Source organism: Callospermophilus lateralis, unplaced genomic scaffold, assembly GCF_048772815.1.
Source record: "Callospermophilus lateralis isolate mCalLat2 unplaced genomic scaffold, mCalLat2.hap1 Scaffold_66, whole genome shotgun sequence".
Classification (NCBI taxonomy): domain Eukaryota; kingdom Metazoa; phylum Chordata; class Mammalia; order Rodentia; family Sciuridae; genus Callospermophilus; species Callospermophilus lateralis.
In genome coordinates this window covers 876,014-1,020,192 of record NW_027514882.1, presented here as the reverse complement: position 1 = coordinate 1,020,192, position 144,179 = coordinate 876,014, and the positions used below count along the sequence as shown (strand labels likewise).

Below are 144,179 nucleotides of genomic sequence, written 5' to 3'. Positions count from 1 at the left end.
ACAGTGGAATGCATTACAATTCTTATTACACATATCTTTTTGTCTTTTCTATCTGTATGAAGACTGCATGGTCCACTGGTCACCCAACCCAGAAACTTAGGAGTCATTCTAAGCCTTATATCATATTTATTGTTGATTTTACCCACATGAAACTCAGGATGTTCACCCTTTTTCCTTCAGAACCACTGCACTGACTTAGTTTACACCTTGATCTTCTCCTAACTGGAATCTCTCCTAACTTGTTTCCTGACTCAGATCTTGTCCCCATTTCTTTGTTTTCCACACCACTACTTTAGTGGGTATTCTAAAATGAAAATCTAAGTGTGTTACTTCCCACTTTAAAACCATACAAGGACTATCCATTATCTGCTGGGTAAAATCTGAACTCTTTTATCCATTCTCCCTGGTAACTTGTATGCCCAGCTTTAAACCCTCACCCGCTGTGAGCCAATCATCAGCGGAGATGTTGAGAGCCACAGCTGAAGGGGCCCCAGCAAACTTCCAGACTGCCGGCTGATGATTGGCTCACAGCGCTCACCCATCCTACCATGAACCACATGTACCAAACTTATTATAGCTTGTCATTTCCAAGGCACTCTGGAATGCCCTTTCCCACCCTGACAATCCAGGCAGCTTCTATGTAACTTTCAAGGTTCAACTTAAATTGCCACTTTGAAAGAAGATTTTAAGTCATGCAAAGTTGAGCACTCCCTTCTTTGGATTCTCATGTACCCTATGGTCTTTAGTCATAGCATATAACTGTGATTCCAGGTGATAAGCTCCTTGAGAGCAGGAAATATTTATATCCCAGAGTTTAGAACAATGGTAAATACACTGTAGAAACTTACAAATTTTATCAAAAAAATTAACAAATTCCTACAAATATATAAATATAGGTACTCAAGTGACTATCAACCTATATTTTCCCTCTATGATGTAAAAAAAAATCGAAGTAATTATCTGACTGTGTTCTCCCTGGACCAGTATCAGCAGCATCACCTGGGAACTTGTTAGGGGGGAAAAAAAGCAGATTCTGGGGCTGGGGTTGTAAAGCTCAGTGGTAGAGCACTTGCCTGGCATGTGTGAGGCACTGGGTTTGATTATCAGCGCCATGTAAAAAAATAAATAAAATAAAACTATTGTGTCCCTCTACAGCTATATCTATATCTATATCTATATCTATATATATAAAATTAATAATCATATATATATAATTAATAATCATATATATATAAAATTAATAATCATATATATATATATATATATATATATATATATATATATATATATATATATATATTAAAGCAGATTCTTCAGCCTCATACACCCAGATGATGTTGATGTATGCTAAAATTTAAGAACCATTGCCCTATGTTACTGTGGTCCCCTGTATTAGAATCACTTGGGCTGGTTGTTTTAAACATACCAGATCCCATCCCAACATCTATGAGTGCATGAAATAACTGTGGTTTTAAATAACTGTGTTGCATATTAGCAGGACTTAAAAACACTAACTTGTGCTCTGACTTTATTCCAAAATATTCAAATTGTTTGGGTTTGATGTGGGGCCTGGAATGAGTAGTTTTTAAAGCTCACAGCCCAGGTAGAGAGAATCACTGCACTTATGAACATGGGCACTGGGGTCGATTGACCTCTATCTAATCTTGATACCACCACTTCCTAGCAGTGTGACTTTGGGCAAATTAACTCTAAGTTTCAGTGTCTCATCTACAATAAATGTTAAATGAGGTGATGTATATGTCAAGAGCGGCTCAAGACATGGCTCTTGCCACAGTTCTTAATGAATGTTACCAGGACGTTTATGATTCTTTATGCACACTAACACTTAGGAGCCATGGAGCTGAATAGATTGAGTCCTACTGGAATTACTTTAAGTTTCATATCAGAAACCATGTAAATCTCTCAACTTTTAGGTATGCTATTTCATCTGGATGATCAGTCTTCTCTAATTCTGATGGTAGTGACAAAGTTCTAGAGCACCTGCAGAAACATACAAGATTGGAAGAGTTTTATAAATGAATATCTTGCCCTCTTGCTCAAAGGGCTTAATAAGAGTATTCTTTTCTTTCCAATTAGATTTCAATTCTTGTGTGGAGGGGTCGTTTTCTTATATTTTGTAGAGTGCTGGATATATAAGAGCACCTAAGCTTGACTGAAACTTGATTGGCTCCTAATGCCAATCTCAGTCTTGCTTGTGTGATCTGCTGGGTTTTCTGAATTCCCTGTTTCTTGGTTTTCTCATCTGGGAAAGGGAGAAAAATTGTTTGGATATTTCAATTTACTTCCCAAGGCTACTGTGAGAAACAACAAATACAAATATCCATATAGCATCTTAGCATTTCTAGTGTGCTTTCAATTTGCAAATATTCAAAGAAAACAGACAAAGTTTCCCCACAGCTGGTGTTGGAAAGCTGAGTATTTATTTTAGATAGACATTGCTCATATTGCCAGGTAACCCTATTACATCTCTCCTTCCTTGTGACAGTTCACATGAAAGAACATTTTAACGTGAATTGTATAAATTCCCGATTACAAAAATAATTAAATATTCAGAGAAATATTTTTTTTAAGTATTAATGTTACCTTTTTATTGTCTTCCTCCTGAAGAGCCAAAGGTTCTTTAAGGTTTATCTGGCACCTTTAAAAAGAAAAATAAATAGGGCTGGGGATGTGGCTCAGAGGTAGAGCACTCGCCTATCATGCTTGAAGCACTGGGTTCAATCCTCAGCACCACATAAAAATAAAATAAAGATATTGCATACACCTATAACTAAAAAATAAATATTAAAAAGAAAAAATAATTAATTTTAAAAGCACATCAGGTCACCATATATATTTTAAATACTTATGTACTTTATCTGTTTAACATATTTAATCCAAGTTTATATGAGTTTATATGAGTGTCAGGACTTGGATTGCTTATTTAACATACTTAATCCAAGTATGTTAAACAGATAAAACCTGTTTTTCATCCATGATGTAATACACAAACCTTATTTCTAGGACTTTGATGAAGTTGTTTCAGTAATTAGGGTTTTGTAATGATGCCTTCTACATAATTTTATCATTGAGTCCCACTAGGAATTATTGTTACCTTTGAAGGTTTGGGGTCAGAAATCAGTACATCAGAGAGACTTCCCTATGAACTGATATTAAAGTAGAATTTTGAGAGTAGGAAGCAGGTTTGGCTTATTAAATTCACCTCTTACTACTATTCTGTTCTGTGTCTTGTTCTATCCCCCTTTAATCCGAAAGCATTTTTCTTAAATTTTTATTATAGTGCTTCAGACAGCTGGTTTTTATTTTAGTTAGAATTAGTCACACAGTTCTCTGGCCTTGGAATTTGTAACATTTTGAATGGAGAGACTGTTCTTGGAAGCTGAGGCCTGTATAATTTTGTTAAAGACTTTTTGGCTTGCTGAATTCACTGCTGTGGTTCTTGACAGATGAAGGGCGTGCATGAATTGGCTGTAATTTCTTCATTGTAACAAGCAAAGTTCTACATCGAGTGGCTTTTAATAAATCAATTTTGTTTACTTTATAAATGTTAGAACATTACATAGAACTCCTAGAAAAAAGTTGGGTTGTTATGGGTGATCCTAGATTGTTTTGTCACTGTAAGATTCCCTAAATGATCTCTAAATGTGCACTGATATATGAGATGTAACTTAATTTTATGAACATTTGTAGAATAATTCTGGTGAGTTTACATGAGTGTCAGGACTTGGATTGCTTTTTTAATAAATTCTCACTTATATCAGATAAGTCAATTGGGAAAACTTAGTTTTCCATTGAAATTTCCAGCCACTTCAATGTACTTTAACATTTTGAAGTTGGTTTCATTTGTTGGATTTGATCAAATTCTAAAGGTTATTTTTTTATACTTAGCTTGGATTTATTTTTACTTTATTATGTATTTTTATGTGGTGCTGAGGATGGACCCAGGGCCTCACACGTGCTAGGCAGGTGCTCTACCACTGAGCCACAACCCCACCCCCTAAAGGTTAGTTTTTAACCTGCAGAGCTAGTTAGCATTTGCTATTGATGTAGATCTGATTGATTTTGCTGAAGAAAAAAATCCTACTGAGTCCTTTCATTTATCAGGCATTTGTTGAATCTCTATTATTTGCCAGATTATGTGCTAAAGGCTGGGATGCTATGGGCACAAAGTGATGAAGGACAGACTCATCTCTCAAGGAGCTCATCACAGCCAGTGAGTGTCAGGTGCCTTAACTGAGCAAACAGTTACAATACAATGTGCTAAAGACTGTATTAGAGATAGTGCCTTCAGAAACTCTCCACGATGTCTCCTTTCTGTCAGAAGTCAGGGCCTTTCTTTTCTAAAACCTGATGAATATTTTGCAATTCAGAGTGCAGAGAGATGTAGGCTGATAATTGTTCTTGGGGAAACAAAGCAGACCGCTTTTGTACACGAGGTGGTGCTCCTGCTCTGTGGCAAGAACTGGCGGCCCCTCACAGGGACGAAAGCCTCCAGTCCACCTTTGGGCTTGTGATGAAAAGCTGAATTCTTAGACCTTTTCCTCCTTGACCTTATAGAGCTTTTAAATCCTAGGTACATTTTCTTCTAAATGAAAAGGCCTACTTTATCTCTGAAGCACTATTCATCTTCCTTCTTACCAGGGAAGGCTTTTGCTTTTACTAAAAGTTACTGAGGTTTTACTGGGAGTGTTCTTGAGAAATGCAGTATTTACTACCTAAATGCGCTGGGTTTTTGTTTTGTTTGTGATTTTAGTTGATCTAACAATTTTTTGGAATGGCCTGAGCCGTTGTAAGGGCTCTCTGGGAAGAATGGAATGGAGGCAGGAGGGGGAGGCCCCCACGCACTGAATTATGTTAGACCTATTTTTTTAATAAGCAATTGCTGCAGTATTTCTGGAAAGAAAAGTTATTATGTGTTTATTGATATTTCAAAAGACCAAGAGAAAAAAATGCAGATTCCATGTTAAAATAGACACCTGGGGACCCTTAACACTCAAAACAGAACCTAAATTGGGAATACAAAGGAGTGTGATCAGTGTAAAACAGCAGTGGTTTCCAGCAAGGGGTGTTAGCTGGATGTAGTCCATGAGCCAAGGGGTTGCCAAAAGCATTCCCAGGGGTATGGGTGATGGGTGTTGGCTTGGCCCAGTAGATCATGAATATTGGTTTTCCTCCTACTAACCACAACCTGCTTCTTCCTATACAGAGAAAACTCAGCACCGTCAGTGGAGGCTCCCTCCTGACCTGCCTGTCCAGGAAGCTTGGCAGGAAGCAGTTATGGAATGAGGAAAAAAGTTAGAGTTCCAGAGGGGCACAAAGAGGAAATATTTTAGGCTAACAATTTTGGGTTGCTGTTTTAGAATATGATGATTTTTTTTCCTCCTTTGGAGATGAGGTTGCTTTGAATTGTTTTTTGCAGGGCAGGGGAGGGATTCTCCAAGAATCCAGAGAAGTACACTCTCTTATCAGTTGCAGTTGGGACTCTACAGGCCACATTATTGCCCAGAATCTAGCATCTGAGGGCCGAGGTGTGGTAGAGCCCTTGCTTAGTGTGTGTGAGATACCAAAATAATAATGATAATGATAATAACAACATAGACTTGGTAATGGGTCTTTTTAGCATTCAAGTTTTGGAATATTTTGGGAGAGCAAAGCTATAAGATATGTTCAAAAGGTTATAAAAGTTATGTCAAGGGCTGGATTATGGCTCAGTGGCAGAGCCCTTGCCTTGCAAGTATGAGGCACTAGGTTCCATCCTTAGAATCACATCAAAATAAGAAAGAAAGAAAGTTATGTCAAATATTCCTTTCAAAGAATAAATATAAATGATTAATTTTAAAAATATTGTTTTGGATAGTGGCATGAATAACAGAACTTAATGCTTACCTCTGCCTAAACTCTTCATTGTCAATGCCATAAAAATAGTGTATTACCACATAGCATCTCATAATGCTATTTGTTCCTAAATTGAATATATGTATGGATTATACTATATCATATAAAATGCATGCAATACATTGTTATTATTTGAGACATAATACATTGTGTATATGTGATATATGCAATGATAATAAAGGCATATAATGTACATTAATGTTCGGAATTGCCTTTCATTGTATATTATGAGACACAGCAAACAATAAAAAGACAACTACTCAGTGAGACTTAGAGCTATATAAATCAGTAATTACATGTTCTAAAGCTTGAATCAAATTAAATCTTAGTTTGACACCCAGCTTCTGTAAGACTCTTTCCTAGTCTTTATGTGGGCACCCATAAGTTTAAGACAAAATTATGAAAAATTTAAAAAATGAGACTGGGGATGTGGCTCAAGTGGTAGCATGCTGGCCTAGCATTTGTGAGGCACTGGGTTTGATTCTCAGCACCACAGAAAAAATTAAAAATAAAAAGATATTGTGCCCACCTAAAACTAAAAAATAAATATTAAAAAAAAGAAAAGAAAAAATTTAAAAAATGAGCCAACCGATCTCTAATTTAAAATGGGTTATTTTCCAAAATATTTCTTTAAAATGTTTGCTTGGACATTATAACACATTCCTATAAAAATGATCATATATGATGGCCAGTTTCACTGGCTAGCCAACAAAAGCTCAATTAAATCATAATGACTTTGATAATAATGTTATCCTGATTTCTGGAATTTGAGGAAGGAATCATGTGGCGTAGACATGAGAAGGAAATAGTCTTTCTGCTTTAGTGAAGCAAAATCAACCCTATGAAAACATATTAAAAGGAGAAAATTTATATTTGGCCAGTGCCATCTTGCTTTTCTTCCAAGATCCAGGAACCCATGGTGTTCTAAAGGCTTCCCTCCTTGTAGCTTCCCACTCAAGTCTAACATACATACTCCTAATGTACTCCATGCTCTGGAATTCCTTACCCATCCCAGCTTATCAGTGATTTTGGAAGCATGGTCTTTGCATCACCTGCATCAGAATTACCCAGGGTGCCTGTTAATTAGAAATTCCTGGATCCTACCCCAGAACTGTTGAATTAGAACATCCAAGGGTGGGGACTGAGAATCTATCTGGATTTATAACAAATTCCTTGAATCATTCATGCTTATTTAGATTGGGCATCTCTGAAATGAAATCTTTCATTTCATCAGAAGAGCCAACATCGTAAATCAGTGTTTCTCAGACTTTAGCACACTTCAGAATCCTTTCGTGGGCTTGTTAAAACACATATGCCTGGGCCCTCATGCACAGGGTTTCTGATTCATTCTAACTGGATGGATCTCAGACAGTGGAGCATGGTAGAAGAAAATGGGGAGTGCATGATTAGTACTGCAGAATAGGGCTAAAATCTGTGTGCACGTGTGTGTGTGTGTGTTGTGGTGAGTAGGCATCTGAGATCTACCTGTGTAGTAGTCTGAAGATTTCCCTCCTAAGACCCTGTTTTTCATGCTTTCTTCTAATTTCTCTCCAATCTAATTCCACATATTCCCAAGTAGTTCCAAGTAGTGATAATAAAAGAATAAGTGAGGAGAGATAGAGGTAGGGTATGAAAATAAAATATTTCAGAAAATCCTCTATTAGGTTCCATTTATTTAAATTTCCTGACGCTAGAATTTTACTTTGACCACCAGGGGGCTCTCCTAACATGGTATAGTGTGGAAGAGAGATCTGGATATTTTTTTTTAATTTCTCTCTCCCTCTTCCTCCCACTTCCTCCCTCCATCCTTCCTTCTCCCTCCCTTTCTCTCTCTCCCCCTTCCCCCTCTCTCCCCTCTCCCTCTCTCTCTCCCTCCCTCCCTCATTTTTTTTAGTCCTAAAGTGATATCTGCATTCCAATGTTTATAGTAGTGGTGTTCCCAATCGCCAAGTTATGAGACCTGAAAGACCAGAGACTGGAGTACTGGAGTGCTTAACAAAATTTACAATTAAAAGTTTCTATACTATTTTGATTATTAGGTTTTCCTGAAGTTATAAAATATTTTAAAATTTCTGATTGGTAAGTAGATAAGAACAATTTGTTAAGTAAGTGGAGGCTTGGAAGTTTAAATCTTTACTATAGTTGTTGGCTGACAAAATTTGTAGTGTGATAATTGCCAAATGAATGGGGTTGGGATGTGAGAGTTAATGAGTTTTAAAATGATTTTAACTGATCCAGATTAATGTTTTCGTTTGTTTTATTTTGTAGACCAAGAAGACTTCAGAATTAATATTTCATAGGTGAAATATTATTTCATAGGTTTTATGGGAAATGTTTCACAGGTTTTCACAAGGTTTGTATTGTGGACAAGTATATGAAGTGAAATTCACAAGTGTCTGTGCACATAGGTTCTATAGTTCAGCCTTTTATTAATCTTGACAAAGTGAGGGAGATTTCAAAGCAAGTCAAGCTGTTTAAAGAGACAATAATAGTGCACAGACGTGATTATTTGTGGGATCTTACAGACATAGAGAATATCACATTGAGAGAAGATGACATATTTCCTAGTTACTCCAAAAAAACTGATTTCTATAAAGTAATATAGTTGGGTTTAATAAAGAATGGAAGCAGAGCTGGTTTCACAGGTGTGTGACCTATGCACTCTCACAGTGCCCTGTGTTCAGCAGTTTGATGTTTTTCTGCTGTCATGTTGAATTCTTTTTTATTAGCATTTTTAAAATTTGTTCTTTTTAGTTATATATGACAATAGAGTATATTTTAACATATTTATACAAACACGTAATATATTTTATTTTGTTGAATTCTTAATAATTTTTAAACAAGATGCAGTATATTGGGGTAGTTTTTGAAACTCTAAATGTCCTGGTTGCCCCCAGACCAATGACATCACATTATCAGGGATGGGTTCTAAGCATTGTTTTTTTAAATAAAACAAAACAAAACAAAAATACAAACAACTTTACTTTTGGTACAGGACTGAACCCACAGGTACTCAACCTTTGAACCTCATCTTCAGTCCCTCCCCCACCTTTTTTTTCTTATTTTTTTATTTTGAGGCAGGATCTTGCTAAGTTGCTTAGGATCTTGCCAAGTTGCTGAGGCTGGCCTTGAACTTGCCACCCACCTGTCTCAGCACAGGGATTCCAGGTGTGCACCACTGCGCCCAGCAAGGCACTGGTGGTTTAAAACTATTTCTCAATGATTCCAATGTGTAGCCTAGGCTGAGAACCACTGTAAATTTGGAACTCAATTTCCAGAACCTGCCTTCCACACCAGTCTTTCCTACCTAGATTGTTCTTGCAGTTTCATTGGCTTTGTATGCTTTTAGATTCTTCACAAAGGTTTTATGTGTTAGAAAAATGAAAGTGTATGAAATTTGATTCCATTATAAGATGTGTTTTCTTTTTATTGCCCTTGCTTTAAAGACTGTGGGGTTACAAAGAATGTCTTCCTTCTTAAATATAGGTCCAGTTACCCTTGTATTCTCTTTAAAGTAGCAACTTAATTGACTCTAGAAGAGAAGTCTTAGGTAGTAAGATTAAAACTGAAGTGGGTGGTGCATATAGTCTTTCCTCTCTTTTGCTTGTGGCTGAATATTCACTAAGCACCTTGCCCTGGCTGGGCCTGCCTCAGGTTTCATTAAATGCCTCTTTTTTATCTGAAGGTTTTGGGGTCACTAATTGTTTTTTCCTTATGAGTCACCTGTGGGCTTTGGCAATAATCTAGATGTGTCTGGTCCCAATCCTTCTGGATTACAGGAATTGATGGCTCCAATTAGAGACTTGGGGTCCTGCAAGGGCAAATCCTTTTAACCGTAATTCACTGGGGGCCTCCTTTGAACAGAAGTTGTTTTTCTGATTTCAATCTCACGAAAGCACACAAGGAACGGCTTTCTTTTTAACATGTCTTCCTAAAGTTATGCCCACATACAGGCAATTTAGGGATTGATTCCAGTGCTAGGTATTTTTTGGTAAGAGTTATATTAAATCTTTCCACTTATTTAGCCCTGGACAGGGCATTGAACAGAGAAAGAGTAACTTAATGGCCAAATAATTAAATGTTTAATGAAAATATTAGTAAGCTGAAACCCGAAGGGAGATCAAAAATAATAATCCTTTGCTCTCAGAGCTTAGAGATTCAGACCTACATGAAGGCAGCATATTCTTACTGATTTTGATCAAATTAGAAAGAAGAGCTTAAGGTGAACCCAAAGTTTGGGATAAGGTATTTTGACATTAAACAATTTCTCTTTAGCAAATAGTCATTGATGAGAATGATATAAATAATGTATGCAATTTCAAATTTTGAAAAGTGAATTTGTTTTTTTACATACATCATTCTCTGAATTGAAATGTGTACTTTTTTTGGTTCATAAAAATGCACTGGGTGAGCACCTACTGTGGGTGCCTTCTACTTTATTTATTTATTTATTTATTTATTTATTTATTTTTGGTATTAGGGATTGATCCCAGGAGCCATGGGCACTAACCATTGAACCACATCTCCAGACCCCCTGCCTTTTTTTTTGTATTTTATTTAGAGACAGCGTCTCACTGAGTTGCTTAGGCCTTTCTAGGTTGCTGAGGCTGGCTTTGAACTCACGATCCTCCTGCCTCAGCCTCCCGAATTATAGGCACGAAACACTGTGCCATGACATTCCATATATTTTTGCTATACACCTCAGAACAACCATGCAACAACCATTCTACTCCTTCTTCAATTTTTTTGAAGAGTTTGAGAAGGATTGCCATTGGTTCTTTTTATTTTTGCAGGGCTGATGATGGAACTCAGGTCTGCTCTACTGCTGAACTACATTCCCAACCTATTTAATTTTTAATTTTGAGACAGGATATTGTTAAATTGCTTAGGGACTCACTAAGTTGCCCAGGCTGATCTTGAACCTGTGATCTTCCTGCCTCAGTCCTCCTAAGTTGCTGGGATTACAGATGTTCATCATGGTGCTTGGCTGGCATTGTTTCTTTAAATGTTTAGTAAGATTCAGCACTGAAGACAGAAGGTCCTGGACTTTTCTTTGATGGAAGACTTTTTATTACTGATTCAATTTCCTTGCTAGTTATTGGTCTGTTCAGATTTTCTATTTCTTCATGCTTCAGTGGTGCTGGCAGTTTTATGTGCCTCAGGAAGTCTTTCACTTCTTCAAGGTTATTCAATTTCTTGGCATATAATGGTTTTTAGTATTCTTTTATGATCCTTTGTATTTCTGTGGTATCAGTCATAATGTCTCCTGTTTCATTTCTGATTTTAATTGAGTCTTTTCTCATTTTTTCTTGTTTAGTCTAGATAAAGGTTTGTTGACTTTATCATTTCAAAAAACCAACTTGGAGCGGGGCTGGAGTTGTGACTCAGTGGTAGAGTGTTCGCCTCAGCACCACATGAATATAAATGAATAAAATAAAGAAATATTGTGTCCAACCACAACTAAAAAAAAAAACAACTCAGTTTTATTGATCTTTTCTGTTACTTTTCTAGTCTCTTGTTTATTTTGCTTTGATACTTATTACTTTTTTTCTTCTAATAACTTTGGGCTTTTTCTAGTTTCTTGTGGTAAAATGTTAGGTTACTTTTTTTAAAAAATATTTTTTAAGTTGTTGATAGACCTTTATTTATTTATTTATTTATGTGTGATGCTGAGAATCAAATCCAGTGCCTCACACATGCCAGGCATGTGCACTACTGCTGAGCCCCAGCCCCAACAAATGTTAGGTTACTTATTTGAGATCTTTCTGCTTTTTTTGATTTATGCATTTCTTCCTCTGAACTTCTTTTAGAAATGCCTTTGCTGTATGCCTATTGTCCCAATTTAGAGATGAGGAAACTGATTTTCAATAACTGATACAGGCTGTGTCCAAACTAGGACTATCAACTTCCTTTTATCTCTGAACTCTGCTTTCTCCTGCTGTAGTACACAATCTCTAGAAGCTGTAGAAATAGCATATTTTTTGGAAAAAAAAGATAATAAAATATACACAAGTTTTACTATTCTAGTCACTTTAAGTCTACAATTCAGAGTTATTAAATACACTTAGGTTGTTGTGCACCCATCACCATTATCAATCTCAAGAACCCTTTCTTCATCCCAGATTGAAACTCTATACCCATTGGAATAACTCCCCATTTCTTCCTCTCTTTCCTTGTAAACATTATTCCACTTTCTGTTGCCATAAATTTAATTTCTCTGGGTGCCTTATATAAGTGAAATCACACAATATTTGCCCCTTAGTGTTTGGCTTATTTCACTTAGCATAACATAACGTTTCATCTATGTTGAAGCACGTGTCAGAACTTTGTTCCATTGTGTGTGTATGTGTATTTATATATAATGTTTGTATATAAATGTTAATATATACAATATTTACATACATATAATGTTTTATCTGTTCATCTCTCAATGGAAATTTGTGTAGTTTCAACTTTGGAGCTATTGTGAATAATGCTGCAATGAACATTAGTGTTCAAATATCAGTGTCAATTCTTTGGGGTATATACCTAGAAGTAGAATTGTTGTATTGTATAAATGTAATTCTATGCTTATTAATTTTTTTGAGGAACTACTACACTGTCTTGAAGACATACAATTTGATTTTTGAAAAAAAATAAAAGCTGTACATAGAATGTTGAGGTAAAATAAAATTTAACTATAGAATAACAAATGGACCAATAGGACAAGGTCTGTCTCCCAGTTTGTGGGTTTTGACCTGGGCATAGAGTTAAGGGAGTGTGGAAGTCATGGAAGAAAGATCTTCCTTCTCTTATTGTGGGTCCTTTTCCAACAGGTGGCCATTCACATTTGTCTGGCTCTTGCGCTGGGTATTCCAGTAAGAAGAAAGTTATTTGAAATTGCACAAAGGTAGAGTTATCTTTCTTAGTAAAACTAAACTCAAACAGTCTTTTCTGACTCTGGAGGGAGCAAGGCTCTGTCTGATGATTTTATTGTTTGAATTACAGACATGCAGAGCCATCCAGCAACCACACATATTGAATAATTACTTTTTATTTCTTTTTTGGTCCTGAGGATTAATAGCCAGGGCCTTGCACATGCCAAGCAACTGCTATACCACTGAACTACATTCCCACCCCTTTTTATTTTAATCTTGGACAGGCTCTCACTAAATTGCCTAGGCTGGCCTCCAATTTACCTTCCTCCTGCCTTGGCCTCCTGAGCCACTAGGATTACAGGAGGGCACCACTGCACCTGACTGAATCATCCCATTTTTAAACTAGTTGTCATGGTTTCATATTATAATAGTGCTAATAGATGTCGCAGTTGCTGGGCTTTCCTGTGGGGGCCAGGCCAAGTAAAACCACTGGGAGAAGAAATAAAAATAAAAAATGGCATCTGTCAGGATGGATGTTTGGCAACTAATGATGATTCACTAATAGATTTCAGCTGTGCCTCTAATATCTTCTGCACTAATGAACATTTAATGGAATCCTATAAATTTGCTTTTGGCAATGACTATGTGTGCCTGTGTTCAATTCTGCTGTCTTACTGTTAGAAATAAAGAAATAGGACTGAAGAGCACATTAAGATGAGCTTCAGATACTCCCTTCCTTTAGAAACATTCCCTCCACTTGACTTATAATACTATACCTTTCATATTTTTCTCCTTTTTCTATGGCTATTCATTCTTTCCTTTCATTGACCCACCTCCTTGACTTATCTCTTAAACACTGGGATTCTTAGAAGTCTAGGGCAAGCTCATCCATTTCTATCTATAAGTCCTGATCCCTGAGTGTGTTTCTATTGACTTTAGATGTCTATTGAGTTCTAAGCCATATGCCTATTTGTCTCTTTGCCCTCTCTCTCTCTCTCTCCCCCTCCCTCCCCCTCTCTCTTTCTTTTCTTGTTTTCCTTCTTTCTTTCTTTCTTTCTTTCTTTCTTTCTTTCTTTCTTTCTTTCTTTCTTTCTTTCTTATACCTGGGATTGAACTCAGGGGTGATCAACCATTGAGCCACATCACCCTTTTTTGTATTTTATAAATTTACAGACAGGGTTTCACTGAGTTGCTTAGAGCCTCACTAAGTTGCTGAGGCTGGCTTTGAACTCGCAATCCTCCCACCTCACTCTCCTGAGCTGCTAGGATTACAGGCGTGTGCCCCCATACCAAGCTTCTCTTTGACATCTCTGAAGGGAACACACAAGTACTCATTTCAAACTTCCGCATAACAAAACCAAACTCAGGCTCTTCTCTTGCACCAGTTCTTTCTCCAGTATTTGCCTTCTTAGTGAAAGTCACTATGATTCATTGGGTTTTCAAAGTCAGAAACTGAAGGATTTTTTTAATATTTAATTATATTGCCAAGTTCTATTGCTTGTGCTTTCTGGATATCTCTGGTGTCAATGACTTTATTCCTATAGTTATTTTATTGCCACCATCCTCATTCATATCCCCATAATTTCTTGCCTTATCTATCAGTATCTCCTAAGTGACCTCCGGGCTTCCAACCTCACTCCCCTCCAATACATTTTCCACACATACATCTTAAATAGAGAAACATTTCTATTTAAAACTTTCCAGTGGATGGGTGTGGTGGCACATGCCTATAATCCCAGCAGCTTGGGAGACTGAAGCAGGAGGATCTCAGGTTCAAGAACAGCCTCGGCAATTTAGCAAGACCCTGTCTCAAATTAAGAAATAAAATGGGCTGAGGATGTGTCCCAGTGGTAAATCACCCCTGGGTTCAATCCCCACTACCAAAAACAAAACAAACAAAGACAAAACCAAAACAAAATAAAAAACCCAAACCAAAACAAAACAAATTCTCCAATGGTCTTCTGTGCAGTTAAGACAAAACCCAAATTTCTCAACCTACCAGGGTTGAACTTTTAATATCTTAACAACTGTAACTAGAATTTCTCTTTTTAAAAGAAAACTATCTTTGTTAAGAAAAATGCCTGAATAAAATACTAGGGATGGGCTGAGAGGAGCTCTAATGACACAGGATGACACAAGCTACGGTAACAAAATAATCATCAATAAAAATAAACAAAAGTGTGGAATTGATTAAAGTCCTGGTGGTGTGAAGACTTTAGGGAACCAGAATTCTAGTGTTTGATTTAATTTGTACATTGAAATGATATAATGCCCTCTCATATGCTCTATGAAAGCTGCTACTTACACAAATCACCTGGGTATGTTGATGATTGTGTATGCATATGTGATTGTGTGAGTTGTGTGTGTGTGTGTGTGTGTGTGTGTGTGGGTGGGTGGGTGTAAGAAAGACCTATATAAAGAAAAGAAGAACCTTAGAGAAGGAATAAACAAAAGTAAATAAATAATTTTAAAAAATTATTTACTCATCTCACAGATGAAATTTCGTTCAAAATAATAATAAAAATATATTTGCTGATTATAGATTAAGGATAAGAGAACACATAACAGCAATGCCTTAAAAAAAAAAAGAAAGGAAGAATTGGAAATTCTCTGTCATTCTCCCACTATCCCTAAAGTGAAAGAATTATTTGAAAGTGGACACAGATTAGTTTGAATGTATATTTCGACCGCAGGTCACCCACTAAAATTTTCCTAAAAAGAGCATATTCTTCTAGAAGAGCATTTTCTTCTGCCTTAGCATATTCTGCTAAGGCAGAAGAAAAATGAAATTATATAAATTACTCAATGAAAACCAGAAAGGCAATACAAGAATGGAAGACAAAAAAGAAAAAAATAACTAGAGCAATGAATAGAAAACAGTTACAAATATGATAGCTATTAATCCAACTACCTCCAATGATTGCTTTCAATATGAATGATCTAAATACATGTTTACATCTGGCCACTAAAATGTTGTCTACTAGAATACCACTTTACAGACACAGGTAGATTAAAAGTAAAGGATTGGGGCTGGGGATGTGGCTCAAGTGGTAGCGTGCTCACCTGGCATGTGTGGGGCGCTGGGTTCAATCCTCAGCACCACATAAAAATAAAATAAAGATTGTGTCCACCAAAAACTAAAATATAAATATTAAAAAATTCTCTCTCTCTCTCTCTCTCTCTCTCTCTCTCTCTCTCTCTTTTAAAAAAAGTAAAGGGTTGTGAAACAGAGTATAGAGCCTAGAAATAAAGCCACATAAATTTGATCAACTGATTTTTGACAAAGAAGCAATGGCAGTTCTATGGAGAAGGGGTAGGGTGTTCAACACACAATGCCACAACTGGCATCCATATGCAAAATGATAAGTCTAGACACAGACCTTGTATTTTTCACAAAATTTAGCTCAATTTGAGTCATGGATCCACATATAAAATGCAAATCTATAAACTGTAGAGGATAACATAAGAGATAACCTGGGTGACCTAGATAGAGTTTGGTGATGATTTTTAGATACAACACCAAAAGCACAATTCATGAAAGAAAAGATTGGTAAATTAGACTTCATTAGAATTAAAAATGTCTGTATGTGAAAGATACTGTTAAGAGAATGAAGAGATAAGCTACAGAAAGGGATAAAATATTTTTAAAACGCATATCCGATAAAGAACTTATATCCAAAATATACAAAGAATTTTTAAAACTCAACAATAAAAATCAAGCAACCCAATCCAAAAGTGCTCAAAAGATCCAAAAAGGCATCTCACCAAAGCTGATATTTAGATGGCAAATGAGCATATGAAAAGATGTCAAAATAATATCATTGGTGAATTGCAAATTAAAATAACCATGAGATACCAGTACAAATCCATTAAAATGGTAAAAAGTCAAAACAGTGACAATGTCAAATGCTGGTCAAGATATGGAGAAAAATAAATTGCTGCTGGGAATACAAAGTGGTTTAACCATTTTAGAAGGCAGTTTTTTTTTTTTTTTTAAGGCTGAGCATAATCTTTACATACAATCCAACAATGGCATTCCTATATACTTACCAAATAATTAAAAAAAACCTTAGATCCTTACTCTTTGCACATGGAGATTTATAGCAATTTTATTCATAATTACCACATATAGAAGTATCCAAAGTACCCTTTTATAAAAGAATGGATAAATCCACTGTGGTATATTGGCACAATGAAATATTAAAAAGTAATAAAAAGAAATGAAATTTCAAACTATGAAAAGGCATAGAAGAATCTTGAATGTTTATTATTAAATAAAAAAAATGAGTCTGAAAAAGTGACATCCTGTATGATTTCTACTATAACATTCTGAATATGGCAAAACTATTGAGACAATAAAAAGAGCAGTGGTATTAGTCAGTTTTCCATTGCTGCAATAAAACAACTTAGGCTGGGTACTTATGAAGATAAGAGGTTTATTTGGTTCTCTGTTTTAGAGGTTCAGGAGCATGGTACCAGCATCTATTTGGCACTGGTGAGGACCCATTTGTCTGTATCATATAGTGGATGGTATAATGGTGGGAGTACATGTGAGAGGGAGAGATCACTTGGTAAGACCGGAAGCCAGAGAGCAGATAGGCTGTTCTTGCTCTTTTACACACTCTCCTGGGAGCTAATACTCCCTCAGGCTGTGAGATTGGCATTCTCCCAACAACCTACTCACCTACTGCTAGGCTCCACTTCTTAAAGGTTTGCTCGCTTTTAACACTGCCATACTGAGGACCATCATTCCAACACATGAACCCTTGGGAGACAAACCACAATCAAACCTTAGCAGGGATTTGGAGGGGAAAGAGAAATAGTGATGAATTGATGGAAGACAGGAGATTTTTAGGACAGCTAAACTATTCAGAATGATACTGAAATGGTAGATTTATGTCATCACACATTTGTCAAAACACATAGAATGTACAAAACACAGAATGAACCATAAAGTAAAATATGAACTTTAGTTAGCAGCAATGTATCAATATATGTTACTTAACTGTAACAAATTTACCACACCAATGCAGGCAGTTAAAGATAGGGATAACTGAAAGCAGTAATGGGATGCTGGGAGTGGTGGGCATGTTTGTGATCCCAGCGGCTTGGGAGGCTGAGGCAGGAGGATCAAAAGTTCAAAGCCAGCCTCAGCAATTTAGTGAGGCTCTAGGTAGCTTAATGAGACCCTGTCTCAAAATAAAATATAAAAAAGGGTTGGGGACATGGCTCAGTGGATAAGCACCCCTGGATTCAACCCCCAGTACAAAAAAAAAGTAGCATTGGGGGTAGAGATGCAGAGTAAAAGGGAACTCTCTGCATTTCTTTCTTTTTCTTTCTTTCTTTTTCCTTTTTTGAGATTGAACTCAGGAGCACTTAAACATGGAGCCACATTCCCAGCCCTTCTTTTTTAAAATTTTATTTAGATACAGGGCCTCATTAAGTTGCTGAGACTGGCTTTGAACTCATGATCTTCCTGCCTTATCCTCCAGAGCCTGTGGGATTACAGGCGTGCACCATTGTGCCCAGCTTCTTTGTACTTCTTGTTCCATTTTTTTCCTGTAAATCCAAATCGTCTCTAAGAAATAAAATTTATTGATTTTTTAATGGAATAAAAGCCTGTGCAAGATCCAGCAGAGGGGAATAGAAAATTCAATATAGTTGGGAGCTTTCATTTTAAGCTCTTCCCACTTGGAGGTACTGGGGTTGATCATGATTACCTGGAAGATACTGAAAAAAGCAGATAGTGTCAAAGGACACCCCTCTGCCCACTCTGTGAAAAAAAGTAATTTTGTATTTTAAATATTTGGGGGGAAAATTCAGTGTCTAGAGACCCTTTCAGAGTGGAGGGCCAAGGAGTTGGCTAAAATCAGGTGTTTGAGAATTAAATCTGTGAACCTGAATCTGCATCCATGGAAGCATATGAAGGTAATGATAAAAAGTGGGAAAGTCCTCAAGATTTTATTCTATAGTCTGTGATAAGGAGATGATAGAGATCAATTCCTGGAGGTTATGCTACTTTATAGTGATTAGTATGCATCTCCAGAGTCAAAGGGTCCCATAAGGGAACATGAGATTTTGATACTTTTATTGTGGCAATCACAATCTTCTGTTCTCCACTTGGCATTTGTTCTCATTAAAAAATACATCATATATATATATATATATATATATATATATATATATATATTGAGAGAAAGAGAGAGAGAGAGAGAGAATTTTTAATATTTATTTTTTAGTTTTTGGCGGACACAACATTTTTGGGGTTTTTTTTTTTGTATGTGGTGCTGAGGATCGAACCTGGGCCGCACGCATGCCAGGCGAGCACGCTGCTGCTTGAGCCACATCCCCGGCCCCAATATATTTTATTTTAATAATTTATCTTGTAAGTTTGTGTGTGTACATATATAAATATATGTATATATTCAGCACTAAGAAGAATAAACTGTTCTGAACGCTTTATGTATAATAAACCAACTAATGTCTGTGTCTCAAAAATTGCCCCATACCCTGTGATGATGAACCCTGGTAATCCCAGTGACTCTGGAGGCTGACGCAAGAGCATCTCAAGTTTGAGGCCAGTCTCAGCAACTTCGCAAGACCCTGTCTCAAAATAAAAAATAAAAAGGGCTGGAGATGCAACTCAAAGGCACAGCACCTCTAGGTTCAATCCCCAATAATGCAAAGCAAACAAATACACAAATAAAAAACCACAACCCACATATGAATAAAAGGATTCATATTAAATAAATTAAAATACTTACTTATTGGGATAGGGGAATGGGAATAAAAAAGAAAAATTTAAGTGAGAAAGATTAATATGAAAAAATGTATTGCAGAATTAGATTATGAGCAAATTGTGCAGAGATGGTCAATAAGACTGGTTGACTTTCATGATTATATACTATATTTTGAAGTCTTGCATCACAATGAATGGCTGCTTTTTTTCCTCCATGTAGGGCCTGGCTCACCTTAGAGAACATATTCATATTCATTTTCTACATGGCATTGCTTTTTTTGAAATTCGTCTATGACTTGATATACACTGACACAAGCATTGCCTATTAAACTTTCCCATCTTTTGTGCCATGATTCTTTACTGTTGTTGGATATGAGAAAAATTCATCCCTTATACACTCATAAACAGACACCAAATTTAGCAGAAACAACACAATGATGGAACAGCATCACTGTTGTGTGTCTTCTTATTCTACCATGCACATCATTATTTTTGAAACAGTCAGTAACTCTTCTGATTCTTCAGGCAAATGTGGCTTTAATTTATTAAATGCTCCTAGAATTTCATCAGCTGAAAGGAAAGCCAATTCATACATTTTAAAACAAAATTTCATTATTACCATGTCATGTTGGTCCATTTACTCATTTGAATTTCCTGACATATGTATTGGATTGAATGGAAAAACCAAATGTTACTGGTAACACCTTTAAATTCACCTTTAGGAACCTTGATCACACCTACTTCCCAATCTGTTGTAGTTTGGGAATCCAATTGAAATTCATTTTCTTCTGCAACTTCCACAAAATCTTCAAAGAAGCATTTTGAAAGTGCTTCCCTTTTTCCAATCATTAATATTCAAGTGAGAAGATATGTTCTAAAACTTTGGAACCCATCAGGAGCATAAATTGTTATATATTTGATAAAAAGCAGTAGGGACAGTTTTGAAAGTGCCATCCATTAGCCAAAGTGAAGTATGAACTAGTTTTTCTATGTTAGATTTAGTGGTAAGTATAAGAAGTTCATCTTCTTTGACAGTGAAATCCCTGACCAAGAATAGTTCACTGTTTAATACATTTTGTGACACTGGAGAACACTCTATCAATCTCCATATCAAGTGTCTTTAGTTTAGAAGGTCACTGAGCTTGTCAGATTCTTTTAATTTTCTGACCAAGAGCATTTTTGGAAGGCAAGCATGGTGCACTGTGTGGAGGGGCATAAGTAGCACATGACTGAAAAATTTGCCAAATATACTGTGTCCATCTGGAAATTCAGTAATTCCTTCCCTGAAATTCAGATTTCTACCTCTCTTGATTTGATTTCCAATGGCAGTTATAGTTGTTGGCATTTTGATTTTCAGTCTAATTAAGGGTAGCTTTCTTGATCAAAGATTCTAGGTGGTCCTGAGATGACACTTTAAAGTCAATCAGGCCTATGTCACATCTCCTATGGGCTACTTCCAGTCAATGGTATGCACTGGTATAGTTATCAGGCTGTCCAGGCAGATTTAAGATTTTCTTCCTTTTAACCAGTGATGTTGGCTTGAAGACTTCCAAATAAGTCTTATAGAATTGTCTTAGAATTGTGTAGCAGTCTAAGGTCCTTCAATCCAATCTTTTTTCCTTCCTTCTCCTCTTTACAAAGTAAAAACTAATTTGATGACTTTCTCAGACTCATAGACTTTTTTCCTATTTTTTCTTCACCATTGTTTCCCCAAATTCATCTCTTGCGTATTTAATCTCATCTTGACTTCTCCTTCTCAGACAACCCACACTAACATGAGTTGTTATGGAAATATTCATTTAGAGATGTCTAGCTGACAATTACAGATAGAGATTAAGAGCAATTGATAGAGATCTTGCATCAAAACAGAGAGCAAGTAGAAAACTAGCTCAAACTGGCCCAAATGATAAGTAAATTTATAATCTCACTTAACACAAGAATGGTTTCTAGTTATGGTGTGATCAGGGCTCTGGCCCCCATTTCTCTAAGACTTTTGGTTCTTCTCAACTTTGTGTGTAAACTTTGTCCTCAGGAGATCATATTAGTCAAAAAGTCTATTCATTCTTCCAGCCTCAGCTCAAATGTCTGGTACTCTTTGGAAACTCACGGTAGACCCACTTAGAAGCCATTTATCTTTGCCAAACTTTAATAAGCTCAGTACTATTTTATTCTGCTTGTCAAGGTTAATTGTTTATATGGCTGTCTCCTCTCTACACTGGAAGGGACAGTAGAGATTATATTATATTAACTTTTATTCCCATTTAGTGCTTTGTGTATGTTGGTATTCAGCAAGTGTTTATCCAATTAAATTTACCTTTTGATTTTTGGATAGAGAAGAAGAAACAGAATCAGTGCTAGAATTCATTGAACATGTCAAAATTGTCTAGAAAAGAAGGTACAGAGGAAAAAAAATTAAAGTTCATACATAGAATTTAGTTTCACTCAAGAGTACATTACCACACTGATGTTGGTAAACTCAGGAAGATATAATGAAGTTGTGGGCAGATGGATGGAGTATAATACTGGCAATGTACAAATAATGCATATGGCTAATAAGTTCCAAATTATGATTTCCAACATAGGGACAGGATTTAGGAATCCATCTGAATTCTTTCTGATAGGTTTTGACTTAATATGTTTTTTCAGCCAAACAAAACAAAACACAAAGGTAAAAATAGTAATATCTTCATGTTCCTTATATTCAAAACTAGAAACAAAACATGAAATGTATCCTACCTTTGTGCAAATTCCTATTAGAATCTTGAATGTCAAATGTTAAACTAGAAGACTGTAAAGCTGTGAAGTGATAAAGAGAATACAAGAATTGCTGGACGTGGTGGTGCATGCCTGTATCCCAGTGACTCTGGAGGCTGAGGCAGGAGGATCTCGAGTTCAAAGTGAGGAGCTAAGCAACTCAGTGAAACTTTGTCTCTAAATAAAATACAAAATAGGGCTGGAGATACAGCTCAGTGGTTGAGTGCCACCCAGTTCAATCCCTGCTTCCACCTGAGAGAGAGAGAGAGAGAGAGAGAGAGAGAGAGAGAGAGAGAGAGAGAGTAAGAATTGCTGAATGAAGATAGATTGATGATCTTAGGTATAGAAGGACAAGGTCTGAGAGAAAAATATAATACACAAGAGATACTGTTCAAGAGGAAAACAGACTTTGTCTATCAGATTCAAAAATCCAAAAATCTGGAGACACACTTTCAAACAAATAGGAAGAAACAAATTTAATTTAAACAAATTAAATTCAAACTCCAAAAGAGGATATAGACCAAAAACTGTATTAAATTCAAAGCTATACAATTTATACAGTTATTAAAGTGGGACTGGTTTGGAAATACACAGAAAAGTCTGAGATTGATGCCATGAGAAACAATAATGTCTATCTGGATCAATTCACACAGCCCACCAACCGGAGCACCAAGAGGCTGAAGATGACCAGGAAATAATACTCACCTAACTCAATAGAATGCTTATGGCATAAAAGATATTTTGCATAAAAGATATTTGACTCCAGACTATGCTCTTAACCACTGAGTTAACAGTGGAGTACAATAGAAATGTAATGCAGACCATGCATGTAATTAAAGAACTTCTGTCAGTCACAATAAAACATTATGAGAAACAGGTAAAATTTATTTAAAAGTATATTTTATTTAGCTTAATATACCAAAAATGTTATTTCAGTATATGTTCAGTATAAACAATTATTGAAATATTTTGATTCTTTAGTACTAAGTATACAAAACCTATTTTAAACTTAGAGTGCATTTTGAGCAAAATCTGCATTGCATTCCCTGTATTCAAAGCCATACATGACTATCAGCTACTGTGTTGCACAGCACATATATGTAAGGTAGTGTAGCTGAACAAGATGATGCAAAGCTCCTACTTTATGAACACATATTTGCAATTCCTCCAGGTTTTCAGAAGAATGTCTTATTTTCATGGTATGTCACTAGTGTTATCTTTTTTTTTTCGTGGTACCAGGGATTAAACCCAGGGGCACTTAACCACTGAGTCACATCCCAGACCTTTTTGTATTTTATTTCAAGACAGGGTCTCACTGAGTTGCTCAAAGCCTTGCTAAATTGCTGAGGCTGGCTTTGAACTCATGATCATTACAGGTATGCACCACCAAGCCCAGCTCACAGGTGTCATCTTGAGTTGCTGTTTCAAATTATTCCTTTAGGTGTATTAATGAAAATATTTATGGAATCACTGTAATTTTTTCTTGTGAATATATATGTGAATACCATTTTGTTATTATCCAGTTGTATTGTCCCTAGAAAGAGAGAAAGTGTAGATGAAGAGGATTTCCTGGTGTTTTCTCCACTTAAGTAAATTACAGTTAGAAAAAAGAAAAAGAGAGCTGGGGATGTGGCTCAAGCGGTAGAGCGCTCACCTGGCATGTGTGCGGCTCGGGTTTGATCCTCAGCACCACATACAAACAAAGATGTTGTGTCCGCCAAAAACTAAAAAAATAAATATTAAAAAAAAGAAAAAGAAAAAAGAAAAAGAGCTGGGAGGGTGGCAAACACCTGTAATCTCAGAGACTTGGGAGGCTGAGGCAGGAGAATTACAAGTTTGAGGCCAACCACAGCAACTTAGTGAGGCCCTAAGTAACTTAGTAAGATCCTGTCTCACAATAAAAAATAAAAAGGATTGGGTATGTAGGTCAGTGGTAAAGCAGCCCTGGGCTCAATTACCAATACAAAAAAAAAAGATAGAAAAACAAACAACAGGAGACAGGTCACTGGTGTGATCTAGACTAGCATTATTTGTTTGTTTGTTTTAATAACAAGTAAGATAATTTTAAAACATTAACAGAGTTCTAAAACCATGATATATGTGTTGCTAACTGGTTTACATAAATCTATTATGCTGAATGGTCTGCCCTCTCATGACCTTTCTACACAGAATGGTTTGGAAGTGTTTCTGAAGGGGTCCTTTCTCTAACATTAGTCTGACTCCAGTATTATAGAGAAGTGGTTATTTTAAAACAAAGTAGAAAGAGCTTTACCATGTAATAATGGGCCACATCCCTTCAGGATTAAAAAAAAAAAAAAAACTGATGTTAGATTATCTGTTGTCTGTTTCACTATGTACACATTTGTTGTCTCTAAATTTCAAGGATAAGTGGATAAATGTGATGGTTTGCATTTGCCCTGTAACTAGTTAGAATTGGCTCTCTAAAGCAAATGTTTCTACTCCTTTGCTTTAGCTTTACCAAATGATCTGAACTGAAGCAATCTTTTTAAATGGCTGTGGTGCACTCAGTGTTTTTGAAAGCAAAGCATTTTAACCATTTAGATCCTTCATAATTATTAGTGCACAGTGGTTCTTCTTGTAGAATTAATGTGTGAAGCTTCCATTAAGTGTACTCAGAATCCACTCATAAATAGGCCAATCTATTGTCCTCTCAACTTAGTAAGTGTTTGTATATAAGACTTGAAAAATATTAAGAAACATCACCAATCAGTGAGGGGAAAACCCTCCACATACATCAGCTTTAATAAATGACAAACAAACAAACAAAGAAAACAACAACAACAACAACAAAAACACTCTTAGGAGCTTCAGGGGAGTTTCTAAAGGGCAGTGGAATAAACAGACAATTAGAAAACACAGCTAGGGATTTGGAGATCTGATAGTAGCACTATGAAACCCAAGATAGTTGTCAGTTTAGAAGATCCAAGGGAAAAGAAATTAAGAAAAATAGCTAATTAGACTAATAAAAAATAAGAGGAAACACAGCAATCTTCAAATATACGAACTGTGATTTATTCAGGAAACCTGGTTGCATGAAGCCCAATTCAAACTAGCTTAAGAAAGAAAAAAAAGGACAAACACATACTCACACACACACACACACACACACACACACACACACACATACACACGTTTAAAGGAAATTCTGGCCTTGGGCATGCCTGGATCCATGGTCTCAAACAATGCTTTCATAGTTCTCTTTTCACCTGTCTCTTTATCTCTGCTCCTTTCACATTCAGTGTTTTCTAATGCATGCAGCATTGCTGCCTTGAAAGAAATGTGGCCTCCAGCAGCAGAGGCATCACAAACCTTTGACTTCAGCTCCAAATGAAAAGAGAAAGTTATCCCTTAGCCTTTAATTTGAAAAATTTCATGAATTATTAATTGTTCTAGGTTGGATCACTTGCCAAACTTGCCTGTTGAACCAGTCATTGTTTCTAGGTGACTGTCATCCTATAATTATTGGAGCCAGAGCAGAGGGACATTGATTAGCAGCTCTACCAAGTTCATGTATGATGGTGCTCAACCAGTTATTCAGATCCCATGACGAAGGAGTGTCAATCTCAGAGCATGAGAGATCTCATGGGTCTGGCCATGGGGCCCAGGTTTGTAAGGGAGGGTTTGTATGGATAGGAAATCAGGCAATTTATTAACAGTTAGAGAAGGTTCTATGACTTATGTGGATAGCCTTTTATTGAGATTTTACTGAGTTTTGTCATTGTTGATGAATTCATCAACTGAGAAAGAAATGGGTTCTCTTCATCAGAGTGGCAGTGGAGTGGTAATAGGTAAATGATTTGTTACCAATGTTTGTATAATTTTTAGTTTTTACTTCCTTTCATTTGTTTATTAAAAGAATAAAGATCTGGGTGGGGTTGTGACTCAGTGGTAGAAGTGCTTGCCTTGCATGCATGAGGCCCTGGGTTTGATCCTCAGCACCATATAAAAATCAATTTAAAAAAACCCCAAAGATATCATGTCCATCTACAATGGGAAAAAAAAAGAATAAAGAGCTGGGCACAGTAGTGCATACCTGCAATCCCAGCTACTTGGGAGACTGAATCAGGAAGATTGCCAGTTTAAAGCCGGCATGGGGGCAATTTAGCAAGATCTTGTGTCAAAACTGAAAAATGAAAAAGGGCTAAGAATGTAACTCAGTGGTAGATTGTCTGCATGAGGCCCTGGGTTCAATACCCAGTACTGGAAGAAAACAAACAAGATTTAGGGTCAAAAGGAGAAATCTGATTATTTATTCAGAATATAATGTGACTAACTCCAAAAGGATACCTGCTTCTTCTCTAGTTCTACATTCAAAACGTCTGCCATTGCTTTCACTCTGTGCCTCATTCATACCATCTCTCATGAGGCCATGCCAAGTGTAGAAGTGGATTCCCTCTGAAAGCCTTGGAAATTGCCTTCAGATGGGGAGGATCCCCAGAACCTTCCAGATCATCCTCAAATTCAGATTCTACAGAATGGGGTAAGAAAAGAGTGAGGAATACTCTTTGTTGCCATATTTTACTCAAGATATAAAATAGTCCTGGTTCTATGGTTCCCTTGGGATAACTGTGGAGCCCCTCTTGTAGAGCAAAACAATCTATGCAGAAGGTAGTAGTGGTCATGCAAATTTGAAAAGTAATTCAGAGACAACAGTTTTGGGGCTGAGATTTGAGATTAAGAAACAACACATTTTAAAGTTTCTAAAAAACATTGATTAGGGCATACCACATTAACAAGCAGATACAAATTAAAAAACAATATGCCCATGGTGATTCATGGTGACTCAGCTAAGGCAATTTGGTACCTTAGACAGGATGTTCTTTGTTGTCCTCCTCAGTCTTTTTTGGAGGGGAAGTGGAGAAGGAGGGAAAGGGGAAATCAATTTAATGTTTTCCATTAAAGTGAATTAAAATTATGCAGAATTACTTTTCTTGGTTTTTGCAGTTTAACAATGAATAAGCACATGATCAAATGATGGAAACTCTATCACTCCTTCCTGGGAGCACAAACATGTTGGAGCCTTCCTGTTGAGAAGAATATGTTATTTGACTCCAAAAAAAAGGGGGATACCATTTTTTTTCACTTTTTATTTTGTAATAATTTTAGAACATAGAAGAATTTCAAAAATAATACAAACATTTCATGTATATGCTTTGCCCTGCTTGCCTGTGTCAGTTAGCTTTCTGTTGCTGTGACAAAATACTGGATAAAATCACCGTAAAGAAGAAAAAGTTTATTTTGGCTTACAGCTCCAGAGGTTTTAGTCTCTGGTTAGCTGGCTCCATGGCTGTTAGGCCTATGGTGAGGCAGAAACACCATGGCAGAAGGGCATAGTGGAGGAAAATGTTCATCTCATGGCAGTCAGGAAGCAGAAAGAGCTTGAGGGACAAGATGTGGGCTCCAAGGGCATTCCCAAAGGACCCACTTCCTTCAACTAAGTCCACCTTCTGCAGTTTCTCCCGTTTCCCAATAGTCCATTCATCTATGACTCTATCAAGGGATTAATTCACTAGTGAGATCAGAGCCCTCATGATCCAATCACCTTCCCCACCTCTAAACACTGCTGCATTGGGGACCTTTATCACATCAGCCTTTGGGGGATATTTTGGATCTAAACCATTACATCCCCCTAATATTAACTATTTAGATAACCATTACACAGTTAGAAAAACTGGGAAATGAACATCGATGCATTACTATTGTCAAAACTATGAAGATTACTGAAATTTCACCAGTTTTTCCCCATGTCAGTTTTTTTTTTTTTCAGTTTCAGAATCCAATCAAGTATCCTACACTGCATTTAGTTGTGGTATATCACTAGTTCCCTCCAGCTGAGACTTATCTTTTGCTGGTCTTCATAACCTTGTCACTTCTGAAGAATACTGGCTAGTTTGTAGAATGCCTCTTAATTTGAGTTTGCCTAGTGTTTTCTCATGAAGAGGTCATGAATTTTTGACAAGAATATCGTGGAAGTCATGCTGTGTTCTTACTACATCATACCCAAGATACTTAATGTCAATATGTGTTATTCCTTGTGAGGTGAGTTTTTCTTGATTACTTAGAAAGTTGGTTGTGCTGGGGTTTTCATTGTTAAGTTCTATTTTCCCCTTGTAATTGATGACTATCTTGGGATACTTAGAGAATATGTTAATATTCTTTTTTTTCTCAAACTTTGCCCACTAATATTTGCAGCCATAGGATCTAGTCTGTAACAACTAACAAATACTGTAGTATTTGCCTAAAACTGACTTTGTTATTCTTATTCTCTCTACATTTTATAAGTTAGAGTTCTTCTATAAGGAAATGCTTCTCTTTCATCCCCATTTATGTATTTATTCAATTATTTATTTATAATAATATGGACTCATGGATATTTCTTATACTTTATGTATTATAATTCAATATTATCATTATGTAACTTAGTTGCTGAATTTTTCCAAGTCTCTCCATTGTGGAACTCCTTCAGATCAGATCCTCTATCCTTTTTTTTCGCTACTGGGAATTGAACCCCCAGGGGTGCTTTACCACTGAGCACATCTCCAGTTCTTTTTGTTTTTTATTTTGAGACAGGGTTGCTTAGGGCCTCTCTAAGTTGCTGAGGCTGGCCTCAAACTTGCAATCCTTCTGCCCCAGCCTCTAGAGCCACTGGGATTACTGGTATGCATCACTGTGCCTAGTTGCTCCTCTGTTCTTTTAACTTTCTCCCTTGTATTTTTTTAAATGCTAAAAAGAAATGTATTTAAATTTTATCCAATTTTTTTTCTTGGTCCTCATTTATTCTGCAGCCTGACTTAGCAGGAATCTAGATGCACACAAGACTCAATCCACATTTTTATTGGTACATTTTACCCATATTTATTTATAGGTACATTTTATTGGGACATTATTGGTACATATTGATGGAATTTGTTGTTACATACTCATACATGCATACAATATACAATATAACAATATAATTGGCCAGCATTACTCCTCAGCACTTCCCCACTCTCCTCCCTTTTTTGAGAACTTGTTTTTCTAGTGCCACAATTGTATCTAGGCTCATCCTGCTCCAGCCCTGGCAATCACCACTTCTCTAAGAGACCCTGATTCTCTTTATTGTCCTTGCCCTGAGTCCTGCACTTCTCTCTGCTCTGGTGGGCCACCTTTTGGATATGATATCTTCTTATATGCAGTTTATTTCTCTGATTCTGTCCTTGGAAGGACAAACAAACTATCCTGAACAATAGCTAGTGAACCTCTTCTTGTGCCTTCTGTGTGCCTCCAATTCCCTTTAGAACTATCCCCCGCCCCACCCTGGATTTTTGTATCTAGTGACCTTTGCTACTGCCTTATCTGGACTAGGACACTGGCATCCCAATACTAGTGCCTACTTTTTTTTTTTTTTAACTATATTGACTGATGCGAATACCTCTAGGCTCAGTCTCTGTCCAGTCACATTAGTGGCAAAATTTAATCTATGGAGGAAGAAAGTTTCTAGTTAACTATGCTGACCTAGACTCAGCAGTAGGGAATGATAAAAGCAGTTCCTCTCTCTGAGCCTTGGGGAGAGTTTGATTTGAACTCTTGTGGGTAGAGGTGTCAAAGCACTCCCAGTGATTGGATGGTCCCAGGAGGTAGAGTCAGGCCAGGAGCCTTCCAAAGAACCCTAAGGGATGGCCTGTTTGTGAACTCTGATAACAGTCACTTCTATTAACAATTGTATTACCTGTTTAATATTTCCTACCTGTTATCTTTTAACCTTAATTTTTCACAAGTTATAACTTCACATTAGCTATACGTCAAGGATTTTAATGGAGGATCTGTCCCATAGGGATGGAGATGCAAAGGGGAGAACTTTGAGATAGGAGAGAAGTTACAGGGACAGGGATCATAAGTGGGACTGCTGTGCCTGGTGGTGTGGCAGTTTCCTGCAGTAGTAGGAGTGTGGTATTGTGACAAGGAAACATAGCAGAAAAATGTAAACAAAATTCAAAAACAATCTGGGGAAATCTCAGGTAGTTTACTTCAGTCAAGGCACAGGTTCATTGTATTTTTCATATGTAGAAGAAGTATGGTCTGAGACCTTATTTTGTGGTTATAGGCTGTGAAAGCCTGGACATTTGAACCAGACCTATTAAAATTTATCTTGTGTGTTTGGGCCAAACATTCTAGAATAATAACATCATGTTGAATTTTATTTCTGTCAACTATCATAGAAGTTATTTTTTTTAGTTATATTTTTTAACCTTCATACAAATCTAAAATTAAAATGTTGGCTTAGGATGGTGACCTGTGATACTCACTGTGGTCCACCATGCAGATACAGAACTATCTATGGCTTTTTAAAATGTATCCTTATCCCTTTTTTTTTCAGCTGAGGTAATCATTCTCCCATCCCAGGACTCTGGCATTTCTTTCATTGCTCATTGAGTATCTAAGATTTCTAGTAGTGACTTAGAGAGACAACCTCAGCCATTTCCCACTGGATCTTGGAGTGTAACTCATCATTGTTTGAATATTTGGATTTACTTATGAGGGCTAAGTGCTCCTTTCTGATCTCTATCTATTGGACATTCATTTACTGATAATTACTTAAACTGTGAAAAGGTGAAGAAACTTTCAATGTGAGTAGAAACCTGAAAATGCCTGTACATAGTAGGTAAACAATAGATGTTGGATGACGATTTTAGATGATTAAATGAGTGAATGAATTTCTGACCAGTTTGAATGTCTATAATAGTGTTAATGATACCATTGGGGTATTGACAGTAATTGTTTCTTCATTAGAAGAATGAGACTTATGATTTATATAAACTAAGATTTTATAAGTTTACTACTTAAGATGTTGCAATGAAAATACCAAGCTGATCCTTTTACCTAAATGAAATGATATTTTAGTTAATTACAAATTAGACTCTAAATAGATTGTGTCAAAAGACCTGATTTTCAATCTTAATCTAGAAGAATGATATTGTATTCCAAAATACATTGCACTGTCATGTATATCTAAAAAGAACAGATTAAAAAATATGAGATTGCTTTTTCTTCTCCCTTTGGTCTATTAAGCTGCTTACTTTTATTGATTATTAGCATTATCCATCATGGTGAGTTTTAAAATTTCATTTAGATGACAAAATATTTCAAGATATGAGGCCCATGATTGCAAAAAAGAAAAAAAAAGCCCTTGGATGAAAAGACTGGAGATGACTGGATCAAATATCTAAAATACTTTTCAATTTAACATTAACCTTATTTTCTCATTTTCAAAATCACTCATCCAAAAATTTAAATTTCAATAAGTTCTGACAAAAGGACATTTTTTCTTCATTGGAAAGAAAAACTGTGAATTAGTAGATGAAGAATATGAAGAATTCTGAATTCTCTGGTACACTTAATTTTTATGTGAAATAATTTTATTTGAACCCTTTGAATTTAGCTTCAGTATCAGTGTCATTATCATCTCCAGGGCTATTTGTTCCATTTAATACAAACTCTGATAGAATTTACTAGAATAGGTAATAATTCACGTGGTTAAACTAATTTAAATATATCATTTTCATCTTTAAGTTACTTTTTTTCTTTACAATATATATTTTATTATGATTATTAGCACTTATTAATTGTATAAAATGATTGGTTTCATTGTAACATTTTCATACATGCTTATGCATAGCATGCTTTGATCATATACACCTTCCCTATTACCCTCTCTTACCTCCGCTCCTGCTGGTCCCCTTTCCCTCTCTTTCTACTTTCACATCATCTTCTCCCCACTACATTCCATATATGAGAAATAACATGTGATACGTATCTTTCAGAGTTTGACTTATTTCACTAAACAAAATGATTTCCAGTTCCAACCATTTTCCTGAAAATGACATGATTTCAATTTTCTTTACAGCCATAGCATTTTTCAAAACAAGAACACATGTCATCACTTATGCATATTTCATTAGAAGGTAAGTTTCTCCTTTCATCTTGGAGGTGAAGAATGATCTTTACCAAAAACTTCACTTTAGTTATTAGTTTATTCATTTAATTTTATTTTCACTTTTGAATAGGTAATGATTCACATGGTTAAACAAATTTAAAATATACAAAGTTATACATTGAAAAGTGTCCCTCTCATCTTGGGCCTCTATTTGTTTAGCTGCTCTACCAAACTTGAAATCACTATATAGGTTCTTGTGCGTCTTTCCAGAGTTTATTTATTCAGATAGGAGTAAATATAAACATAAGCTTTTATTTCCTCACCTTTTAAAAAAATCTGATTGCTATCTTTCCCTAGCAATCAATGGGCTATTCTTTCTTTTATTTTGGCTTTGGGGAAAAAATACTTTATTTTATTATTATTATTTCCTTTGAAATTCAGCTCATTCAAAATAAAATTTCCTAATATAAAATATTATGATTCTGGCTATCCTTTATGTTATGTTCATTTATTTAATTCATGTATTCAGCAAAGATCTATTGAGTTTTCCACTGTGAGAAAGATCCTGGAGGATCCTCAGTTCTTGGAGGATCAAAAATATTATGAATCTTGTTCTTGAAGAACAGATGGTATAGTGGGAAATATAAGTTTTGAAGCTAAATAGCTATGAGAGATACATGAAATGCCTCAGCAGTTCAAACAAGGGAGCCATTAGTTAAATCCTATGGGTCAGGGAAGCTTCTGGGAGGAAATTGGCCTTTGAGCTGACCCAGGAAAGTTAATTCTATGTACCTATGAAGGAAGAGGAAGAATATTTCTGAGGTGACAGAAACTCAAAAGTAGTTTAAACAACAAAAGAAAAAGGAGGAGGATATCATGTTAGCTACTATAAACAAACCAGAGAGACAAGGCCAGAGCTGGCTTCAGCATAGAGCTGGCTTCAGCATCAATAGCACAAATAAGGTCCTTCCTGTAAGAGGTGACATGGCTGAGGTATGGTGTTCTTACTGATCTCAATCCAAGAGTACAGAGAGAACTGCTTCTCTGCTTCCAATTCAGAATTTTTTCTGAAAGGGATGGCCCTGCTTGGGGGCTAGAACCCATTATGGGTCTGGGGAAGGAAAATTCTATGTGACAGAAACATTGAAGTGGGGAGGGCCAGTTCCCTAAGGGTGCTGCTACCAGAAGAAGGTAGAAAGGGATGCAAGGCAGATGCAAAACATGGAGATCTATTTACAACTGCATCATGAACAAAGGCATGAAGACAGCAAATTGCAGGCCTTGCTCTGAATTTAGTGAGATCCATTATGTTCTAGAAGGCTAGGGTGAGGCATCTATGGAACAGAAGTTAAGAAGGTACTCATTCTTGGATGCCAACCCTAAACTTGTAGGACATTGAGTAAACACTTCCTTAACTTTTATACCTCAGGCAATTTGCTTACCTTAATCTATTCCTAGTCCTGTTAGAAGGAAGGGAGACTCCATAGATGACGATGAACAGGTTGCTAGTTTGAAGACCAGGTAGAGCGACTTTTGAGGTAAACATTTTGATGGAGTGATGTAAGTAAAAGTCATAGTGTGTGAGTTAAGGAGGAGCATATAGAGAAGAAATGGGGGCAAATAATGTAGGCTACTCATAAAGTGTGATGGTAAAGGGAAGAATAGAAAAGGAATTGTGTCTTGAGAGCAAAGCTTGAGAGGCCTGACTAGATGTTCTTATTTATTTATTTTAAATATATTTTTTTAGTTGTCAATGGACCTTTATTTTTATTTATTTATATGCAGTGCTGAGAATCCATCCAAATGCCTCACACATGTTAGGCAAGCACTCTACCACTGAACTACCACCCCAGCCCCTTCATTTTATTTTCAATATTGCTGTTATATGACTTAAAAAACAGTCATCTACTTCATTGGAGTGATTTGAAGGGTTCTTGGCTTCCTTCCAACCCCAAATAATTTTCTACTAGCCTGATGTGATGTCTGAATTGCACCATTAGTGACTTGGGTTATTGAATTAAAGGATTATCTCCTAGCAGTTAGAAAGTACCATCTCAGGTCCCAATCTGTAGCTAATTCATTAAGCTTTTAGCAGCTATTTTTATGTGGATGTGAATTGGTTTATCTGACTTTTTTGGTGACTCCTGAGAATAGATTTTGATAAAGGGAGAGTGAAGAACACTGAACGGCTTTTGACAGTTTGGGTTGGGACACTTGTAAGGAGGCAAAGTGGAGTTGCCTCGGAGTTGCCTTTGACCCACTCGGCTTCCACCTGCCGATGCCCACCCCCTCTTCCCCTTCACCACTTTGTTTATAAAAATCTGAGAGGGAGGAGAGGCTTGGGTGGGGGAGGACTTGCTCTTTGTTTACATTAAACAAATGACAGGCAAAGAGCTCAGGCTAAGTCTTCCTTGACCTCGTTCTCTCTCCCTAATTTTAACAAAAAGGAAAAAAATATTGTATCCAAAGAGAATGTGAATGGGGCGGGAGGAGGAGAGGAGCAGCTTTTCGCTCTATTCAGCAGGACGCAGGAGCGCGGACGATTTCCGCTCCCATTGTGAGGCGGGGCCGGGGGCAGCGGTGAATGGGAGGTCTGCCGGGCTGCCCGCGGGGCTGTCGGGCGGCTCAGCGTAATCAGGGCTAATGACAGCCGCGGGGCGCTCGGCGGGACAATGTTCGGGGCCGCGGATTTTGTCGGCCTGAATGGCTAATAGGTTTGCCTGCGGGCAAAGAAGGGGCAGTGTCAGGAGAAGGAGGCAGAGAGGGGAGAAGGGGTCATTGTCCACGCACTGGCCCGGCGCCGAGGCGCGGCCCTCTGTCCAGCGGCCGCCCCTGGAGCCCGGCGCGAGGGACGGGCGGCAGCGGCCGGGAGGCCTCCTGGAGGCCCCATGGAAAGCGGCCGCGGGAGCGGTGGGCGCGTGGGTCCCCTCGGGGAGGCGGTCCTGTGCAAAATGGTGCCCTGACCCACAGTTGCCGGGAAGGTGCCCCTTCCTCCGGGCTCGGATCGGGACTCTGAGGGGAGGCAACTCCGCGCACCCACCTTTTCCGTCCAGCACCCGAGGAGCTCGCATACTGAAGACCTCGAGCTACTCCTGTTGTGACGGCCACACTCAACTAGCTCCGGGAGAGAAACCTCTCAAAACCTGGGGACGGGGTTAAATAAAAACCAAGGTGAGCAAAATACACACCCAAGTGAGCGCTCCAGGAGCCACGGGAGACACGCGCTCCGCCTTGGGCCTCGCCGAAGTCTGGGCTCTGCTAGAGCCTCAGTTAAGCCACGCAGGGCCGCGGTGCGGGTCTGCGCATGCGCAAGTGTCTGTGCGCGCGTCGGGACTAGGCCTGCGCGAGTCTTGCCGGGACCGCTAGCCCCAGCGCAGTAATAGCCTTTGGCTGTAGGCGGCGCAGAGCTAGATTCCCCGCCAGGGTGAAAAAGCTGAGAAGTTTCAGACCCACGGAGCGGGATATGCAGGCACTGGGACCTCCATGGGGTTTTGCGCAGCCCGCAGAGGCTCAGCTGTCCGGGAGGAGACCAGGAGCAGTGCACTACGAGGAACAAACTGCATATTTAAGCCTGGCAAGCCACCGGGACGCCTCTTCTTTCGGAAACCTTGCGACTCCTGTTTCCCTTTCTAAACTCTTAGACATTTCAGGGTGCATCCTGGCTCGCAGTTCTCTAGATCTTGTCTTGATCCTGTCTCTGCTAGGATTTATATTCCCAAGCATGTTTAGACATACCCAACCGAGAGAGAACAAACTGGTTTCCTTTCCCCTTTCACCGCCTGGTGAGGGCGATCCCAGGGCAGCACAGGCAGTTTCACGCCTCCGTGATTGCTCATGGAGAGCTAGCCCTGGGTAGAACTACCAGATGGGGTTATCCCTTTGAACTGCAGCATTTGGGGAGCAAGGCCATCGGTTTTCTTTCTCTTTCTTTCTTTTCTTTTTTCTTTTTTTGTGGAACTGAAGGATGATTGGAATAGTTACAAGCGGTAAAAGAACCTGAGCGGAGACTCGGGTTAAAATCCTGACGTTGGTCACGTCTCTTGAAATGTAAAAATGCTTCCTTCTACTCTGCCAGCCAGAGTAACTGCTTTTGGGGCAACTGTGATAAAAGAATTTCAGAAGAAAGGAAACTCATCATATGGAGATATCTCCAAATTCAGAACGTTAAGCCTTTCTACATTTTATTGATTAAAAGAACCCTGTCTAGAACAAGATGAAACTGATATTGGGAATAGGGGGCTTAAAAATAAATCTTTTATAATAATGTTCATGGGAAATTTTGGACCTTTAAATAAAAGAAATCTCAAATAAAAGAAATATCTGTGAATATCTGGACTAATTTCCAGTATGTGGTCGCCAAATAATTGATTATTCACAAAGGCAGTTAGGTGTCACCAGATTTCACATAAACTTTGTGTGTGTGTGTGTGTGTGTGTGTGTGTGTGTGTGCTCACGCGCGCTGGGGATTGAACCTAGGGCCTTGTGCATGTGAGGTGAGTACTCTACCAACTGAGCTATATCCCCAGCCCCAGATAAATACTTTTTAAAGGAATCTTTAAAAATGCATTAACTACTTAAGATTCTAAAGTGAAATTAGAGGAACAAATCTCCAGATTATTGAAACATTATAGCCACATTATAATGTAATCCTTAGGGAGCATGTTAATTTAAGTAAATGATAGATGTAGTTTAAAGGCTTTCACTAAAGCAGAACGTTGAAAACAATAACAAACAAACAAAAAACCAACTTCCACCACTGTTTGGCCTTCTTGCTTTCTCCAAACAAGTAAGTGTCATTTAAAAATTCTTTTCAAGAGAAAGCTTAGTTCCTAGAAGTGTTTCTTGTTTCCTTTAAAATGCAGAATGGGCATTTCTTTCTGCTTCTAGACATCATTTGAACTGATAAGTGGGTTGGAATCTTTAGAATATCATTTTTTTTTTACATTATTCCACTCATTAGTTATTTCCTTTTCCTTTTGGACCTGGAATCATCAAGTTAAGAGAAAAAGTTTGCCAAAAAAATTCCTCCAAATGCTGTTTCTGGGCAACTCCATAGCTAGGATGGGATGGAGCTGAGGCACTGGACTGGAAATCACTGGATTTTTCATAGAAGTGCAATACTACTTGGTAGATTCAGGACTATGGTGAGGCAATACAGGCATTTAGAGTGCAAAATTTACAGAAACCTTCAGATTCCTGGCACTTACATGACCTTGAAAATGAGTGGCTCCTTAAAATTTGCATTCTAGGTGCCTCCCTGGCCTCACTATAGCCCTTTCCTGCTCCTGGGCATTTGAGGAACTAGTGGAACTACTATGTGCTCTAGGAAACAAACTTCAGTCTGGAAAGAGCTCTATCATCTTAGCCTTTCAGGACCTACAGGAAGGCATTTGCTTGCTTTTGGGAAGAACACCAATTTGATCACAAAGTGTTTCTCAATGCTTCAGTCTAGGGCTCTTGTGCAAGAAAGAGTTTTGATTTTTTAAAAATTCTCCAAAAAGGGCCACTGTGTGCAATGACAGTCATTTATAAAGTTCAGATGAGCCAGATCTGTTTAAGTAATTTAAAAATCAAAAATCAATCCTTCCTGGGCTTTGAAAGTATATCTCGCCATTTGACTGCTTTTTGTTTTCCATTACTTCAGTTATTTTGGTTGGTTTGCAGTTCAACATATCTGCCTAAATCATCCACTAGTTAGCAGGCTTCTGACCCAAAGAACATCTAAGGACAGAGAGGTAAATTGAAAGGACTCTAAGGGGGTGGGGAGAGAAGTTCAGCTCAAGTGATTTAAAGATGAGTGTCAAATTTTATAATATGCAATCTGTTTCATTAGGTAAAAAGCTTAGGAGACTCTTTGGGTAGCATTTCTTTCTTAGTGTCAGAATAGTAGTACGTGTGTGTGTGTGTGTGTGGGTGTGTGTGTGTGTATGCAGAAGGAAAAATCAATGCTAGGCATCATGTGTATATTAGTTATATGTATTATATATATTATATATGTATATATGAATGTATACACATACACACATGTTTTTTTATATTATTTTGGTAAGTCATGAATCCTTTCCACATACTGTAATGTCAAATAGAGACAGTAACTTTTAATAAATACCTTAAATTATGAATTGACCTAGCTGGTTAGCAGAAAATACTTTTAAAAATTGCATTATAAAAAATACATATTCTTACCCTTTAAAGCGGCAATTCTCAGCTGAGGGCAATTTTGCTCCCCTTTCCACTTCTCAGATATTGGGCAATATCTGAAGACATTTTTGTTTGTAGCAACTGGCATCTAGTGGGTATGGGCATGTTGTTAAACATATTGCAATCAAACAGAACATCTCCCTATGACAAATATCAATAACATTGCTGTTAAGGAACTTTGCCTCACAGGATCTCAAAATAATTAAGGCATATACAAAACCTGTTAAAATTCTGTTTATTCTGGAGTTGAAGTGTTTTCAAAGGAATCAGTGCATTTTTAATTTCACCTTGGATGTAGGCCATACTAATAAAATCTATTCCTAAGAATATACTATTAATTTTTCTTCTTAGAATTTACCATAAGTGGTATTAGTAACCCATAAATATCTGTGGCCAAAGTGGGGGTTTTATTTCTATCATGATGGAATCTATGTGTTTTTTTTCATAATTGGTGAAACAGGCAACAATGGGTTATCAGTCTCTCTCTGTTTTACAAATGAATAAAATATGAAGATCAAAGAGTTTAAATGATTACCTATATTACACAGCTAATGACAGAGGTAGGTGTAAAATACATTCAAACTTCTGTTAGATACCTTATTTCCCTCAGTCAGGAAAGGTGGTTTAATTTCAGTTGAGTTGAGGGCAGAAGATATGAATTACACAAATAATTATTGATGCCTGCCATATGTGAGACTCTGCACTATTTCATGCTGCTGTGATCTTCATAATTTGCAGCAGGAATTTCAGAGATATTTAAACTATCCTCAGTCTAGTCAGGTGGTGTGATCCTCCTTTCAAAATGTGACTCAGAGACATTCTTTGTTTTCTCTGGGGAGTCTGAGGCTGATGAAGAGTCTTCCCTGAGTCAGCACACTGTCCACTAACAGGAAAAATGGAACTGAATGCAGCCTGTAGGGGAGAAGAGATTGGACTTGAGGTGTTTGTTGTAAAGCTGGGTTTAAGTGGAAAAACTCTGAACTCTTTTGTCAGGGCTTTCAAAAGAATAACAGTGATGCTTACAAGCATTTCTATAATTAACAAGCTGTCAACATTTCTATTATGACTACAGAAGTCTATTACAGACCTCAGAATTGTGATAAATGTTTCTTTAGGTCTGAAATGTTAGCCTTCATCTTCTCTTCAGCCTAGGGGCAATTTTTGAAACCAATTTTGTTTCAATCATTTTGGATCAGTTGTGTGGTAATTTTGGAAGTGCAGATGCTCTAGGCCCACCTATTGAAATAAAGATTTTTAAATGGAAACACAGAGAGGAGGCTGCTTAAGCCCCAGTGGGGACCAGCTGCAAAGCTCTGGCAGGGAATTGTATGGGCAGACAGTGGGAATAGATTTAGAAAAACATTAAGGGACAGAGAAATGTGTGCATGTTTCCTTTAAGAACATTTTTTTTCCTTCAGGTTCTTTCAAATTATAAAAATTTAAACCTTCCTGATTTTTTTCTGGAATTTTTTTTTTGTTATTACCTTCTCTGTTGTGCTAGGTTTTGGAGTAATTAATGTAAGAAAATTCATCATTTCAGATATTAAAATTTGGGGCTGAACTGATTTTTTTGAATTTCATATTTATTTTTTACCCTTCCTTTAGATAAATTTTCTTCTGTTCCACGCATCTCCTTTTTGCTTGTTCATCTTTTCATCCTTATTTGTACTTTTGGGAGTTTCTGATGGTTATCTTATTTCCTAATGATTATATTTCAATATCCTAATAAATTATATTTATGTTCTTTCTTTTATTTCTGATTCCACAACTCCTTCCTTGTGCTTTCTAGTCTCCATTGCCCAGTACCTCCTCAATAGACTTTTATTAGTACATTATAGTTATACAAGTAGTTGGGTTCATTTTGACAAAATCATATATGCATGGGATTTGATTTCTCCATTTCAGTCCCTGGTCCCTTAATCTCTCTTCACTTCTCCCTTCCCCTAGTCTTCTTCCTCTACTGTTTTTTCTCACGCTTTTTTAATTGTTTATTTATTTATTTATGATTGGTTTTTTATAGATACATAAGGTGGGATTTGCTGTGGTATATTTATACATGCACATGGTATGATTTTATCAAATTCACTCCGTATTTTTTTCTCTTTTCCATCCTTCCTTTCTTCTTCCCAGCCTCTTTCCACTTCACTGATCTTTCTTATATCATTTTGACAGCTGACCCCCCCACCCCCTTATTTTACTCTAGCTTCCACATATTAGAGAAATCTTTTACCCTGGATTTTATGATCTGGGACTTAAGACTTCTCTTAAAATTGTGAGGTAGACAAAGACAAAAAGCTTATTACTGAAAGAATATCAAGGGGAAGGAGTGCAGTTCTCAGAGAAAGAGGGGTATAGTCACTATAATAATATTTTGGGCACTAATGCTTCTCAAACTAAACTTTATGGAAGTAGATAGATAAACTAGTAGAAACAGCGAGGACTTTAGATATTTTAAAGTTTAAATAATAATTTTGGGTCGCATTTTTCTTATCTGATATACAGTGTTATACTTACGCTATAAGGTAGGTGTGGAGATTAAATGAGATTATGAACAACTATTCTTTGCATGAGACCTAATATAGAGTAAATTCTTGATTATTAGTTCCCCTCTTGTGAGCCATCTTCCACTTAATCTATCAGTTAAGCCTCCTATATTGTCCTAGTGATATCTCACTTTCTATCTTGTCCTTGGGATCATCATCCTTTGGTGTTCTGCTTGGGTCTCTTAAAACTTTGCAAGCAATAGGTTCTTTTGAAATAGGACTTCCTATTCCACGGAGCACTGTTGCAATAAGTTAATCTTAAAAAGTCATCGATAGCTTATGTGAAATTCCTCAAATGCCCACTGTGTTTGTTTCCTGTGGCTGTTGTAACAAATTACCACAAACTGGGTGGTGTAAAGCAACAGAAATTTATTTTTGCCTAGTCCTAGAGGCCACAAATCTGGATCAAAGTGTTGGCAGGGTCATGCTTTTTCCAGAGACTCTAGGGAGCAGTGTGTCTTCTCTCTATCAGCTTCTGAACCTTGCCGGCACTTCTTGGTTTGTGACTGCCTCTCTCCAGTCTCTTCCTCCCTCCTCACATCACATCTATGTGTGTATGTGAAATCTTTGTGTTTTATAAGGATCCAGGAGAATGCATGAGGAACCACCTGGGTTATCTAGGATATGCTTCTCTTCTCAAGATCCCTTACTTAATCACATAATTTGCTACATAAAGTTAAAGTCACAGATCCTGGGGATCAAAAGGGAACACACCTTTGGAGACCTTCTTTCCTCCTGCATACCATACCCAGTTGTATGACAAATATAGTAGTCTCAAATGTTTCTTGGAAGGGAATTGAAATAATAGAACATTGTGAGTGGATGATCTAGAACTTGGAAAATAAATCCTTTTGACTTTTTAAAAACAAATTATAGACTTTTCACCTCAATACTATTCAATGTTAAGATTAGTAAAAGTCTTATCAAAGAAGAATTTTCAATAATTTCTTCATTTTATGTAAAATATTGTGTTTTTAGAGCTTTTAAAGCTTCCCTTGGGATAAAAATAGAAGTGAAAACTAAAGAAGTATATTTATGTCACAGAATAATTTAAGTGAAAGATTTTATTTCTTTCTGCATATTTTATTCTAGTATACAGTGAAGAATTGTTATGGTATTATGTTGAAGTACAGTTCATAGATGTATGAAGAAATTTGCAGCTTATTTTCATTTTTCTTATTTCAGGGAGTTGAAATAGAACCCTTTCCTTTTTTAAGCACTGCTCTCTTATAGATATTGTCTTGTAAAACAAGAGTTAAATGAGTCTTGTGGCAATAAATCACTAAGTGCAAATCACTTTACACAAGTGATTTAATTCTTCAGTATTATTTACTTAATTTAACATATGTCAGTGAGCTTTTTATTTGGATTTAGTAAAAATCCATATCAAATAATATTCCATTTTATTTTATCTAATCTTCCTTTTCCATTCTTAGCAGTTGGGAAGTAGTTATTATTATAGCAACAATTCTTCTATTTAGATTTTGGCACATAGAAAACAACTATTTGTCAAAAATGCATGTTTTTAAAACAATTTGCTTGACTCAAAATAGCTCCTTCCAGGCATAATTCAGACAGTTAACTCTTTTCAAAACACTATACATATAATGTTTTTTTTTTTTCGTTTTCTTATTTTTACCGGCTCTCTTAATTATTCCATATGACAAGATTATTATTTATATGATTTATAACTCAAACACTTAATATTTCCCACCTCAAAATGTGCTGTTTTTCTTTCCATGACACTCCTGCCTTGCCCATTTTTGTCACCCAAATATAATCAAGACTTTTTAGTTTCTCACTTTCCTCCTCTTTATTCCAATTCTAACATTTTTTCTAAAATAGTGTATTAACTGGGGTTTTCCTTCTAATGTGTCCCTTCTGTTCCGAATACTTTTTTTTAAGGTGATATCATATTGACTGAGATTTTTATTTATTTATTTTGGTGGTGGGTACTAGGGATTGAACTCAGTGGTACTCGATCACTGAGCCACATCCCCAGCCCTATTTTGTATTTTATTTAGAGACAGAGTGATCTCACTAACTTGCTTAGCTCCTTACTTTTTGCTGAGGCCAGCTTTGAACTTGCAATCCTCTTGCCTCAGCTTCCCAGGTCGCTGGGATTACAGGCCTGCACCACCACACCTGGCTCCCAAGAATACTTTTTAATAATTATGTCACACATATCTAGACAGTCCACTCTTCGTTTTGTTTTGGTTTTGGTGGTGGGAAATGAACCCAGGGCTTTGCACATGCTAAGCAAGTACTCTCACCACTGAGCTACACACCATACTAGACAGTCTATTCTTGTATGGGACAAAAATAGACTGTCTAGTATACACATACACATGTTCCTCTCTTCATTCTTCACTTTGCTTTGCTTTATTTGTTAAAATTTAGTTTTTTATACATTTTCTTTATCTAGAATATTCATTTTTCCCCTTACTGGAAATATCTTCTTTGTTTTTCTTCTTATAAAATCTCTAATGCTCATTGAAATAAAAATCCAAACACTAAGATTATATGTAGTCAAAAGTGAAAGTTTCTTTTAGTGCTGTTATTCCAGAGATAACCAGAACTTATCAGTATGAGGTGCATATCTTTACAGATACATTTCTCTTTGTATAGAGATCTATACTTTTCGGGGGGAGTACTAGGAATTTAACCCAGTGGTGTTTTACCACTAAGTCACATCCCCAGTTCTTTTTATTTTTTAATTTGAGACATGGTTTTACTAACTTGCTTAGGGCCTCACTAAATTGCTGAGGCTGACCTTGAACTCTCAATCCTCCTGCCTCAACCTCCCTAGTCGCTGGGGTTACCGGTATGGGTCACCACACTGGGATTAGATATACACACTTTTTTTTCCCCTTTGACAGAAACAGCCATATTATTTGCACTGTTTTAGAATCCTTTTTCATGATAAAGTTTCTAAAACATTGTTTTCTGATAATAAATACATGTTACCACTTTGAATGGTTATATTCCTTCATAAATGCTGTAATGTAGTTAACTAGTTTCTACTGATGTTAAAATTGTTTCCAGATTTTCACATTATAAACAATAAAGCAATGAACATCTTTATGTATCATTCAGGCTTTTCCTTCAAATTCTTGGAAGTGAAATGGATGGGCCAAAGGGTATACATATTTTTAAAAATTGGTACATATTTCCAAATTACCATTCAAAAATATTTTTATCAGTTTTTATGTCTACCACACTGCATATGAATTTATTTTCCCCATATCCTGACCATTATTCTTCTCAGAAATATTTGCCAACTTAATAGGTGAAAAATGTTTTTTTTTCATTTTTTAAAATAGGTATTTCTCTTATTATTAATTAGGTTATGCATTTTCATCTAAGTACAGGCCATATATTTTCTTTCTTTTCAGAATTTTCCACTTACATTCCTTGATTGGAATTTTTGTTCTTTTAAAATTATTTGTAAGATCTCTTCTGATATTAAGAATACTGTTCCCATCTTTCCATTGCTGTGATAAATTTCTGAGAAAAACAAAATTAAAAGAGGAAAAATTTATTTTGGCTCATAGTTTCAGAGGTTTCAGTCCATGTTCAGCTATCTCCATTGTTTGTGGGCCTGAGGCCAGATGGAACATCATGGCAGAAGGGTATGGTAGAGAAAAACTGCTCACCTCATGGCAGCCAAAGGCCAAGTATAAGTTATAGACCATAAGGGCACTCCCTCATGGACCCATTCTCTAAAACTAGGCCTCACCTCAAACAGTTTCTACCACCTCCCAGTAGTCTATTCAATTATGGTCCATCAATGGATTAATTCCCTGATGAGGTTAGAGCTCTCATGATACAATCACTCCCCGAAAGTCTTACCTGTGAATATTTACTATGGGGATCAAGCATTCAACATATGAGCTGTTGGGGAACATTCCACATTCAAACCACAACAGATACATTTTCTTCCTGTCATATATAGCAAATACTTCTTTCAAGTTTTTCATTTGCCTTTTAACTTCATGGTGTTGTTTGCCCTATAGGTTTATAGTTTTTACGTAATCAAGTCTGGTTCTGTCTTGTGTATCATATTTAAGTATAGGCCCTCTAGTCAACTATAGAAACAATTTGTATATTCTTACCCTATTCTTCTTAGATTAAAAAAAATTTTAGACTTTTTATTCCATCTGGATTTATTTTGATATCTGATATTTGGAATCAAACAGGGTTTTATTTCCCCTCCTAATATCATTTTCTAATGTTACTGCTATTATTTATTGATTGATCTGTTCTTTCCCCAGGAAAATCGTACCTTTATCACATGATAAATTTCTATGTACACATGGAAATTCTTCAGGACCTCCTATTGTCTTTCATCATTATGTCTACTTATTCTTGTAATTTTAGTATGCTAGTTGAGCTACATTTTAATATCAGGTAGTTCAAAATTTCTAGAAATTTTTTAAAGAAAATTCTTTGTTTTGTGAATATTTTCTTCCATATGAACTTCAAAATCTGTTTGCATTTAGGGTGAACTTTTTGCTACTGTGACCAGAGACCTGACAAGAACCATCTTAGAAGAGGAAGTTTATTTGGTGCTCATGGTTTTACAGGTCTCAGTCCAGAAGTGGCCAACTCCATCGCTCTATGCCTGAGGGAAAGCAGAACATCAAGGCAGAAGAGCAAGACACAGGCAGGCAGCCAGCGGAGGATGTGAGGATCTGGAAGCAGAGAGAATTCTCCCTTACCAGGAACAAAGTATATACCTCAAAGACACATCCCAATGACCACCTTCTCTATCCACACCCTACCTGCCTGTACTTAGCACATAGTTCATCCCTATCAGGGGATTGATTCGCTGATTAAGTTAAAACTCTCATAACCTAATTGTTTCATCCCTAAACTTTTTACATTGTCTCACACATGAGCTTTTGAGGAATACCGCATATCTAAACCATAACAATTTGTCAAATTTCTTTTTTACTACCCTGATGAGTCTACTGAGAATTTTCATGGAATTACATTACATAAATGCCACAGTCTGGCTGCAGCAAAATAAACTAGATACAGCAGTCAACCAATAAGAAATAAACTAGATACAGCAGTCAACCAATAAGATACAAACATAAACTAGATACAGCAGTCAACCAATAAGAAATCTCCACACTTAATGGCTCACTGGCGCCACCTCACAAACCACTCCCCATGACAAAATGCCAGGTGCCATCCTGACTTGTTTACAGACTCTAACACATAAATAGATTGATTTGGGATAAATCTTCACCATGTTGAATGTTCCAATTCAGGTACATGGAATGTTTTTCATTTACTCAAATGTTCTTTTATTCCCTTCAGTTAAATTTTATAGTTTTCTCATGTAGGAAAAACAGACATAAGAATTGAAAAAGTTTCTCAATTTGAGGTTATTAGTGTAAAGGTCTTAAATCCTATAAAACTGCAGAGTTTAATGCCATCATTGTATTACAGCATAGTACAATAACTAACACTTAGTATTGCTTTAAATGAATGAGAAGGTTTTTCCCTTGAGTTCCCTTTAGTTGGTAGATACAGATAATTGGAGGGAAGGATGAATAGAAAATGAGGTTAGAGCTTAAAGAGCTGTTTGGAACAAGGGCTTTGATAACTGGCCTTTCCTATCCCTTCTTAATCTGTGAATGCATCCAAGATATTCCCGAGAAATTGTAACTAATGGAATTGAGTGATTAATCTGGGAAGGTATAGGTCTCCCTAAATGGAGTGTTCATACTTATTCTGGGCCTAGAAATAATGTTAGCTCATTTGACAATGAATTGTATGCCAACTCATTCAATAACTAATAAGAAGCCAAAGGTTTTGATGCTACAATGAGTATGTGGGATTCTGTACATAGAAAAAAAAGAAATGCTATCAGAAACTCTAGGGAAAACAAAATTTATATAAGAAGCCATGGATTAATATGAAAAAACCCCTAAAATATGGCAGTATTATAAATAATTGGTGGAGACTAAACGAAGAAAAATGTAATTGATTTTGATGCTTGGAAATCTGATGCAAGTAAATTTTCAAGTGGCATATGCAGTGATACAGATTTTCACTACCTCTATGTTTTTTGCATTCCACAGGACCCTGTAGGTGCAGGTAGTAGAAATCCAAGTTAGACTACCTTGAACAAAAAGGGAATCTACTGTGTTATAGAACTGGATGTAGCTGATTCTTCTATACCTTACATTTTCTTTCATCTGTGTTGCCTTCATTGTAGAACAGGCTTTTTCCATTTAATGTGATACATAATTATTAGCAGCCACAGGCTTACAAGGTTTTGGAGTTTACTAGTTGAGAGACATCTTTCTTCTATATCATTTAAGAAAATATTGACTCTGGGAATGGAGTGCTATAATGGACCACACCAATTTACATGTCTTTCCAAAAGGGCATACCCCTGTGGGAGCAAGATATGGTTTGGTTCCTGTGGGGGAAAAAGTAGTTTTGTTGTCTGAGGATGAATTTTGAATGTCATGAGTCTTTATTTCTCTATAACTGATTCAATCTTTTAAATCTTCCACCCTTCTACATTTCAGGAACATAGGGATAGATGGGGAAAAACTTTAAATTTCTCAATCAGAGATATCTTAGTTACTGCCAGCATGTAAGTTTCTTTTAGGTAATTTATTATTTTTTTAGTTAAATACTAAATCTTTACAATTTCCTCTGCCTCTCTAAAATGGCATCTTTTTTGTGCGGGATATGGGGCAAATGTGACTTCATGATTCGGTAGATAGTGCCTTGGGTATATTTGATGTTTTTTGCTCCTTTCTGTTCTCTGCTGTAGAACAAATGACTTTATGGTGTGTGTTTTGTTGGAGTGTTTTGCAGGCATTCAGTGCTAGCATCTGGACTTCTAGACATTTACCTTCAGGAGGAAAACACTATTTAATTGTCTTTGCTCATATCTTTATAAGTAGTCTCTTTACTAATGTCTTATCATTTTAAATTTTTGGTGTGAATTTTGTTTTCTGTCCTGAGCTACTGGCTGACTTTGAACTAAAGGTCATTTAGATCATTGATTTTTATCTCAATATCATCCCAATTACATGTATATATTTCATAAGGTTTTCATCACCGTTATCATCTGTCTTTGCTGTTAAATGGTGATGTTTTTGAGAGTGAGGACTTTGTTCATCTTTGTAATCCCAGTGTTTAGTATACTACATAATTACATGCAGTTTTCTATAAAGTGCCATAGACTTCAGTTAAGGGATATGTGTATTAGTTTGGGGTGGGGGTGCAATCCTGAGCTATCTGAATGGCCTCTACTCGGCCTTGGAGCCAAGGAGATTTTGGTCTGGCATTGCAAGTCATTTTGTGGCTTATTATGCAAAGCACATGGTGACCTCAGTCTTCAATGGGCTAGAGAGGCTGCTCTGTAGCTCCAGATTTGGGTGTTACCCATTGGCCTTGGACAGCACCCCCTCCTCACCTAATTTGGCAAAAGAACATTCCGTTGAAATCCTATGAAGCCCCCTTGTATAAATAAAGAAAACGCAGGCTCCTCTCTCTCTCTCCTTCCAGTGTAGAAGCAGGACCCTTAAGGTCACGGAGCCATCCCACCCTCGTTTTTCAAAATTATTTCTGTGTTGTGTGATTTTTCGCCATATTTCTCAGCCAGTACATTTCACGCAAGAGAAACGCTCATTTCATATCCCATGTGAGACGCAGGAGAGAAAAGTAAGAATCAAGATATTAGTATAGGATTTCTGGGGAGGTTGGGACTTCACCATGAAGAATAAGTAGATCTTAATTGGGTCAAGAAGAAGAAACTTTTCAGTTAAGTGGAACAACCTGAACACAAAGCCACAGAGGCTTCAATAAGCACAATATCTTCATTGATTATTGAGGGATCTGTCTTGATTAAAGTAGAAAGATTTTGTTGAGAAATAAAGTTGGGGTCATAATATAGTCTTAAAATACTGAAGAGGCATTCCAATTTGAAACAGAACAAAATGTTTTGATTTTTTTTAATCAGGTAAGTAATATGATGGAATAGATATAAGAAAAATCAGTATTATTATTGCATGGAATAGAAAACTGCAGAGTAGATCAAATAGAAGGTATCCCCAGTCTGTTACAGTAATCCATACTTAAACAGTGTATCCATTTTGGGGCACCCACTTCTCATTCATTCATTTATTCATAAATTAATTTATGTTGAGTTTCTACTATGAGTTAGGCCCTGTGTTAGGTGCTGAAGATACGATAGAGTAAAAAACAGGAGTAAAGTTAAAGAATTGTGTAAGATAAAGAATAGGATAAGAGAGAATGAGTTGAATTGGATTTTAGAAGTAAGAAAACATATTTGAGGAGAAATATCCTCAAAAATACAAAGAACAGAATCAAAGGTACATAAACAGTAAAATAGTGGATGGGTTAGATTAACATTTGGTGGTGTCTACAAGATATATTGTAATGAAAAAGTCTGCTTTTCACATTTGTTTCAAAAAGTTTGCATATCCTCTAGCATTAAGATTATTGTCGGAAAGGCAGAATTATCAAACAATTACCCATATTTTATCAACATGATAATTTAAGGCAGTGATGAAGATGTAAGCCTGATTTAGCCTAGAAAGTCAGCTGCACTGACTCAGACTTAGAAGATCCAATGAGGGGTCAAAGAAAAAGCTTTGGGTATAAATCCAATCATGCTATTTGAAAATCATTGCACATTTTAAACCTGTTTTCTCTATTGATTTGACTGCCATGTATATAAATAAATTAATCTTAGCAAATTCACATTTTTCACTTCCTCTTCTGTAACTCTTTTTCCTATAAAGACTATTTGTAAAGTGAAGTGGCATCCATTCTCTTGGAAGTGCTCATGAGTTGAATTGGGATTGTAGCTATTAAAAAACTACTGCTGTAAGCTATTTGTTGTGGCTACCAAGGGGTAGGGGAGGCAAGACGGGGTTGAGTCTTTTCTAATGGCACTACAATAAGTGGATGATGTAGATATTCATACAATAATTATACAAATAGTGGAGAATTACAACTGTCTTAATGGCTATGTAGGATAAGTGCTTAAACATTACAGAGGCTGTGATACTTGAGTTGAGAGTTGAAGAATAAGTAGGAGGTTATTAAACGAAGAAAGATAGAGCAGTCTAGGCTGAGGAACTGGCAAATAATATGTCCCTGTGATGGAAAGGATTATGTTGAGAACTGAAAGGTTTTTAATAAGGCTGGATTTCAGAGAAGAAGATGGAGTTAGTATAATATGAAGATACAGAGATAGGTAGGGACAGTACTATAAAGGACCCTATTGGTCATGATAACAATTTTGTTCTTTATCCCTAAAGCAGTAGAAATCACTGATGTATTTTAAGGTGTGTGTATATGTATGGGGGGAGATAGAGTATTAAATTTTTATTTAAGAATTGCTCTATTAGGCCAATTGTAGTGGCACATGCCTGTAATCCCAGTGGCTCCGAAGGCAGAAGCCTCAGCAATTTAGTGAGGTGCTAAATAATTCAGTGAGACCCCGTCTCTAACTAAAATACAAAATAGTGCTGGGAATGTGGCTCAGTGGATGAGTATTCCTGAGTTCAATCCCTCCCTCTCCCCCCACCAAAAAAAGAATTGTTCTATCAGGATGATCAGGATGGATAGAGAAAGGACAAGAGGGTCAAAGTAGATATGCAGCAAAATTAGTTTGAAAGCTATTACAAAAATCCAGATACAAGAAAGAAAGATGATAACTTAGAAACTAAGATGCTAGCAGTTGAAAATGAGAGCAATGGATGGATTTGAATTATATTTAAGAGGTGAAATTGGTAAGATTTATGGTTGATTAGGTATGGGGGATGATAGGAGAGGAAGATTATTTCTGGTATGTATAAATGGATACTGATCTCGTACATGAAAAAAGAATTAACATTGAAAGAAGCCTAGCATTATGGGGGGGGGAATGAAATTGAATTTGTGTGTGTGTGTCCCTCCAACATTTATGTTGAAATTTAATCCCCAATGCAACAGTATCAAGAGGTAAGGCCTTTAGGAGTTGGCCTAATCACCTCCCAAAGGCCTTATAGGTGGCATTGCCCTTATAGATGGGATTAGTGTCCAGGGAACAAGTTTATCCCCTCCATCTCTTCTGTCCCTTTTACCATGTGAGGACACAACGTTCATATCCTCTGGAAAACACAGCAACAAAGTGCTGTCTTGGAAGAAGAGACCAAACCCTTACAAGACACCAAATGTGCTAATATCTTGATCTTGGTCTTCATGGATTCTAGATATATGAAAAATAATCTTTTATTATTTAAAAATTGCCTAGTCTATGGTATTTTGTTATAACGGCAGCAATGAACTAAGACAGCTTCTGATGTTGGTGATTAGATACATGGGTCTGGAACTCAGAGGGTAGATAACATAAGAAGTTTCTGTTCTTTTTGACTATTTGTCTATATGTAACTCTTTTATTTGGAGAATGCCTATTTGAGTAGTATGGAAGGAAGGAGAGACTGAGCATATATTCTAGACGTTTTAAAATATATATATTTAAGGAACTTATGAATAGTATGTGGAAAAGTGTTAGAGTCAAACATTCAACTCAACAAAAATAAGAAACATTTTTGATTCCTCTGTTAGGCATAGACTGCTTCTCCTTTTGCTAATGAATGTTTTGTAGCTGTAATATTACTGAGCTGAACAAATAAATCACCTTGAGTACATAAGGAAAAATAAACACATGCTAAATGGATAAACATTACTACTACATCTTTATTAGACCATCTCTACCTCTAACACTTCAGCAGCTTAGATATGTAGAGTATTTTTACATTAACTGCAAGAAAAATTAAAGGAGAAATTCCTTTTCTGACGTCACAACTATAAAGTCATGCGGTTATAAAATTCTGTATTTGTGTGCAAAACATGAGAGTTCCTTAAAGATTCTTCATAATTGTATTGTAGAAGAATTTAGTAAGTCATAAGCACTTAATTTGACATTCAACTGTAGTAGCCATATGTTCTTTGATTTCCTTATGAGCACCATTATGGAAACACTCAAATGAATTTGAGAAAAATTGGAAGAAATTAGATTATTGGGTTCTGTTAAATTGTTAATGTATCTTGCTTAATTTTTTGTTCATTAATTTATATCCATCCAATTATATAAAGCAAATTTGGAGGAAACAGCTGAAGTTGTACAATGTTTTCAGTGATAATTACTTTTTGTTCTTGTGTTTTCTACTTAAAACATGATGTCTATGTTATCCAGTATTATAGTCAGACCTTGTTTTCTAGATTTTCAGAATTGCTAAATGAACTTTTTTAAAAAAACAAATTTCCATGTTGATTTTAGTCTTTCTTTGTTATAAGGCTTCTTTCACAGAAGTTTGGTAATATTGAAGGCACCGGTATTGAACAGAATGATTTTTTGGGCACTTTGTATTCTTTGACTTTGTTCTCCACATATCATGTTAAAATCCATCAATTTTTGCTTTTCCTGAGTTGTTAAATAAAGATATATATATATTTTTAGTTGTTGATGAAACTGTATTTAATTTATTTATTTATATGTGGTGCTGAGCATTGAACAACATCATTCTACATGGAGAAAAAATAAAGGCATTCCCTCTAAAAACTGCAACAAGACAGCGATGCCCTCTTTCACCACTTCTATATAACATAGTTCTTGAAACACTGGCCAGAGCAATTAGATGAAAGAAAGCAAAGGGATACACAGGAAAAGAAGAACTCAAATTGGCAATATTTGCTGATGATACGATTCTATACCTGGAAGACCGTAAAAGTTCCACAAGAAAACTTCTAGAACTAGTAAATGAATTCAGCAAAGTAGCAGAGTACAAAATCAACACCCATAAATCAAAGGCATTGATCCTCAGAAAGGGAAATGAGGAAAACTACCTAAAAAAAAAAAAAAAAAACTTGGGAATCAACTTCATGAAAGAGGTGAAAGACCTATATAATGAAAATTACAGAACCCTAAAGAAAGAAATCAAAGAAGACCTTAGAAGATGGAAAGATCTACCTTGCTCTTGAATAGACAGAATTAATATTATCAAAGTGACCATACTTCCAAAAGCACTATACGGATTTAATGCAATTCTGATCAAAATCCCAATGACATTCCTCATAGAAATAGAAAAAGCAATCAAGAAATTTATCTGGAAAAATAAGAGACCCAGAATAGCTAAAGCAATCCTTAGTAGGAAGAGTGAAGCAGGTGACATCACTATACCAGAACTTAATCTATACTACAGAGCAATAGTAACAAAAACGTCATGGTATTGGCACCAAAACAGACTAGTAGACCAATGGTACATTATAGAGGACACAGAGACTAACCCACAAAATTACAATTAGTTTTTTTTAAAAGAGAGAGAGAATTATTTTTTAATATTTATTTTTTAGTTTTCGGCAGACAAAAACATCTTTGTTTGTATGTGGTGCTTAGGATTGAATCCGGGCTGCATGCATGCCAGGCGAGCGCACTACCTCTTGAGTCCATCTGCAGCCCCTACAATTATCTTATATTAGACAAAGGCACCCCCCGCAAAAAGCATTGGAGAAAAGAAAGCCTCTTCAACAAATGGTGTTGGGAAAACTGGAAATCCATATGCAACAAAATGAAATTAAACCCCTATCTCTCACCATGAACAAAACTCAACTCAAAATGGATCAAAAATTTAGGAATACAACCAGAGACCCTGTGTCTAATAGAAGAAAAAGTAGACTCTAATCTCTATCATGTGGGATTAGGCCCCGACTTTCTTAATAAGAATTAAAATTAAGAATCAATAAATAAGATGGACTCAATCTAAAAAGTTTCTTCTCAGCAAAAGAAACAATCTGTTGGGCTGGGGATGTGGCTCAAGCTTGCCTGGCATGCGTGCAGCCCGGGTTCGATCCTCAGCACCACATACAAACAAAGATGCTGTGTCTGCCAAAAACTAAAATAAATAAATAAATATTAAAATATTCTCTCTCTCTTAAAAAAAAAAAGAAACAATCTGTGAACTGAATAGAGAGCTTACACCTTAGGCGCAAATCTTACCCCTCACACATCAAATAGAGCACTAATCACGAGAGTATATAAAGAACTCAGAAAGCTAGATACCAAAAAAACAAATAACCCAATCAATAAATGGGCCAAGGGCATGAAGAGACACTTCTCAGAAGATGATGAACAAGCAATCAACAAACACATGAAAAAATGTTCATCATCACTAGCAATTAGAGAAATGCAAATCAAAACCACTCTAAGATTTCATCTCACTCCAGTCAGAATGGCAGCTATTATACATACAAACAAAAATAAGTGTTGGTGAGGATGTGGGGAAAAAGGTACAGTCATACACTGCTGGTGAGTCTGACTGCAAATTGTTGCAGCCAATATGGAAAGCAGTATGGAGATTTCTTGGAAAATTGGGAAAGGAACCACCATTTGATCCAGCTATCCTTCTCCTGGTCTATACCCAAAGGACTTAAAAACAGCATACTTCAGGGACACAGACATCAATATTTATAGCAGCACAATTCACAATAGCTAAGTTGTAGAACCAACCTAGATACCCTTCAATAGATGAATGGATTAAAATGTGGCATATATATACAATGGAATATTACTCAGCAATAAAAGAGAATAAAACCATGGCATTTGCAAGTAAACGGATGGAGTTAGAGGAGATAATGCTAAGTGAAGTTAGCCAATCCCAAAAAAACAAATGCTGAATGTTTTCTTTGATATAAGGAGGCTGATTCAGAGTGGGATAGGGAGAGGGAGCATGAGAGGAATAGGCGAACTCTGGTAGGGCAGAGGGGTTGGAGGGGAAGGGAGGGGGCATTCGATAATTAATGATGGTTGAATGTGATGATCATTATTATTCAAAGTACATGTATGGGGCTGGGGTTATGGCTCAGTATAGAGCACTCATCTACCATGCATAAGGTACTGGGTTCGATCCTCAACACCACATAGATGTAAAATATTGTGTCCACCTAAAACTAAAAAAAAAAATAAATATTAAGAAAACAAACAATAACAAAGTACATGTATGAAGACACAATTGATGTGAATATACTATGTAAACAACAAGAGATATGAAAAATTGTGCTCTATATATGTAATAATAATTGTAATGTATTCCACTGTTATGTATAAATAAAAAGTATATTTAGTTGTTGATGAACTTTTATTTAATTTATTTACTTATATGTGATGCTGAGCATTGAACCCAGTGCCTCACACATGCCAGGTAAGTGCTTGTTTTTTAAACAAGTGTACCTACTCAAGGTTTTGAATTGGAAATGCATAACACAAAAAAGCGTGCCCTAGGAAGTATCCTCTTTGCCACTGGTAACAGCTGAAGAAAGATAGTTTGTACGGTAATTGTGGTATTTAGTGTTCATGGCAGTGTTGTGAGCTACAGACGTTAGGGGCTGGTTGTGATGAAGGTATGTTGACCACCAAATCTGTGATGCAACTTTAGGTAGTACTCCTTCTTGTATAGCCTCTGAGTTTGGCTCTGTAGCCATTCTAGGCAGTTTTGCAACACACCATATCTTTTAACAAATTCTTCCTTTGCTATAGTTGGCCAGAATAAACTAACTTTGAAGTGAAAGTTGTTTGTAGCTGGGCATGGTGGTGCACGCTAGTAATCCCAGCAGCTCAGGAGGCTGAGGCAGGAGGATTGTGAATTCAATGCCAGCCTCAGCAATGGCGAGGCACCAAGAAACTCAGTGAGACCCTGTTTCTAAATAAAATACAACAAAGGGATAGGGATGTGGCTTTGTGGTTAAGTGGCCCTGAGTTCAATTCCCAGTACCAAAAAAAAAAAAAAAGAAAGAAAGAAAGAAAAGAAAAAAAGTTGTTTGCAATAACCAACTTGGATTGGTACTAGAGGCCTGAGTTATAGATACACATTTGTGAGTCATCTATGTAATGGTTGTATTGGAAACTTGTACATGAAATACAAAATGAGAAGAGGCCTAGGATTGAACCTGAGAAATTTATAACATTTAATGGCTGAGTAGGAGGAGATGAACCTGAAGGAAGTGATAGAGAAATTTCTGTAGACAGGATAAAAATCAGGTAAACTTGTGTTTTAAGGAATGATACTGTTGAATGCTGTGGAGAGGTAAGGTTAGATAAGGACTAAAACATGTTCATTGGGTTTAATAACATGAGATCATTGTCATCCTTAACAAGAGCAAATTTTATTGTGTAATGAGGTTGGAAGGCAGATTGAAGTAAATTGAGAAATGTGGTAGGAGTTTGGGTACCTGTTTAGAAATCAGGTTGGCTAGAAGCAGAGTAAGACGGTGATGGAATGAGACCTTCCAGGAATCCTCTTCCCACAGAAATATTAATTTGAACACCAACTTATGCTCAGAAATAACCTTCACAAGAGCTAAGGAAACCAGTCCAGATGGTAGCATAATAATGAAAGAATTATCAAAGAAGGACAGAAGCAGAGTTGTTCCTGTTACCTTTCCCCCAACTCCAAGCAGGGCAGCATAGAGAAAGATGCGTTCTTCTTGGGGAGGAACAATCCAGCCTAAGAATTGTAATCCTGGCTTACCACAGTGAAACCCAGTACCAACCAGAGGTCCATACTCTTACACCCAGGCCAGTGCCTATGAATGGAGCCTCTGAACCCACTCTAGACTGACCACCATGGGTCTGCCTCCACCTTTCCTTGCCACAACCTTGGACAGCACAGAGTAGAGAAAGACTTCATCTGCTGGGAAAGAGGAGAGGTAAGTACAGGATTTTGCCTTGGAATTAAGCATCAAGTCAGTACGATCCTACATCTGGTAGATTCCAGTGTCCCCTGTTTCCAGGGAAGTGCCCTTATTTAGAGCCTCTGGACTTGTTCCAGTGCCAGGTGGATACCCATGGCTCCAGTGGAACTAACTTGTATTCTGGTTAGCATTACCAGATCGGAGGGATGAGAGAAATATGTTGACGATTAGAGATTTTTAGTGTCTAGGAAAGATTGATTCCTTCCTCCCTTCCGCCCTCCCTCCCTCCATCTCCCCTTTTTTCCTCCCTCCCTTTCTTTCTCTCTCTTTCTGCCCTCTTTTCTTTATAGTGGTAGAGATTTCACCAAGTTAAAAACTTATGGTCAAGAGCTACCTGAATGGAAAAAGATGAATACACCTAAGAGGAAAGGAATACTTGATATTTTAACATTCCTGAGGAGGTGAAAGGAGATGATACTCAGGACGCGGAGGAAATGGCTTTATGGAAGAGACGAGATAGCTTCTGTTATGCTTTAAATGTGAGGTGTCACCCAAAAGCTCATGTGTGACAAAGCAAGAAGATTTAGAAGAGAAATGATTGGGATATGACAGCCTTAACCCAATCAATGAATGGATTCCCCTGATAGAATTAACTGTGGCTAGAGGAGGTGGGTCATTGGGGGCTGCCTTTGGGGTATATATCTGATATCTGGCAAATGGAATCTGTATCTGCTTTCTGATCATCCTATGAGCTGCCTCCCTCCCCCACATTGTTCCACCATGATGTTCAGCCTCACATTGAATTTTGAGGAATGGAGCCTGCAGTCTGTGGATTGAGACCTCTGACACTGTGAGCCCCCAAATAAACTATTCCTCCTCTACAATGAAAATGTAAGTGAGATCATATGAAATATGACCACATGGAACTTGAAGAATTTTGTTCTGAATGGCTTTTTAATTTTCTATATACCATGTGTTGGCCATTACAGTTGGGCATTACATTAGGGGCTTTATAGAAATAATTTAATTTTCAAACTATCCTATCGTAACAATTCTCATTTTGCTTTTGAGAAAACTGAAGCTTAGGTTAGAAACTTGCTCACAGTTTTGACCTAACAAATGATACAACCAATAGTTACAATCATATCTGTTTGACTACAAAGACTATGTATAGAGTGGATTGGATGCATACAAAGAATATATCAAAGGAAAAAAATCAATGTCTTGTGAATAATTATTTATAAGAGATGATGATAATCACATAAGATAACAATTTTCATGTGTTGATTCTTAGGAAGTGTCAGAAAGACAGGAAATATTAGATAGGAAGATATAATTTTGGATTTGGGTCAAGTTCAACCTGAATTCATAAAAGTAGAGTGGAATGATGGTTGCCAGTGGGAGGGGAAGTAGAAAGTGGGAATGGGGAGATTTTAGTCAAAGGGTATGAAGTTTGAGTTAAGCAGATGAAAAGTTATGGTGTAGCATGCTGACTATAGTTAATTACACTGAATTGCATACTTGATATTTGCTAAGAGAGTAGATCTTAAATGTTCACACCACACACACAAATGATAACTATATGAAGTGGTTAATGTGTTATACAAATTAATTTGATTGTGATAATTATTTCATAATTGCTATGGCTTGGATATGGTTTGAGGGTGTTCCCCAAGGCTTCATGGGTTGAAATTTACTCCCCATTGTGAGATACTAACAGGGTGGAACAATTCAAGTACAGAGTCCATAGGTGGGGCCTTTGGAAAGTGATTAATTATACCTCAATAATGCTGGAAAAATAAAGGTTTTCTTTCTCACACACAAATAAATATGGTAAATTCTTAAATCATCAGAACCTAACTTAGCTTTGATGGTTCACTATCATTAATACTAGTGATCAATATTACAACACATTATAATAAAATATACATATGGTATGTACTTAAGAAAAGCTTGTTTTCCATTTTAATCTATGAAATGATTTAGTATTGTCAGCTTAAGGCAATTATTGATAATATTTCACATGTTCACCAGGAATAAAAGATTCAAGAGGGATCTAGCGCAGTGGTAGAGAGCGTGCTTAGCATACTTGAGGCCGTGGGTTCAGTCCTGAGAACAACAACAACGGATTGAGACAAATTGTTTACATTATTGTTTCTTCACTCTTCACTTCGACATGAAAAATCTAAAACATAAATTACCTAGTGGTGACAGTTTTAGGCAGAAAATATGCTTTATTTGCAACAACAAATGAGGTAGTCATAAAATGTTTATTAAAACGTGTTTGAATTATGCTTTTCAAAGAAGCAAAATGCTGAAAACAAAACTGAATTCTGATTGATGAGTTTCTTATTGTCATGTTAAAGTTAATTTTATTGCTATTCTGCAATTTTTGTCTAATTCTATTATGTTAGAAGAGGGCTGGATAGTCTTTGAAGTTAACACTAGGTTGCAAGGCAGCGGGAGAGTTCACGACAGACCCCCTGTGTTTTTCTGAGTGCTACCTCACCCTGCACTCACTCCTGTGGTTCTAACTCCCCGGATGGCGCGATCGCCACCCTGTTCTAGCAGGGAGCGGGATCTCGCTCTTCCACGCCATCTGCTTCATGCTGCGTGCTCAGCGGAGTCTACCCACGCTGACGCCAGGGGGCGAGGGAAGGACGGGACTCCAGACCTTCGAGTTAGGTTTGGGGTCACGTTCCTGACGACTCCGGCCCTAAGTGGAGTTTGGGACCCTAAGGAAAGAGGGTTTGGACGTCGGGGTTTCGAGGGGCTGTTTAGGTGGGTGGGAAAAGGAACCGTGTGTGGTGGTTTCTGAGGAAAGCGGCGGAAGTGGCTAGCCTGGCCCTCCTCCGGAGAACTACCTGTGACGTAGCGCCTCATCCCGTGGCGGGCGGGCCGCATGGTGGTTGGCTTGTGGTGGGCAGAGGCCAGCAGCGCTGCCTGAGGGGAGGGCGGGCCAGCGAATTCCCGCTGATAGCCGCAAGCCGCCCCGAGCCGCCCCTCGGGTCTACGGGGAGCCAGAGCTGCGAACCCCACCTCTGGAGTGTTCTGTACAGCGAGTTGGCTCTCGTGTGAATTTTTTTTTTTTAATTATTGGGAGGCAAATTGGTAAATGTAAACCTGCACCACTTTTCTAGGTTTCACCTTGCTGTTGGTGAAGGACTTTCACTGTGCGGGGCAGTACACACGCCAAGCAGGGACATATTCAGATATTTATTTTACAGGGCACGCCCTTTTGAGAAGTCTAGGTGTCTGGATCCCCAGAGATTCAAAGACTTACTGCAGTACCAGGAATGAACAATCACGAAGGCGCCCACCCTTGCCCCTAGTCTCAGCCATGCAATGACGTTCAGCAGCTGCCAAAGTGTCTCTTAGGGCTGGCTCTACCAGAAAGGTGGCTGTGGACTGAAAACGTCTCTTACCCTCTGTCTTGCTCCATCCACATTTTTTTGTGAGAATGTTATATTTAAAAAGTTGTTACTGAATATACATGTGTATTTTCATTTTATATTCATGTGTATATTCATATACACATGAATATGCACATGTGTATATTCATGTGTATATTCACTTATTTTTTATTTTCTTTACATAGTATTCAAGATGAATGACAGCCTCTTTGTCAGTCTGGACAGACTTTTGTTAGAATTTGGTAGGTATAAAATGAAAATAAATAGGTAACTGTATTATTATTCGACATTTTAACAATGAAGTAAAGTCACAAGAGAATTGTTTTAGTTTTCCAGTATGAGCAAGATATAAGTACTAAAGAAGACATGATTCAAAGAATTAATAGTAAGTAGTTTTGCATATTAAAGATGTTTTTGTCTTAATTTTTATGACATATAGCATAATATATAATTGCCCTGTTTAGGGCAACTTGTAGTTGGCATTGTAACTCTTCTGGAAATTCTCTACTAATTTATTAGTATAAATTCTCTACTAATTCTGGAAATTCTCTACTAATTCTCTCCACTAATAATGAGCTTTTTAACCTAGGCAAAATAGTTGTGATTCACCTACTGTTTTTCAGTAATTTTGTGTATTCTGCATTTAATTACTTTGTGAAGAATTTTGCTTTAAGCAGCAGTGACCCCTAAGGTGCAGTTTAAAAATGTTATATTTCTCAAATAACAAGGTTACTTCAAATATTTGAGTGAAATGTTTCTCTTTAAAGAAATCATCAAAAATTAGAAACCAGAATTGATGCCACATTTTCAGGAATAATAATTCTGAAAATAAGTGAATTGGCTAGTAAATATAAGTGAAGTAGCTGGGCAAATTAAATAAATATAATGCTTTAAATATTTTAGTTCTAAAAATATAACTAATAACTTCTTAATTGTCACAGAAAGATTGAATTTGGTTATTTTTTTCTACAATCAAAAAATAAAATATTATGAAATTATTTAATATTTTCAAGAACTAAGTTTATCTTAAATCATTGGTAAATAAGTTAACTAACTTATTTACCAATGATTTAAGATAACTGATGGTGTATTTAATAATTAATTGATAGAAATTATGTACTTGTCAAGTACAAAATCCTTATGTTAATATAATTAATGAGTAAACATCTGCAGGAATTTATAGCATCATAATATGAATTTACCTTAAGTGTCACCTAATCTAGCCCAGTGTACATTCTTCAATTGCAAATACAAATCCTCCTTAGTTTCTGGGGGGCTGTGGTTTTCTAGTTTTTAGTACAGGAGGCTTCCCTTCTCAAGCCTCACTTCCTCTCCTTTCTGGCTGTCCTCCTTTTAGGTAAGTTAACATAAACTGTTTTTCTTACTGTATTTGTTTATTTTGAATTTATAAATAAACATTGAAATAAACATTTCCTCTTTTAGAATGCTTTGAAGACATAAAAGAAAATAAATCAACTATTTGTAAGATACATGAAACTATAAATACAACAGATGAGGAAATTGCCCATTACTGTAAACATAGTAATGAAATCAAAGACAACTGTAGTAAGTGAGTATTTGAAAGAAATGAACCTTCAGTAATTGCCATTTGATTTTTTTATTCAAGGTTTCTAGGTTTATAGTTGAAGACATCATTGCTAGTTTTGTTTTGTTTTGGTTTGTTTTTTTGGTATTGGGGGTTGAACTCAGGGTCTTCCTTGTACATGCTAAGCATGTTCTCTACCATTGCCCTAAGTGCTGAATTATGAGATTTCACTAACTTAGATATAGTTAGTATAAATAAAAAATTTTAGTGTAGTCTATGTAAGTCCTATTAGTCTGAAATAATTTCCCTTTTTTGACTTTTCAAGATCTTAGTGTTTTTGTTTATGTGGTGCTGGGAATAAAATCCAGGGCCTTATGCATGATAAGCAAGTGCTACCTTGATACATGATAGACAAGAACCACTGAGCTACACTCTGGCTTAAGATCTGTTTGTATAAGGGAATCCAACCTAAAACTTTTCAAGATAAAACACTTCTTTTGAGAAATATCTCTCTAGGTCTTTTGTCCAATTTCTAATCAAGCTATTTCTTTTCTTGCCATTGAATTGTATGACTTCTACTTCAACCATTTTTATGATAGGAAAATATTGGAAGTAACTCTAAATGTTCAACATTAGGGAACTGGTTAAATGAATTTTGGTATATCCAGATGACTGAACACTAGGCAGCCAATAAAATCATGACATAGGTGTATGTTTGACATGGGAAAATGTTAGTAGTATATTGCAAATTGAACAAAGCAGTTTATGCATCATTATTCATAATATGAACCCAATGCATGATGATATATCTATATCTAAGAAAAACCTCAAAGGATGCACATTGAAAAGCTTATAGTGAATATCTTCTCAGTGAGCATATGTTTCTTATGGAATTTTTAAATACTCAGAATATATGCATGTATAATCTTAGACCTTCAAAGTTCCTTTTGGTGAATATTTTTTAAGTATCAGAAATTAAGGGGTTGGGGATATATCTCAGTTGGTAGAGTGCTCACCTGGAATGCACAAGGCCCTGGGTTCAATCCCCAGCACCACAAAAAAAAAAAAAAAGAAAGAAAGAAAAGAAATTAAGACAAACATTTAAGTATAATTTCGGTAAGTGATAAAGGAGGATAAATTTTATGTGAATATGATCCAAGTAAAGTTAAACTATATAATTGTAGCAAAATCTTGAAACAATTTTAAAATCATAGTAGTTATTTAATATTGAGAATATGTATGATAGTTTCTTATGTATACTCTTCTGTGCTTCCAAATGGGCATATGTACTTTTTTTTCCTTTTTCATTTTGCATATGTACTTTTTGAATTTGGAAAAAAAATGAAAATAGAGGAAACATTCAAACAATTCTTAGAATGGAAGCTGCCATGGTATATATAGTAATTTTAGTTTTTTTGTATTGGTAATAGTTTTGAAGTTATATAATAAAACAAAAATATATGAGGTGAATATTCATTTTATTCTATCTGATTTGATAATCTATTTTGGCCTAGTTTCAGCCATGCTATATTTGCTTCTTTCCCTGTCATATCTCAAAAACAAATTTTATGTAAAAATTAATGAATATTAATATTTGAGCATATGAGTGTGTGGATATTGATAGTGATGGGGATAGGATATGCAATTTTGTTTCTTTTTTTATACTGTTGTATTTATTATTTTAAAAATTGGTTCATATTAATTATACAGAGTAGTAGATTTCATTATGGCATAGGGAATGTTTTCTTGATGTAAACTTGTTTTCTCTAGGAAGACACATTCATTTCTCTTTAAATAATTTTGTTCATTTTTTATTATCTCTGTCAATTTTTTTATTTGTTTATCATTCTGAAGTGCTAATTACAACTATAACTTTTTTCTATAGCTGGAAGCCAACATGTGATGTTTTCCATAAACATGAAGATTATATGCAGGACCAATTTATTATTTATCAAGAAACCATTGAAAAAGACAAGTACAGTATATATATTAACTTAAGTGTATCAGTTTTATAAATTAGTATTATTGGAACATGCTTTGTAAGAATTTAGAAAGTGTGTATTGTGAGGGAATATTTTTTTAAGTAAATGTATCTTGGACTGAATCATTGAAGGTCTCCATATTTGTTGTAAAAGCTTGAATATGTTGAGATATTGCCTTAGATATAAACCATTTATCTATCAGCAGCATTTATAGCAAAGTTCTTCAGTTAATGGTATTTATGACTAAACAGTGTAAGCAAACATTTAGGAGGATATTTATTTTTAGAGTAAACATTTTGAAAAATTTGAGGTATTGGTTTTTAAAAGGGATTTTGTGTCAAATTTCAGTTTTTCAGATTGCTAATTTAGTAAAGTGGTTATATACTAATGGAGAAATACCAGTAGTTATGTGAATTTATTTTACTTCATGTAAAATCACATCATGTTAGGGATTAAATGTAATTAATGAATGTAATAAAACAAGGTTAGAGACTTTGAACATGATATATATAGAATTAAAATTTTACCTAATTTTAAAAACTGAAGTAATTTGAGAACACTTATCAGTTTTTACATTTTACTTAAGAAACACATATGTTGAAGGCCTACTGTCTCAAAAATAATAAATAATAAAGAAAGAAAGAAAGAAAGAAAGAAATCCGGGGATAAAGCTCAGTGGTAAAGCACCCTTGATTTCAGTCCCCAATATCAAACAAAAAACCCTCCTAAAATAACTACCCATGTAAAATCTATAATCCATTATTTTCAAAGATGAGTCTTAGGTTAGAACTAAAGTTTAAAATTGTGACTTAATGGCATTAGAAATCTTGTATGTAGATGAGGTTTCTCAGGAAAATATACAGAGCAAAGTGGAGAAAGGCAAAAGTATGCTATCATCCGAAGAGTAGACAGAGGGTGGAAAAGATGAAGGAGACTATTAGGTTGCCATTTATAGATCCTGCTTCAATCCCAAAAGAATTTGAGATACTTGTATAAAAATACCACAGTGTTTAAAAAAAATCAAGGCTACATGTGGTCCTGCATATTGTTTGTTGACAGTTCAGAAATTAGGCTTTGAAATTCTTAGTAGTCAAGGCATTGATCAAGAAATATGATCAGAGTATTCATTTAAAAAAATTCAATTAGAGGCTGGGGGTGTGACTCAATGGTTGAACATTTTCCTAGGATGCTCAAGGCCCTGGTTTTAATCCTTAGCAGTTTACTTGCTTAAGATAAGTTATGAAGTTTTTCCCGAGACTTGAGAGAAATTTCTCTCCTGGGTCTTCAAAAAGGGGAAATTGGGGAGTGTGGTAATATTTTCAGTAAATTCTTTCAAAAAAGTCCCCATTTTTAATGTTTTTACTAATGCATTAAGTTATACATAAGAGTGGTATTCATTTTGACATATTCATAAATGCATATAATTTCCTTCATTTCCACAATCAGTACTGAGGAAGTAGGAAGGAAGTAAGGGCACTAGCTACTTATTTCTGATCTCTCATTCTTGTCCTGAGCATTCATGAAGACTAGTACTGCTAGAATAAATTAGATAATAATGACTTTCTGAATCATGACTTAGCTATGCTGTGTTCTGCCAAAGTTTCTATATGGAAGATGTTAGAAGTGGATATGACTATATAGTATAAACAAGATAGAATATGGTATGCTAATCTCATATGAAACAGGTGACCCAGGCCTAATTTTTCAATGGTATTTCTCTTCTCCCTGAACCATTTTCCCAAGTTATTATATATGTGGGGTCTTAATTTATAAATATACATTTAGAAGAATAGGAACTTATTTGGGGCTCAACTGCTTTATCTTGCTAAAGGGGACAGAGTTTAGCAATACTAAAAAAATTAGATCATTCTTAAAATTCAGACTTGTTGACCCAGTACTTATTAATCATTACTTATTAAACCAGAAGTTTTAAGAATACTTGATCCTATTCTCTGCTAAGGAGAATAATCATTATAGCATCCTTTAAGAAATTTCTTAATCCAAGAAATAAAATCTTGAGGAATATAAGGACTATATATTTTCAAAAAGTTTACTATGAATATTATTTTTGAAACCAGAATTTGGTAAAAAGAGGATTCAGGAATATATTTTCTGTAGGACTGGGGATGTATAGCTCAATGAGTGAGGCTCTCGGTGCAGTCCCTAACACTGAGGCTGAGGGTATATTTTCTGTGAAGAACTGTATTGAGTACTTTCAGTGTTATAGATCATGATTGGCAAACATTTTTTGTAAAATACCAGATAGTAAGTTTTGTAACTCAACTTTACTATGTGGTATAAGATGGCTTTAGGCCATATATAAATAAATGAGATATGATCCAATAAAACCTTATTGGATAGTGTAATTTGAACTTCATATAATTTTATTATGTCATGGAGTATATTTCGAGTTTTTTTCAATAATTTAAAAACCATTCTTAGTTCACAGACAATAGAGGATGGATTAGATTTGGCACATAGGCAGCCTGGGGATGTAGCTCAGTGGTAGAGCACTTGCAAGGCTCTAGATTCAATCCTCAGTATCTCCTCCCCTACCCCATCACAAAGTTTTGGCACATAGGCAGTAGTAATCAACTCCTTTGTCCGTATGGGTCAAATAAGAAAGAAGTCTTAATTTTCTTTTGTAAGAATAATGCCTCACTTACGACTTGTGCCTAAATAGTTGGTCACCCATTATTAGTTGAATTGATATAGAAGAGTTCCTCCAAATGACTCAAATTTTTTTCATAAGAATACTTGTGAGGTATACATGAGTGATTATGAACCCAGAGTTTTAACACACAGAACATGACTTCATGTAATAGTTTCAGCTAAAGAAAATTAAAGGAGATTTAAAAGGCATAGTTACAGAGGTCAGAACCCAGGGAGCATAGATATTTAAGAAGGTATAACTGATATTGGCCAAATTATATTGTTATATCCTGTGCATGAATGAATATGTAACAACAAATCCCATCATTATGTACAACTATAATGCACCAATAAAAAATGTGGGGAAAAAAAGGTGTGACTAAAAGAACCCAGTTCTGCAATGTCAGTTAGGATGAACATGAAAAAGAGATCATTTGATTGGACAATTTAGATCATTGATGACCATGGAAAGAATAATGTCATTATACTGGTGGGAGTGGAAGTTAAATTGAAGAAGATTAACTAGGTGAGGAAGAAAAAAAGTGTAGCTGAGAAGTGTCTTGTGGTTAAAGAAAATTGAAGGACAGACAATAATGAGGGAAATACAGACAAATAGATGTTTGAATTGCTTTTTATACTTAATTTAGGAGACTTTAACAAGTGATATTTATTAGGTTTTTAGATCTATTCTACATCATTTATTTTTAACAGAAAAATGTATCATGATTATGTATGTCAGTATAAAGAAGTTTTGAAGCAATACCAACTAAAATATTCAGAAACACCCTTTTCACGTGAATATTATGAGAAGAAAAGAGAACATGAAGAAATTCAAGAGAGTGTTGGCATGTTCTGAACAACTAAAAATGAATGAAACTATTCTTATGGAATTTCTAGGTATTAACCTTTCTGTAATATGTTGCTTTAATTATTATAACTTTGTACTGAGAAGAATATAATAAATCAGTCTCAACTATGACTTTTTTTCAGTGCCTGCACCCTTTCCATCACTTACCGAGTGGACATTACACATGTATCCACAATAGTATTTCTATTTATAATTTTATTATATAAGTATTGTTTCTGTATTTTAATTATTATTTTGTTTTCCTGGTGAGAGCTTCATAGATTTGTTTTTGTGTTTAATTCAGATTTTAAAGGTCACTTTAAGGTCTTTTGGGATTAGTTCTCATGTACATGTGATCAAAAGTAAGTAATTTTAAGGGGAATAAAATTGTATGTGTATTTGGCTTTAAAGTGGCATATCAACAATCAAACTAATGAAAATGTCATCTTGCTTTGTCTTATCAAAGAAGTTCTGATTAAATTGATTAATTATTACTTGTTATGATAGATGATGGTAAGGAAGTGAGTCAACAATTATTCACTAATATTTAAAAATTCATTGGGTATTTACCTTGTGTCAGGCAGTACTGAAGAAATTACAAAGCTCTCTTGCAAGGAGCTCACAGTTTAGTAGAGGAGAAAGAAAAATAAAGAATTCTAATACAGTATCACTGTAATAGATGCTAAAGTAATTCTTAATTGGTCTAAGTCTCACCTGTTTGTCAGAGAGATCTTTCCTGATGCTGAACTTGAAACTTTAATCCTCTTTCAACCTCCACAATCCTTTATATGCTTTTCTATCAGATTATAACTCCTATGTTTGTACTAAGTCTTCTTTATCCCTTTATTCTACCTTGCTTCCTTTCTGTTTTATCCTAAACCATTCTTTTATCTCCTCTGCTGCTTTTTATCCTTCATGTTTTGGTTTGAGCCTATTATATTTTTATGAACATTTGTTGTTTATCTCTGCATTAACTTCTTAGTGGGAAAGGGCAGAGGTTAGTTGGTAGATGAAGTACAGAAAGTATAAGGGAGTTGGATATGAATTGGGGTGAGATGTAAAGTTGCATGTCAAACAAGAAGAGGTAGATGGAGGTAGGAAGAATTAAAGATTAGGATTTAAATATCTATTTCTAAAATTTAACCTGATACTTTTGGTAATAACTTAGCTTTATAAATAATATTCACCTGAAATGTTTGTTCTAGCATATAAGTCACATATTTTTAAGGCAGGATAGGAAGTTCTGATAAATTTTTTCTAAGTTCTTGTTCACTGTTACTCTTCTATTCATTTCTAAATTCTAGATAGATAATAAAGAAACTTAAGTAATTGTGTTAATTAATAACCATGTAGGATGTCTATTAATAGCAGATAAATTTTCTACTTGAAATTGAGTCTAAATCCTCCCTAAACAGAATGTCCAGATGAAAGTTCTCAGTTTTACAGGGTGCATTGATGAACCTTATAAGGCAAGAAAAGGGAAATTGGGTGGATTTTTAATGTTGATTTTGGAATAATACATGATGGAAGCATAAAAAGTTAAATTGGGACCTGAATTTATTATATTTTATTAGTCATCCCAATGACACAGTGAACTTAGTTTAAAAAAACCAAATAACACCTTGTGAAAATATTTAACTGAATGAAAAAATTCTAACAAATATTTTTGATGGATTTTACTTTTAAGTTAATAGAGATCAATATTAACTTATCTTCATTAGTCTGCCAAATATTTATATTTATCTTACCTGTTTCAGAAACAGTGCTTATTGCTTATATATACCACACATATAAATGACATTATATAATATTAACTATTTCTGACATAGTACCTTTATTTTTTTATTTTTTTTAAGAGAGAGAGAGAGAGAGAGAGAGAGAGAGAGAGAGAGAATTTTTTAATATTTATTTTTTAGTTATCGGCAGACACAACATCTTTGTTTGTACGTGGTGCTGAGAATCGAACCAGGGCCGCACACATGCCAGGCGAGCGCGCTACCACTTGAGCCACATCCCCAGTCCAGTACATTTATTTTAAATGTAAGGTTTACTTGCACAGCATAGTTCATTAACATAAAAAGAGTTAATCTGAGATGTAAAACACAAGATATCCTCAAACATGCCAACAGTTTTACCAAAAGTTCATCTGAATTGAAGAAAGAAGCAGATGAAGCAGAAATGGAAATTAATTCATTAAACAAGGTATATATTTTGTTATTGTTCCTAAAATATGTATTAATGTATAATAGTGTGTTAGTAGACACCTTAGAAGAGCTGTTAAGATAGCCTCAATGTGGACAAAGGCCAATTGATAAGCTTTAGATCACTTTGAAGCCAAAATGTATTTCAGGTGTGGAATTTATTTAACTCTGAATTTGGGGGAATAGGTTGGCTTTTGGGAGGGCATGATGAAGGATCAAGATATAGGTTAAGAGGAATTTACTTAATGACTTGTGGTGCAGTAGGTTAAACCCAAGGCCTCATATATACTAGGCTCTGGATTTGATCCACTGGTACCTAATACCTCTGGCCCTGTAACAGGAATTTAAAAGCATTGAAAAAGTAACAGTGTTTTCAAAAAGGTGAACAGAAAATAGTTTAAATAACTTAATCTTGCAAAATTTACAACTGTAGTTTATACTTTTTAGGAAGCCAGTCTAGAAACAGTTAAGCTTTTAAGGTTTTATTGAATATTTTTAGTATCATCCATTGAATTATGGCTTTGATTCACATACATACAAGAACTCATCAAAATCATTTTATAAATTTTGAGAAAAAATTGAAAATTAAATTTTCTAAATTTTTTGAAAATTAGATTTTATAGTGATCATTCATAGTTATAAGGTACAAAATAATATCAATGTAATTTTATTTTTTTCTAAATATTTATTTGTTAGTTTTAGGTGGACACATATCTTTATTTTATTTTTTTATGTGGTCCTGAGGATCAAGCCCTGTGCCTCATGCATGCTATGCGAGCACTCTACCACTGAGCCATAACCCCAGCGCCCCCAGCAATATAATTTAAATAATGAGAGAAAAATGGATGCTATTTCATTTAAAATATGTGATAACTATGTCCCTATGTAAATATTCAATGTCTATTTTGCTTATGATTATTCTTTTAAAAAATGGAAATTATTGATATTTATGATTGAAAATTCAGTAGTAAGGAAAAGTTCAAGGGGTATGATTTAATATTGATGTAACTCTTAATGACTTTCAATAGAAGATAGTAAATTCTGCCAAAAATACAAATCTTGTGATTCTACAGAAAAAAAATTATATTCATTAATTAAGATAAAACGTTCTTCTTTGCAGGTAATTATTTCATTTTCCTTTCCCATTTTTCTTTTTAGCTTATTGCAAGGCTTTATGAAACCAAGAATCTTTCAGAAACTCTTGAAGAAAAGAAAAAAAGTACAGAAAAGAGAAAGGAATTGAAAGAAAGGTATAGGTAAATTTTAAAATTGAATTTTATGTGACCAGAGATTCTGCATCAAAAAGTTTGATTCTGTATTCTATCCTCTTTTTTTTTGTTGTTGTTGTTCTGATTAGTTATACATGACAGCAGAATGCATTTCGTTTCATTGTACACAAATGGAGCACAACTTTTCATTTCTCTGGTTGTACATGATGTAGAGTCACCAATTTGTGCAGTCATATATACACCTAAGGTGATAATGTCCTCATTCCACCATCTTTCCTACCCCCATTCCTGTTCTCCTTCCCTCCCTCCCCTTTGCCCAATCCAAAGTCCCTTCATTCTTTCCATGCCCCCTCCCCTCATTATGGATCACCATCCACTTATCAGAGAGAACATTCAGCCTTTGGTTTTGGGGGATTGGCTTACTTTACTTAGCATGATATTCTCCAACTCCATCCATTTACCTGAAAATAACAGAATTTTATTCTCTTTTAATACTGAGTAATATTCTGTTGTGTGTATATATATACCACAGTTTCTTTATCTGTTCATCTATTGAAAGGCATCCAGATCAGACAGTTTTGTTATTGTGAATTGAGCTGCTATAAAAATTGATGAGGCTGTATCACTATAGTATGCTGATCTTAAGTCCTTTGGGTATAGACAGAGGAGTGGGAAAGCTGGGTCAAATGGTGGTTTTATTCGTAGTTCTCTGAGGAATCTCCATACTGCTTTCCAGAGTGATTGCACCAATTTGCAGCGTACCTTTTCCCCACATCCTCCCAGCATTTTTTGTTGCTTGTATACTTGATAATTGCCATTCGGACTGGAGTGAGATAAAATCTTAGAGTAGTTTTGATTTGCATTTCTCTAATTACTAGAGATGTTGAATATTTTTTGTATATTTGTTGATGGATTGTATATCTTCTTCTGAGAAGTGTCTATTCAGTTTCGTAGACTATTTGTTGATTGGGTCATTTGTTTTTGTTTGTTTTTTTTTTTTTTTGGTGTTAAGTTTTTTGAGTTCTTTATATATCCTGGAAGTTAGTGCTTCATCTGATGTGTGTCTAGTAAAGATGTTCTCCCACTCTGTGGGCTCTGTCTTCATGTTATTTATCTTTTCCTTTGATGAGAAGAAGCTGTTTAGTTTGAATCCATTCCATTTATTGATTCTTGATTTTATTTCTTGTGCTTTAGGAGTCTGATCAAGGAAGTCAGGACCTAATCTGACCTGATGAAGATTTGGGCCTACTTTTCCTTCTATTAGGCACTGGGTCTTTGGTCTAATTCCTAGGTCCCTGATCCATTTTGAGTTGAGTTTTGTACATGATAAGAGAGAGGAATTTAATTTCATTTTGCTGCATATGATTTCCAGTTTTCCCAGCATCATGTGTTGAAGAGGCTATCTTTTCTCCAATGTATGTTTTCTACACCTTTGTCATGCAGGCTATCTTCTATTAATTTCTTATGAAAAATATTAATTTAAGGGGTTGAGGTTGTGGCTCAATGGTGGAGCGCTCGCCTAGCACTTGTGGGGCCCTGGGTTCGATCCTCAGCACCACATAATAAATAAATAAATTTAAAAAACCTATTGTATCCAACTATAACTAAAAAATAAAATATTTTTTAAAATATTAATGTAAATGTTTTGAACTATCATTATTTAATATGCTTTAGTGAGGCTGAGGATATTATAATTGTAGAGGGGGAGAGGGTAGCAACAGCACATCTGATGCACAATCCACCTTTTTATCATCTTGTCACCAACTTGTTTAGTTCTTTCTTTATCATGGAGAGTGTAGATGAGCCTATAATTGTGACTTAATCCATGACATCATATGTTTCCTTGTTTTTTTGTCCTGTTTTTTGATCAAATAGACCTTAGTGATGGAAGCATGAAGAAAAAGTCATCAATTTTTCTCTTAAAGAAAAATAGATGTGTTACTCTTGCTGTTTCTGATCTACTTTCTATTTTTTTTCTTTTTGCCTGTGCCCTTTTTTCATTCTAAATTTCCATTCCTCAGTCTTCATTGCCTTTGTGTTGATTTTTCAACACACTCTTCTTGAGTTTATTTCCCTGAACCCACTTCCTTGGATCTGTTATTTGCTTGACCTCCTCCCTAACATGTTGCACTCCCACATATCGTATCTATGACAGTATGTATTTAGTTTTATGATGAAATTGATTTTAAAAAATAGGCATACATACAGAATTTTGCTTTGCCAACAATGTTTTAACATAAAATTCTGTATGTTGAGAGGAACTTATATAAATATTTAGTCATTTTTTACTCAGTGTATACAGTAGCACCCCCTTATCCATGGTTTTGCTTTCCTTGATTTCAATTACCTGTAGTCAACCATGATCCAGAAATATTAGATAGAAAATTCTGGAAATAAACAATTAAATTGCATGCTGTTCTGAATAGTCTAATGAAATTTCATGTCATTGTACTCTATCCCACCTGGGATGTGAATCATCACTTTGTTCAGTATGTCTAAACTGTATACATTACCTGCCTGTTAGTTACTTAGTGGCCATTTCAATTATCCCATTGAATGTTATATTATCATGGTGCTGGTGTTCAAGTAACCCTTATTTTACTTAAAAATGACCCCAAAGTGAAAGATTAGTGATTCTGGCAATTTGGATATGTTGAATAGAAGCTGTAAAATGCTTTATTTAAGTGAAAAGGTGAAAGTTCTTAACATAAGGGAAAAAACAGTTATATGCTTAGGATGCCAAGATCTGTGATTAGATTTATCTGTCCATGAAATTGTGAAGAAGGAAAAATAAATTTATGCTAGTTTTGCTATCATACCTCACACTGCAAAAGTTAGGCCACAGCTGAGTGTGGGGGTGCATGCCTTGGGAGACTAAGACAGGAGGATTGCAAGTTGGAGACCAGCCTCAGCAACTTAGGCCCTAAGCAGCTTAGAGATAACTTGTCTCAAAATTTAAAAAAATAAATATAAAGGACTGGAGATGTAGCTCAGTGACTAAGTACTCTTGGGTTAAATCCACCACAGGAGGAAAAAAAGCTACAATGTGTAATAAGTGCTTGCTTAGTTAAGATGGAAAAGGTGTTAAATTTGTCTATGTATGTATATGTAAAGTTCGGTACTGGGGAACTTATCATGTATCCTAAATTGATAAGGTAAAATCAGTGTATTTTGATAGCATTTATTCTACTTCATTGATTTAGGAAGAAGTCAATGAAATTATCTTTCAGTAAAAAAACTTAAAAGACCCACTTTTGATGTATTATTGTTTTAATGATTTCTGTATTCATGGTAGTTGATTTGTTTCCAAATCAGTCTTTTTAAAGTTTAAAGTACTCTGAAATCTAAAATGTTACTTTTATGATTAGACTTTTGGTTTATGATGTTTTTGATATGTTTGAAAAGTCATTAAAAATGACTTATGTTTGCCGGATGTATTTATGCATGTCTGTAATCCCAGTGACTTGAGAGGCTGAGGCAGAAGGCTTGGAAGTTTGAAGCCTCAGCAACTTAAGGACCTAAGCAACTAAATGAGACTCTGTCTCAAAATATAAAAAGGCCTGGGGATATGGCTCAGTTGCTAAGTGTCCCTTGGTTCAATTCCTAGTACCAAAACAAAAAGAATGATTATGTCTTAAAAATAAAATTGTGACATACTGAGAAGACTACTGGACTTAATCAGAAAAGGTGTTTTACCTCTGACACTATTATCAAGTAATTTGATAATATTGTACAAAAGTCTGTTAAAAATCTCTGGAACTGGGGCTGGGGGTGTGGCTCAAGCGGTAGCATGCTTGCCTGGCATGTGTATGGCCTGGGTTCTATCCTCAGTACCACATGCAAACAAAAGATGTTGTGTCCACCGAAAAACTAAAAAATAAATATTTTTAAAAAAATTCTCTCTCTCTCTCTCTCTCTCTCTCTCTCTCTCTCTCTCTCTCTCTCTCTCTCTCTCTCTCTCTCTCTCTCTCTCTCTTTAGAAAAAATCTCTGGAACTTAGTTTCATTATTTGCAAAGTGGAGTATTTTAACTACATAGTATCTAAATATCCCTTCTAGCTTCAGAATATGTTAATTTTTACTTAGCTCATATTTAATGTAATCTATTCTTGTCTTTAGAATTTTTGAAAAAGATAAGCATATGCTTGTATTGAATAAAATCCCTCAAAGCACTCAATTATTTCTTCTTATGAACCTCATAAATTAGTAAGACCAAAAAAGATGCATTCTTCAGAACCAAGAGTTACAGGTACAGAATTGTTTATTATTTAATAACTTTATTTGTTTGGGTAAACCCACAGAAGGAGAAATAAAAATAAATTTTAGTTATCATTTGACGTGAGCAAGAACAAACAGTACTGGAGACTTACAGACTCAGGAAAGTACTGCTTTGAGTTGGAGAGCAAACGAGAAATGTCTTCTCTACATATTTTTTTCCCTCTGAGAAGAAAACTTTTTACATAAAATGTGTTCTGGTTGGATTGCTCAGCTGTCAGAGGAATATAAGTAATTATATATTTTTATTTGAGGAATTATATTGTCATATGTATGATTTCTATGGGTAGCATACTTGTGTTAATAGTGTTTGAGACTTGGTCATTGAGACATTTGAATTAGATTTCATTCAAGGGTCCATAGATTAACTAGTTTAACTATATTATCTGTCTCCCCTCCATCATTACTATTATTACTTTGTCTTTTTTGGTTATGGATTCTAAAGATACAGTTTTGTCAGTTGGTCATTTTATCATTTCATATTTAATTGCTATCATAGTGAATATAGAGTGATAAATTAAGAGATGTGATGTTTAAAAATTGTGTACTTAAATTTAAATTTAATATTCATATAGACTTGATTGTCTAAATGATAAGGTTAGATTAAATGGTGGAGATGAGGACCAGGGTTGTAACTAAGTGGTAGAGTGCAAACTTAGTGTGCATAAGGCCCTGGGTTCAATCCTCAGTATGAGAATAAAGTCAGAGATGATGTTTGATTCTATCTTCAGAATTGATTTTAAGTAGTATTACTTAATAATCTAGATAAAAAAGAAGAAAGTTTTGTGCAGCAGTCAAATCTTGCCAATATTGACTTCAGACAAAAGGAAAAAGACCCACACGTAGGTATTTCTTTTTAAATAACATAGATTAAATACTTGCTTTTGTTAAATGAGAGTAATGTACTACACTTGAGACAGAGATGTGTGTGTGCAGGTGTGTGTTATAAATATATTAAATCAGCCATTAGCATAACCTTTGGGATCTAAAAAAATTAAAATTTGAATATGACATTCTGAATATAGACTATAATATGCTCCATTGCTTTCAACATAATGGAAAAAATATTTTAAAATACCAAGCCCTATATCTATTAAACCAAAAACTTGAAAAATCTCTGGAAGAAGAAACACTGATTGGATTGAAGAAGTAAATTATAACCTGGGACATGTATAGGATAATTCTGTTAACAAAATAGAGATCCAGGGACAATCAATAGGATAATTTGTTGGGCTCCTTCAGAGGGAGTTAAGTAACTTAACTCATGTTCATCTTTGTTTCTCTACTTTGCCTTTGGTCAGCCTCAGTAATGGGATGACTGACTCCAGGTGGAAGCAGTGAGTAGGGGAGCATGGGTAAGAGAAACTGGCTCGTGTCCTGGGTGGTTCTTGATGCCTGTGAAAAATAAGGACTACACCAACCAAATAACTAACTGCTGATATTGTGTATCTTTATTTTCCCTTGAAAACAGTCCAGAGGGAATTCCTCAATGAAAAAAAATTTGTCCTTTCACTGATTTGTAATTAATACAGACACTAAAATGAAACTTAAGTCTAAATATGTATAATAGAAATCTAAAATTACAGATGATTTTAATATGGGATCTAGGTAGATAAATGAGGAAAACAAATGTTTACCGATGTTTTTAATTTTTTGGTGGTGGAGGGGTAGTAGATGTAGGGAGAAAATATAAATGCTGATTAAGTATACATTCTGGAAAAATGTAAATTTATGTCTGTATGTCAAATATTTAAGAAAATCATCAGAAGAGAAATGGAAGGTGTAAATTTTTTAAAAGTAGAAGAAAAAAGATAAAAATTATGTCAAGAGAGTGGAAACAACAGTTAGCATTTAGATAGAAAACAAACAAGATGCTGGAAAAAGTTCTGAACAGATAAACAATCATAAAAATCTGACTGGGTTAAACCACTATTAGAAGACAGAGGTACTTGTATGGGATATATTTTAAAAATACAGTTATGTAGCCTTTATTTGTAAAATTGAAACAATTTTACAAATAAAGGCTAAAACTAAAAAATGGAAAGTATGAATCAGGCAAATACAAACAAAAAAGCAAGTGTAACAATATATAGAAATAACAATGTCATTTTAAATGGAGTTCAAGATGAAAAGCATTAGCTTTTCAAATATATATATTTCTTATTTTTTAAAGAGAACAGTTCATTGAGAAATCATAAAAACCATGTTGCACCAAATTATGCAAAGCAAAAATTGGCAGAACATCTATCATAACAAAAACAATGAAATAAACTTTCCATTTAAGCCAGATATTTTTAGGGAAAATTAAAGGCTGTAAATGAACATAATAAAGCAGTGGCTTACATGTTAATATAAAACAAATTTTATTTAAAGTTAAAAATGAAGTATTAGCTCTTTCATATGTAAATAAAAAAGAAAGTTCAGGCTTCAGTCTTTTAATTTGTTGTTTTACTTTTCTGTATTCTGTTTCAAAGATTTTAGAGGATAGAGGGACACAGAGCAGATCATCAATTGAGAAATGGCAAGATTTTCTTAATTAGTTATAATATGAAGGGAATAAATTTTAAAAAGATTTACCTTAACTGTTATAAAAATAGTTATTATATTTATTATAAACATCAAATTCATTGAGGGTTTTGAATTTGTTTTCCAGTATTTGTATGTCTTATATGTAGTAGTTTCAATTAATGTATATAAGCATTATATTGATAATGATGATGATAAGGTTGAAATGCCAATGAAATGAGAGAACCTTGTATAGCTTTAGCAAATGTTTATTGTTTTTTTTTTAGTTTTATTGATTTTATTTTTTTAAGTACACAACAGCGGAATGCATTACAATTCTTATTACACATATAGAGTACAATTTTTCATATCTTTGTATATAGAGTATGTTCAATTCATGCCTTTTTACATGTACTTTTTTTTTTGCATTGCAATTCTTATTACACATATATACTGCTGGGTTTCTGTTCTCTCGACTAAAAGGCTCAGAGTTTACTCCAGTTAAACTGGGCTGACTGGTCTGTGCAAAATAACCACACAAGAGACACAAATATCTTTTTCTTTGGGGTTGCTGTGACGGCTCCTCTGACCTTAATGGTCCGCAGGAATAGAGAGAGCGAGAGCACACACTGAACCCTTTTATTGAGGAGAAGCTATTCAAATGAGGCAAGGGGTCAGGTTTAAGGGGGCTGAGTCTATCTTCATGATGTCCACTGTCAGCAGGTTGGACTGACACCTGGGTAGGCCACACCCAAGAACACAGTAAGAGAAGGGGACACACAAGGCACTTCCATGGAAGATTCTATCCTAAACAGGGCAAGGGATTATATTACAAAGGAGCAGGTGAGCATAGCTTCACTCATGGGGCTGTAGCAAGACACACCCATGCACAAGACACTGTCCCTCGAACCCCAGAAGGGTGGGGAAAGCTCTGCCACATTTCTGTGACTGAGCACCTCAGAACCCAGTCGAGGAGTGTGACTCAGTCACATGTAAGGTTGGTCTCCCACAATATACCACAATTTTTCATATCTCTGTTTGTATATAAAGTATGTTGATACCCAATTCGAGTCTTCATACATGTACTTCAGATAATGATGTCCATCACATTCCATGGTCCTTGCTAATCCCCTGCCTCTCCTTTTCCCTCTCACCCTTCTTCCCTATCTAGAATTCATCTAATCCTCCCATGCTCCCCATCCCTACTCCACTATGAGTCAGCCACCTTATATCAGAGAAAATATTCAGCATTTGGTTTTTAGGGATTGGCTAACTTCACTTAGCATTATCTTCTCTAATGCCAACCATTTACCTACAAATGCCATGATTTTATTCTCTTTTAATGATGAGTAAAATTCTATTGTGTATATATGGCACATTTTTTAAAATCTATTCATCCACTGAAGGGTCATCTAGGTTGGCCCCAAAGTTTAGGTATTGTGAATTGTGCTGCTATAAACATTGATGTGGCTGTGTCCCTGTAGTATACTGTTTTTAAGTCCTTTAGGTATAGACTGAGGAGAGGGATAGATGGGTCAAATGGTGGTTCCATTCCCAGATTGCCAAGGAATCTTTATATTGCTTTCTTTATTGGCTGTACCAATTTGTAGTCCCACCAGCAATGTATGAGTGTACCTTTCTCCCCACATCGTATTTAGTCAATTCAGTGCTTTCTTTTTTTCTTTTAGGTATTTAATGATTCTGGTGTGAATAACAATTCAAAATGTTCACATGTTACTGCTATTAAAAGTTCACAAAATTTTATGCAGTTCAGGTTTTATAATAGCCACCTATTTTTTAAAAAAAAAAAATTTAATCTTGTTTTTAATATACAAATTATCTGTGTTAATTTTTGAGTTTTGCACCTGGTGAGGTATGATTCATTGGGCTCAGGTTTAAAAAAGATAATCTTTAAGTTAACAAAGTTTCAATCATATGTATTAAGATAAAGAAAATTAGTTTTAAAATTACCCAGTTTTCTGTTTTTCTATATTCAGATCTCTCTCCCTTTGGAATACATTTCTTTCAGTCTATTCTGAGTGAGTACAAGTGTACATTCAGCAATGTGGATTTCCTGGTGAAAAACCATGTACTCAGCAAAAAGGACAGAATTCTCTTGCTCTGGGGTCTTCTATTGGATTCTCCAATCTACCTGTGTGTTTGACCTTCTCTTGTCAGAATGGGTTCCTCCCCATGCTGGACACACTAGGAAACTGCCAGTTTCTTTGCTTTATTTTGTAATTATCTTAAACTGACTTCTCTTTCTGCTTTTTCCTCACCAAAACCAGTCCTTATACAGGCGTGGTGGTGCACACCTGTAATCCCAGCCTCTGGGGAGGCTGAGACAGGAGGATCTAGAGTTAAAAGCCAGCCTCAGCAAAAGGGAGGCACTAAGCAACTTAGTGACATCCTGTCTCTAAATAAAATACAAAATAGTGTTGGGTATGTTGCACAGTGGTTAAGCATCCCTGGGTTCAATCCTTAGTACCAAAAAACAAAACAAAACAAACAAACAATAAAACCCCCAGTGAACTTGCTGGGTACCATAGCATGTGCCTGTTATCCCAGCTCTCTGGAAGCTGAGGCAAGAAGATCAATTGAACTAAGGAATTCAGGGTCAGAGTGCACAGTGTAGAGAGATCTGTCACCAAAACAAAACAAAACTAAACAAATAACTTTATTCCTGCCCTGTGTAATGGATAATTTCTTTCTGAGTAGCCATGTGGAATGTGGATGAGCCATGTCATGTCTTGTGAGCTGCATGGCTTACACATTTGCTTTCCAAAGGAGTCAACCTGATGTGATCTAAAAGGTCCTGTATTATATAAATTCTGATTTTCTTAGAAACTGGCCATCTTTATTCAGCTCAACTAGTGTGCTGCTCCTAATGGTCTCTGCATTAATATTAGTGCAACACAAAAGAGCAGTGGGCCTCAACCATTATTTTCCACCTGTTTCAATCCAAATATTTATCAGGACTACTTCAGGACTTTTTGTATAAAAATCCCGCCCCTCTTATATAGGTTAATATGCTTAGGCATTGGGTGAAGAGGAAGAGCTGGAAGAGTATGGTTGGATCTGGTGCAGTGCAACCATTCTGGTGTGCTTGGGACTCCCCCAGTTTCACCACTGAGTTCATGTCATAGGAAATCCGTCCATCCTGGCAAATGGGATAGCTGACCATCTGCATGGTCTGGGACCCAGGCCTTTGTTGCTACTTAGCTGGACTTTCATGGCAGCCTTCTAGCCAACCTCCCTTACCTTACCACCCCCAACTCCAGTGAAAATGCAAATCTGACCTGCTGAAGGACCAAGTAATTAGCAATGGTATTTGCTTCATGCTTGCAGCCCTGTTATATAAGCCTTGTGTCATAAGGACACACTTCAGAAATATCATTTTCTGGAAGCCACAAATCAGAGCCATCTTGTATAGTTAAACCAATCTGCTGTCCTGCCTTCCGGATATGTGGGCATGCCATGGACTTCCACACATGGCCACTGCATCTACATGCCCCCTTTTCTCTGTCTAGCAACTTCATATTCACTAAATCCTGACTGTCTTTTGTTGCCTCCCAAGAAACCTTCCTTGTCATAGCAGCAATAATCCTTCCTCCAATACATGTTTCCTCTCTCCCTGTTTACTCTGGGACTGGGGTTCATGTAGCACCAGACAGCTAAGAAGATCATTTCTCCCATGATCATTGGCAAAACAACTAATGGCAGAATGGAAAGTACTTTGTGAGATGGTTCAATCACAAATTCACTTTTTGTATATTAAAATAGTGATTTTTCAAACATTTCTTTAAATAATTTTTTTTTCCAATTTTTTGGTTGTGGACCCCAGTCTCAAATTTAACCAAATGAAATCTTATGGAATAGAGCCCTATGTAAAAGACAGAAGCACTTAGAAGAAATAAAAATTGGAAGTGAGGGTATAGGAGGTTAGCTATATCTTTTTTTATATTTAACTTAGAGACAATTTACCACTGAGCCACATCCCTAGCCCTTTTTATTTTTTATTTTTGTTTTGAGACAGGGTCTCACTTGGTTGCTTAGGGCCTCACTAAGTTTCTGAGGCTGGCCTCAAACTTGGGATCCTCCTATTTATCCTCTCCAGTCATTGGAATTATATGCATGTGCCACTGTACCTGCCTGTGAACCGTATCTTAATTAACCTCCCTTAATCTTCACTAAGGTCAGATCTTGCCATATTCATGGATTCCTAGCACTCTGGGAACACTAGGTGAAAAGGGAGTCCTGGGAATCAAATCATGGCATTTGCAGGTAAATGATGGAGTTGGAAAATATCATGCTAAGTAAAGTAAGCCAATCCCCAAAAAACAAAAGCCAAATATTTTCTCTTGATAATATTTTTTCTTGATGCTGATCCATAATGTACATAGGGGGAGCATGGGAGAAATGGAGGAATTTTGGATAGGGCTAAGGGGAGGGAAGGGAAGGGAGGGGGGCCTAGGGGTAGGAAAGATGGTGGAATGAGTTGATCATCATTACCCTAGGTACATGTATGAAGACACAAATGGTGTGACTCTACTTTGTGTAAAACCAGAGAAATGAAAAATTGTGCTCCATATGTTTACTATGAATTGAAATGTATTCTGCTGTCACGTATAATAAATTAGAATAAATAAATAAATAAATAAAATGAGGAAAAAGAATAAAAGGAAAGAAAGGGACTCCTGCAGTCTGAAGTATCTTTAATTACCCGAGGCCGGGGAGTGAGGTGCTGGACTCTGCTCCAGCCTCAACCAGGGCACTACCATTTGTTAACACAGTTGCCTCAGATGAAGGGCACTGCTGCTTAAAAATATAAAACAAAACCAAAACTGTTTGCAAGAGTTTAGAGCACTGACTGGCACTCTGCTCTGAGTGCCTGAAAGGAACAGGTGGTGATCTATTTTAATGAGTGGCAAGTACCTAATGATTGAAAATAGACCTTGTTGGAAAAAAATATAACTCAGACATTGCCAGGACCAGATACCTGTTAGTACACAATATTAACAATGCTGGAGTGGTGGCACCAAATAAATTAGTTATGTCACATCAACTAAGGTGACATTAACCATCATGGTCAGGTGGTTAATCAAATGTCAATTCAGTCCTCAAGGTTCCCCCTGAGACAGGTGAGTTCCCAAGAGAAATTAAAACCCCTTTATCTTGCTGACCTTATGTATCTGATAAGAGTGGAACTGAAAGTGGGCTGCCCATAGTCCAGGATGAGAAATGAGTCAGCAAACAAACCCTGCCAGAGGGCACCTCTTCAACTTTCACCTTTGGGCAATTTGATGGATGGTGGCACCATTAAACACTCCTATCTCCAGTTCCTCTTAGCTAGAGACTAGTGTCATTTCTTTGGGTGTCTTCCTTCCCACCCCTCTTTTGGTGCCCCTTCTCTTGCCAGAGTGGGGATTCCTTCAGCATAGAGGACTTGGAAAGTGTCCTACAAGGTGGGAACAATGGTTTGATATAATTGTATGGGAGAGAGCATCAATTTGTGGCTACCAAAAAAGAAAAAAAAGCCTGCATCAGTAGGTTCTGAGTTCCACTGTAGATAAGGGTGTGTCACCCCTTGCTAATGGCTATGTACCTGCCACCTCACTTGTCCCATCCTCCACTCAATATGGAAGGTCCAGTCTGAAAGGATATAGCTGTCTAATAAACCCATGGATATGGGCTGTGGTTACTGATAAAAGCTTAGGGTGTCTGCTTTCTTCCTTGCTACTTTATGGCTTCCAGAAACCATGAAAGATGAGGGTGTGGTAGCAAGGAAAAAGCACAGACTTTAGAGACAGATGGACTTGGTTTCCAATCCTAGCTCTCATTTACCCCCAAATGACCTTAACCAAGTGATTCAGCTTCTGAGACACAGCATCATTTCCTTTGTCACCCAGGCCAGCTTGGGGTCTGCTGTCACCTCAAAGTCTTATAAATTGCTGTAGTTAGTGAAAAATTCTCTATTTGAAGATTTACAGCTTTCCTATGAGCAGCCTCCTTGCTCATTGCAGCAGAAACCTTTGCTAGTCCTGAATTTGAATCTTGGTTGGAATGACTTGACCTGAGCCTGGTTTTCTCTTTTGCAACTTGGGATTAGGGTGCCTAACTGAGTTGTTGAAGATCAGTGACATGTTTATAAAGAAAGAGCACATTGCTTACTTCAGTGTCTCTCCTGTTAAAGACATCTACTGTTGGGCCATCAGTCTACTAAATCTCCCTATCACCTGCCTCTGTCTTTTCTTTTTTATTTTAGCATAACCATCCAAATAGGAATAAGTCTGAACTCTGTGCTAGGGATAAGAGAAATGAAGATAAGGTCCTGTATTTTATTATTCAAAAAGATCATAATAGAAGAATTTTAGCTGGGTGCTGTGGCACATGTCCATAATCCCAGTCTCTTGGGAAGCTAAAACAGGAGGATTGCAAGTTCATGGGAAGTTTCAGTTACTTAGCAAGGTCCTAAGCAACTTAGAGAGACCCTGTTTAAAAAAAAAAAAACTGGCCAGTGTGTGGCTCAGTGGTTAAACAAACCTCTGATGATCCCTTGCCTCCTTATATCAGAATAGTTGTGACCATGTTTAGGAGGAATTGGAGAGATCTAGAAAGGGAGGTAACTGAATACAATCTTTATTCTTCAAAATTTTTAGATATGGGACACTAAAAATCATCAAAGTATGAATATTTTGACAATATAAAAAATAAAATCTTTCTGAATGGGTGAAAGTAGCATGCGTCAAATTAAAAGATAAACATCCAACTAGGGAAAAATAATTGCAAATATGTAATCATCAAAGCTGTTTTCTTTATTATACAAAGAGTTTCTTTAGCATCTGAAGATAATCATGACTATCTTAAAAAAACAAAAACAAAAGTCATGAATAAATAATTCACAGAAAAAGAAAATCCATTCAAATTTTCAAATGTTAACTTTATACCAATGAAAGAAACCACCAGAAAATAAGGCAAAACCACATTCCTGATGAAGCTGTGCCCCTGCAGTGAATCCAGCAGGGCTGGCCTTGGATAATAACCAACCAGGGCCAGCCCTGGCTGCCTCATTCCCGTGGTCACTGATTCAGCAGATTGTGTGTGCCCTGGGCCTCAGAGTGTTGATGAGGCAGTTCATCTTTGATTTTCCTTTTCATCCCTCATGACAACCTCCACATAGCATTTCCTAGAATCTGGCTGAGGTCCCACTACCAGAGGAGGCTCAGAACCAGAATGTCTGGAAAAGTCGCCCATGGCCATGAAGGGGGCAGAGCCACCCCAGAGGGGTGGTTGCTTTAGTGAGTTGGCAGCTGTAGTGTGTGATGAGGCTACCTCCAGATGCCAGCAGGGAATGGAAAATTAGTCCCCAGGAGGAATGTTGAAGTCACTGGAGCTGCTTCCAGTGACTTGGACAAATGTCTATAGTCTTCCCTGCCATCCTGGGCCAGGGAGACTCTTCAGCCTATGTGTGGGGCAGTGTTTTCTGAGAGACTGGATGGGACATATCTGGGACCTAGTGAGCATTCCGTAAGTTCTTGGAACAGTGTTGGGGGCATAAAATCTATTTTTTCCCTTCACAATCCCATGAAGTATGCTGTTCCCATTTTAGAGATGAGGCAGCTGAGGCTCAGAGGCTCAGAAACCAGTCTTGGATGAAAAATGATTGTGCCAGGATTCTCCATGTAGGTAACATGGGCAGAAGAGCCTGTCTATCAGTGTCATACCTCCTGACAGCAGATTGTGTACAGGTGAATTCTGAGGAATCTCCAGAGCATCTTGTCTGCTCCCAGTTTCCCTTTTGCACTCAGGCTCTGTGGTGGTGTTGTAAAGGAGTTGGCAAGATTTAGCTTTTTTCAGGGCCAAAGAACTGAAGGTGCTGAGGGGACCTGGGCACAGAATGAGCCCTTCATTTCATCTAGCAAGCACAGTACCTGACCCTCCTCCATTGCACCTTATTTCAGCGGCTGGCTTTCACTGAGAAAGAGGCTAAGTGTTGACAAACATGTCAGTTAGTGTTTCCCAGGAAATTACCCTGTATCCTTCCAGAAGCAATGCTGTGTGGTAGGGCAGCAGAAGACTCCAGGAGCCATTATGGGTTGAGGAGGCCATTTGCACGTGAGCCCTCCTTCTCTCCCAGCCCTGGCTCTGGGCTCCACACCTCTTCAGCATTTTCATTCTGTGCCATACAATGGGCCACTTCCCTGTGGCCAGCTGTATTATTATCCAGAATCTGGATGTTTCCTGTCTGCACTGCTTGTTTCCTGGCGGGAATGAACTCTGCCTTTCTGGTGCATGTGAAGATTTGACCCATTTGTGTCTGTGGGAAGTTTTACTGACCTACTGTCCCCTTTCTGACTCCTTCACAGCTCTGGGGTTTGAGTGGAGCAGCTGGGTGGTCTAACACATGTCTTTCACATTCTGGGGTCAGCATCCTCTCACACTCTAATAAGCCCAAGATCCTCTAGGGGCACCTGGTTGGCTTATTTGCTAGACCACTGAGTTCATAGACAGTCATTCCATTCTCCTCCATCATGTGACTCTTTGATTCTGTAGTAAGAGATCGCCATCGTAGCATGCAAACATTTTTAGGCAGTTTTGTATGTTGGTCACAATTTGGCACAGGTCCAGGGCTCAGACCTTCTGGATGTTCTGAGGATATAAAAACAAAACTGAGGCCTGGATGCCTGGCACAGGATTTGCTGGAGTCCATATGCTCCATGAGGACTTGGAGAAATCCCTTAGGAGAGTCAGTCTTGAGGGGTTGAGCACCCTATTGTTGGATGTGAAAATGCCTCATTGTTGATGTGAATTGTAAAAGGAAATTATAAAAGTGCTTAACATTAAGAAGATCAAATCTAACTGTGTGGCCTAAGGCTTGGGAGAGGTGACAGCCCTCAGAATTCTGTTCCCTGTTCCTTCTACCAAACCAGGCCACTCCTGGGAAAGGAATTCCTGATTATGAGCAGAGCAAGTGAGGAAGGTATTTTTTAGATCCTTTATTTGACTTTGGGCGTGGCCTTGAGGGTAAACCTATTTTCCTTGCTTGAATGCTGGGGTTGGAGAAGAAGCCTGGGTCGCTGGGATTGTGGGCATTTTATCTCTGTGGAGGGTGTCATATGGCTCCAGCATAAAGTCAGGGAGACACAGAGGGGTGAGTCTCTTCCACTGGCTCCCTGTGTACCTGTGCCATGTTGTTGTTTTGAGGAGGTTGGGCCCCTGTGTTCAGGCAATCTGGCTGAGGGATTTGGGGCAAGTGATGATGGCACCTGGCAAAGCATCAGTGTATTCATCTGAAGAGCGGGATGAGAGTATGGAAACTGTGGTGAGGATTAGAGGAGAGGAGGATGCATAATAAGTATTTCACACAACCTGGCCCATAAACTGGCACTCTTAACTATTTTTCTATACTTCCAATTGCTTCTTTGTACTCTGCTCCAGGTTGCTGTGGCCATCATGGGGGATGTGGTCATCTTTTCTTCCCATCACCTCCCTCACCCATTCTGAGCCTCATCCCTCAGATTATAAATACTTGAGAATCAAGTAAATAAGACAAAACCAAAAATAGCACCTGAAGTTTGGCTGTGCTTGCAGTTCCCTGAAGATGTGTTGGGTGGATTTTTAAGTCATCTGACACATCACATCTTTGTAGCCTATTGCTAACCCTTCACCATGAGGGGCATAAGGACCTCACAGTCCTTGTAGAGTCCTCCCCAGGACCTGGAAAGGGTGTGGGACTCCAGCAGACAAAGTGGAGTATCTCTGCCAATCCAGAAAGAGAAATCATTTCAAACATTTATGATATGAGTAAAATTTTCCTTGACAAGCTTACCTGGAAATCTCTTAAACCATCTAGTTTCTGTTCTTCATTTATATACATAGGCAAAATGTTTTAGCCCAAATTAATAAACAAAAACCAAAGAGTATGAGACCTACATGGAAATGAAGAACTGTTGGGTTGTTAGGAAGGTTTGGAATCAATGAAAAAAAAACTATATAAAAATGGAACAGAAATAAAACTAGGAGAAAATATGAGTGTTGATTTTACCCTAAGCAAGAGAAATAATATTATATATATAAAATGACAGAAAGTATTTGGAAAAAATACTGAAAGGAAATCTAAGGTGTTATTTTATCGTTATAAATTAATGGTGCTGTTTTTTTCCTACACCCCTTTTGGGTTATTATGCATGAGTATTTTAAGTAAAGGAAAATAAATGGATTTTTAAAATGCAAATTTAGTTAAAACCAAGACCAATTTACCAAACTCCAAACTTGCAGAGGTTTCTTGAGGAACTCTGAACCTTGGCAGAGTGAGTCCCTGTGTAAGATTCTAGAGGCAATTCTGCTCTTCTATTGGGGAAGTTGATAAGAGAGAAAATATGGGATGTATTAAACAAATTCCCAGTACCTTCTTCCTGATACACTAGTCAAAATGATTTTTAGTGCAAAGAGTTTTATCCCCCCAAAAAGGAAGTTGTGTTCTGTCACATCACTTCCATTTCAAAGCAGTGGGTCATAAACCTGAATAGTAGCACTTACAATACTTAAGGTGTATCTTGTGGGAAGGGGAGTGAGTGGATCCTTAGACCAAAAAAGAAAAGGAAAACTTTCAAACTCCTCACAGTGATGCCCTTTGACCTTTTTTATAGCAGGAAGATGTTAGCTCTTTCTCTCAGCATCTATCTGTAGGTCCTCAGCTAACAGAAAAGGGGTTAGGCTTCCAGTTCAAGGAAGAAGATGGTCTCCTCTTCCCCACATTAAAAAAAGGTAGGAGGCTGAGACAGGAGGATTGTGAGCTCAAAGTCAGCCTCAGCAAGGTGAAGTGCTTAGCAACTCAGTGAGACCTTGTCTCTAAATAAAATACAAAATAGAGCCCAGCCCTGGCCAAGGGAACATTTTGCAGGGGTAGAATTGCTCTCTATCTGGCCTGCATGATTCTGTAGCTGTCAGCATCTTGAGGCATTAAGTACTTAGGAAGTGGGGCTACTGTGATTGGAGAGATGAATTTTTATTTTTATTATTTTCTAAGGATTTGAAGTAGCCCCAGAGGGCCAGTGATTACTTTGTAGGCAGGGCAGTAGGTAAAGCATCTTCACTGCCTTTCTTCTCTGCCTTCCCATCTAGAGAAGGAGCTGGTGAGGGGAAGGGCTGGTGAGGGGAAGGTGACTTTCTACTTCTCCTTTTAAAGACTCTTCATCTCTAAAGATTGCTTTGTCACTTTGAACAGCTGCTGCAACTTCCTTTATGGGGGAATAAAACTGTTTGTGCTAAAGATCATTGACTAGTGTGTCAGGAAGAAGGTGCTAGGAATTTGTTTAATACATCCCATATTTTCTCTCTTATCAACTTCCCCAATAGAAGAGCAGAACTGCCTCTAGATAGATATCTCTAGAAACCCTATTTGCATATTAAAATACTTGACCTCTGTTAGAGGAAGTTGGCCCTTGTACACTGGTGATCTCCTTTGGTGAGAGACCCCAGTCCTAGCTTAGCACTTGTCCTTGAGAATGTTTTGGTTTAGAGGTAGAAGGTTCAGTATCAGCTGTGTTATCAGACAGAGGGACAGAATACACCTAGGGAGCCCAGTTAGAACTCTCCCCTCCTAGGTTGGGCTGGCTTTGCCTTCCAGCTGCCTTCTGCTGACCACACCCCAGGCATCAGAGAGCCAATCAGGACTCTGAATCTTTCCTCAACCTTTCAGTTTCTAAGTAAATGCAAAAAATTTTCTGTGGTTTAAACCACAGCAGAATTTCTGCTATGGTAGGTCTTGGAAGGAGGGTGAATGGATTTGGCATTTTTAACAGGTTTCCAGGTGATGGTGGAGGTGGTGCTGCTGGCCCAGGACTATTCTTTGAAAATCTTCAGTAGAATTTTTACTTCTTTCTGGAAAGGAAAAGATAGTTGTTCTTTTCCACTTCCCCCTCCCCCACTTAGCTTTTCATTTTTGCCACCTGGTTAACCTTGCACTTGGAATGTGTTCAGCCTCTTCCTTATATTTTGTTTTCCAAACCTCTGGCCTCATCCTCTCAGCATCTGGAGGGTCACCAACTTCTCTTGAGGGTGCTGAATGGCCAAGAAGGACGTCATGGTGCTTTCTTGGGGCTGATTGAAAACCTGGCTCATTGTGAATGCAGCTTTCTCCAGGGCTGAGGAGCTGTGGGTCCTGCTCAGTGTAATCACAGTTGTGAGAGTGCCCATCCACAAAACCCTATTCTTTGTTGCTCTTCAGAGAGAACTTAGTCTTCCATTTTTTTAAAGAGAGAGTCAGAGAGGAGAGAGAGTGAGAGAGCAGAGAGAGAGAATTTTAATATTTATTTTTTAGTTATCGGCGGACACATCTTTGTTTGTACGTGGTGCTGAGAATCGAACCCAGGCCGCATGCATGCCAGGCGAGCGCTCTACCACTTGAGCCACATCCCCAGCCCAGTCTTCCATTTTTGAAAGTAGAAAACAAAGATAACTTCTTTGGATTGCTCCTAGGTGATTAGTTTTCTAGAATAGAGGAAAAAATAGAAAAATGTTACTCATTTTTGCCAAGTTGGTTCAGAGAATGCCAACACAGAATGTTCCACCACTCCCCCAATCACAAGAAACAGGGATGATGAAGTACTACTTGATGGTGAGGTGAACTTTCCTTTCTGGTAAGATAATTGGCTAGGCATTTGTGTCTGGGGGGTCTGCCAGGGCCACCAAAGGATGTCCTATTTGTAGGGTGTGCGTGGACTTTCTGATAACTTTGGCCACGATTTTCCCCTTCCTCTCAGGGTTATTTTGACAGATGTTTAGATAAATGGTCTAAATGTAGGACAGCTTTTAATGAGTACTAACTAGTATTAAGCCCTTATATGAACTGACTCTTTTAATCATTTGAGGAACTGTTTGTGGGCAGTCCAGTTACATTCCCATTTCTTCGATGAAAAGCAAATGAAGACTCAGAGGGTAGGAAGAGGATCTGGTACAAATTCAACTAATTCATTTGCGAGCCCAAGGTCTTAATTTCTGTGCCATTCTGCCTGCTCATCTTCCTGTATCATGTGTCCTTAGCTATTTGACCACATTGCTGAATGCCTCGCCAACTTCATGGATAAGCTCCAAATCAAAGACAGGAAGCTCCCATTGGGCTTTACCTTCTCATTCCCCTGCCACCAGACTAAGCTAGATGAAGTAAGATGGGTTCTTCAGAAGACTTTCTGCATTGCTTCACTCCTGGGGCTGGGAGGACTGGGAAGAACTCTCTGGTGGCCATCTGTTGCTGTGGTATTGGCAGTATCACTGAAGGATTTTATAGCTAAAGATTCAGTATTGAGAGTTCTGGGCTCCAGGTGACTGTGCATGTGTGGAGGTGTTGAGGGGTGAAAAAGTATTGAGGAGGTGGGTGCTCTTTGTTACTCTGCATTTCACACCTATTGCACAGTGTCCCAATCCCACCCAGGGTGACAGGAATGAGAAGCTAGGAACTCTTTTGATCCTGAGTGTTTTGATGAAAGGTCTTGAAAGAAGGATGCTTCATGAGTTAATGATTCAAGGATATACATATCTTATTTTGGCAAGTCTATAGCTTTCTCCTTCTGTTTCTTAGAGGCGGTAAATCATGAAGGCATCACTCATTTGATCTCCTTTCCTGAACCTGGGAGGAGCCTGAGTTTCTTTTTCCTCCACTAGTCAGGAGACAGTCTACAAATTCAATGATGACTTTAGCTGGGCATCAGAGAGCTCTACTAATGATGCTTGGCAAAATGTGTTTTAATTGTAGAAAATCAATATTCATTCCTTGGTTGTTTTGTAGCAGAGTTTCCTGGTCTCATGGACCAAGGGCTTCAAGTCCAGTGGTGTGAAAGGCAAATACGTGGTGGCTCTGATCTGGAAGGCCATCCAGCGGAGAGGGGTGAGTGTGGAGTGGTGGGACCTCGAGTGTGCAGGCCCTTTGGGATTCACTCTGAAGTCTGTGCACAAACTCAGCCTGAGAAGCTTTTGTCGAGCTTAAGGGGAGGTATTCTTCTTCTCTGCTATTACCCAGTAATTTTATATATGATCAGATGCCTTTAGGGTTTTGAGATTAACGTGGTGGAAAGTAATCTTAGTCTTGGTGCAAGAAAAACCCTTCAGTCCTGAAGAAGACTTCATATCATTTCAAGTAACAAAGTTGGCATGAGGGTGACATGATGGTAGAATGGGGCAGAGAGTGGACAAGATAAAGTTCTGTCATAGGAGTGGGAGTGAGAGAGAGAAAAAGAGAAAGGGAGTGAGGGAGAGAAAAGGAAGAAGAGGGAGGTGAGAGGGAGAAGAAAGAGAAGTAGAAGAAGCCAACAAGATTGACTTTTCTTAGTGCAGTAATGGCTACAAATTAGACCACAGGGCTGGTGTCAGGAAAATGGTTCTCCACAATGAGAACAAGCAGGGTGGGAGTGAGTTGCCCGATATTCACTTGGGTGTGGATCTAGCTTTCCAGCTTGAACCTTCCTTGGCTCTGAGTTGGGTTAGTAAGCCTGTTGCACTTGAGCTGTGTGTCTTGCTGCTCTTTTTTCATCTTCACATCCTGTATCCATCCCTTTTATGATGGTGAAGGTCAGAACCCTCCATTTCATTCCTACAGGACTTTGATATTGATATTGTGGCTGTGGTGAATGACACGGTTGGGACCATGATGACTTGTGGTTATGATGACCAGACTGTGAGATTGGTCTCATTGTGGGTGAGTGAGCTCTGGGTGTGAGAGCCAGATGTGCAGTTGGGGGAGTAGGCTGAAAAGAAGGGAGTGACCTGTAGACTGGGTTATATTTGAAGATAATGATGTAGTTGTTTTGGAGGGCCAAGCCAAGGCTTGTGGAGCTGGGGATAGTAGAGTTCTGGAACATATATTGGATAGCCCAGGAGTCTGCAGGAAGGGATCCTAATATGGAGCAACCTTGGACAGTAGTGTGAGAGGAAGATGGGGGCAGGGGAGGGACGTGTAGGGAGGTGCTTGAGCAGTTCCTTGCTTTGGTCAGGCACTGGCAGCAATGCCTGCGACATGGAGGAAATGTGCCACATCGACATTGTGGAGTGCGATGAGGGGCGGATGTGTATCAACATGGAGTGGGGGGCCTTTGGGGACGATGGCATGCTCAATGACATCTGCACGGAGTTTGACCGAGAGATCGACATGGGCTCGCTGAACCCTGGGAAGCAACTGTGACTTGGCCTTTGGGTGGTGGGGTTGGGGGATGTGTTGGGAACTGAGGTTGGGGCTGCTCAGGGACAGGGGATTTGTTTTCAGGTCATCTCTATAGTCTTACTTTGTCCCCCAAAGTTTGCCAAGGCACCCACCAATTATGGGAACATTTGGGAATATAAATTGCTGAGAGGGCTCTAAAACCAGCGTGAGTGATAAACCCCATCATCCTTCAGCACATTCACTTTGGAAGGCCATATCCTAGTTCTTGAAAACCCCTTAGTAGCTCTCAACCACTGCACCCCACAAAGGACCAGGTTATATCATATGGCTGCTCACTGCCAACCCACAGAGTCCCAGCGCCTCTTGCTTCAGCTGCAGACTGACTAAGGCTTATGGAAAAGCTGGCTTCTCAGAAGCCTTTTTGGGCTCCACCCTGGGTCTGTGGCCCATCCATAATCTCTAAGTAGATCGGATAAAAGGCCCCAGCATTTTGTGACCTGAATGTTCTACACTCCATCCAGGCCAGACTTGGTTTTATGTTACTTTCGACTCTTACACAACGTTATTTCATTCTCACATTTGCCAAATGTCTCTGAAGATATTGAGACAGGATTGCTGCAAGCACTAAACATAGTTACAAAACATTTTGAGCAACGCAGCATCTCTCTGGTCTTCTTGGTGTTGGGACTGTTTTGGGAAGTCTTTTCGCACAGATCTCTACTTAGAAAGGAAAACTAGCCCTATAAACCAGGTCAGTGGTGGGCAGCCTTTTGCTTTACTGGGGAGTCCTTTCTTCCTCAAAGCTTGGTTTCATTAAGTCATAAGCTTTCTTTTACGTGTTGGAATGTGAGTCCATTTACCTGAACTTAGGAACATACTGGTTGTGTCTGCCATAGGTGACCAGAGGTTTATGAGCTCATAAGTCACTCACTCAATGCCTGCCTCCATTAATGAGACACACCCATGTCATTCCAAAGAGCCCTGTACCCTTTGAAGTATCAAAAGAAAAAATTGCCAGCCAGATCTTGACAGCATATTCCTGGTATATCCATAAAAAAAAAAGATTGGGGAATCATCTTTCAAATTGTCAGCTGAGGAAGCCCCAAAATCATGAGTGATGACATCACATTGTAGAGACCCGCTTGCCCTGGGGGTGTTTCCCTTAGCTCCCATAAAACTAGATTCACATGTGAAGATGTGGAATCCTCACTGTTGAAGCCAGGTTACTCCCAAGGAAGGTGCCCATGTTGGTACTTTGACATTTTCAATGTGCCTTGTGCTCAGAACAAATGCTGCCACCTGTCCCTTAGCTCCAATGCTTCCTGACTTGGCCTGAGTTGTCTCTTTGTAGGTAATGTCCAACTCCCTTCCACACCCCTGCTCTGGGCCTCCTTGTCACTGAAGCCAGTCCTAGACAGTACCAGTAGCCCTAGGAGCCTCCTCTCTCTAAGACCCAGAGGCTTTCTGAGAGACCAATGGGTCTTCTTTGCCCAAAAGAGATTGAATTTCCTCTGCCACATAGTTATCGCCAGAAAGACTTCTAAAGAAAACAGTGTCACCTAGTGCTGCAAAATTAAATTACCAAACTGCCTCAGGTTGGGAGCTGATCTCTGCCTTTCTAAAACATGTTTCTTCTATCACCAGCCTGCTCAGAAACTTCCATTGTGTTTACCCCCAGACTCTTTGAGATCTGTTCCAACTTGGTCTTGTAACCTTGCCTCACTATCTTCCTGCACCAACTTGTCCCACAACCCCACCATTTTCTCAGGAATCCATAAATTGCCTGTAAGAGGCTTGTGCCCTATATTTAATCAGGTTGAAATTTTTTTCTCTTGAAAAAAAATATTGGGACTCTACATGAGATTTTATTTCAAAGAATTTTTTTTTTTTTTGGAGAGAAGAAATTTTAAAAAACATTCTCCTACACAAAATTAAATCACCTAAAATTCAGTCTGTTCCAGAATGTTCTATACTCCCTGGTTGTTTCATCTGTTTAAGTCCTGTTTTTCCCCATTGTTCAAGACTCACCAGCCTGAGGGTCAGTCCCAATCCCACAGTTCCTGCAGCCCCCCAGCTGTCATGTCGACACACACCTGACTAAGTTAATCCTTAATCATGTTGACCTCTAAAGCATGCTGGATCTTACATATTTGTGTCTTGCCTCCCTAGGAAAGTTGTGCATTCATGAACAGTGAGGGGGTATTATTGCTTTGATCTATATTTCCCTGCAGGTTTGAGAAGATGATCAGTGGGATGTACATGGGGGAGCTGGTAAGGCTCATCCTGGTGAAGATGGCCAAGGTAGAGCTGCTGTTCCAGGGGAAGCTCAGCCCAGAACTGCTTACCACAGGCAGCTTTGAAACCAAAGATGTCTCAGATATTGAAGAGTAAGTTTCTGGTCCCAATGCCTCTCCCCATAACCGAGTGTCTGGTATGGGGAGAGGCATTTGGGGAACATGGATGGGGCATTGGCTTTTGACTTTTTGAGCAGGAGGTCCACATGATTGTCTTTTTTTTTGGGGGGGTGGTACTGGGGATTGAACTCAGGGGTTCTTAACCACTGAGCCAGATCCCTAGCTCTTTTTAAAATATTTTGTTTAGAGATAAGGTCTCATTGAGTTGCTTAGAGCCTCACTAAGTTGCTCAGGCTGGCTTTGAACTCATGATCCTTCTGCCTCAGGCTCTCAAGCTGCTGAGATTATAGGCATGTGCCATGTCACCTGGCCACAAGAGGGTCTTGAAGGTGGCCCATGGTGGGCCTGTGAATTCACTCTACTTACTTGTCTGTGCTCCTGTGGATTTTGAGGGTGATGCTACCAAAGTGACTCAGGGTTCTGGGAACAGTTGGCCTGCGCATGCAGGGACTTGGGCTGTTGCACTGGGTTAAATCCTGGAGGCATTAACGGGGGCACCTTAACACTTGTTTGCATCTATCTCCTTGTTCTTCTCCTGAATTTCTGACATTTCTTTTCTAATCAGCAGTTCTCAAAAGGGACTACCCTGAGCCCTACTTCAAAACAGAAAAATAGGTGCTTGGATGCCCACAGATATATTCACCCACTCATAGTCCAGCCGGGGAGTGGGAGTGAGGATGGCCCATAGTATCCTGATAGCTGGGGCTAGTTTTCCATTCTTGCTATTTCCTCGTGTGAATAGAGGGGGTCCTATTAGTTGAGGAACCAGGTAGAGAGAGGAGGTGATTTCAGTGCCAAAAGGAGCAGTGAAAGCATTCCAAGGACTTTGTTCTGAGTGGAACCTTTAAACAGTGGCTAAAGTTGCTACACCCCAAGGGGATGGTAGTACTCAATCTAGTAAGGCATTTGGTTCCCCTGAGAAGGGCACTTACAGTGTCAAATCACCTACCCTTTCCCACCATCTTCAGACACAGACAAACTCTGGCTGCTTTAGAGAGAACAAATGGGCACCACAGCTGGATTCACATGTTTAGAGGTGACTCTTTATAGAGGCAGAGATTCTGTCTGTTTACCCTAAGACAAGCAAACTGCAAATGCAAAGAGTGCAGAAGGTCTATGAACCAGGTCTTATCTTCATATTAGCGCACAGAAAAGAAATACTGTTTTTTCTTACTGGGGGAAAAATGAGCCAGGGTAGCACTGTATGTGAGTGTGTGTGAGTGAGTGTGAGAGTGTGTGTGTGTGTGTGTGTGTGTGTGTGTGTGTGTGTGTGTGTATGTGATGTCTGGGAAAGATACCTCAGGGTGGTGATGTTGCATTGTATTCCCTCCTTGTTGTCCCGGCCCTGCTCACAAACAGGTAGCAAGGTCATAAGATATTCTGTCCTCACTGATAGATGGGGTTGGCTGAAGCTGATGGGCTTCCTTGCCAACCCATACCCTCCTCCTGTTGGCCACAGTGGGTCAGACAAGTGCCCACACACTATCTTTCTCATTCCCAGTGATAAGGATGGCATCCGGAAGGCCTACCAGGTGCTCATGCGGCTGGGTCTGAATCCATTGCAGGAGGACTGTGTGGCCACTCACCAGATCTGCCAGATTGTGTCCACAGGCTCAGCCAACCTGTGTGCAGCCACCCTGGCTGCTGTGCTGCGGCGTATCAAGGAGAGCAAGGGCAAGGATAGGCTGTGCTCCACCATTGGGGTTGATGGCTCCGTCTGCAAGAAACACCTTCAGTTAGTCAGCATGTTGGGCCCAGGAGTTAAGGAGGTCCCAGAGTACCTGGGACCTGGTGACTCCATAGGGCAGCTCTGTTTTTCATCCCAAGGTGTTGGGGGGTCTTTGTAGAATTATAGTTCCCAACAGAGCAAGCGGCTACTGGAGGATGTCATTCCTGGTGTGGGTGGAGGTGATTTCTGAAGGCTGCTGATGACTCAGAGCTCCCCTGGCTGCTGGGTACTCTTCTTGGCCACCCTCTTATTTATAAGACAGAGTTTCAGTCTTTACTCTTATGATTCTTGGTGGTTCTTATTTCTATGTATTCTGCCAGGGACCACCTCAGCACTTGGGGTTACCAACCTCTGATTTGGGTATTGAATTGATGCCACGCTGCATGTTTTGATCCCTTGGGTTATATATATCCAGACATTCAAGTTTCAGTTGGGACCTGGAAGATGCCTCTTGTTGCACTCACTTAATTTCTCTTAACATGAGTGCCAGGTCAATATGGCATCATTAACTGAGCTGGTCACTGTGGAAGGTCTCAGCTCTGAGGTCCCCTAATCTCCTAGCTCAGTGCTTCCCAAACTTTAGTTAATGTGCACATGAATCACATGGGGATCTTAAGAGGCAGATTCTGGTTCAGAAGGTCTGAGGTGAGCCTGAGATTCTGCATCTCACAGCCTCCAGTGAGGCAGTTGGCTCATGGACCACACTTGGAGTAGGAGAACGATACCTCAAAGCAGTCATCACCTGGAGAGTTTGTTGCCAAACATAACATGTTATCTTTAGCTGTTCCGATACCTTGAGATGGTTGGCAGAAATTGGCAAAAAAGAGGCGAAAGTGCAGAAGAAGTGACATATTCAAATAAAATGAGTTATGGAACATGAAAAATGGGTAATGTTAGAGCCACCTGATTCTATTAGACTGCAGAGGCTGATTGCAATCTCCTGGGCAGAGGAGATTTCTTGTGACTGCACGTAGGGAACAGTGTTTTGCTAGAAGTGTCCTTTCCTTTCATTGGGGATAAACCCCACCAGGGCGGTTATCTGATTTTATATGCAGGGATTCCTAACATGGGAAAGAGTGGAGGGAGAAGGCTGAGGGCAGCCTCTGCTCTTACAGGCCCAACTTTTGGGCTGAAGCAGTGAGTCACTGTGCAACCATTTATACCACTGACCTTAACTGTGGACACCTGTCTCTTATCTCACCTGGGTGGCTACAGTTTTGCCAAGCGTCTTCACAAGGTTGTACATTGGCTGGTGCCTGACTGGGACATTTGCTTCCTCCGCTCTGAGGATGGCAGCAGCAAAGGGGAAGCCATGGTGACCGCAGTGGCTTACCAGCTGGCTGATCAACAAAGAGCCCGCCAGAAGACCCTGGAGCCTCTAAAACTGAGCCATGAGCAGTTGTTGGAGGTCAAAAGGAGGATGAAGCTTGAAATGGAGTGAGGTCTGAACAAGGAGACACACTCCATCGCCCCTGTGAAGATGCTGCCCACCTATGTGTGTGCTACCCCCGATGGCACAGGTATGCAGCAGAGATGCTCACCTGGCAGGCCTTTGTCCTAGCATTGATGCTTGGGGAGCTCCGTTAGCATTAGCCTTGGACATTTGAACTGCCACCTGTTTTTGAAGCTATATTACTATAATACTAGAGTCAACCAGACATATCTCAGCTAAAATCAAACAGTACTTACTGGTACCTACTATGTATCAACACATTTAATGCCTATTAATTCCTTTAATATTTGTTAGCTATTAAAGATTAGTAGTTACATTTTTGTATTAACAAACTGCTGTATGTGGCAAAAAACAGAGGCCTGAGAAGTTAAGAAACTTGCCCAAGTTCACACTACTAGCAAATGTCAGAGCTGGGATTCAAATCCAGGAATTTAGGTACCAGAGCCACTGCTCACAACCATCACTTGGTCTGGGTCAAGGGTCAGTATATTGTACTACCTGGGCCAGGTTTGGCCTATGCCTGTTTTTGTGAATAAAGTTTTATCAGCACACAACTATGCCCATTGGTTTGTACAGCATTCATGACTGATTTGTACTACCCCGGCAGAGTTGAGTGTTTGCAGTAAGACTATGGGGTCCACGAAGCTTAAAATGTTTCCTGTCTGTCCCTTTACAGAAAAAAAGGTCACTATAAACCCTCTTGTAGGTCTTGCAACCTAATAAATGGAGGTCTTTTCCCAATTCAGAGAAAATGATTGCTGAGCAGGCCAATGTAGCAGTTAGTATAGGTTCCAGAGACTAGGGTTTGATCCCTGCTCCCTTTTTCTACTGATGTGATTCTACATAAGTAATGTTGTCCAGCTCAGCCAGATTTTGATCATCCATAAGAAAGGAATGAACTGTATCCCTTAGGATGGGCTAAGTGTTGGATGGGGACTGTGTGTGAGGCTTGTGGCACACTGAAATTGCCTAATGGTGGAAGTTTTTCTCATTTTAAAAGATTTTCCTTCTAATTCTTTTAAAGAATTACACTCTCTTTTTCCTTCTCTAGTCTGGAATCTAACCTAAGGTGGTATTTGATTTGGCACAAATAGCATATTTAGATAGTTTTAAATGTACTATATCAGCATCCCCAGAGCTCTGCAGTGCTCACTTTGACTTCTGGGCCCCCAATATGTGGACTCATTTGAGAGTCACTAAGGAGCCAGCAGAGATCTCATCCTGGGGCATCATTTTTCTTCATCATTAAATAGAGCTCACACTCCATCATCCCCTGAGGCTGCTGAATCTGTAGAGTGGCCCCTGTCAGGGGAAGGTACATAAACTGTCACTCTTTGTCACCCCAGCTCATTTCCTCCTTGGATTTGTTTTCCAGAGAAAGGGGACTTCTTGGCCTTGGACCTTGGAGGAACCAATTTCCAGGTCCTGATGGTGCGTTTGCAAAATGGGAAGCAGCGAGGAGTAGAGATGCACAGCAAGATCTACTCCATCCCACAGGAGGTCATGCATGGCACAGGTGATGAGATGAGCAGCATGGAGCCTCCAGGCGGGCCCAGGAAGCTTCTTGCTTTCAATGACAGCTCTTTCCTTGTTTACCCATGGACCTGGAGAAGGTTTGTGGGCCCCAGGCCCAGGCTGCTCTCTGGGTTTCTGCGTGAGCTTTCATTCCTTCTGGATGGAAACCTTGAGCTCCTGCTGAGGCCTTGTTGGGGGCAGCCCATCTAGGCCAGGGCCTCTTTCTTAGTGCTCCAATTTCTCCCCACAGCTCTTTGACCACATCGTCCAGTGCATCACTGACTTCCTGGAGTACATGGGCATGAAGGGTGTGTCTCTGCCTCTGGGTTTCACCTTCTCCTTCTCCTGCCAGCAGAACAGCTTGGATGAGGTAACAGTGCCTTCCCACAGGGCTCTCCTATGGGCTTTATTGATCTTAATGAGTGAAAGGAGGGCACTAGTGACCCTTGGGGAGGATGGGCCTATTGATAAGAATAAGATGGTTGAGGCTGGTGGAGGTTAAGTGGGTTAGTTAGGATCCAACTTTCTTTGGAAGAATGATGATGGTGATGCTAAAACAAAACATTAAACTCACATATTTTAAGCACTTATTTGTATGCCACATAATACATTTAGCTTCCTATGTGCATTATCTCATTCAATCCTCACAGCAACCATCTATGTTAAGTGTTCATATGCCCAATTTTCAGTACAGGAGATAAGGTCTACAAAAGTACTTGGTGCCTTGCTTTAGGTCATCTAGCTTGGGAGTAGCCAAGCCACTATTTGAATTCTGTTTTTCTGATGTCTTGAGACCATGAGCTCAAATTCTCTCTCCTGCTCCTGAGGCTCTTACAGGCTCAGGCATTTTTATTTTGTCTCCTGTAAATGTGGAAGCTCTGGTCTTTCTAGACTCACCTTTGCCTCTCATTCCTGTTCAACTTGCCTTGGGTGAATGAAAGAGGGATTGAAGATCTGGTGTTCCCAGATGTTCTGGACAGGAGTACATAAAGAGATGGAGGACAGCTGAGTAGGCAATGCTGGGATCTGGGCTGATGGCTTCGATATTAGAGTATTTTTTTGAACAGTTTTTCCTCTCTGACTTAGCCAGTCATGTAGAAACCTGCATGCATGCTGCAGGGTTATGGTGCTGTGGATGCAGTTTCCAGGTGCAAAAGGATGGTTCCTGCCTTAGATGCTTCCAAACTGGGCTGTTGAAGCAAGTTCAGAAAAGTAAGAGCTGCTGTTTGGACCATGGCAATGAGATACTACAGCCCTGAAGACACATAGTGAGGTGATGATCTGAGTGCAGTCCTGGAGGAGGTGAGGAGTACTTGGAGCAAATTAGAAGAATGACTTGATGGGGAGAGGTTTTACTTATTTATTTGTAATTTTTTGAGAATTATAATATCTATATTATATAGAAAAGAAGAAAAAATGATTAATAGAAAAGTAAAAATAACATTCCAACAAAGTCCTTCCAGACTTTTCCTGCAAATTTTTATTTTATTTTATTTTAAACAGACACTATCTTTTCATACCAACATGTATTTATATATTTTATTGGGTATGATAACTGTTTCTATCTGAATAGAAGTAGTTTATCTGAATAGAACAGTCATCCTGCTGGATCTTAATCTGTACGTTCCAATTTTCTGTAAGGAGCACATGTTATGTCTAGGATCATAAAAATGAACAGCAAATAAAGGGAAAGACAATTCTATCTGTTAGCCGATGAAGTTATCCTGATGATGGGGTATTAGCAGGTGCTCAGGAGGCCTGAGGGCCTGTGGCTGTGCTTACTCACCACTGGCCTTGGACAAGTCTCCCCAGCTGTTGGGGCCTGTTCGTGTCTTTTTATAAGGATTACCTGAAGTGATGTTACTTGAACATTCTATAAATTTTAAAGCACCAAACTTTTGCCAGAGATATGAAGCTAATGTGCAAATGAGAGAGATGGGTGGAGGTGAGCACACCCTTGTCTGGATGTGAGTGTGTAAACCAAGGCTCCACAGGGATGCGCTTTGTTCTTCTGAGTCTCTTGGGATCTGATCATGGTATGACACATCCAGGTGGATGAGATGCCAAGGTGATGGGCATGAACCACCAAGCAAGGCCTGGGGACACCATGCAAGTGGGCAGTAGTGAACACACAGTCCACTGGTGGGTCCAGCCTCTTGGGAAATGGATCTGGGAGTGCTGACACTGGTTCCTGGTGTTCGGCAGCACAGAGGGCTCCAGTGAACAAAGATTTCTCGCACATGCAAAGCCACCGGGCATCTACTTCCAGATGGCCCTGTGACATGGTCAAGGGCCACATTAAAGATGGGCCCACAGAGGACTCTGAGAATCCTTAGAGAGCTTTCTCACTGAGAAATGTGGAGGAGTGTAAGGCCTAGACACTTCCCCAGCTGTGGCCAGGTGCTCGTTCACTGGATACGGAAGTATGAAAAATTAAGAGATGTACTGGCCCTTCTGATTTAAGTGAAGGACAGGGACAGGGCAAAACTGCTTTGCCCAGTGAAGGAAACATGTGTTGGGACATTTGCACAGTGCTTATGGGCCATTAATTGGAGTCAGCAGGTCTGGAGGTGAGTCCTGCTCCTAGCTTCAAACTAGGCCTAGGTAAGTCACCTGGGTGCCTGGGTTACCTGTAAAAGGTGGGTGTGATCACGATAAATGTTCTCCAAAGATGGCTGTGGGGATTAAATGGTATAGCATAAGTCATGCACCAGCATTGGTGCACAGGAAGTACTCAGTAAATCCAAGCAACAACCTTAGGAACAACCTTAGGTTGAGTATCACTGGTAGGTGAGATGGCTAGTTACTCCAGGGAATCTGTCTAGTTTAAGAGGTTGAGAGCCCAGAAATGACACAGCAGCCCTTCTTTGAGGTCTTCTCTGTGCTTTTTAGAGTATCCTCCTTAAGTGGACCAAAGGCTTCAAGGCATCTGGATGCGAGGGTGAGGACATGGTCACCCTGCTGAAGGAAGCGATCCACAGGTGAGAGGTAAAGGATACCCCATGACTTGATTCCTTGATGCCTGAAGTGATCTGTGAGGGTCAACATTGAGTGCAGTTGCTTTGGCTGCCAGGAAAATTGATGTAATCATTCAGCTCACAATGGTTGAGTGTCCACTGTGCATAAAGCTCTGTTCTGGGTGTGGGGATTCACGAATGACAGCAAAACAAAACAAAAGAGCATTTGTTCTCAAACATAAACCCATAATCCAATGGCAACTGTTATTAAGGGCTAAGATAAATGAAGTTGGACAAGGAGAGCAGATAAAGTGAGCAGGGAAGTGGCAATCTAAATAGCAGCACAACTAGGGAAGTCTTCATGCAAGCCTTGAGTGAGCCTCGCATGAAATAAGGGAGTGAGTCACAGCATTTGAGATGTATTTTATATACATGTAAGTGTCCTTGCAAATGTCTGAAGGGAGAATGTTGGGGTTCACTTGTGGACTAGGCATCTGCTTCTGCCTTCTTAGGAGTTTGATCTGGATGTGGTGGCTGTGGTTAATGACACAGTTGGAACTATGATGACCTGTGGCTATGAAGACCCTCACTGTTAAGTTGGCCTCATTGTTGGTATGGTTATCAACCATCCTCCCCACAGGGGTGGGGGGCAAAGCCTTGGATGGGTGGGAGGCTTGAGCTGAGTGAGACCTGGTGTCCCTGTGATTGGCAGGCATGGGTAGCAATGCCTGCTACATGGAAGAGATGTGCAACGTGGAGCTGGTGGATGGAGAAGAGGGGCGGATGTGCATCAACATGGAGTTGGGGGGCTTCAGGGACAATGGATGCCTGGACGACTTCCACACAGAATTTGACAAGGCTGTGGATAATCTTTTGCTCAACCTGGGCAAACAGAGGTAGGCACCCAACTAGGTGAGGGCCTTGTATCCCAGAATGAACAGCAATGAGTGATCGGAGTCTCCACCATAGCATTTGCAAGGAAGCTGTTTGTATATCATTTAAAAAAAATAGCATTACTTACATAGTTAAAGAGGAGAGTTGACCAGTAGTTTACAGTTTGGGATTGATCAAGGAGTTTGATGGTAACCAGTGCTATAATCATTAACAGATTTAATTAGCTCTTTGTTGATTTGATTATATTTTATTTAAATTTTATTTGCCACCTATTCAATTGGTAGCAGGAGTGCAGTAAAATCTGAATTTATCTGTTCAGTTATATTCTGGATTTCTACTACCCCAAATCTATAAACCATCAAGATGAAATGTTTAGAGTTCAGCTAAAACTATATTTTGTGACATGAGGCCTCAAAAATATAACTGGATCTTTTGGTATTCCTTCAGTATAAATTTCCAGAACATTCAACTGTAAATGTTATACAATAACTAACATAAAAATACTAGAATTACAAAAGTTATAGTTTACTATTTTTTATTTAGATTAGCAAAAATAAAATATCATACCTCTAGCCTGGAACACATCACAGTAGACAAAGATTAACTTGTACTCAGGTAAGTAAGGTTCAAAATCAGGCCTATTAAGAGCAATCAAATAACTTTAGATTTTACTAATCAAATAGATTGTAAAACAGACATAAAAGGTGGTGTAGTTTAAAAGAAGTTAAACGACAGCGATCTTTTATATTAAGGAAGCAGATGTTTAGTAGGGAATACAAATGAGGACAAAATGACACATTGCAATAACAGGCAAGGTCACTTAGAACTACACCTAGCAGAAACAAAACAATTCTACAAAATACAAGAAAATCTGGAATTTTTTAGTTATGCATTCCATTCTGTAAAGATTAATATTCTGATTCAAGACTTTAAAAAGCGTTCATTGGGCGTAATCTTTCTTTGTTTGTGGAGTACAATATTATTATTCCTGTGGTCATTTTCAGCTATTACATAATAGTTTTATGTTTATAGTCTCAAAATCCTAATAAATTATTATTTCAGCTTCAAAAGTTTATTTCTTCAATTTTTACTGACATTTTAGCCTTCTTTTTTTTTTCACTCTCTGATATACTCTTCTCCAAACTCCAGATTATGATTGCTACTCTGATTATTTACTTTCAAATTATTTTTGGTGGTCCTCAAGTCTATCCCTATTCCTTGTTCTACCTCATTAAACTGGCTCACTTTCCCACAAGATATACAGGATACTAAACGTCTTTAATGTTTATGCCCTATCTGCTTTACTATAAGAGCATTTGTATACATATATAAAGCATCTCACACTTTAAGAATCACACTCCTGAAAACTATGATAAAAAGAACAGTCTACTATTTATTCTATTCAATGCATAATTTGCATATATATGTTACACAGCACTATATAATGAAAAGTGATTAACACACAATACCAGCCATTTGGCATATAATAAATCCTTTCTACTTGTTTTATTAAATGAATATAAAACTACCTCTATTTCTTAAAAATATTTTTAAGTACCTATAATATATGCACAATTCTTACATTTTCAGAATTAAATAATAGGGATTGGAGCATATTAATGAGAATATAAAAATTCTAGGGGAATGGTAATACTTGGTTTCAACTTTCTAAAATAGTACTAACATTAAAATAAAATAATGGCAAAAAAGTTAGAAACTGAAAAATATACTACCATTTTAAAATTTTTAATAGAAAAAGTTAGGCTGAAATATAGCTTTAAAATATGAAACATAACTTTAGTAAAATTTAAGGAGAATTATTATATGTATAAAATTTATCTGATAATAAAAGTATCTACATAAATATAAAAATCAGCTTCATAATTGTGAGGACTTGCAAGAGTATATAATTACTTAGATTTCTATATACAATTAAAAATTGTTGAAATAGGAGGGTAAACCTACAAGTGTCTCAGGATAGAGGTTTGTAAATAAAGGAAAATATAAAATAAATAAGCAATCAAAGTACAAGGAAAAAAAATCCTGCTCTGTTAAGAATTTTTTCTAAAGCTCAGTTGCTTGGCTGGTACCTCCTTTTCCGGTTTCTTCTGGCCTTCCCATACTTTATCACTGACCTATGTAAATGCAATGCACATATATACACAGACACACACAGTCAACACCTTGTATTTCACGCATTAAACTCCTATTATTTCAATAGGCAGAAAATATGTACAAGGAAACAGAAATAAATATTTCTACTTTGAGGTATAGTCTTAGCAAAAACATGTATATGAGTAATATGTAAAAAGATGAAATATAATAAGACTCTACTCTTCAAATACTCTTGCAAGCTACATGCCTCAGTTTAAAGGTGAAACTATATTCATATTTGAAGTGAATATTTTGCCAAGCACAGGATGGGGCATAAATTAATAGTGTCTGCAATACTTAAAAGTTCACAGATTTTCTGGTTAGAATTAGTTGATATTTTATAATAAAAAGTTTTATATATGTTCAGTTATATACATTTAAAAATATATGTTCTAAACAGAATAACCCACATATAATATTCAAGCATAGGTCAGATTTTTACAAATTATTTGGGCAAATATACTTTATTTTGGAGTAGTATTTACTTAAAGATACTGCAATCCTTCAATCAGAACTCTCAATTGTGATGAGATTTTATAAACAGAATGACAAATCATTTAAAGTTAGAAACAGCAAACAGGTGTACAGCTTGTGCCTAATAGGCCTTCCCTTAGTTTCACAGTCTGATAATCTTTTTGCATACTGTCTTGACCTGATTATTCATGAATTTTTGCATAATGAGAGAAAATTTTTCGGCATTTTAGGTATGACATTCAAAGTTTGCAGCTACTCAACCATCCTGGAAAGTCCTGTTGATTTTTTTAAGTAGATATAGCAGTCAAATTATAATTTGATCCAGCATTATTAAAGTGGTCAACCTACTTAGTGAATTCTTTGAAAGCAAAAAACACTTTAAAATATTTCAATGCATCATCACATGCATAAAACTACCTTATACTTGCATAAATGTGTCTAAATGAGCAACTAACACTCTTCAGCACTGTTTTAAAAAGTTCCCTAAACTATTTTACTCTATTACATTTGTTAATATTGTCCATATTTACAAACAAAATCTGAAATATTCATTAAAAATATCATTTGTAAAATGTTCTTTGAAATATAGAAACTACAGAGATAAATATGTTCAAGGAATTTTGTAAAAATTCATATTAATTGCCTAAATTTTAAAATAACATCTAATTCAGGATATCATATTCTTGCACATTCATATTTTCAGTATCAATTAGAAAATTTTTCTATAACTTCAATTATTCCTATTACTACTGACTTGTTAATTCTGCCATATATATATAAACACAATGATTTAGATATTCGGCTCCCCATCTTTTGGCTTTAATTTAAAATTTATTTTTATTATTCAGAGGGGTATTGTGATGTTTGTTCAAGTCTTTAATTTTTTCTATTTATCTTAAGTTACTGTGCCAAATTTAAATAATTTGTGAATTTATTTTATTGGATGGTATACTCAGTTCTATGTTATAGTGTCAGATTTAAGATTTTCCTTTGAATTTCTTTTTCTGGTATATTTACAATATTTTTTTTTGTATCTCAGGTTACTTTCTTTCAATTTTACTGTAATACACTGAACTAATGGCTATTGACTTTCAGGTGGAATTCACAGAAAGAAAATTCTCAAAATCCTTCCATTAAAAATATTATTCCACTTGTCTATACTTTTCAACACTTTCATTTTAATTTACTTGCTAACTATATTCTTCTACAAAAAATATTCTTGCTTTTATCATGGACTGACAGAATATATTTCTATTTTTGAAGCATTTCTTATTACTGATGAAGTTTCAAATATCAGTTATTGTTGCTTTTAGTAATCTTTTCCAGAACTACCAGGATTCCTGGAATTCTCTCTGTCTTTTGCTTTGTTTTTATGTTTTCATTCATGTCATTGTGCACTTGGTGATTTTTTTTAATTGAACATGTATATCACACAGTAGCTCAGGAAAATTGATCTGAAGGTCAAAAAATTGTTCAATATTGTTCTCAATGCTTTTGTTATCTTCCTTTAGAACGGATATCTGAATTATATTGTGATATTTGTTATATCACATCTTGCCCCACTCCCCATTTTTTTTTGTGCCCATTTTTCTATTGTGATCTTTTTTTTCTACTTTTAGGATATCTTAAGATTACTAGCTTTATCTTTAATCATGTTTATTTCATTCATTAATTTAACCATATTTTTATTTCAAAAATTATAGTTCTTATTATTAGCAAATATTTTTTCATGCCCTCCCTCAACCTTTACCTACTTTCTGCAAACAGTAACTCTAAGGATGCCAAGTAGAAATCGTGAAGTTCCCATTTTCTAAATTATTTGTTTTCTCTGTAACCAGAAGTGGTCTTTGTCCATCTTGAGCTTTCTCTTTTGTGGTTTCTGCTCCCTGCCCCACTCCCCACCCCCGTTGTATGCTAGACTCCATACCCCATGTTCCTTACCTGAAATCCTCAATGGCTAACTGCTTACTTGTTTATGTCAAAAAATGCTCGTGTTGGTTGAGAGAGAAATATTGTGTGGTGAGAAGCTTATGTCTACTTCAGGTATTTGGATTTCTTCTTGTTGTGTTTAGAATTCTTTAGGAATCCCTTAGAACACACTACTCTAATTATAATGATTTGAATTATCTTTTCCCTTTATAATAGTGTTTTGCACTTAGGTTTTCTTAGTTTTTTATGCAATCATTTTAATCTTATGTGCTTCCCTTGCTCAAGAATTTTTTCAAGCATGAGAGTAAAATGACATGTGCTTCTTTCTTAAAGTTCAGTGGAATTGATTTTTAACACTTTCAAGAATTAATATTTTCTATTAGAAACTATTTTAAAAGTATTTGAAATAAAATTGTATTTTTATATTAAAATATTAAATTTTGATATTTTATTGTTAATTTGTATTTTTTTCATGAACTTTCTGACAATTTACATATTATAAAAAAATTCCCAAATGAAAGTGATGTCAACAAAATTGTGCATTGGAGACTCAGCACTTTTCCTCACACAGAGGATACAGCAGTTCAACAGCAATGGAGGAATCAGTTCCTTTTATGACCAATCTAGAAATTAGTAAGCTAGAACTCAGCAGGGACAAATCCAAGCATGCGAAACTACTAGAAAAAGAAGAGATATCATTTTTCCATTACCCTCAATCTCACCTCAATGTGAAATAATCTTGAAGAAACTCCTAATCTTCATCTTCTCCCTGAGAAGCAGAGGAGTTGAATTGCATTTGTAGCATTCCTACTAGGGAAAGTAGTTCCTTCCCAAGGGATAAGCCAACTTAGCTGCCTTAGAGAGATAATTGGGCTCCATATATGCTAGTAACTACCAAGACCAAAGCAATGGTTTGGATTAACTGTAGAACCAAGCAGCTAGAAGAGTTTAATATAAGTGGGAGATAATATCCAAATTCCACTAACTCCATAGGAGGAAAATGTTAGATGACATATATGACACCCTCATTTTTCAGATGGCTTCTCAAAACACTGTTTTCTATCTAGTCTATCTGAGAATACTAAACGGAACCAGCATATTTTTAGTTTCTAATGGCCTTGGGGCCAGTCAGAACTAGGATGGTGGTTTGACATTGTAGCTAGTTGTTACAAATTCTATGAACCAGCTCTTTGTTAACAGAGCAAAAAGAGAAAGAAAGAAAGAAAGAAAGAAAGAAAGAAAGAAAGAAAGAAAGAAAGAAAAAGATCTCAGGTCTCACCAGCTACCTGTGGAGGGAAAGAATTGTAGAAGCATCCATAATTCAACTTTTGAGGAGCTGACCAAGAAGCTGACTTTGGTCTCACTTGTCTTCAGAACATGATAGGCCCTGGCATGTTATAGGTTTCTGGAGACCACTAACAACAAAGAAAGTGGATTCACCTAGGAGGAAGGTTTAAGAAGCTTCCAGAATCTCTGGTTGGACTGACTAGTGAAGTTATTTATCTACCTGTATGAGGCCTGTCTATGAAGACAGGGAGAAATAGTCATTATGTATCATGTACAAATACCAATACAAAGAATGAAGAAAAAGAAACAAAAAAAATGTTCCTTCAAAAGGATAAAATAAATAAATCTCCAATAAACCATTTTAAATTAAATAAATATGATTTATTGACAAGAAATTTAAAATAACCATCTAAGAGCTGAAGAATTTAATTAATGAACTAAAAATTTACTACAGGGCTTAAGAGAAGATTATATCAGATATAAGGAAAAACCTCACTAAACTCAAGAACAGATTACTGGAAGTTATTTCAGTTAATGAAGCAAAAAAGAAAAGGGAAAATAAAAGAAGAATGAAGTAAGCATAGGAACTTATGACTTATGGAACATAATAAATAAGATTAATATATGCATTATGAGAATCTCAGAATGAAGAGCAAGAGCAAGAGAGCAAGTGATAGAGAGGAAGAAACTAAAATGTATTGAAAGAAATAATACTTGAAAACTTTTCAAGTCTAGTAAAAGAAATGTAGATCCAGATCCAGAAAGTCAAAAGTACCTTAAATAATAAGTATCCAAAGAACTTCACACTAAGACATATTCATATTGTCAAAAGTTAAATACAGAGAATTTTGAAAGCAGCACAGGAGAAGCAACTTGCTGCATACAAGGTTATGTCCACATGACTACCAACAGATTTTCCAACCAAAACTTTGCATGCTGTAAAAGAAATCAGGACAATTGTTTATAAAACACCAAAGGAGAACAATGGCCAAACAAAAATTCTACTCATAACAAATTGTCTTTTAAATATGAAAATGAGATAAAGATATTCAAAGATAAACAAAAACTTTATTTTTCATCAATACTACTTTAGAATAAATGGAATAAACACTAGAGTTTTTTTTTCCTTTTTTTCCTCCAGTTTGAAACCAAAGGATAGTAAACAGTAACACAGGACCCTAAGCAAGCATAAAATGCATTGGTAATGAGAAATATACAAATAAATACTGTACTGTTGTAATGGTGGTGGATAAATCACTTAATTCTAACAAGACAGAGACTTACAGTATTAAAATAACTATAATTAAAATATATGATAATGGGCACACAAGATAAATAATTGCACATTCTGACATCAATAACTAAACATAAGGAAAACAGATATTGTAGTATTTGTATCCCATTTAAGTTGTAACCAGATTAACATAGGCTGCTATAAAGATTGGTCTTGGGAACAATTTCTTATATGTCACCAAATGGAGAGGCCATATAATCGAAAAGCAGACAAGAGTGCAGCAAACTAAAATGCTCTGCACAACAAAAGGGGGAGGGGAAAGTCAATGGAGAAAATGACAACGTGTAAAATGAAAGGCATTCGTAAACCATTCATGCAATAGGGGTTAATTTCCAAAAATAGTTAATCCTACAATTCAATAGTCAAACATAAAAAACCTAGTAATCCAACTAAAAACTCAGAACTTGAACAGATATTTTTCCAAAGACAGATTGCCAACAGATATATGTAAACATGATCAATGTCACTAATTATTACAAAAACACAAATCTAAAACATAAAACAATATCACCGTTATCTCTAGAAGTATTAGGAAATATTATCTGTTAACCTGGATGCACACACACACTCACAAACACACACACACTAGAAACACTCTACAATTGGTAAGAATGCAAAATGACACATCAGCTGTGGAAAACATTAATGAAATTATTCAAATAATTAAAATTAGAAGTATAATATGATCTCGAAATTCCACTTTTGGATATTTATATAAATTAAATGAAACTATCTTCTTGAAGAAGTATTTGTTTTTTATGTTCCTTACAAAACTAGCTTCAATAGTCAAGATGTGGAAACAATAAAAACATCCACTGACGGGTAAGTGGATTAAAATATGTGGCACATATATAATGTGAATATTATTCAGTCTTAAAAGGAATACGAAAGTCACGGAAGAACAAATAATTCATTACCTTGCTTACATAAGGTATCTAAAATAGTCATAGAAGAATAGAATACTGTTACCAGAAAATAAGGGAGGACTGATAATCAGATTGTATGAAATATCAGTTATGGAGACTAAGAATCTGAGATCTGCTATACAACATGTTCCTTTAGACAATACACTCCTGGCACTTAAAAACCTGATAAGAGGGTAAATCCTTTGTTGAGTGTTCTTTCCACAATTTAAAAAGTCCTATTTGTATATCCCAATACTTTTGTCTTGGTTATAAAAGGAATTTTAAAATATTCACATATTTACCTTAATACTTCAATTAAGTTTCCCAAAACTGGAAAACTTAACACTTTGATAACTAACAAAACTTGATAGTAAATACAAAAGTGAGAATATTGCTGACTTAATCAAAATGTTTAAAAAATCTCTATAAGCTAAAAAGCCATTAGCATATGTTAAATTTCTCCAAATACATGAGATTGAATCAAACAAAAATTTCAATATTACTTCTTCAAAAAGAAATACACAAACATTCCCAATATGTAAAGATTAATGTAAATGGATTATTTAAAAAAAAAAAACAAGAAAGATGTTTCCTCCATTATAACATCATGGTTTTCAATTTTTATTTAAAGTCTCAGAGAATGCAAAAACATCTTGGCTGTTTGCAAAGAGACAATGATCCACTATTACAATTTACTCAGTGCAATTCATCTCTTCCTGTAGAAAGATTATCAATAGTAAAAGATTATCCAGACCTCTAGAATCTTAGAACATATTTATTGAAGTGATAAGCAAGTGGGACATCACTGTAGAGATTGATAGTAATGGAAAAAACATTTGTGTTAGGTTTTTGTCACCAGGACAAAATACTTGACCACATTAATAATTGTGCCTATTCATATATATATTCCACTCTACTAAGAAAACCACCTGCATTAATGCCGCTTATTAAGACCAAACAAGTATAAACATCAGAACAAGTATTATAGTTAAAAAGGAAAAACAAAAATAGCAAATATTGGACAACAATTTATTCCTTTCAGTAGGGTCACTCACTCAATCCCTTTTTTGCCTACTCTGTAATTTGAAGGTAGTTGAGAATATTATCCTAGGTATCTGAAAAAAGAAGTTTTGAATTGTTTTTGTCATTGTGAGAAAAGAAAATGGATACTTTGGGTTTTCTGTTGACTAGTCTAAGATTAGTACCAGAGGGCTGTGATCATTGACTGGTGATGTGATATCTGTGGGCATATGTCCTCCACTGTATCTGGAAAATGTGAGCTTAAGTGTCTTGTGTCACAAGTGTTTATTTTTGTAACTCTTTTTTTTCTCCCCAAGAGTTTCCCAATTGCCCCCCTCCTGCCTATTCCTTCTCTGTAAAATAGTTTTGTAGTGACACAAACCAAACACATTCTTAATGAAATGTTTCACAACATAATTTGGAGATTTTACTATTATTTGCTTATAATGTTCTTCTCTCTCAGACATGGGTAACTCCTTGCATTTTGAATGACTGTTCACAGATGCAGTTATCACAAATGTATATGGAAATGTACAAGGAATAGAAAAGATAGAAAAAGAAAAGATTCAGTTTCCTTGTGACAGTGATCCAGTTTCCCTAAAGGTCACTGCTCAGTGTGAGCAGCACAACCAGCCTGAGGGGCCAAGCTTATGAACAGAACTGAATCCAGGGTATTCACGGGCCAGAGCTTGTTTCTGCATAGCAGGAGTTCTATTTGCATGAGAAGGCTCTTCTTGCAGAATTAAGAAAAATTCTGGAGGAAAAAAAAAACTATTGTAAGTGACTACTTCTAGTAATTAATGCCCAAGCAATTTCCATGGTTTTCTCCATTTTTGTTCTTAAAAGTTTGTTTCTGACATCTTTTCTTGTTACTTTGGAGACTTTTCTTCTCAAAAGCAGACTTACTGGCTGCCAGAAAAGGCCAGTTCATACCTTGTCTTTTTTCGGGCATGTTCTTCTGCTCCATAGAGATAGAAAAAACTCATAAAAGGAGAGGAGGGAAAAAACTCTCACAGTCCCAATATGTGCATGTTGGGTGAGTTTCTAAGCTGCTAGTTGCCAGAACAAAGCTGCAGGAAGAAGTCAAGATGCCAAGATGGTATCCGGTCTTTGCAATGTGAGCAAATGTGCCATATCCACGATCAAAAAGCCACCCAAGATAGGACTTTTCTTTGTATTCTGTTTTTTTCCTTTCCAGCTGCTAAAAATTACCTTATTTTACCTAATCCCTTAGAATTTAGGCTCTACCTATGATCTTTTACTCTGCCACTTCCTTTGCAGTGATTATGTTACAGGTAAGTTCAAACAACAATTAAAAGAAAGAATAAAAGGTGGCACTTATGTATGTGCAAACAAGAAATTTTCTCCAGGTTTGATTATTTTTTATTTTTCTTTCATATTAGAAACAGTTGGGTGAGTAGAATACTGTTCCACAGTGAAATCAGTCAAGTGTGGAACTGCCTGCCCCTGTCAAATTGATAGAGTGAAGATGTTGAAGGAGATAATGGAAACTTTCTCCTTAGTGAGGACTGGAATGAAGAAGCCATTTCTAGTCAATCATCAGCATGGATTGCCTTGGTGCTTGTGGCATAGATCAGAACTTAGACTTCACAAAGGGAGATCCAAACAAGCACACTGATCCACTTTGGGAAATGCAGTTCGCTTCTGCTGACTATTTAGTATGAAGCAATAATAACAAATGGAAACAACATGGATAAGTCATGAACATGAAGAATGACAATGGTGAAGGCAGATATTTCTTCATACACTCTGGTCCTGCACTATTAACTGGGGTTGCTAAGTGTTTAGTTTTTTTATTATTTTTTTTTTGGAAATCATGTGTAATTTAGAAGGTTTTTATTTGTTTCTTTCCTAATAATTTGTGATGATCCAATTTTTAAGAATTGTTTAATTTTCAGAATAGTTTAGTGATAAATAGCTATGCAAAAATGCAATTTAGTGAACATGTGTGAGCTTGCATACTGTAGTTTATTTTCTGTAAAGGAGGTATTAAAAATATGTAAATTATGCCTTCAGTAGTTTCCAGTTTTATTTTCCTTTAAACATTTACAAACTTTATATGCCACAGAATATGTACATGTTTTCACTACACTGAATGAATATGGTAGCTCATACGTTTGCTTTTGGACAATATATACTAGCAAAATGAAGTAGAGAACTGAAACAATTATCCAAATCATTCAAACAAAGGAGCACTCTGGCCCCAATCATTTAGATACAGAATTTCAAATCAAAGTGTTTCTTTGGCTTGAAGGATATGGCCAATTTTCTCGTTGCTCCATTATCGCTGACTATATATTTCCAATCTGATTATGGGTCTAACATAAGATGGAAAAAATAATAGCATGTAATTGTGTTTTGAGAACTTGGCTCATTCCAAAATTATTGTGCCAGGGTGTCCTAGTGCAGACACAATCTGAAAGGTTAGTCATCTTTTGAAGATGAATGAACACTTAATGCCTCTTGAATACAGTTTAGAGCAGAAAAATGCAAACTCCTTTCTTGATTAGTTTGTCTCTCTAAAGGTACTTCTTGCTTCAACAAATTTTAAATATTTTCTTTCTAAATTGAGTAATGTTCCTCTGTTCAGTGGAACATGACAAGCTATGAAATCGTAATGTGATTTTTGCAATGAATATGTAAAAAATGATTTAAATTTTTTTTGTCATAAATATGTATGATTACATCATATCAGAGTTTTTAATTTGCCCTAATAATTTATTTATTTTTTTTAATTTTTATTTATTTTTTTAGTCATACATGACAGTAGAATGTATTTTGACATATAATACATACATGGAATGTACATACATCAATCATATTGTCTATTCTATTCTGCTGCCCTTCCTATCCTCCCTACTCCTCCCCTCCTCTCCCTCTAGGAAATCTAATGTGACACACTTTTTGCCTTAATAATTTATAAATAATCATAAGCAAAGCCAAAGCATTAAGGCAATTATTTTATTATATTGAATATTGACATACATAGAAGAAATATACTGCAATCCAAATCCCTTTTAATTCCTTTTTTGTTACCATGTCTAACTTTAGGGAATTTCCAGCAAAGGTCTGGATTTGGCTAAAAAAATTGTTGAAGTGCTGATGGTTTTCTCTGTGCACAATATTTTTTTCTCCTAGGAAAAGAAGGTAGATAAATTCACAACACAGTTAAATAAATTTCTCAAGTGCTAATGACCTTTTTGCATTTGTAAGTAATTACAAGGTTTGTGGTGTCATGTCTAATATGTGCTTAACACATGAAGATTCTCAAGTAGTGGGTGCTGTGTGCCAGGGGTTTCTCAGTGGGCTTTGCACCTCTGACACACATCATGTGCATTGGCAACATATTACTAAGGACTGCCCCTACTGAGGAAGATCTCAGGCTTATGTGAAATTTTTAGTGCACTGTTTTTGGTTTACTATTTCCTCTGCTAAAAAACTCAGGGGCTATGTGACGAGTATAATCTTAAAAATATTGTAAGTTCCAACTTATTTAGAATGTAAACCATTAACAAATTATAGTTTTTCAAGAAATTATAACAAAATCTTTGCTAAACATCCTAACTCAGGAACCATGGATCGAGGGTCCTAAATTCAATCCCAGGAACTCACTAAGCATTGGAGCTTCTCAGATGTCTAGCAAGTTAATGAGCTCCAGTTGGAATAACACTGGATAAAAGATTTGTTGTTTTTTTTTCTGATAAAGAAAAAAAGTGCATTCCTCTTTATTTTCATTTTCTATTACCCATTTCTCTGTAGAATTTTCTGATTAGTGTTTTTCATAGCTTTCCATTTTCTTGCCAAACATAACACTTTTGTAAATCACCATTCTGCTTTCTTTCTATATTTTTCCGTTTTCTATTAATAATTCTCTTATAAAATATTTTCTGTGGACTTTAGTGAATATCAATTATTTTAATAAACTCAGCTGTTAACATTTATATATAGTATTTCACTTCCTTAATTGTCCCAAATCTTTACAATAATCCTGTGATGACATTTATATTCCCATTTCAAAGAAAGAGTGTTTAAGGGTCAGATTAAATTATTTAACTTATAGAGAAGTGCATAGGCATTTTTTGTCAGCTCAAATATCTTTAAAACAAAACAAAAACAAAAAGTAAAAACTGAGCTTCTTTCATTAATACTGCAACCCTTTATTAAAAAGATGCAAAATGGGTGTTTCTGATCATTCCCAGAGCAGTCATTTGCCTTAATTCTTCATGACAGCATTTGAAATATTGAGCAACAAAAAGATCAAGTTACTCCCAAGAATTCTCTTCTTCAAGTAGGCTACCTATAAAATTTACAAAATAGAACAAAGTTTTCATCTTACTTCTATTTTCATCTTCATCATGTATTTCAGTCCCTTTCTGAAATGCTTTGTTTGGATTGTCTGTAATCACATATATAAAACCTAACCATATATTGCTTTTAGAACCCTGAAATTGAACCATGTTACATTTCAGTGAACTCAAATTGCACAAAAGCAAACTAGGCCAAATTTCTCTTGACTGAAGTGCCTTATTAGGTAATATAATTCTCTTTCTGAATTCTAATTTTATTTATGTTACATGTCATATTTTTCTATCAATAGCTGAGAATGTTTTTAGTCTGAATTCTGCATCAAGAAGTCTATAATTTTAATAATTTTTTTCTAACATCCATCAAATTATTGATTAAATATGCTGAAGAAAACAGACAGATCAAACCAAATTGATGTAGACTCCTTTATTTTATGATATTAGAGTTTGTTTACTCAATGAGGCTGAATTTATCATGTTCTTGAAAAATCCCCTAATAAAGCCAAGGTTAGTAATGCCATGAACTTGAAAATTGCCATAATAGACAACATAATTTTGTTTAAGGGGGTCTAAATTTATTTTCACATAAATACCTATGGTTTAGGCTTTTTCTCCCTCTGGAGGTGGCCTGCATTCTCATTTGATTGTGTATTTATTACTTTTCCCTAAACGAAGTCTCTTCCCTGAGATAGTCTGCATTCTCTCTTAAAAATCATCTGCTTTTCTAAATAACTGTGTCTCACAAAAAATAAAGACCTATCAGTTAGGCAATAGCATTGCCCTTAGTCATATGAAAAGTAAAATTTGGAGTTAAGCCCCGTATCAGGAAGGACAGTTTCTACATGGTTGAGCTGAGAATGAGGCACCTGGTGTCCAAGGAAGTCTGCAGCATACAACTTTGCCTCCCTCTTTATTGATCTAAATTGGAATTGCTATACTCATTATTTTTATAGAGAAAATAAACTCTACACAGACATTTTTACAATATGGCAAAATAAAATGCGTATATATGTTAAATCATTTCAAATCTCATGTGTAAGTATGATATATTATGTGAGATCATTACTATTTATTCATTTTTATAATTATCTATACCATGCATGTTCTATGTATATGAAGACACACAGGGTTACACAATACAAATCTCAAGTCAGTAATGTAATATCATCATTCTGTGTATAATCAGGGGTTTCACATTCAAGATTTTATTTGTTTTTCTCACTTGTTATATTATTTAACTTATAACCATAATAATTAGTTTATAGTGCATAAGCGTATAACTTGGTGAGGTGATTTGTAATTACATAACTATTAAGCAGCAGTGCAGAATTTAAATGAGTCTCCCTTACCTTAGTGTCAATGGTCTTATAAACTAACACCTTATTGATTGATGTGAATTAATCTTGTCCTGAATACTTACATGTAAAAACTGCAATCAGAATATTTCCTAATAATGACATTGACACAGTCTTCAATATATAATGAATATCAGTGGCTCATTTGCAAACTGGAAATTTTAGCACCATTGTCTTCTAGAACTTTTCATTTTTCTAAAATTTCCAAATAATTGAAAAAATTTTCTCTCTGTTGTTCATCTCTGCAATTATCTTTTTAAAATAAATCTGGAATATAGCATTTGGAATGTTCAGATTCATTTAAAATGCCTATATGTTTTATTTGATACAATGCCCTGGCTTACTGTTTTTCTCTCTCATTTCTAACTTTAAGTTTATTCTTGTGTAAGATATAGAATGAAAATTGGATGTTAGTTTTGTAGTTTCTCTGTCATTCATTATCAAACATTCACCTAACTTTTTGTTGTTGCTGTTCCCTGCTACTATCCAGAGTTTGGATATGACAAGCTTTTGTTTGTGTTGCTTTAAAATCTCACCATGGACCTTTGTATTCATTTTCTAGAATTATTTTTAGAGGTCCAAACCTGTGTTCTGAGTGCTGTTCATTAACACACAAACCAAAAACTGATATTGAAGCTACATATTCAGGCTCCCATTGGTGCTCCTGTTGAGGCCCCCAGTGCAAATGTGCTTGATTATAGGGAAACACTGTTGATAGAACTTTTCCTCATCTTAACTGTGTTCCTGGCATAAGCCCTTGCCTTCTAAATACTTTATGCCATATAATGAATAAGATGCTACTCCCAAATATTTATGCCACATGGCAATGGTACTTCATAAACTAGACTCCATAGAGTCTAGCTCAACTAGATAATACAAATCCTATACTTATTATAACTGCACCGAGAAAATGATTTTTCCTTCATTGGAATATTATTCTTTTATGAATTTGTTTTCTGGCCCCGGTTTTTTTTCTTCGTAACTCTTTTCCTCGATTATTCTTCTTTGGGCATCCTTGCTAGAACTATTCATTGTCTGTGATTAATTTTTAAGCAATTAAGGTGTTTAAATCTAGATCTGTGCTACATCTATAAATTCAGAATTGCCCATGAATGTGCATATTGGTGTTGAGCAAATCACAATTTCTCAAATTTCTGCGAGACTGTAGTTGGTCCAGAATATGACAAACACTGGATTTCTACATCCAACTTCATAGCTTCACAACCATGTTGTGATTGGTAATGCCATGTAAGATTCAACAAACACTTGGTTTTTGTTTACCACGCCATTTTAAAATGCTAATCTATGTTCTTCAATACCTTTCATTTTTGGTAAACCTAGTTATATTTTATTTATTTTGAAGCAGGACATCACAGCATTGTATAAACACTTTTTTTTCTGGGAAAAACAAGTGACATTTTTAACAACTAACTATGGGAAAAACATCTATGTATATTCTTACCCAATTTTATTGATGTGAAAATACGTTGCATACAAATTTCTAATAATAATAAAAACATTATTTATTGTAAGTTCCATATAGCCAGCTCATTCTTACAGAATGATTTGTTGATTTTGACACAATTCTTGTGTCCATTTATATATGAATATCAGTGACAACTGACAAAATTGTCTACCTCCAATAAATGTTGACTAATTTATTATATTTATATTAATGATAATAAGACATAAATAAAATAAGGAAGTAATTATTGAAACTTCATTCATTACTCAGTAATTTATCATTGCTGAATCAGGCAATGTTTTCTGAATATTGTATGAATACATTCTCAATGATTTGTGTTGCTCATGACTTAAGAGCTAAAGACACTTTAAAACATTTTTTGTAAAGTTTTATTTTTTAGTGGTAGTTGGGAACATTACCTTTTATTTTATTTATTTATTTTCATGTGGTGCTGAGGATCAAACCCAGGGTCTCGCACATACTAGGCAAGCACTCCACCACTGAGCCACAACCTCAGACCAAGATACTTTAAGATTTAATCTTCATTATTAAATCTTTTTCATTCCTTTCTTAAATCTTGTATTTTGACTATCCTTAAACCACAAATCCAACTCTCACTATTAATTGCCAGTTTTTGAGTCTGTAAATACTATTAGGATAGCTGATTTCAATCACTAAGGAGTTGTCACTGAATGGAAAAGATAAAAAATAACACACTAATGTGTAGTATTTTCGTGATAGGGCTATCATGGCCATAAACAACAAGAGTATAGGTAATAGTGTAGAAAATAATTAGGAAGTTATGTGTTTTGAATTGTGCATTACCTATCTTAAATAGCATTTCATATTTATGTGGAAAGTAACTAAATATTTAATAATTCCTGTGTTTGACATCAAATCAACCAAATTTCAGATATTTTAATACGTGGCTTTTGCAAGAATACACAAGCTATTTCCAGCATCCCACTGGAATAGTATGAATTCCAACTTTGTTAAGGCAAGTTATTTAATTCTCTGAGCCATGACTTTCTTAATCAGTCAAAATTAGATAAAAGAACACATTTGACACCCTCAGAACAACATTCAGAACATGTTAAGTGCTTGCTGCTACATATTGCTCCAGTGGCATTTGGAGAACTGTATCTATCTGGTTAATAGCAAGAAACTTCAGAATCCACATCGACTTTAAATGTGCATATTATAATTACAATGACAAAATTTCAGATTGTTTGCATTGTTTAAAATATTACAATATAATAGTTATTTATTAATTTTAACTTATCTGAGTTGTTTACATTTCTCCAGTTATGAAGTACTATCAAGGAATATTTTTCCTTCCAAATACTATTTGTGGATTTTTTTCCTATAGATGCATTTTAAATTATAATGTCTGAGAAGAAGATTCCAAATTACTGTGTACTATGTAGAACACTTTGAAACTTTAAATGGCAAGAATAATTCCTACTCATAGCTTTAAGTTTTGCCAAACTGCTTTCTTTGTATCATATAATAAATGTATGTTTTGCAAACCTCTTTTCTCTGCCCTCCAGTATTAAGTCTGAAGAGACCTTATTATTTATTCACATGTTCGCAGGTATCTGTTTCTACCTTAATAGAGCCCAAATTGTCAATTTTTCAAACAGTAACTTGTTTTCTATGCCCTAAAATTTGAAAGAAAATAGTCTCATAATGAAAATAGTAAGCTGACTTTCTGAATGCATACATTTCTCAATTCTTTCTCTAGCTGACTGCAGGTGGAGAGATGGTCTTCTAACAATAGGAAATGAAGTTTGTGGATAAACAGGCCATAAATAACCACATTTGCTACTTCCCATTGGGTTTTTGCAGCCTCAAAATGAGCTCTTCAAACTCAAAGACATTCCCCTCACCTAGAATTGTTTTAAATTGTAAATAAAAATAAATGAATTTAAATGTGATGCAAGAAAGAGATGATGTAATGACTATCTGAATTTCAATATTTTTTTTCCTTTCCAACCAAATATACGATTTATAGTACAGGTAATAAAAAGATGCACATGATGAGAGAAGTCTGACAAGCAAATTTGTTTGTTTTTAACAATAATGGGCTAGGGATGTGGCTCAAGCGGTAGCATGCTCGCCTGGCATGCATGTGGCCCGGTTCGACCCTCAGCACCACATACAAACAAAGATGTTGTGTCTGCCAAGAACTAAAAAATAAATAAATAAATATTTAAAAAATTCTCTCTCTCTGTTTAAAAAAAAACAATTAGCCTTAAAATTTTAATAATAAAGAAATTCTACAAATAAAAAAACAACACTAGGAATAATTGATATTAAATAATTCTCCATTTTTCAATGATTTTTCTAAACAATTCTTCTGTCAGATAAAGACAAGGAGAGGTGTTAGAATGTTTTCTGTAAAGACTAAGCAGAATCAGGACTTAAGGTTTTTACTGAGTTGGCAAATGTCTTAAAAATACCTGGATATCATTTTGTTAAGGTAGAAATATAGGAACAGATATCAGGTGTTTCATATTGAACTGCTTAATGATCTATTTTCATGCATTCCTTTGGGTAATCAGCAGTTTTATTGCTTTAATATTGTAGAAGTGCTAGATTATTTTTGAAGGAGAAATAGAGGGGAAAACCAATATTGGATCAATGCCTTGACATTGCTAGTCAACTTAAAGCATGAAAACGTCCATTTAAAACTCTAACTAGTAGATCTTCATAAGTAATCAACAGCAGTACTCTAATTATGTTGAGAAATCTTCCAATTTATTAGAGAATTTCTCCTCATCAGGTAATATGCATGGAGATTTAACATTACAACCTAGACAAAGACCAAATTAGAATAATACATTTAAAGAAAGGTGTAAGCAGTTTTTCAAAGTGTTTTGAATAAGTAATAAATGCATCCCTTTACATTGAAAGTTCAGTCTAGGATACATTTGAAATATTGGCAATACATAATCTTTAGTAAAGACAAAATTTTCTACATAGTATGATTTTTAATTGTCTTCTCATCTCTCAGTACAACTTTCACAAGGAATGTCAGATATAATACAGAGACTTTTTTTTTACTTTTACTTTTTGCAGTAGTGTCTGAAATGTGGTCTGGTCTGGTCACAATTGGAATGAGGGATGTCTCTTTACCACTACACCCCTTTGGTTGTTTTCAAGCATATGGCACAATCAGGCACAGTGTCACATGCCTATTGTCTAAGTTACACTGAAGACTGAGGCAGGAAGATCACAACTTCAGGCCAGTCTGTGTAACATAGCAAGATCCTCTCTCAAAATTAAATGTATGAAAGAATGAATGAATAAACAAATAGGGTTTGGGATGTAACTCAATGGTAAAGTACCCTGGATTCAATCCCCAGTATTGAGGGAAAAACAAGAATTCAAATACATAATATATAGCCTTTCTTAGTTTATAATACTTGCTCTTTACCATGAGCATTCCTTCTCTGCTCTGTTTTACTTCCTCACATATTTTAGATCATTACTAAAATGTCTCAATCTTTGAGAAGGCATCCTTGACTTCCATTGTTAAAATGACCATGTTTATTCATTTAATTAATTTTGATCTGCTTATTTTCCCTTATGTTCTGCTTATTTCTTTTAGTAATTATATTCCTCCCCCCAAACCAACCAACAGAAAATAAATTCCATGAAAGAAGGAATCTTTACTGTCTCCCCAGGGCCTTAAGATGTATCTGGTAATAATACCTTAAAATATTAAATAAAATTATAATATGCAAGTTACAAACTGAGAAACTCAATACAGGGCACAGACAGTGAAGACCCCACATCTGTAGCCTCTGCATCAGCAGTTTCAACCCATTACACTTGGAAAATACTGAAAAACAAAAACAACAACAACAACACAAAAAAACAAACAACAACAAAAACACAGCTATATTTACTTTTTGTCTTCTCATTATTCTATAAATAATAAAATATAACAATTTACATACCATCTACATTATATTAGAAGTTATAAATAACATAAAGATGACACAGGAGTGTGTGTGTGAGTTCAGTGCAAATACTACAAGTATCTTATATAACAGACATAAACAAACATGGATCTTATTATCTGTGAAATTCCACAAATCAGTATCCAATGAATACCAAGGGACAACTGTACTGATAGAATTTGTTAGTCATAGCAATTACCAATTTGAATATTTTTAGATATCAAGAATCATGGTTTAAAGTATTTTCTTGGAAATATGCAAAACATTTATCTCATAATTTAAGAGGTGTGACTCTTTTTTAATGCACTTTACTTGCATCATTTCATTTATTTGTAGATTTTATTTATTGAAATGATAATGTAAAATCCTACAATGCATTATTAGTCACCATTATTACTAGGCACAATCCAATGTCATAAATACACTGAAGTACATGAGCAATAAGCCATGTAGGTTTCACATAATCTTATAAAAAATATAACTTAGATGTTATTGATAAGTTTTTTAGAATCATGTTATAGGTGATGTGATTTAGTCTGCTGCAATATCAGGAAAGAGTTCCCTGAAGAAGTGATAGTTGATCTGATAACTGATGATGAATTGGTTACTAAATAAAGGAGATAGAGATAATTAGGGTTTAACAGAGGGAAAAACATTTGCAATGCCTGTGGCAGTTTGGAATAGTGTGATCTACTGCATCCAGTCCCATGAAGACATAATTTTGTTTAATTTAAAACTACATTTAAATTCAATCAATTTTCAATGGAATTTACTTACTGTGGCACAGATTGAATCCTTCTTTCGAAAATTAAAAGTTGGTATGCAAATCATTATTGGTAATGATTCATGATAACAAGAGAGAAATAGATTCTTTGCTAGTAAACATTTTTTTCAGAAGTAAATTCTTCAATAAAACTCTTTTTAAGGTTTTATCTACTTGAATAGATATCCTTTTGAATGTATACAGTGCAAACATCCTATAAACAATGAACCCTTTACACATATAAGGTAAAAATTTAAGACACATGTACATGTATACACCAATTTGAAACTCTAACAAATATGAGCAACTGAAATGAATATCTTAGTAGTACTTATAAACCAGAACACTTCTAGTATCATACTTTCAGATTTTAGAGCTTAAATCCTAATGATTTATTTCTGCTATATTTCTAGGATTTCTTGTCAGTGTAAATAAAATTAAAATTAAGGCAAATAAATAAAAATACTAAGAGTATTGTCATATTAATGGAATAAATGCAAAAACACAAGAAAAATTTTAAAATAATATAATTAACAGTACAACTAGAAACATAATAATAAATAAATAAAATACTTATCTCTAAAATCTAGTAAGATGATCTGACATAATAGCAACTTTCACACAATTATTTATAATTATTTTATAGTATAACTTTGATATAAAAGTAAGATTGCTTGAGAATGTGCTTTTTTATTTTGAAGGAAAGAAAAGAATTAGGTAATATAAAAGTTTTGAAAATATCAACTTATACTAAAATACAGGTAATTAATCAATAGTTGGGTGTTGAAGAATTAATGCCACAATGAAAATATTAACATAAATCTGGAGATACGTGAAAAATGTGTGTTTTAGAAACGATATGAAAATTCAAGCACCTACCTTTAGGATCCCTTGGATAATTTTATATCCTACTTTTATAGCTACTTTATATTTCTCTATCTCTTGTGTACCATGTGAGCTATCATTCCATTCATAGCTAGAGGCCTTCGTCTCAGGATCACAATAAAAAGACATATGGTTCTAACAACCCTCCATTTCACATTCTTTTTCCTTTGAGGCAAAATCAATGTAACCATCTGTTTCAAGCAGGAAATGAATATTTTTAATTTCCTTCTTTCTGATGCTTCTTCAGTTTTTATTTCTGTTCTTTAAGTTTTATCCTTCTTTTTAGTTTTTAAAGTATCTGAAGTCATACAAAATATGTTATTTGTGAACATGTCCTTCCATCTTGTAATAAGCAAAAATACCACTTACAGACAAAATAATGGTTTTTCATGAGGGACACTTAGGTTCCTCAGGGGAAGTGTGAAAGGGAAGTGTCATCATCTATACCTGGCATCATCTATAAATGATTTTGTCAAGTACCATAAGGCTTGGGTTAATCAATTTACCTAATATGTTGCAGAATTGCACTTTCTTCTTAAAATTATGTCAAAAATTTGATTCCTAAATTATTCACTTTATTCCTGAGATATAATATTTTAAAATGTAATCAGACATATTGACACATTCTGTAATGAAACTGGTTACTAAATACTTTGTTAAAAGGACCATGTTCAGGTAATTTCCAGAATATTAAGAATTGAGGAAAATCTAGATTTTTTTTAAACTCCCTAACATCTGATTTGTCATATAAAATATATAACTGAATGTGAATTTATATGTATGTTTTCCACATATATGTCATAAGTTCTAGATATTTGTATCTGAGGTGCAGAAAAAGAATAAGTATTTTTTTATAAAGCCCACACCAACCCTGTCTAAACTAGTATATTTAAGAAATGATAGTTACTAGTTTTTTTGTTTTGTTTTGTTTTGTTTTTTTGATAGAAATGATACAATTTTTTAAGGTAAGTTGACCTTTTTGGCTTCATGGTTAATATGGATGTGATCATTTTTTCTTGTTGTACATTGCATTTAGTCTTTAGCATCAATGTGGTGAATCTATGAGGTTAATAATCACATAATAAGAAGGCTGAGTGATTTCTGGTCCTCAACCAACCTTCATATAAACCCAGCAAATAGAAGAAACTTGAATATCTGAATATCTGGCTCTCACCCTTTGTCTAGGGGCAGAAAGGCTCACTGTTAATCAGAACCATTTAATTAATCTTCTGATTCCAACTCATTGAATACATGTCTCATTGAATAACATGGCTAAAGTGAGAGATAAGAAAACCTCATATTTAAGCACTATGTCCTCTATGCTTCTTCCCAAAATATAAAATTTTTAAAAACATTTAAATAAAGCATAAGTTCCTTCGATTAATATGCACATGAAAAAAATTAATGAAAATGATTATTGGCATGTCTGACCTATGGATTCAAATCTTGTTTATGTTTTTAAGTTTTCCATTTCTAAACTGGGGAACGTTAATTGCTGTTTCCCTTTCATGTTTCTTTTTACACAATCACTCTGATTAAAACACCATATGAAGTTTTAGAACCTAGCAGTGTCTGGTTAAAAGTCAATGTCATCTAAAGAGATGAATGATTAGCAGTTTGTCTTGAGCAAAATAGCTTTCTGAATGGAAAATAATTCAGACTGACTTCAAATGTCCAAATTTGAATATTGCTTGGTGGTAAAGCAATGTATGAGTTGTTTTGTTCTCTTATAGTCTTATATTTGCTTTTGTTTATTTAAAACATTTATTTCCAGAAAATAATATGAGCTTTACTGTACTATTTAATGATAAAGTAAGAATTCATGAAAGCATTCATTATCCAACTGCTTAATAAATTTTTGAACACAGAAGTAGGACTCAATTATTTGTTGGAATTAGAAAACATCAAGTAGAAATTTATATCATGTGATTTAGTCATAAATTTTGAACCAGAAACCACTTCCAAAGTATTCTAATCTGTTTTCTTTATGTCATAGAACAGAATTAGAGATATAGAGAACATAAGTGAGTTACCCCAGGTCATAATTCCTTTTTTACGATAGAACCCAAATAATAACCATCTTTATTTGTACTTCTAACTTGTCAGGTCTAGGTATCAAAATTTAAGCCACAAATATATTAACTCAGTCATCCCCAGACCTTAACATATTTGTTAGATTAAAAATAAATAAGTGAATAAAAATCTTGCAAACTCACATATAGATTTTACAGTTGCATTTCACCAGAGATAAAATACACAAATAAAATTAAACAATCATAAATAAAAATGAAAGAAGAAAACAACCATGTTTTTCTGATTATCCTATACCAGAAGATATTTTACTACTACTGAAAGTTATAGACAGTACCTAACAGCAACTTGAAGAAAATCCTCTTGTATGGACTAAATTTTATTCTAAAATCCTCTGGTGTATACTAAATATTATTATAAACTTTTTAAATTTTATCCTTATTTTTGTCATATCCGGAGCCCAAAAATATCCCAACACAGGCCAACATTGAACAAACCCTGTGTTAAATCATCTGGTCTCATAATGACCCAGTAAGTAAGTGTGGACAAGTGTCCACATTTTGCAGTGAAGAAGAAAATTTCACTAGAATGAACTAAGATAAGTGGCTAGAAAATAGCAGTCAGGAATAGAAATGATGAATTCCAAAACAAAAACCCAGTGTTCCTTCCATTGTACAAACAGTCCCCCAAAAAGGAATAAAAGAAAATACACTTTTCACTTTAAAAGTAAAATGTTATAAATGAATAGAAAATATGAGAGAGCAAAAATGGATAAGTTAATCTTGAAAGCAAAGAGCTTATACAACTTGTGCACATTTTTCTTGATGAAAAAGAGTATGTTATTGTATACTATTTTAAATCACATTTACTTCTTTATGTCCAAATAAGAAAAAAAATTAAAATCATGTTGTTAAGAAAAAAAGGCAGCTGTTTATATGGTCCTATTGAAACAACTTTGTATAAAAATGCTTCTTTTGTCCAACTACAGAAGAGAATAGAAGGATGGTATTAAATACAGAAACTTAAGTTTATTTTGGATTTTTAACTATGTGGTGATACAAATGACATTTTATCTCTTCAGGTTCTCAGCACTATAGTGAAGCAGCTGAAAAAAATTAATAATTTTCATTTATTTCTTTATTTATGTTTAGAATTGCAGATTTGTATCACCTTACTAGTTGAAAAAAGTTTCCTACTGATTAATCCAAAATTTTTCTTTAGTTAAAAAACACTTATCAATCCCAAATTGCTCTGTCAGTGCATACAATCATGAGTAAACCGCAGAAAAATTCCTGCCTTACTTTCTTGTAAGGGAGATAGAATTTAAATAAAGTTAATATTTTTCTTCTGGTAACTTGTATGACAAAAATAGTTAAAACAAGAAAAAAATCAGAAAGATGTATCTGGGGTGCCATGATTGCAATAGGGTGGGAATGGAGTCAAAGTGAACTGGAAAATAAAAGTCAAAGAAGGCCTAATCTAATAAATTCTTCAGAGGCCATAGAATGGTTATTATAAATGAGGTAAGAAGACATGGAAAAAAATTTGAAAAGGGGAGAATAATCTCACTAATAATATGACAAAATCCCTTGGACAGCTGTACTGAGTATAAATTGAAAGATGAGTTAGAGCAATGAAGAGGTCATTGGGATAATGTAATGTGTGTCTTTCTTGGGTATGGTTGAAATGCAGGTGGTGAAAACTCTCAGGATTCCAGACAATTCCAAGAGGCTAAAAAGGAATTTGCTGAATGGTTGGAAAAAAAAAAGCTAAGGATAACCCCAATATTTTGATGTCACATCCACATATGTAATTGTCCTGGGTTGAGATGGGAAAACTGCAGGTGGAATTGTTTGGGAAAAAAGAATTTTGACTTCAGAAGACACATTGAGTTGGACATTGCTAGTCACCATTTCAAAGGACTTGTTGGATAAGCCCTCAGAGGTGACCTCAGAAAAGGAGCTCGTTTCATTCTCAAATAAATGATAGTCAAAGTCACAGTATCAGATGAAATCACCAAGAGGGAAATGTACATCAGAAGGGACTATGTAGAGCAGCTGCCCCAACCAAGGCAGGTTAACTCAAGATTGGCACATCCCAAAGAAGATAACACAAAGCCTTATGGAGACCTGACATTATTTATCTGATGGGCAGGCAATCTGCACAGCAGAAAATTCTGTTCAGTTTATATACAAGATTACAACAATGTTGGCCCTATGCCAAGTATGATGTCCTGGGTTATATAAGACTATGAACGTGCTCTTATTTTTGACTTAAGACCTCTTACTCATGGCTTCCCAGACATCTGGGTAGGGTACTTTATGGACTACATTTTCCTTATAGCTACCTTCAAAGTGTGGGCTCTGGGCTACTCTGATCTCCTCAGGAAAGAAAGAGAAACATGGAGCCTCAGGTCTGGGGGTGCAGCTTAAAAGTAGAGTACTCGCTTAGCACAGGTAAAACCCTGCTTCTACCCTGTCACCACCCCTAGAGGGAGGGTTGAAGCATCAAAGGACAAAGAATAGGAGAGCAATCATTGAGGTAGGAAAAGAACTTTAAATACTGAGGTGTCACAAAAGCTGAGTAGAGAAAGTGTTTTCAGGAAGAGTGAGGAGCCCTCAGCTGGGTCAAATGGTGTTAATGAGTCAAATAAAACGAATACTGAGAATTGCAAATAGGAATTACCAATGCAAAGGCCATTTAGGGAAGTTTGAGGAGAACAATTTCAGGGATGCTGTTATTCAAAGAGAAAATCAGAAGGGTTTAAGTAAAAATGGTGAGCACATTTCCTCTGAAGAATTTCAAAGTCAATAGGAATGGAGCCATGTTTGGAGAGTGAAGTGAATTTAACAGAAGTAACTGGGAGAAATAAAAGCACAAGTGGTAGTTGCTTATGGTAGTTTCCTTCTGCTTCATTTGACAGACTAGGGGTTTTATAACTAAGGCTTTCAGTTAAAAGTGAAGGTGGAGATAAGGTTGAGATGTTTTAAAGGAAGATAAAACATTCAACAATTGAAGAATGTTTACTTGAAGAATTGAAAGTACTTCAGGTTTTGATCATAAACATAGAAAGGGTATGAACAGATATGCATTTTACTCTAACTGCACTTAGTTGTGTGGGTGAAGAAATGAGCTGTGGTTAGGATATGCTAGGGATGACAGGGTGAGAAACAGTTATTCCGTGGGGGCTGTTTTTTGGAGTGGATCAAGAGGAAAATGAGAAGAGCTGAAGGTGAGTGATGAAGAAAAGGTGGTTAAGTTCCATGGGCTGTAGGTCCATGTGGAGCTAAATAGATTTTTTGTGGTCAACTTACCAGATCAATTGAACTGCAAGGAAAGAAGGTCTGACTAAAGAGGGGGACACCTGGAACTGAGAAGTGAAGAGTCTGCTGTAATCATGCAAGGTCAGTGGTCTATGGCTATCCAAGGTCAGAACGTGACCAGATCAGAAAGGGATTCAGGAGATAGAGTCTTCCAGGAGAGTCAAAAAAGTTAGGAACCTGCAGGTTTGGGTGGTTCCATAGGAGTGCCTCTGTGCCAGGATCTAAATATGTTCACAGCCTGTCGACAATGCAACAAGATGGCCAGGGAACCGAGCACTGTGGGTGGCGTGGGCAGAGGAACCCACATTTAAAGCTTGAGGAGGGAGGAAAGTTGTTGAGAAGTGCAAAGGCGGGGTGCAAGCCTCCCTCTAACTCAGCCTTCCCTTTCTGGAAGAATAAACTGCCATTAGAGAGTTTCAAGAGAAGAGGAAGTGTGGTTCTCAGTGAGAGTCTTATTCTGTAATAAAAGAAGGAAAACAAACTGTAAACATATTTTGTGCTGAATATTGCAAACAACACTGTGTCAACTTTAAAGCAACTCAATTCATTTGAATATATGCTACATATATGTGCATATTTTATAGTGTTTTATGTAATTATTTCACTTGGATTTCAGTTGTAAGTATAAATGCTCCATTTTTAAGTTACACACAATCTGAGATTAAGTTACTTCTCCTTGGTCACACAGCTTTAAGTGGCAAATTCCAAGAGCCATGTTATAACAGATATATATTTATATATATAATTTCAATGAATACATTCTTAATGTTTTCTCCCCTGATATTAATTTGTCTTTTTAAATGAGGCACTTACAAAATAATCCAAAGATCATCTACTGAATGCCAGTATCTTGGAACACATTCCTACCTCTTGCAGATAATTCTCAGAGATTTATTCAGTAATAACCGAAGTAGCCCCTGAGAAAGCAGCAGTGATCAACATAGATATTATTGCTTCATGGAGTTTCATGGACACCAGAAAAAGAAATTAAATACGTAATCATACACAGAAACTGTGAAAAGGCTACAGCTGTTAAAAAATCCAGAGAGTTCCTAGCTTGGATGGGGGGATAGGAGTTTCTCTGAAAAAGTGACATTTAAGAACAACTATGAATGTGTGCAGGAATTTGGGGCACAAGTACAGGAAAACTGCAGGAAGAGAAGATTTGATGACCTTGAGCAGGAAAGGAGCTTGGAGTCAGTAAAAACTTAGGGAGGGTTGAGGTGGGAGAAAAAGAAAAGCTCTGGTCATAGAACCAAAGAGTAGCAAGGAAGAGTCTGAAAGGGAAGTCAGGCAAGCACTTTAAGGCTATTTCCCATATTCTGCTCTTTGTCAAAAAGCTCTAACAGAAGTTTGGAAGCACAGGAGTCACGTGGCACTCATTTAAGCAACTGCCTTGTCAAATCCCTTAATTGTGATGGCATTCACCTTGGTGTTGAATAATATTAGATACTTTTCCTCTGGCTTTTGCATGCTGAAAAATTACAAAGGACATCATGAGTTTCTAAGGCAGAACATGAAGTCCTTTTACATTATACATGAATCAGGAGCAGTGAAAACTTAACAGTGAAGGTCTATTCTGTGGTTTTGTTTATGATTTTGTTATGATTGCACTAAGTGCCCTTGCTTTCCACAAAATGTCAGATAATGGGGATGACAGGTATGATTTAGACATCTTTCCTTTTGGATTTCAATGTTTTTATTTTTATTGAAAACATAAAATCCATACATGCACATGAGCCTTGCATTAGTTTGATCTTGATTGAACCTTCCTGTGCTTGCATTTTTTCCATTGATCTGGCTTTTGCTCTCAAATTTTTATGATTGTGTAGTTTGTGGAACATTCTCTTTTACTGTGTATATTTGCTAGGTGATTTCTCAGAGGGTGAGGTAATAATCATAAAATCTTTTGGCTTTCTTTGTTGAAACTAGTAGTATAATAAAAATCATGAAGTATTATAGAATTGGCCCTGATTTTATAGTTTCAAAGCTTTTTTCCTTTATGAATTTCAAATATATAGCAGACTCCTTTTTTGGACAAATAGCATTTATTATAAGGAACCTCAGGGTCACTATATGTGAGCTATAGTATTATATAAAAGTGAAAACTGTTATTGGTATTTCTGAATAATTTAATTTTTTTTGTGAGGCAGCCACCCATGTACTAACATTTCTGTCAGTCAAAGCAGATCATTATTTTCAAGAGGGAGAAAAATGCTTGTTATGCAATGATGTCTCACAAAAGCAATATTAAAGTTAGGTAACGAACTGAAAAGATATATAATTCTCTTGTTCTGGTGTTTTCTACGAAATAAAAACAAAACAGTACAGATGTACATACACAGTTAATAAACACACACACACACACACACACAAACACACAATTTCTTTGACCTTGATGTTCAATTAAGCTTCATTTTTTCTCTTGACTACATTCAAATCACCCATTTCCAAATGACTTTACATAACACTCAATACTTTTATCTGGCTTCAGCAATCCTTGCTACTAAAACTATGTACTTCAATATAATTGAACATAAAAGTTCAAGATTCTTTTTTAGATAGTCCGTTGGAGCAACCACAACATGTTTTTAATAGCTCTTCTTACTTACCTGCCAAGTGGTAACCCAATCATTGTTTGAGATTTCTGTAATTCATAAGGCATTACAATCTACCTTTGACTCAGTAACTTTCATTTATGTTTAGTAGAAACTTGTCTTGTTGCTTTTTTTATTAGTACTAATTTTCCTACGTGGCCAAATATAATGGCTTGTTTCTAGTCCTCATCTACATTGAACTGTGTTCGAGATATAAATATCAGAAGCTCATTGTACATACAAATAACATAAGTAGAAGAAAATGCCAAGATGCTGTAGAGAGGCATACTGTAAGATGGGTCATCATAAAATTTAGGAGTTTTTAATAGAAAAGAATGACATAGAAGATTGTAAATGGAAAAACTGTTGCTATGCCCAGTTATGGTGACCAGTCCTGTCTCACTCAAATGTCGAGGATGAATGAAGCAATGGAGGGCTTTCACATGGAAAGACAAGTCAAGGAAATATTCTAGAGGACTGTGAATGCCAATCCATCCCGCTCCCATATACAGAAATGCTAACCCATGAGGCGGCCTCAGCCAATACCCAATAATGGCCGTGGTTCAAAGGGAGGTAAAATGTCCCAACACAGGATCATAATATTTTTAAAAAATAAGTATGTTAAAGTACTACAATTGTCCTTTACCTACTCTATCTCAAATTGTATTACTGGAACTCTGCCTATCCCCATTATACAATGGGAAAAGTGACTCTTCAAAGCTGAGATAACAAGCTTGAGGCCATATGAGGAGCTGGTGAATAATCCTGAGGCAGGGGTATTGTGCATTCTCCCTGGAATGGAGACACACAGAAGACTCATTTTTTAGCACTGTCATTTTCAGTTTTTAACATGCTTTAGGAAATTAGCTAATCAAATTGCCAAATTGCTATCTAGTCAGACCCATGTTTCTAAACCTCTCTTTACTCAAATCTAAATTTTGCATGAATCAAGTTTCACCTAGAAGTTTCTACTTGGATTTTGCATCATCTGGAAACTTAAAGTAGAAAATAAATTCTCTGACTCGACATTAGTGTGCTACTTTCTGTCAAATGAGAATCACTTACTTCTCATATTTCTTTTAATGCACCAAATACACATCAGCACTTTATTGTTCACTCCATAAAACTTTGTTTGCCTTTCTGATGCATATTTTGTTTCCATGGCTAGGACTGAATCAGTTCATTACTCAGTTTAAAAACTGAGTTTGGCTTTTTAATTGTTTGGCTTTTTCACTCTGTCTTGACTATTTCTTTACAAAAGGTAGAACAGGATGGATTGGATGAATTTTTAAATATCTTCCAGTACATTTTCCTCTTTACAAAAACCTCTATATAAACTTTCTCTTTCTCTGGATTACTGTTATTTTCCCACTCATTTCTGCAAAAATATTCCCAAAGCCAGGTATGCTTTCTGCCCATCTGCTGATGGCAATGCTAACTATCCTTATGTCATCTGCGAGTTCCTTTCGAGTTAGTGAAGACCAGTACTTTTTTCCTGTTTTTTTCATGAATTCCTGTTGAATTCACCAATTCTATTTTCTACAATCATTGTCATGTTTTTTCTACATTTTTACTTACTATATTAAGTATATTAAGCTAAACATTAATAGGTACCTAGTGTCTAAGGATAAATCTATTTTTCTTTTTAGACCAACCTTTTACATAAGTGTTATCTACAAACTCCATTCTCTAATAAAAGTGACCCAAGTATTATGTCCTGAATGTTGTACCATTTATATTCCTTCCTCTATAACTTTGTTTAATCATGATATATAATGTCCTCTTTTTTGTTTGGTCTCTCTACCCTTGTAATTTCTAATTTCATTTTAAACTCAAAACTCTGGCTACTTTCCAAGCCTCTGGCAGTGTCTTCATGAAAATGTATTTGCACTTGTATCACTCATTTAGTATTTCATAACCCTCTTTTAAGCTTTTAGTTTTATCTGTCTCTCTTGTCTAAAACATATCATGAATATCCTGAGCATATGCACCTTGTTTTATTCTTCTTTGTGTCTATCTGCATGCCTATCTTGGTGCTTGCAAAACAGTGATTTGGGGTTACACTGACCCTGCAGACTCCACTAATGTACATAATTTTCCAGAGATCTATGTATTGAATATTGTTACCACTCATGTAGTTTTCTGTCTGTATTTTCAGTAGTTTTAAGAAAATCAGAAATATTTTAATCCATAGTTTTAGATTTTGTAAAATTAAAACAACAGCTCTGCAAGCTTGCAGAGCATGTGAGTTTTGTAAATTCATAAAGTTTATAAAATATAGTACAATCCTTAAAAAAGTAGATAGTGTAATATCTGCTTATAGGGTGATATCAGGAGTAAGTAATATGTTGTCATTTAACTAAGAAATGGTAATTCACTAAAGTGGCATGTTGTAGGGTTTAAAAATGAGATGTCCCCTAGAAGTTCAGCAGACAATGTAGCAATAATCACAGGTGAAATGATTAGATTATGAGAGGTATAACCTAATCTGTGTAATAATCCATTTGATGGATAAATAATTTGAAAGCATTATGTAATGGGTGGTGATTATAGCTAAGTAAGGTAGGGCTGGATAAAGTAGGTCACTAGGAATGTGCCTTTTGATTTTACATTGTATTCCTGATGCCTGGATTGCTGTTTCCTGGTTACTATGAGGGTTTTCCTCCTCCATGCACTTCCATGATGTTTTGCCTCATCTCTAGCCTAGAGTGATGAAATTAGGTTTTCATGAACTGAATCTCTGAAACTCTAAGCTCAGAATAATTTTTCCTCCTCTGTACATAAAAGAGAAAATTTATCTTATGAATAAGAAATCTCAGATTTGAGATATTAGTACTCCTCTCTATCCTACCCCTGCCCCATAAATCAGTAAAAGCATTCTTTCAGTAACGTATACATACTTTGGGGTCAGATTTGAAAACACTTCTTAACATTACAAAATAACAGAATGATTAAGAGCATGGATCTGAATAGTTCCTTGCTTAAAAACGTGGCTCTACAACTGACCAGCTATTTGACCTGTGGCAGGTTACTTGAATTCCCTGTTTTTCAATTACTTTATTTGTAACATGGGACTAGATAATTGTATTCAACACTTACAGATGTTTAGGGAAATTAAATGAGTTAATATGTTTTAAATGGTCAGAATGATAAATCTTCTAAAATTGTTGATTAAATAAAAATGCATTTGCGATGGTGATTTTTTTTAATAAAGCCTGACATGAATGTATCTTTTTCTCTTTTTCCCAGAAGCTAAGAGGTAGAAGGAAATCAAAGTCAAACCACAAAAAAGAAATGAATCTGCTTTTTACAACATGGTAAAATGCCACTTATATCAGTTCAATAGAAAGAAAACAATAGAAAAACCAAAAGAATTAAGAAAATGGAAGGTGTGTACTGAACACACAGTTAAGCTTTTAATATATTTGTAATGAGGCTTTATGATCTACAAACCTTGGTGTTAATCAAAATTAGACTTCATGAGCATCAAAAGGACTTGTAAATAATGAGATTTCTGAAAGTGAAGATAACAATAATTGGATAATCTTTGGAGTTCAGCAATATGCTTTTTGCAGTCAGATATATTTTATATCACTTTAGAGAAAGTCAATACCCAAAAAATCATTTTCTATTTGTTTAGCTGAGGCCTTTGGTCTGAGAGCTGCAGCTCTTTTTGATTAGGAGCTCTTAGTTTCCACAGATGCCTTTCCTCTGGAAGACTTATATGCCTCATAAAAGCTTTATATAGCTTTTAAATGCAGACTTTCAATTCTACAGGTACTGCTGATGTGGAAGTTTTGTTTTATCTTTTGGGCTGATGAAATGGCACCTCCTTTTTGGGAGATGCCAGCATGAATGGCAGAGCAATGGTATAAAACTGCAAGAGAGTTATCCAGATGGAAAAAGGGCAAGGAGAGGAACTGGGAAGCAGAAGTCCATAGGGAGAGAGGCAGCTGCTCACTGGGAACTGCAGGGGAGGTGGGTTCACAGGGAGAACTCAGAGGAATGACACAGAGGCAGGAGAAAACAGAGCAGAAAACAGAATCTCAGATCAAGTGGAAAAAGAAACAGGCTTACCCAGGCCTCCTGTATTCAGATTTCCTTCTGATAATGTGTATTGCTTTCAGGACAGTCTAGGTTCTTCCACACATTAAGCTAGTGTGACTCAAGAAAAAAAATTGCTGATGGGTATTTTCAAAATATCTAATACATTGAAGGCAGATTTTTTTCTAGAAAGTTATATATAATAATACACCTTAGTACATGCTTATTATGTATGTGGTGAAATAGAAACAGTATGTATAATATCTCTCTGGATAAGAAAGTAGGATAAAAAGTAGGGAAAGAGTCAAAGAAGAAAACTTATAAACATTCATCTTTACTGTCAATCAAAAAATTCAGTTATGAATGCTGGCAGTAAGGATGGGCAAAGGTCTGAGATATATTCTGAATACGAAATGACACATACTCATGCTTAATTTATGCCAGAACTTTTCTAAAAGTTTTAAATATTTTTCTTTATTTAATTATTTAAAGAATCCAAAAAGGTAAATATTCTGTTATTCCTCTTTAACAGAAAAGGGGTGTGTGGAGAGGGATTTAATTAAGTTCCCTACTCTGAAATGTCGGAGCCAGGATTTTGGGGCTTTCATGACTATGTCAGTCAACAAGGGAAGCTAGCAGTAATTTCAATGGGGCTGAAATCCAGTTCAGTGCTGCACTTACCACCTAAATGAATGAAGACTCTTCTGAAAAATTCAAAATTATCAACTGGGATAAGGACAACCCTGTAAGACATGGACATAAATAGTTTGATACCAGACTCTGGATTTTAAGTTTCATGCTGATACAATATACGTGGGGAGAAAGGAGTGTCTGGAATCAAACATGGTTCCCAAGATTCCATTTTAAACAACTGGATAGCCCTTACCACTGTTTACAGTTATAGTGTAAAATATTATTGTGGTTATTGCACAAATTATATCATGCAAATTAAATACAATACATGGAAAATTAGCTTTAATATTATTTCAGATTATGTCTAAAAAGACCCAAGAGAATAAACTTGTTCTAGGTCCAGAACTAATATGCACAGGTCAAATCAAGGAGTGACTGTGGCTCTTCGGTGAAATCTGTCAATGGGAAAAAAAAGGAGGAGAGGAATGTCAGGCAGTATGTTTTCAGCTAGATGCACCCTTCAAATTAAATCCAGAGATCTGTGTAGACAACCCTTCCCACTCAACTTCCTCTCTTTTTATCCCTCTCATTGCTCTTCCCTTGCTCTTTCAGTTGTAGAAAGAAACACCCTGTTTTTACTAACATAGGTCCCCACTATTATTTTGTTCTCACAATACCATTTCCACATTATGAATAAGGCTTTGTGATATTACAAAATATATATTTGATCTTTGTTCCTATTTTCTGGCTCAGACGTCCTAAAATCTTTGGAATCTCAGCATTATGAATGGCTTTTTTATGCTAATAAGATTACTGGTAGCTGGGAATCCTTAGATAACCTCAGGACAGGGCTTGGTCACCAGGAAAACCAAGCCATGATTACATAGGCCTGACAATCAACCTAATCCTCCCTGAAGTAGAGAAAAGTTGAAATTGAGTAGATCATTGGTGGAGGATTATTTACTTAACATACCTTGGTAATGAAGCCTCTGCAAAAAACCACAGAGTTCCCAGAGCTCCCCAATAGCTGAACATGTGGGGGTGCCTGGAGGGCAACATGCTGCAGAGGGAAGGAAAACTCTACACACTCCCACCTGCCTGGCCCTAGGTGTCTCTTCCATCTGGCTTTAATCTATATTGTTTATAATAAAATTTATAACATATAAATAAGTGTAAGTAAAATACTTTCCTAAGTTCTGTGAGTCAGTCTTGCATGTGAATTGAACATGAGGAGAGGATAGTAGGAAAACCAATTTAAAGTTGGTCACTCAGAATCACAGGTCACATTAGCATCTGAAGAGGATCAGTGACGCAGTCTGGCTGGGCACAAAATAACAGAGCCACCACAAAGCCTTGTAGATTCAAACAGCAACTCTTTATTCCCTTACTCTCACCGACACTCTACACGCACATTCTGGGAAAATTACACTGCCTCCACCGGGCTCTGTGTATCAATTCTCTCAGAACCCTGTGAGAACTCAACGGAAACCCCAAAGAGTGAGTGCCTGAGGCACCAGAATAAGCCCTAATCCTGGAGCTGCCCTATTCCCAGCAGGATCCACCCTAAACCTGGAGCCACCCTATTCCAGCAGGATCCACCCTAAACCAGAGCCACCCTAATCCCTGAGAAGGGTCACCTTTCAACCCAAAATGCCATGCATCATTCCTACTTGGCTATGGCTCTCAGCATCTCCCCTTTTCTGTTTAAATAAACAACAAGCAATGTGGCTTAGGGACTGTGCCTGTTAGGTTGTCCAATACAACATATGTTCCTTACCCATCATTGGACGAGCTGACATCTAGGCATCAGCCTCCTGTCTTAGGTTGGTACCACTGCAATTGGATCATACCTGTCACTGACTACCAGTCCAGCATACAGCCATACTTGTGGATAGGCCTATGCACCAGTGTGGGGGGGTGAGGTTCTTTGCCTCACCTCTGTTGGCCCCCAAATTTGGCCTTGGTGCCAGTGGGGGGGTGAGATTCTTTGCCTCACCTCTGTTGGCCCCCAAATTTTAGACCATCACTAGCAGAAGGGAAGAGGATGCAAAAATGCCATGACACCAAGCCAATCGACGGCTCCTATGGAAAAATTGTATCACCAGTGACACCATCAGCAAAGATACACCAGCACTACCACAATTCACTGTACCAACAGATAGTTCACAACGTATACAAGTGATACATAGTCCAGGCAAGTTCTGCAAGCAGTTCAAAGTGGAGGAGTCTATCAATATGTCCATTTCCTCTGAAAGTAAATCAACTCCTTGATTGAGCATTACTTGTTGAGTTATTATTTATTGATGCATCAGTTTATACAGTTTGTTGTGTTAACTATCGAAGAAACTGTAGTTTGGTTTTATATTTCTCTTCACTGGCACTGGGATGAAGATAGGAATTCTGGCAATGATCCTAAAAAAAAAAAAACATGTAACATTCCAACAGGTACTAAGAAAACAATTTTCTGAACAATTTACATTATCCTGAACAGAATTATTAAATATAATGAAAAGGAAAGGTGAAAGTAAACAAACAGATCTGTTAACCTCCTTATTTGTACACATATTAAAACAATCCTCAACAGCTGTTTACCCAATTTAAATTAAACCATTAAAATCACGGGAATAAATAAAATTCGGATCCATTTTTTCACGAGCGCTCCTCATATATGATATATGGACATACGCACATACAGACATACAACACAAAACACAAGAGTGCACACAAACATACAACACATAAGACAATAGTAAAGGCCTTGTAGCTTTACCTAGGTGAAATCTCCATTGCAATGTTTAAAAACTCCACAGTCAAAAAATAAAACTGATCAGAAAAACATTAACCTAGGTTTGTATGAGCTCAAAAAATAAAATAGAACTTTATGATGTGGGAAAAGGCAATAATAAAGTAGATATTGAAAAAAGCATCCTGGTTAATCACTGTCGCAAATGTAAGAATAGCCAAGCTGGAGCTCTGGATATCAGCTGTTAGGGATTTGAGTCAAATCATCTTCTTTTTGGTCTGTAGAAATCACTTTGGTTAGTCTCTCTGGAATTTAAATCAGCTGCTATTCTCCCTGTGGAAACACACAAACAGAACCCCGACTCCAGACAATCACTGGGTCAGGACCTTTCCATTGTCCTGTTAGAATATACTTCCAAAGTAGCTTAGGCTTATGTACATTTTTTGGATACATATGCCTTTCCGCAGCACTAAGTCCTGATGAATCCAAATTTAAAAAGTTTAGAGTAAAAAGCATTATTTTAGGTTTATCTTTGGGGGATATATACCCCTTTCCAATTCCCTCTTTTTGCTTTAATAAGTACATTTTAATAGTTTGATGAGCTCTTTCAACTACGCTTTGTCCCTGTGGATTGTTTGAGATTTCTGTTAAGTAAAACATTAACTAATTTTTCTTTAGGGATGATGTGCCAAAATATCCTATATGCATCCTTTGGAAATTTAAAGATCCTTTTAAATTCAAGTCCTCCAAAAGCATTTTGCTTTAGTTTTTAGAATTACTTTAGTCCTTTTAATTTTTTGATGTGGGTTTTAAACCAATTTCCTTCTAGTTTAATGTTTTCTAAATTGGCTCTTGTCTATAAAATTTAACACCCTCATCTGAGACTTCTAATTTATGCACCACCAGAAAATAAAGTTGATGGGCTTTTAGAAAAAAATTCCTAATAATCTCCTTGTTCTATTTTATCCAATATTTAACTTTAAAATTCTCTCTTCTACCTTTTTCTATCTTGAATGTCTGTATCTAATAATTGTCTTAGCTTTTTGAATTTTCTATCTGAAATACCTCTACTTGACATTTTCAACCATTTCTATCTTATTTCTATCTTCTAGTTTTTTGTTTTATTTTTTAAGGTTTGTACATTCACCCTTTGAGGCTTTTTTTCTTCCTAGTTTTCTTTTGTTTCCTATTTTGTGGGTTTAAAATTTTTGTCTTCCTACATCTTTTTTATCTTCCTACATCTTTTCTATCTTTTTTTTTCTTTTTAACTTTCTATACTTCTGTCTTTAAAGTTTTTCACTTCAAATTTTTAATCTTCTTTATCTAAGTATATTTTATCGTATTATCTTCCCATTTTATCCTCTTTTCTTCCCATAAGCTTTAATGTTAGTTTACATGGCTGCCCTTCAACTAAAGGTTTTTTTTACTCCATTAAGAAGCTTTGTCTCAATCTGCCATGTACAAATACCTTTTTCTTCTTTTTTCCTTTCACAAGCTTTTAAAGTAAGTCTAGTTTCCTCAAAATCTTTTAAAATGGCATTTTACAACTTTTTACTTTACCACACAGAGATTATCTCATCTAGAAACATTTCTTTTTCTTTTAACCTTACATATTAAAATATATTTCCACATCTTGAATCTTTTAATATCTCTTTTCTAGTCATTAACCCTTTTTATAAATTCACATTTTGAAACAACTCTTATAAAATTTCTGATTTAGACAAATTACTCCACCTTAATTAGATGAAATACTTTCATTTTTTTATGGTACTATAATACTATAACTGAAACTTCTTATACTCTTTGTATATAAATTACACATGATAGAATCTTAACTCTTAGTAACCTTGTTGTTGCAAAGACACAGACACAAAGCAATATTAAACATTTTTGCATTTACCAATTTATAAAAACACACATAATGTTTAAATATATTACCTTATGGATCTTAATAAGAAAAGAGTACTTGATTTTATATTTAGTGGTTGATATTTTAACACTTTAGCTTTATAAATTAATCAGATGTTTGAAAAAACCAAGATCTTAGACAAGTGTAGTAAACACAACTAGCCATCTCTTTCTTGTTGAAGAAAAATTCTTCTACAGGATACCATGATGGTCCCATTGACATACTTAATAACTCTTCTTTAAAAAGCCATGGGCTACATTTTTGTATTTTATCAACATATGCCCTAATTGTTCCTGGTCTTACTGGGGTGTCAGGGGCTAGAAGGAAATTCTCCTTCAAAGAATAGCCTGACATTTACAAGAAACAGCCCCCTGGGAAACATCCTGCCTGTGGACATCCTGAGGCCATCTATCTCCCTGAATCATCCAACATTATCTCGCCTTGTGCAGACATCCTGCAGCTGGCAGTTTTACAACCAATATCCAGCAACTGCTGATAAGAGAGCTTCCCCATCCCCAGCATATAAATACCTCTGTGTGAACACTAAAAATTTTCAGCTTAATCAGAATTTCTGTCTTGCTATCATCCCTTGTGTCTCTTGTCCCTTCATTCCACCCTGCCTAGGTTCGCTGCCCTCGTTGATGTCCTGCCTGTCGGGAAATTTGGTGCCCAACAACTGGGCCTCGAGCCTTTGACTGAGGGGGAACGCTGTCCTCCATGGAGAATTGGCCAAGTGGAGCTCGCAATCCCCTCGGCAGACACCACCAAGTGACAGATCCAGGAGGAGAGTGGGGACGATGCACGGTGAGTGACCCACCATGGCACAAGCAGTCTCATCACATGATTTGTTTTTGTCAGGCCTCCTTAAGGGAGGCCCTCAAGACACGGGGGGCACGTGTTAAGAAAAAGGACTTAAAATTATTCTTTTCATACATAGGAGAATTGTGTCCATGGTTTCCCCTTGAAGGGACCATTGATGGTAAAAGATGCTTAGTGTAGGAAATTGTTTGAAAGATTATGATGAATCCTTAGGCCCAGAAAAGGTGCCTGTTCCAACCTTTTCTTATTGGAACTTAATTAATGAAATTCTTAAAAGTTCACCCTTTGAAAATGGTACCTTAAAACTTGTCAGGATTGGGGAAGAGGCTATGCAAAAGACCTCTCGTCCCTCTTGTCCCCCCTCGGCATGCCCTTCAGTTAGTATAGACATAGATCCTTCTCAGTCTCCCCAGGACTCTGGGAACCTTCCTGGCCCCCCTCAAAATCCCACCCTAATGAATAAGGCTACAAAGTTTGCCAACCACCTTTATCCAGTTTTAAATCCCGAAGACACATTGACCGCTGGGTAGGAGGCTACCTTGGAGAAGGAAGCAGCTCGCTACCATTCAGAAGACCCACCACCTCTCAGGACCCCACCACAGCCTATAGCACTTACAAATTCACCTCCCACCTATATCCCTCCTGCCTTTTGTGCTCTGGCCCTTCAGGGTCCAACTGCTCCCTCAGATATTTTTTCCCCACTTCACTTGCCTAACCTGGCTCCCTTGTGAGAGTCTCTCCAACACAGACTGGAACAGATCCAACTTTTAAAAGAATTAAGATCCCTTGATTTTAATCTCCGCTCATTAGCC

General features: G+C 36.5%; 2 pseudogenes; both read left to right on the top strand.

Moving 5' to 3' along the window:
• Positions 1-60,285: 60,285 nt before the first annotated feature.
• LOC143640834 (protein SIX6OS1-like) lies at positions 60,286-85,263 on the top strand (annotated as a pseudogene).
• Positions 85,264-90,378: 5,115 nt separating this feature from the next.
• On the top strand, positions 90,379-108,144 carry LOC143640833 (hexokinase-2-like; annotated as a pseudogene).
• Positions 108,145-144,179: the final 36,035 nt, after the last annotated feature.